Source organism: Prionailurus viverrinus, chromosome C1, assembly GCF_022837055.1.
Source record: "Prionailurus viverrinus isolate Anna chromosome C1, UM_Priviv_1.0, whole genome shotgun sequence".
Lineage (NCBI taxonomy): Eukaryota > Metazoa > Chordata > Mammalia > Carnivora > Felidae > Prionailurus > Prionailurus viverrinus.
Genome location: NC_062568.1, coordinates 12,999,153 through 13,126,120, shown reverse-complemented (window position 1 = coordinate 13,126,120; position 126,968 = coordinate 12,999,153). Strand labels below are relative to the sequence as shown.

The window sequence follows — 126,968 nt, the reverse complement described above, 5'->3', positions numbered from 1 at the left end:
CCTCCTAGGCCCAGTGGGGGTGGGGAGAGGCACTGGAAGGGGAAAGGGTCAGTGTTTGAAGCGGGGGGTGGCCAGTGTAGCGGAGATCCTTGTAACATGCCCCCTCCCACCAGGCTGCCCTAGTCACTGCTGCGTGTGTGCTCAGGCAGAGGTGGGGGTCTAGGAAGGAGCTGTGATGCCCTCCACTCCCCTCCAGCCCTTGTCCGCCCCAGGAGGGACTCAGCACCCAGTCTGCCTCTGAGGGCACAGCTCAGGGCCCAGGATGTGGGAGCCCCCTTCTCCACCACCTCTAGGTCTTCGTTGGCCCTGTAGGAGTAGGAGGGTGCTGGCCCCCAAAGGGTTTGAGAAGGGAGAAGGGAGGGAGCTGGGGTGGGAAGTGGGGGTGAGCGGGGGAAGGGATGCGGGGGAGGGGTGCGCTCCTGCCATTAGTGCTTTTTTAGGTTTCCATAAAAAGATGATTCTGTAAAATCCACGAGGGGGAGCAAGCTGGGGGCTGGGGAGGGGGGCAGGTCCCTGGCACCGAGCTGGATGGGGCGATGGGAGGAGAGCTGGGGCCCGACCGGGACCGAGCTTGGACGGAAATTTGGATGGGCTTCAGGAGCCAGCGAGGGGGAGAGGCCGAGCCAAGAACACAGACTGGGGGGAGGTTGGCCGGGGTGGGGTGGGGGCAGGGCCCTCATCTCCCTCCTGTCCCTTTGGCGGGGCTGACCGGGGCCCCAGTCCCACCCCCATCTCCATCCCCTCCCCCTGGCGCTGAGCAGCCATTATCGGGGGAGCAGATTGCAGCCCCCTCCCCCTCTCCGGGAAGCAGGCACAGCTGGGGCCCCGCCACATCTGCCGCATCAGCACGGAGCACAGCTGGGTGTGCCCAGAGCTGCGCTCCCCAAAACACAAAGGGGAGGGCGGGGGCCAAGGAGAGCCCAGACCCCTGAGACAGACACACTGACACTTCTGCCAACAGACACACACTCCTCGAGGCGAAGCTACACCCACCACCACACACGCTCCCTCCTGTGCAGACAGGAGAACTGACAAACACGCAATTACTCTGCCCCGCCTGCCACCCCCGCTCCCCTCCCCCCGCCCCTTCTTCCTCCTCCCCTTCCTTCCCTCCAGGCTCCCCCTTCCGCCGCCTCGGCCACCTCGGCTCCTCTGGAGGGAGCAGGGGCCTCACCCTGCCTGAGCACACCTTTCTGGGAGGCGCGGAGAACCGGAGGGCAGGAGGTGGTAAGGGGCCGCCCGGTCTGAGCAGGAGCCTGGGCAAGCCACGGCCCACCCTCCGGGCCCATACTCCTCCCTACAAAGAAGTGCCCCTTGAGACATTAGTTCTTGCCACCCTGGGCGTGATGGGGCTGGCGCTCCATCCCGGGGCGGGTGGGCTGAGCACCCTTGACTGTTGCTCCCCGTGCAGAGTTCCATTGGTCACCTCAAGGAGGCGCTGCGTTGCCCTGGGTTCTCCAGCCAGGAGCTCAGAGGCTCCCAGGGCCGGCACCTGCCATTCCCACCCAATCTACCCTGCTCACCCCTGCTTAGCTCTGCCACCCTTGGTACTCTCGGGCTATGGGGCCTCGCCAATAGTGGCAGAGTCCCCATGCCCAGAAGAGATGATCAGGAACTCCTTCTTTCCTCTCTGCCAGGCAGTAGTCATCTCCCGGCCCCTGATTTAATCTTGCCCCCTTCACAGCCCTTGTTTCTCCTGCTCATCTCCTTGGCCCTGATGTCCTGCCCTCAGCCCTTTCCTTCGTACCCCTCACCCCACGCCCCCCCTCACCCCCCGTCCTGCGTCGCGCCCCCGCCCCTGCCCCTCAGAGCTTTAATCCCTCCTGCTGCTGTGCCGCCTTATCTGCTCCCAGCAGCTTTCGCTGCTGCAAAGCCCTCTCCCCCTCCTTCTCTGGATCTTCTCCCCCTCCTTCCCTGGCTCCCTCTTCTCTCTGACCAGCACCCCCACTCCCAGCCGGTCTGTCTCTCGGGCCTCCATGACGGCTCCTGGCTGACCCCAAATTTGCCCTCCAGTGCCCCTTGCCCTCTCTCCAGCCTCAGTTCAGAGGTTGCCTGATGCCCACCCACTCCCACACTGGTCTCTTCCTACCCCGCCCCGCCCCCTCAGGCCCAGCAGACTTGGTCAGTTTCTGACTAGCCAAGATTTTTCATCTTTCTTCTTCCCTACTCTCCCTTTCCTGGTCCTCTCTTCAGTTCCTCCGGTTGCCTGCCCCTCGATCTTGGACCTGGTGTCCTTCGGCCCCGGTGATCCATTGCCTTGGCTTGGCCATCCTCAAAAGGGGATGGGGGGGAGTGTTGGTGTGAGCCACAGGAGAGGGATCAGGCTGGGTTGGCCCTAGGACAGGGAAGGGGGTGCAGAATGCTGGCGGGCAGTGGGGGCAGGGCCTGGCGGTGGGACGCTAACCCTCTTCAGTCGCCTCAGATCACGTCCGGGCCTCCCCACCCCCCTTCACTGGAACTCTCATTAACCGCTTCTCCTGCCTCGTCCGCGGCATAAATAACCCAGATAAATCAGCCGCCGTCCGCCCCCCGCCCCTCGGCCCCCGCACAGCCCGTTTGTCACCGCTGCTCGCTCACCAGCCAGGCCTGGCCCAGTCCCGGCCTCCACCCCCCCATCCTTGTCCCTTCCCGCCCACGTCTGTCCCACACTAGCTCATCCCTTGGTCCGCACCAGAGCCAGGCCTGGGACAGGTGTCTGGGCTCGGAAGGATGGCAAGGCGTCCACTGGGAGGAGGGGGAGGCTGGGGACTCTCTCTAGGAGAGAGTTTGGGGGTCATGTCATTTATGTGTGGGCCACCCAGGAAGGGAGTCTGAGGCTGACACAAAGGTGAGAAGGGACAGATGCAACTCAACATGGGGGGGGGGGGCATCCCTCTACTGGGAAAAGAGGTGAAGCCCCAAAAGCCTGGGTATAGGAAGGACCTTGGAGGATCCCTTAGGAGCCCCCAAGCTGGATCATGAGAGGTGTCTGGATCTGCCTTTGAGGCATTTTGCCGAAATAAAACCTGCACCTTCTCAGGTGCTCTGTAAGAACCCTCTGCCCTCCCTGTCATCTCCCTCACCCTCTGTCCCCCATTCCCATGCCCTGCCTTATCTGGCTGTACAGATGCCACTCTAATCTCTGCCTCTCAGTCTACACACTGCCATCAGGAAACCTAGTTCACCCTCTGGGGGATGGAGATGGGTGGAGATTGGACTAGGAACAAATCTGGGAAATGGGGACAACTGGAGAGCAGAGGAAATCTGGCTCTGAAGCCCCCTTACCCCTGTGCCCCACACCTACTCGGGAACCAGGTCCTGGACAGACCCTCTCCCTCTGCTCACACCCAGCTCAGGTCCTGGCCAACCACACTTTGGCCCTGATGCTCACTGCAGGGGGCAGGTGGTCCCTGGGGAGTGGGTGGGGGAAGTCAGGAGGGGATGGGGGAGCTTGGGCGCAGGGCTGGGGGTGGGGGTGGGGAAGAAGCTGGGCCAGGCCCCAGGGACCAGCTGGGCAATGAGCCGGGGAAGCAGCCGGGAGGCTAAATGAGGGAGATTATCACCCAACTGCAGCCGGGCAGAGAGGGAGGCAAGCAGGGAAGCGGGGAGAGGGAAGTGGCGGGGGGGGGGGGGGGGGGGGGGGAGGACGGGGGCCAGAGGGGAAGGGGGTGTAGGGGGGCAGGAGAGACGGAAGAGACTGGAGGGGAGGCACAGGATGGGCTGCAGGGATGTGGAAGGGGGACTCTCGCCAAGTGTAACCAGATTCCTAGGGGTCTGGGAGACGGGGTGATGGGGACCTGGGGACAATTGGAGACAGCTGGCTGTGGGGCACTGGCGGGGAGTGAATGCAGTTCTACTTCCCCGTGGCCTGAACTCTCCTCTCCACCCACCCCCCAACTTTGTGCCCTCCAGAGGAGTGTGATTTGGGCTGATGATGACGGAGGCCAGTATGTTAAAAGAGTATGACCCCATGATCTCAGTGGATGGCAGGGCAATTTAGGCATTGAGTACAGGGTAGCAACGAGTGCTGGGGAGAGCTTGGGGAGTAGCTCCCTGATTTCTTGGCAGAGCCCCAGACTGAAGTAACCTTAAAAAAGCAATTAAATCACCTTAAAAAAAAAAAACCAGTAAAGAAAAATCAATACTAGGAGAAAGGGGAAGAGAGGCTGGGGGAGGAGGAGGTGGGGTAGAAGCACTAGAAGTGTCTAGGAGTCTAGCCGGGAGGGCAGAGCACGGCAGGGGGCCGCCTGGGTAGGGGGTAGAGAAAGGGGGATTGTCTGTGGTCACTTGGAGACTCGGAGTGCTAACTCGGCAGCTGCTTCCAGTGCCATCCCCACTTTCCCCTCTGGGAGGCCGCCAGACGCAGCCCTGACCCCAGGGGTCTCATCTTCCCAGCTTGGGGGAGCTGGCTTTTGGGGAAGCCCAGCCGCAGTCCCCCACCCCGCCCCCAGGAAGCTACTTTGATGAGAGGCCGGGGACAACACCGCAGGGTGCCAAGCGGGGCCAGGGCAGGGGGCTGGTGGGCTCTGTGCTGGGGCGACGGCGACTGATGGGGCCTGATATGGTCTCACAGCCAGGGTGGCCCCGGTGGTTCCCTACCCCCACCCCCGGGGTAGCCGCCCGTGGGCCCCTCCTCCGGGCCCAGGCGGGGGCTGCGACTGGCAGGGCAGGCCTGACGCAGGGGAGGGGTGGCCTCTGGGCAGCGGGTGGACCTCGGGCTCTAATCCCCAGCAGCTGCCGTTTCCCTCAGATCGATTCCCTTCTCACTTTTTTTTCAGCTGCTGGTTCCGCGGCTCGGATCGATGGAGCCGCCTCCCCCGCCCCTCTGAGCTTCCTCTCCCTGCTGCTCATTAGTGCCCCGATTAATCAGCCCCCCCTTTCCTCTGGGGGACAAGTGCTTCCTCCCCCATGAGGGCTCACGTTCTCACGCGGGCCCCCCAGAACACAAGCTGCTCCCTGTGACCACCCCAGCCTGGGAGCACCAAGGCATTTCCTCCTGGGCTGCCCACTGGGGCCCCACCCCTGCCTGCCATACCAACCCACATGCCTGTTCCCCTCGGCAAGACAGCAGCCTCACCAGGGCGCCCCTGCCCTATTCTGCCGGCCACCCCCTGCTTCCGCTTCTGAGATAGTACTCCCCATCCAAGCCCGCACATTTCTCCTCCCTCCCAAATCCCCATTTGGGCTCTTCCTCTCCCTCCATTCCATACCCTCTCCCCCACCCATCACACCTCCTCCCTGCTCCTTGGCCCGTTCACCCAACACCCTCCCCCACCCACCAGACAGGTGTGGCAAGGGATTTGGGAAGCGTTTGGGGAAGAAAAATGTGGCCACAGATGTTCAAGTCAGCCAGGGTGCCCTCTGTCCCAGACACAGGAATGACTGAGTTTGGGGGCGGGGGAGGGGGCGGCCAGCATCCCAGGAGGGGGTGGGGGGGAAGGGGCGGGGAAGGTGGATGTTGAGCTCAGGAGCAAAGGTCCAGGCCAGTCACGAATCTTGGTGGAGTCACCTTTGTCCCCTTGTCTGCCTTGCCTGCCCTCCTCTGCCCTCCCCTACCTCATTCAAACAAGTGGCTCTCCCAAGGAGTTTCTGGAAGCCGCTGTGACTGGGGTAGTTGGGGGCAGGTGGTGGCCAGGTGCTGGGGTCAGGAGTCACGAGTCAAGAGTCAGGGAGGTGGGGGGGCGGGTGGTGAAGTCGGCTGAGCCTGGGTGTGGTCCCCCAAAAGTGGCAGAATGAGCTGAGGACTCTGGGTGCAGATCTCTTCCCTGGGTGGCCTGGGAGTGGGGCCATCTGGGGACCCCGTGAGTGCCTAGGGTGTGACAAGAGTTTGGGGGGGCAGCCCGACGAGGTTGTTGAAGGCGGGGGCCGGGGATCCCAGTCCTGGGCTGGGGGCTGCCCCCGCCCCTGGTCTGGCTCCTGCCGCCAGTGCCGCCGGTGAAGCGCTGTTGACATGTCCTGAATTATTAAGCACGGGGTGGGCTCCGGAGCACATGCTGAGCGGAGCGGCTGGGGCTGCGCGGCGTGGCGGAGCAGCGCTCACTCCCTCGCTCGCTCGCTCGCAGGGACACACGCAGGGGCTGACAGCTGTGCTGGTGCTGATAAGGGAAGCCACAAGGAGACGATCGAGGAGAGAGACAAGCAGCAGCAGAGGCAGCAGCAGCAGAGGCAGCACGAGGGCTGCGGAGCTGCTGGGAGTGGGAGTGACTCCCCCACCTCGGGCCCCCACCCTGTCCCTGTCCTCCTCCCGCTTGCCCTGAGTTGAGGAGAGCGGCCGCTGCCACCACCGCCACTCCGGAGGGCACCGGGGGGCTGCCGGCCAGGGAGGGACAGGGTCAGGGAGGCTCTGGCCAGTCCCAGCAGCCGGGGACAGATGCCGATCGAGATTGTGTGCAAAATCAAATTTGCAGAGGAGGATGCGAAACCCAAGGAGAAGGAGGCAGGGGATGAGCAAAGCCTCCTGGGGGCTGCACGGGGGGCAGCAGCCCCCCGGGACCTGGCCACCTTTGCGAGCACCAGCACTCTGCACGGGCTGGGCCGGGCCTGTGGCCCAGGCCCCCATGGACTGCGCAGAACCCTGTGGGCACTGGCCCTACTCACCTCGCTGGCTGCCTTCCTGTACCAGGCGGCTGGCCTGGCCCGGGGCTACCTGACCCGGCCTCACCTGGTGGCAATGGACCCTGCTGCCCCAGCCCCGGTGGCTGGCTTCCCGGCCGTCACCCTCTGCAACATCAACCGTTTCCGGCACTCGGCGCTCAGCGACGCCGACATCTTCCACCTGGCCAATCTGACAGGGCTGCCCCCCAAAGACCGGGACGGGCACCGAGCCGCCGGCCTGCGCTACCCGGAGCCCGACATGGTAGACATCCTCAACCGCACTGGCCACCAGCTTGCCGACATGCTCAAGAGCTGCAACTTCAGTGGGCACCACTGTTCCGCCAGCAACTTCTCTGTGGTGAGTCCTGCCAGCTGGCCCGCCGGGCCTGGGGTGGCCGGAGGCCGGTGGGGGGGTGGGGGGGGGGGAGGTGGCGCGCAGGGGCATCCTCAACAGGGCTCTACAGGGCTTCCCTTCCTTCCGCCACCAGAGGCTGGCCTCGTGTCTCCCCCAAGCCCGGTGTTTCCCTGTCGCTCCCCAGCCGCGGAGCAGGGGACGCTCCTAGGGGCTCACCCTGGCGCTGCTGCGGCCGCTCCTCTTCTCGGCTCTGCTGCTGCTGCAGGGCCCAGGTCTGGGCCCGGGGGGCCCGGAGTGGGCCCCGGGTCCCCGAAGCCGGGCAGCTTGCAGGGAAGGAAGGGATGCACCGTGCCAAGGCCGGGCCGACTGACCCCCACTCATCTCTTGTTCCCTTTTTCCTCTGGATTCTTCTCCCCACTGAATGAGGGTGTTGGGGACGGGTGTCTGGGGGGCTCCAGCAAGAGAGGGACTCAGGGCTGCCTCCTGGGGAGCTGGCCCGACCGGCAGGCTGGATAGAGACGATCTTGATCTTCGTGTACACTGGGTGCCAGTGTCTCTTCTCTGTCTCTGTGTCTCTCATACACACCCCCTTTCACAGACTCCCTCACACATCCCTCTTTCATGCTGCCCCTCCAGCCTCTCTCCCTTTCCCTCCCTCCGTTTCCTGGTTCTTGCTGTTTCCTTGCCCGGCTCTGGCTCTTACACTGAGAATCACTCATTCACTCTTATGTGCATGGCTCACCCTCACTGCAACCCAGCAACACACACACACACACACACACACACACACACACACACACCCCTACCGCTCAGGGACAGTTTTCTGTGCTCCCTCTCTCATACTCAGTGTCCCTGTCACCACACTCACATGCACACCTGCACACCCACACACCGAGAGCTACCCATCTCTATGCCCAGATCCCAGCTCTTACTTAGCTGCTGAGGACGAGGACAGGGTCACACTGTGGATGCCATCCCCTTTGTGATGCCCCCCGCCCATCTATCTTGATCCCTGCGCCCCATGCGGGGACTGCTGGTGCCATCTCTCACATGTGTGTGGACACAGACACACACACACACACACACACACTCTCTCATTGAGATCTGGAGTGTCGGCTTGGGCTGCCCTCCCATGCACACCTCCCACAGTCAGGTGTGAGCTCAGGGGGCGTGTCTTGCGTGCTGTCTGTCTGTCTGTCAGTCAGTGCTCCATTCACCCACACTCACAGGGTATCTATTATCCCTGGTGCTAGAGATCCCCGGTGCACGGTTGACTCCCAGCATTGTGTACATGTGTGTTTGCACCCTTGTTACCACTGCCCAGTGCATATGCAAATACGTGGCGTCAACATGGTGCCCACTCCAGCCAGCCTCCAGTGGCCTGCCCCAGGGATGGGGAGGGCGCTTTCCTTCCTCCGGCCCAGGTTCCCATTCGCTCACTCACTGCCTCAGTACAGCAGGAAACGTGCCCCTAGTAGGCTTCTCTCACGGCTACCCATGCCTGCAGCCTCTGGGTCCTCCTGCCACTGGGTGTGGGGGCAGTTGTGTAGCAATGGAGGAAGGGGCAGGAAGGAGGGGTCGTCCTGGGTGGGGGGCACTGGGCTTTTGTGTGGCCACACACCCCTCTTCTAGGAAAAATCACTGCTCCCAAATCCGGGACTGCCAGAGTCCTCAAGAAGGAGGTGAGGTGTAGAGAGTGTGCATGTGGACTTTTGGGTCCATGGAGCCCCTCTGTCTGACATCCTCACCCCTCAGAGTTGGGGGGAGGGAGACACAGCCCAGTCCCAGCATGTGTTGTTGGGGCAGAAATCAATGGGAGCTTTGTGTCCCTGCGCAGGGATGGGGGGGGGGGGGTGGGTAGGAAGGAAAGGGGAAGTGTGTTGAAACCTCAGTGGGAAGGAGGGTGGCGGGGAGGGAGAGATGGGGAAAGGGGGAGTAAGGTGAGGGAAGCAGGGTTTCCTGCCTCGCTCTAGGAAAAGGAGGTGCCCGGAGGATCTGGGAACAGGGAGTCTCTGGGAATCCTGAGGATGGCTAAAGGGGAGGATGGGTGTCCAGCGGGCCCTTTCATACCCTGGGGCTGCAGACAAGAGGGCGACAGAAGTTTGTGGGTCTCAGCTTTGGGGCTGCGGCAGGCCCAAGAAGGGCAGAAGGGCAAAGCAAGCACTGGGGGACAGGAATTCCCCTTTAGAGCCTGCGTTCCCTGTCTCCCACCCAGTCCAGACCCCATATCCCTCTGCCCATCCCCCGTCTGCTGGGCGTAACTCTCCCTTGGACCTGGCCTTCAAGGGCTGAGTCTGCTGCAGATTCACCAGGGTCTGGGAGTGTGGGCTGGGATGGCGGTTCATGCCGCACGGCCGTGGGGAAGATGAGGGTGTACCGCAGGGTGAGATCAGAGAAGGGGCAGGAGATGAACACAAGGGGGTCTTTCAGGAGGACACGAGGTCCACAACAGACCCTGCGGTAAGAACACGGAGCTCCTGGTGGGATCGATGGTGGGGAGACGGGTACAGGGATCCGCTGGCAGGGGACCTGCCAGGGTGTGAGTGGTGAGATGGTCAGTGACAAAGACAGGCTTTGGGGAAGGGGCTGGGACGTGTGTTCTGTGGCTTTCCCTGTTTCCTCCTTCCCACTCCCCACTCTGCTGTGACCTTTCCTCCAGAATCCAAGTTAATAAATGTCACATTTTCCAGCCTATTTTTACTCTGGGTAATGTGCCCTCCCCCAGTCCCCTAAGCTGCTGCTTTTGCTTCTGTTACCACTGCAGTCGCTTTCACCCCCACGCTCCCTAATACCCCCTCACCGACTCCCAGTCACTCGCCCAATCAACAGGAGCTCTGAGTGCCTACTGTGTACCTGCTCGGTGGTGCGGGGGGGGGGGGGGGGGGGGAGAACAAAGAAGGGAAGCCCCAGTCCCCGGTCCCTGTCCTCAGGCAGCCTACACTCTCCTGGTGGAGCAGAGACAGGGACACTCAGAAGCTTAACCAACCATGCAAGAGTTAACCAGCCATGCAGGGTTGATCCTGAGCTGCCAGGATCAATTGCCAAAAGAGGTCCATGGGTAGTAAGAGCCCAGACAGAGAGGCCGCTCTGGGCGGAAGAAGGCTGGGAAGGTTCAAGGGGTGAGGCAGGCCTGGGAGGTTTGGAGAGGAGGGGAGAGAGAGGAGAGAGGAAAGAGCTCCTGGGCGGTGGGGCACACTCACCGCTCCACCCATTCTTCCTTCCACCTAGCTTCCCCCGTCCCTTCTCCTCTTCCGTTCCCCCTCCTTACTCAGTCTCGTACCCACCCACCCACTCCCACCTCGCCTCCTGCTCTCACCACCTATATGTTCGCTCCCTTCCTCCGATTCCCACCACCATCTGCTCCCCCCACCCTGGTGCTCCGAGCCCCATCCATACTTTCCCCATTGCGGCTTGCTCTCAGCCTGCCCACTTACTCGAAGGCAGAAATCACTCTCTCTCCCTGGGCTTCATCTCTTTAGCTGTAAAATGCAAGGGTGGCTCTAAAATTCAGCTTCTCCTCTCAGCTGGGGAGTGTATGGCGGAGCAGTCAAGTGTCTGGTTTCTGGAGCCGGACCGTCTGGATCTGAACCTCGGCTCTCCCCTCTAAGCTGCGTGGCCTTGGAGAAGTCAAAAAGCTTCCGTGAGCTTTCGTTTCTACATCCAGTAAACGCAATATTAGAACCTAAACCAGGCGGGCAGTTGAGAGGATTAAAAAGATGGCCGAGAAGAACTCAGCACACTGCCTGGCGTGCACATAGTGTGTCCTCTGGAAGAGTCCACAATTGCAAGTGCCACTGCCCCAACTTCCTGCTCTCTTACCTGTCAATTCCCAGCACCACCCGCGGTTGCCGACCCACATGCAGGCATCTTTGCTATTTGCCGTCTCCTGTCTTTCCCCCCCAGGCTTGATCCTCAGGCCCAGCCCCTCCCCTCCCCTGTTACAGCATTCCCGTGTTACCCACCCCTTCCAAATATTCACGCGTGCGTGCGTGCGTGCGTGCGTGTGCACAGACTCTCTCCAGATCCGTGCTCTCCCACAGAACATCTCTGGGATGATAGAAATGCATCCGTGCTGTCCAACATGGGAGTCACCAGCCACACTGGGCATTGAGCATCTAACATGTGATTCGCGTGACAGAGAAAATGAATTGTTCAATTCAGATAGCTGCACGCGGGTAGTGGCAACCGTAGTGGACAGCACAGTTCTCAGTGGACCCAGGAACTAGGTTCAGACTACAGGACTGGGCAGGGCTAGGAATTCCAGGCGGGGCCAGAGGATATGGGTGGTAGGTGTCAGCTCTGGTTGGAAGCTCTGGCGTCCATGATCTGGGCTGAGGTCCCAGGTTGAGCTGAGGATAGGGCCTGGGTCTGGAGACACTGAGGTGTCTGTTGATACCACATGAGCCAATGCACCTTTCTTCCCAGGTGCAGGACATGACCTCGGTCTTTTCTCTTCCATTCTATTGTCTGGCAAATCGAGGCGTGGGGGAGGTGGAAAATCCTGGAGGAGGCAGGGGTAGGATGCAGCCCCTCTCTGTGGGTCGTCAGGGGTCCAGCCACTCCCTGGAGGGGCAGGTGACCAGGGACGTGTGGGCACTTCACTGTCCCCATTCCCTCTTGGCTCTCAGACTTCCCTCCCCCTCCCAACCCTCCTTCCCCACTCGCTGGTGACTGCCGTGACTATTAATCACTCGCCCTGTTCTCTTCCTCTCTACTAATCAGGCACAATTAGACAAGGCCTCTTCCAGCTGGGCAGTCCCCCTCCCTGCCCTCCTCCCTCCTCTCCCAGCCCCACCCCGGCTGCCAGCCAGGACAGCTCAGAGGCAGGGGGGCAGCATGCATGCGGCCCTCTGGCCCTCTAGCCCTCCCTGGCTCCCCCATGCCAGATCCTGGCAATCCCCTGCCTTCGATCCCAGCTTCCTCCGAAGCTCACGGCTTCCTCCTAAGCCCGTTGCCTTCCCTGGTGTGGTCAGGGCGGTGCTGATCAGCTCTGCCCTGCCTCCTCGGTTGTGGGAAGGCTACCCCATGAGCGTGACAACTCCATACCTTGGCTACTGGCTCCTGAGGGCCTGAGGGTTGCCCCCTGCCCCCTCGACTCAGGAACGGACAGGCTTCCCTCTGAGGTTGGCGCAGGCCTCTTACCTACCAGACAAGCTTACCTCTTACCCTCGCCCTCTGTCCAGCCCCTCTGCCCTGTCCTCTCTTAAGGCATGAATCTTGAGAGCATTTAGTTCAACATCTAGTTCAGGGTTGTCCTGCCTTCAGGAGCCAGGCAGGTCAGGTAGGGGAGGGCACACCTTAGGGAAGGGTGGGGTCTGAGCAGAAGGGAAGATCACTTATGCCCGAGGGAAGCCGCTGTCCCTCAGCCCCAGCTAACTCATGACCGACCGGGTCGGGGATGTCCAGTGTTTGGGGGTGGGGGCAGGGTCTTCCAATCTGTCCAGGGAAGCCCAAGTCTTGATGATTTGAATAAAAATTTTCCTGACTTTAAGAAATATTTTGAGGGCTACCTACAAGTCACAGCTTGCAGAACCCAGTGTTTGCTCTCCCCACCGCCTGCCCCAGAGCTGGCTGCTGTCCCTCGGGCCCTCCTGGTGGCGGTGCCCTCAGTCTGGCTGCTTCCCATTGGCCAGCAAGTGGAGTTGGTGGTGGGGGATTCAAGTGGTGTGGCCAAACAGCCAAGGGCGGGGGCTGTTATTGTTGCAGAGGACTGGTCTTCCAGGGCAGCGGGGAGGGCCAGGAGGGACCTGCCCCACCCAGCCCCACTCAGCAACCCTGTGGCCTCTTCATTAATCAGGAATCAGCCCCGAGCTGGGCTCATTATCAGCTCAGCTTCTTGTGGCACTGCCGGAAGATGCTGATTAGCATTTGAAGAAATGGCCCCAGTATCCCCCTCCTGTCCTCCCTCTGTCTCCCCTACCCATGCTCCTTGCAGGATTCCCACCCTTGCCCTTTGGATTCCAGGGAGGAACCTTCTCCCTCTTGTGGCTGGCGGCAGGGCTGCCCCTGCCAGTCCCAGGCTGGGGGGCAGAAAGGAACAGGAATGGGTGGCAGGGAGGCAGGGGCATCCCAGGGAGCACTAGGAGGGCTGAGTTTCAGCGCTGCTCAGGTTGAGGCCCCTGAGTCCGTGGGTTCCACTGGGCGGGAGTGAGTGCAGTGTGGAGACAGGGTGGTCAAGGAGAGATGGACAGTCACCCTGGAGAGGGGAGGAGGGCAGCCTCAGGCTGGTGGGTTATCAGCGTTGCCCTGTCCTTCCATGCTCTCTCGGCAATGCCACCTCTGTCTCGTGGCGGGAGGGGGGCGGGGTGGACAGCCAGAACCATGGTCAGGAGACCTGAGGGTTAGGGTCTTGGAGCCATCCAGATGAATCCAGATGAATGGGGGTGGGAAGGCAGGAGGAGGACAGAGACAACGAGGGTGGAGAGGAGAAGGTTCAGAGTGCTGTGTGTTTCCAGAAAGGGGTTGGTGGGGGGAGTGTTTGCACTTCTTCCCCTGGCTCCCAAGCTGGGGACCCGCAGCGTTGGAAATCCAACCCCGGGCCCCCTCTAACGTTCACCATGCCCTTGGGACACCCGTTTGGGGTTGGAGGGGGAGCAGTTCCAGAGAGACAGGCATGGGCTGCAGCAGCCGAGGCGGCAGCGAGAGAGTTCAGAGAGGAGCCACGGGATGATTAAGGGGAAATGGAGGACTGATTTAGGAGGAAAGATTAAAGGAGCTAAATCCGTGGCGCTTGGCTCAGCGGTGACTAAGCGTGGACAGGATAATAGCTTACAAATGTGTGAAAGGTGTAAATACCAAATGGGGGGAGGGGAGGCGGCTCGGCAGGCCAGGGGAGCGGGGACAGGGACTGGTCAGGCCCCACGGGGGGGAACTGGGGACTCCTGGGAGACTGCCCGGTAGGGCTGGCTCCTCTCCAGTGGGGGTGCAGGGGAGGGAAACGGGGTTGGGGCTCCCCAGGTTCCAAGCGGGTTGTCGGGGCGCAGCTTCGCGGTCCCGGTGCTGACCTCCACGTGCCACTCCCTCAACAGAGGACCTGAGGTTCAAATCCCATCGGAGTCCGTCTGCGGCCCTCGGCCCCAGGCCTTTCCCGCCGCTCCCGGGCCCTCCAGCTGCCCCCAGAGAACTGTTCCCCCGGGCCCCCGCCCTGCCGTCCGGGCTTGCGCCCCCTCGGCCCTCCCCGGCCGCGGCGGGCGGCGGGCGGCGGGCGGCGGGCGGCGGGAGGCGGTGTCTCCCTCCGCGGTGGAAGCCTCTGGCTTCTGCTGTGTGCGGAGGTCACTTTGCCGAGGAGCCGGGAGCCGGGGGAATGCAAATGAGGCAAACCCAGGGAGGAGAGCCGAGGCGCCCGGAGGAGACGGGAGGGAGGGCGCTCGGGCGCGGTGATGGATGCTTGCCCCGCGGGAGGGAGGAGGGGGCGGCGGGGAGCGCGCGGCGGTGGGTGCGGCCCTCGGGGTGCGGGTGGGCCCGGCCCGGATGCCCGGGTGCGTGTGCTGGGGTGGGGGGCGCACACCCACACGCCCACCGCCACCTGCTCAGTCTTGGCCCGGGAACTCCCGCCCGGCCGTGGGTGTGTGCCGCACTGTGTCAACAAAACTCTCTAACGAATAACTTTGCATCCAGGGGCGGCAATGTCAGGCAAGGGCTTCGTTACAAATTAAAAATATTCTCGCCTGGAAAACTGCCTTTCCAGGGTTTAAGGCCTAAGTGGTAGCTACCTGGGAGCAGGTTTACGGGTTTACCTGCGTGCTGGACACTCTGCGCGCTCCTCTCCCGTGGAAACGCGGCGCACTCCTGGAGTCACCAAATTCTTCTACGGCCCCAAGCTCTCCTGGCTCCCAGAGCGACCTCGGCCTGGAGTCACGCGGCCTTGACCGGCCCCTACGTCTCTTCCACCGCAGCTCACACATTTACATTTGAACAAACACTGCTCCCATTTCCTCCCGGACCTGGGAGCAGGAGCGCTTCGACCTTGGGGAGGAAGTTGCTCTGAAAAGCACCTGGCTGGCTGTGGGGGTGTGGTAGGGGAGGAGGCCAGGCCTGCTTGGGGGGGGGGGGGGGGCATTCTCTTCGGTCTGGACCGTGTGGCGGGAACCCAAGCCCTTCCGGTGCGGGTGAGTGAGCTTGCTCCGGGAAGCTCTACCCTCCAACCCCAATCCCCCTGCCGGAGGACTTGTGGGATTCCCATCACAGCAATAGTCCCAGGCAGTAATGATCTGCCTATACCTGTGATTGTTCTATTTTGTTCCCGGCTGCTGTGCACCTGCCTCATAGTGTAGGTGGCTCGATAAACACGTTTTGAATGAATGAATCCCTTTGCAGCCAGACAGCAAACGCCTTCAGGGCAGAGACTGTCTGTTTTGTTCTCTGAACCATCCCCAGCACCAAGCACAGTGCCTGACACGGTGCACAGCCTCAAAGAATAGTGACGGGCACATAAATGCTGTTTTAACACCTGTCATTTCTTGAGCACCTACTATTTGCCAGTGCTGTGACAGGTGTGTATCATCACACAGTGGATATGAGCACAGGCTTGGGCATCGGACTGCCTGGTACCCTGCTGTGCCATGATATGCGACCCTGGCAGGTTCCCTACCCTCTTTGGGCTTCTAGTATTGTGTCTCTACAATGGGGATAAGAGACCTCTAGTGCAGGGTTTTTGTGGGAATTAAGGAGTGAATTTATATAAAGTGCCCAGGGCCATGCCTGACACAGAGTAAGCACTAAATACATGTTAGATGTTGCTATGATTTATGTATATCATCTCTTACCTCATAACACAGATCCGAGAGGTTCAATGACTGAATCCGAATCCCACAGACAATATAGGCAAGCCTCAGATGTGAGCCAGGCTGGGCTGCAGGCCTGTTCATTCGGTGCTGCTTCTCATCCGGTAGGAGAGCCGTATCCCTGTGCCGGGGTGGGTGGTTCACTGTGACAGAGCCCCATCCCCTAAGAAACACAGTCTCTCCCAAATTGCTGGGAGAGCCTTTACCAAGGTGCATGGTGCCCTGAGAATGGGACCAGTGGGAATCTAAGATCAAAATGCTACACCAATGTCAAGTATACTTCAATGAGGAAGAAAGAAAGAAAGAGAAAGAAAGAAAGAGAAAAAGAAACAGCTGCACCATTTGGCAAGAAGTCCCATTCACAAATCTATACCCCATACCATACCCCTTCCCTTATCTTTCTTGAACACCCTACCACACCCCACTCTGAATTTATCTCTAATCCTCATAACTAACTTTAGGAGAAGTTACCACTTCCCTTTCACAGATGCGCAATCCTAGGCTCAGAGAGATTAAATCATGCATCCGTACCCAAGGTTACTTGTCAACGGTTGGTGGCATAGCCAGGATTTGAACCCTGTTCTGTAGGATTCCAAAACACGTGCCCCTTTCCCCATATTATGAAGCTATGATATGTGTATCCATTTCCAGCACCCCCTCCAGGGGTCGATCTCTGCCCCAGGTTTTATTGGTCTCTATGACACTCTTGTTACTAATATTGAGGACTCACGTACATTATTTCACTCTGCAGATGCCTCTTTCATACACTTACAACCGCCCTATGAAATAAGTCAGGCAAGAATTTCGATTTCCACTTGACCGATGAGGAAACTGAGGTCCAGAGAAGTCAATAAATCACTTTACTAGCCAAGGTTACACAAGGCTGTCAGTGGTAGAGCTGAAGCTGACACCAGGGTCTGCTGACTCCTCGGGGTGGGGGGGGGGGTTAGAGGAGAGTGTTGGGGCCAGTGGAGGAGAGGGACTAGACTCTGAATTTGCCCCGTCTTCCTATGTGCCCTTGGATATGTACCTTGCCACCCCTCTGTTGTGGCCTTTGCACGATGATGCCCTCTTCCTTCCCCATCGAGGAGGCTAGAGAGGCAGGAGCCTTTGAGCTTGGACACTTGGGCCACCCCTGAGTGTTGTTTCAAGAGCTGTTCAGCCTGGGGTGTTACTCACAGTCCAGAATGGATGAAGATGCACCCCCTTCCACTGGCCACCCCCCGTGGACTCCAGGGCACCACAGGGTTAAAGGGAATTCATTCCAGAGGCCTGAGTGAGAGGCCCAGGCCTGGACCACATCAGGGGAGGGCTGACAGAATGTGGGGCAGGAGGAAGCTCTTATGGAAAAGTTGGGGGGTGGGGGAGGCGCCAGGGCCTTAGCAGAGGCAGGGTGCCCAGAAGGCAGTGGAGATAAAAGCCTAGGCTGCAGATTAGCTCTGGGATTAGCCCAGCCTTGGCTGCTTGGCTTCTTATCTCCTGGAGGCCCCTGGCCCTCTCCCCCACAGCTCTGAGCCCTGGCCCCGCTAATTGCCTGTTAACCCCGTGGGCTCCGTGACTGCAGGGAGGATGAGGGGTGGGGAGGGCTGGGGGTGCATGCAAGCCAGCCAAGGAGGGCTTTCCTGGGGGAAACGGCAGCTGTGGGTACCTGTGGGTACCTGGAACCCAAGAGGCTGTGAGGAGCCACTGCTCAGAGTAGGGAGCTCAGAGAGGACAGATCCCTCCCAACCTCTGATGTTGTCCGGGGCAGACCTGGAGGAGGGGGCAGGGAGAAGGAGAGGGGGGCGTGCCCGGGGAAGGGTTCCTGGCTTGGCAGCAGCAGTCTCAGGCCCAGGGGAGAGTCTAGTAGGAAGATAAGAGATGGGGACTGGACACCTCGGCTAGGATAAACAGGCTGCAGATGCAGAGGGCAAAGGAAAGGAAAGGACAGGGCGCAGCCAGGCCAATGGGAGAGGAAGACAGAGGCCAGGGGGATGGGCTGGCTGACAGAGGGCAAGGGACCGAGAAACAGAGGCCAGATGGATAATTTATCAGATGCTGAGGACAGGCAGGCCAGGAGAATAGCGAAGGGCCGTGAGACACAGAGATCAGAGGGACAGAGACCAGGGAGTCAGACTCGGGCCAGGGTCCAGGCCAAGAAAGGGTGGGCTGGTCTGAGAGGGACAGGCAGAGGGCTGGCCAAAAGGAAAAGAAAGGTAATGGAAGGGTCCAAGGGTCCACACGCAGCACAGACGGATTCCCGTCTAGAAGCTTATTCAGCACGGGGCCAGAGGGATTCTGGGAGGCCATGTGCTCAGCCTAGGGTCAGGAGGGCGGACCCAGGAGCTAAGGCAGAAAGCGAGGCGGGCTGGGGGGGCGGGTAGGGGGGGTGGGGGTGGGGTGCAGACCAAAGGCAGAGGTAGGGGTCTGAGATGGGAGGGGTCTGAGATGGGAGATACAGAGGTAGGGGTCTGAGCCTCTAAGGCTGAGGGCTGGTAGTGGGTCATTTGGAGACAGACCCTCGGCCCACTCCGGCACATCCTAGCCTAGCACCTGCCCCTTTCCGCTGCGGGGCCCTGGACTCTCCTGTATGCATTCCCTCCTTCTGGGCCAGTCCATGGGGAAGAAAGCAGTGACCAACTTGGGGGACCTTGAGGCAGAGCGGCCGTGCCGTCTCCATGGAAGAGGCTGTGGGCTGTGCCGCCACCAGGGTTCTGCCACTTAGGAGCTGGCAGTTCCACCCGCCGCTGCCTGCCTGGCCCGGGGACCGTCTCCGGGGCAACGCTCTGCTCTGCCCAGCGGTCGGGCCTGACCTGGGCTGTGCAAGTGGCCCGGCCCTGCCAGTCTGGCCTGTCCCTTCCCTGCAGAGTATATCCATCAGACCCGGAGCACGTCCACCCACCGCCACCCCCACTCTGCACAACCCCCTCGAGGGCAGGGGTGCCAGGTAACCACCCCCCGCCAAAGCCATTGTAGTCAACATCTTCCTGGTTACCCTGCCCCGCACGGGGCCGGGCTCAGTGTCATGCAGAATGGTCTGTGTGTACTTACTGGAGGTATTGAAAGGGAGGCTGCCCAAGACCCACCCAGGGTCAGGAGCCTACCAGAGTCATTTAGTCACCGGATACGCACCCGCCAGGTGTTTTATAAGGGCTAATTCTGCTTTGGCACTGGGCTCAGTTCCGTTTGGATCTCTTGTCGTTTACTGGCTGTGTGCCTTTAGTCAACTCACTTTCCCTCCCTGGGCTTCCTCACCATTAAATGGGGGCAACGATACTCTCCTCGTGTGGTTTTCCGGAAGGCAAAGGAGAGCCCTTCTCAAAGGAGAAAATAAATCAAAAGCACCATAGTGCAAGACCTTTGGTAGGGTTCACCTGGCACTCCTTCCCTCCACCTCACACCTTCTACGAGTTGTACTGGGGTCTACGCATGCCGAAATGGGCTCTGAGCCTCTCAGCTGCGGGGAGTCCACAGTCCTTCGGGTTGGGTCAGGCTGAGCTGTGGAGAGGCCATGACGGTTCCTGGTGATCAGGGGGAGCCACTGGGGCGGTGCTGCACAACGGGGGTGGGGGGTAGCTCACGAAACCTAAACGGGTCCCCCATACAGTCCACGCCTTGTTTAGCCTCTCAGCTGGAGCATACACTCAAACCAGCTGCATCAGCAAGAGCTGATTCCAGCATCTTCTTGGCCCGAAGTAGGAAGAGGGTGGCTGCCTTGAGATTTGAGTCAAATACTTATGTATTCTCCCCATCTACCCTTCCCACACCCCTGGGGACCCAGGAATCTTGCACCAAGCCCCTCTCTGGGTTCCCCTCCTTCCAGTAACACGTTGTCAGAGCAGAGCACAGACCTAAAGTGGAGCTGTCCTACGGGACTCTCACCCGTTCATTTTGGGCCTTTCTACTTGAGGTACGGTCCACATGCCAGCGGTTGTTAGAAATGCAGAATCTCCGTCTTGTCCCCCTCCCCTTGCCAACACACACGACTGAACCAGAAACTGCATTTTAACAAGGTCCCCAGGTGCTTTGTGTACAATACAGTTTGAGAAGCACTGATCTTGGAGACCTTCGTAAATCAACCCATCTCTCTGAGCCTCAACTTCCCCATCTGATAGAGGGGGGATGTGAGGATTCCATTGGAAAGAGCACATTAAGCATTTAGTCAGTGCCTGGGCACAGCGAATGCTTTGGGACTGTCAGCCATGCCTACTCTTGCCCCACAGATAGACGTGCAGCATGGAGTGGGCAGGGCTGATACAGACAGGGTCAAGGACTGGAACCCAGAAATTGGTCAGGGGGAGAAGCAGGAGGGACAACAATGAACTGAGGGGCAGCAGATCTGGAGAACAAAGAATGAGGAAGGTGTGGGGCGCCTGGGTGGCTCAGCCTCTTGATTTCAGCTCAGGTCATGATTTCATGGTTCGTGAGTTCAAGCCCCACGTTGGGCTCTGCACTTACAGTGCAGAGATTGCTTGGGATTCTCTGTCTCCCTCTGTCTCTGCCCCTGCTCATGCCCCACCCTTCACTCACTCAAAATAAATAAACGTTAAAAAAATGAAAGGCTTAGAAACAGGTAATCCCTGACCCCTTACCCCAAAAGAGAGGGTTAGCTTTCCAAAAAAAAAAAAAAAGCGAGGAAGATGTGCGGAAGTGGAATGGAAGGGAAGGAGGAAGTGGTGGGGGAGGGGACAGACGGGTGTTAAATCACTCACCTCTCTCATTTCTCACCCGTCTCATTTCAGCTGGTGGGACTGAGAGGGAGCTGGGGCTTGGGTTGGCAGGTGGCAGCTGTGGGTTGTGGGAACAGCTCAAGTCTTGCATCCAGGTGAATTCCGCCTCTCCTACCGACTAGTTGACTGGTTGTGTGGCCTTGAGCAAGTCACATCACCTCTCTGAGCTGCAGTTTCCTGGCCTATAAAAGCCAAGTAAATCTATCCATATCAGAGTTGCTGAGTGCATGAAATGGGGGTGGGGGGTGGGGGTGGATGTAGCCATGATTTGTAAATTGCAAGGTGCTTGTTAGACACGTGTTTGTTTGAGGATCCGCAGGCAGGATATTTGGGTGACAGAAGACTTAACCCTGCTCCCCAGACGACGGTGCCCCAGGCCCCCAGTTCTTAGAAATCGTCCTTCCTGCTGCCCACAACCCAGCCCCTCTCCCTTCTACACCCTTTCTCTGAAGCTAGGCATTTAGGATATCTTTTCCCCAACACCGCCCAAGCCTTTTCTCCCAGCTTTTACCAGCTGGAAACGTTTCCAAGGAGAGGGGAGAGGGAGCACGAGAGTGATTGAGGGCACTGACCCCTTGCCCCCAGGGAAGGTGCTGCCTGTGATGGGTTTGACCCGGGGGCTCGTCTCTGTGGGGTGAGCCTGGCAGCCGGGCACCTGCCTCCGCCTCCCTCTTGACCCCCGCTCCCCAGCTGCTGCGCAAAGACCCCATCGCAGCTCCTGGCCGGCGGGGCTTCGGCATCCATCTCCGGGACGCCAGCGCCATCTGGTGTCCATTCTGGGGAACCCTCCGTAGTGGAAAAGAGCTTCGTTCGGTGCGGCAGTAACTGCTTATAAGCTTTCCTCCTGCCGGCCGCTGGGCCAGTGCTGGGGACATCAAACCCACTGCTCCTGTGCAGCATAAACCTCAGTGGGGGAGATGTTGACACTGAACAAGGAGACAACCAGATAAACAAGATAATCTCAGGTCTTGGTATACACTGAGCAAACCGATGAACACCTGCGGAGGATCACCCTAAGTGTGTGTGTGGTATATGTGCGTGTGTCTGAAGAGGAGACACTTGGGGCGCCTGGGTGGCTCAGTCTGTTAAGCGTCCGACCTGGGCTCAGGTCATGCTCTCACAGTTCGTGGGTTCGAGCCCTGCGTCCGGCTCCGTGCTGAAAGCTCAGAGCCTGGAGCCTGTTTCAGATTCTATGTCTCCCTCTCTCTCCCTGCCCCTCCCCTGTTCACGCTCTGTCTCTGTCTCAAAAGTAAATAAACATTTAAAAAAATGAAGAGGGGGGCACTTAAGCTGAGACTTAAAGACAGCTAACCATGCCAAAGGTGGGGGGAGGCGGCATTCCAGGAGGGAGAAATAAATGAACAAAGACCAGAGGAAGGAAAGGTGCTCCATAGGTTTGAATTTGTCACTGAGATCTGGGGGTAGAGTGGCAGGAGAGGTCATGACACATGGTGATTTTTCAGGCTAGGGAAGGAGTTTGGCTTTATCCTCTGGGAAACGTTGGGCTCCAAGCCAGCAAGGAGCTCAATTGGATCCCTGTACTTTACAATGGGCACTCTGGCTGCTGTGTTGGGGGGGGGGGGTGCCAGGAGCGAGAGGCAAGGATGGCTGAAGGCAGACCAGTTAGGAGCCCGGAGCGAGGTGGGAGATGCTGGTGAAAGAGGGGACACAAGATGGAATGAAAGTGTTTGCATTCCAAATAGATTTCAGGAGTAGAGTTGCCCAGCTCAGATTCTGGATTGAATGTAGGAGTGAAGGAGAGGGAAAAAGTCAGAGATTCTGACTTGAGAAATGGGGTAGATAATGGGGTCTTTAAATCAGAGGGACAGAGGGGCGCCTGGGTGGCGCAGTCGATTAGGCGTCCGACTTCAGCCAGGTCACGATCTCGCGGTCCCGGAGTTCGGGCCCCGCGTCAGGCTCTGGGCTGATGGCTCAGGGCCTGGAGCCTGTTTCCGATTCTGTGTCTCCCTCTCTCTCTGCCCCTCCCCCGTTCATGCTCTGTCTCTCTCTGTCCCAAAAATAAATAAACGTTGAAAAAAAATTTTTTTTTTAAAATCAGAGGGACAGAGCACAGAAGATCGCAAGAGTTCTGCTATTGATACGCTAAGCTGGAGATGTCTTTTAATCAGCTAAGAGAGGATGTCAGTGGAAAATATAGAGCCTAGGGAAGAGGCTGGGCTGTAGAGTGGTTGCTGTTGGACAGCGATGTCCAGGCAGGTGGGCACTCTCACAGGACAGGGAGCCTTGAGCGGCAGGAATTGTCTTAGCTTCACCTCCTCTCTTCCTCTCTCTCACCCCCCTGCCCCAGGTGTATACTCGCTATGGGAAGTGTTATACCTTTAACGCGGATCCACAGAGTTCACTGCCCAGTCGGGCTGGGGGCATGGGCAGTGGCCTGGAGATCATGTTGGACATCCAGCAGGAGGAATACCTGCCCATCTGGAGAGAGACAAGTATGCAGGGAAAGGGACAGGGACCGATTTGGGGGCTCCAGCCTGGGCTCTCTGCCTGGGAGGGGTTTCCAAAGGTCCGCATCTCCACTGTGCAGATGAGACATCGTTTGAGGCCGGCATCCGAGTGCAGATCCATAGCCAAGAGGAGCCACCCTACATCCACCAGTTGGGCTTTGGTGTGTCCCCAGGCTTCCAAACCTTCGTGTCCTGCCAGGAACAGCGGGTGAGCACCTCCAGCTGGGCCCTGGATTGGACACTGGGCAGGGTCTTTGGGCCCAGAGGGGATGCTGACCAGATCTACCCTCCAGAAGCTCACAGGCCACCAGGCCACCCACGGACTTTGCTGAGGTTGTGGGCAATGGAGGGCCAGGTGGGCCTTTTGGGCATGACCCCATTATGCACCCCCTCTGCAGCTGACCTATCTGCCCCAGCCCTGGGGCAACTGCCGGGCAGAGAGCGGGCTCAGGGAGCCTGAGCTTCAGGGCTACTCAGCCTACAGCGTGTCTGCCTGCCGGCTGCGCTGTGAAAAGGAGGCCGTGCTTCAGCGCTGCCACTGCCGGATGGTGCACATGCCAGGTGGGCACCCTCCCCTCCCGTGCCACCCTCCGTGCCACCCTGCCAGGCTCCAGAACCTCCAGGGGCAGAACACTGCTCATGTGCACGAGCAAGTGCATGTGTACGACAACCTGTGTGCGTGTCTACACTCACGTGAGTGTATGCGTATGTGTTTGGGACTTTATAAATGTTTTCACGTATGCATATGGCAATGCACGCATGCATGTTTGTGGGCCTGTTGATGCGCACTTCTGCATACGTGGGCTTACGTACATTTGGGCTTGTGTATTTGAGGCGGTTGTGTGCATGTGCTGGTACACACGCGTACAGATGTGTGTGCATGTGTGCATGCAGGCAATGTGCATTCGTTTGATGCACATATGCATGTGTACATTTTCAGGCGTACATGCACGAGCATGTATACGCTCATGCATGTACAGGGATGTGCAAACATGTACGTCTGTGCGCGTGCATGTGTGTGCCTGCATTTGGGAGCGTGGTGGGGGAGAGGGGGTGGAACCACAGACTCCAGGAATAATCTTCTCTCCTTTCAGGCAATGAGACCATCTGCCCGCCAAATATCTACATCGAATGTGCCGACCACACACTGGGTCCGTGCTGCCTTCTCCCCTGCCCTGCCTCTCTATTGCCTCCCTCTTCACCCCCCCTGTCTGCTGTTCTCCTCATTGCCTTGGCCCCCTTCCTCCTATTCTCTCCCTGGACACTCCCTCCAGGGTTGAGCCTTATCCCATACCTCCAGGGGGTCTGAGGACTTTGCAGGTGTGGACACTTGGGTAAGTGGAGGTAGCAGGGTAGGGGTTGCAGAAAAACCAGGACTGGGAGTGAAGGGTTGGGCTTCTGTTGTGGCTCCACCAACGAGCTCACCCTCTCTGGGGAAGCGAAATGACTTCTCTCTTGGTCTGAGGAAAGATGTGCTGCTATCAGTGTGGGTAAGGCAAACCCCATCTGGCCATAGGTCTCACTTGGGCTGCGATTCGCTCATTCTTTCATCCATCCATCCATCCATTCATTCCTCTGCAGATGGTGGCAGCCTGGGCTGGTGCTGGAGGTGAGAGTGGGAACGAGAGGCCGCCCTCATGGAGCAGGACTGTGGGCAGGCACCGTGCTGGCACAGGCACAGCCTTGGTCCTTGGATAGGGGAAACACAGGGGTGCTACAAGGCCCCAGGGATGGGCGTGCAGCTCCACCTGGGAAGGCAGAACGATCCTTGGAGGAGGTGATAGATTGATTAGCTGAGATTTGAAGGGTGTGGAAGAGTCAGCCTGGTGAAAAGGGGGGACATGTTCTACGCAGTGGGAACAGTTCAGTGCTAAACATCTGTAGCCGGAAAGAGAGTTGGGAGGGGAATCACGGAAAGGTCAGTGTGCCCCGAGGGCAGAGAACACAGGAGGTGGCGGGGAGGCAAGACTGGAAAAGGCTCTGGGAAGCCAATAATGGCTTAAGGCAAGGCAAGAATGCCATCTGATATTATCAAGGTGACTCTGATTAGCTGTGGAGAAGGGATGGTGGAAGTTAAGACCAGAAGCAGAGCAACCAGTCAGGTGAACACTGCAGTAATCCAGATGATGGGGCCCCCAGGGAGGGAGAGACATGACAGGAAGTGGAACTGAGACCTTCTCTGTCCCGCATCCCAACTGCGTCGGCCAAAGGGGCAGTGGGAGAGTGTTTAATGAAGGGGCAGATGTGTGAGCAGGGACTTTAGTTGTCCAGAATTTGGGGGTGTACTGTTAGGCAATGGGGAGCCACTGAAAGATCTAGAGAGGTATTGGGATGATAAGGAGTGAATGCCATTTGCTGCTTTACAGGGTAAAGGAAGGGAGCGCCTCTGGGGCCCAGGCAGAGATGTGTGGCTGTCCCAGAGGACGGGAACTCTGGCCACAAGAGGGGGAAGCAGTCTCAGCCAACCAATGGCCTGGTGGTGAGGAAGCTGGGGAAAGAAATATCCTGGCATCTCTCCCCTCCTTGCTCTCTGACCCTGCTGGGGTCTCCCACTGGCTAAACCCAACCCAAAGCCAGAAGACAAGGGAGTCTAGGTAATGCATTTGGCAGAGAGACCTGCCTCCTGGACACAGAAAAGTGGAGGAGAGTGGAGAGTGGATCTGAAGGGGGGAACAAAGAAAATCCAGCATATGAAACATAGCATCTGTCCTTCTGCCCATCTGTCCACCCATCCACCCACTCATCCATCTGCATATGTGAAAACATGCATATAATCCCATTCATCCGGCATCCTCTCCAAGCCCTGTGTGTGTCTGAGATCTCGTGTGAATGGCTCTGACGGATGGGCTGTGTCCTCCGTCTGCACCATGAGGACTACTCAGCCCCAAAGGGCTAGGACACAGAAAGATAAGCCTGTAGGAGGGTGCTGGGGGGTTCTGCCCTCACCCACTTTCTTAGGTGGTCTGAAGCTGGTCCAGGAAGGAACCCCCAGCCAGTCCCCCTTAGGCAGTGCCAGGGTGGCCAGTAGAGGCCCTCAGTGAGGACCTGCCTGCCTCAGGACAGCCCCTATGCCTTCTCCCTGCAGCCAGTGGGCCCTCTGGGCCACCTGCCCCCCCCCCCCCCCCCCCGCCACTGCAGTTGGTACCTCTGTGTTGCAGACTCCTTGGGTGGGGGCACCGAGGGCCCGTGTTTCTGCCCTACTCCCTGCAACCTGACCCGCTACGGGAAAGAAATCTCCATGGTCAGGATCCCCAACAGGGGCTCAGCCCGGTACCTGGCAAGGAAGTACAACCGCAACGAAACCTACATACGGTATGTGTGTGTGTGCGCGCGTGTGCGCGCGCGTGCGTGTGTGTGTGTGTGTGTGTCTTTAGTAGAGGCCACCTGCAACAGGCGTGGTCCATGATGGAGACTGGGAGTGGGTGGTATCTTTCTTACTAATGATTCTTCTGCCAGGAATGCCTTTCACGATCCCTTTCTTCTAATTAATCCCTACCCATCCCCCAAGTCACATCCTGTGTCCCCACCTCCATGGATGCCCTTCTTGATCCAAACGCCTTTCTTCTGAGCCCCTACAGCACTCTGTACCTCTCTCGGTCATTGCACTTAATGGTTGTTTTACAGCCCTCTGCTTGTGTCTCCCCAACCCCTGCCCCCCGCCCCTCCCCCCCCCAGCAACCTGGGAGCCATTAAATGCACATGGAGAGAATGCTGTGCCAAGGGAGAGGGACAAGGTGGCCTTCAGGAGAGGCCTCATTGAGTCTTGGGTCTGGTCCCCTGCAGTCAATCTACACAGGCTGAACATCCTGTGGGTGCCAGGGTACCAGGGTGTGGGTCCTGCGGGGACAGAGGTGATTACACCACAAAGCTCCTGCCACAATTTGTGGGTGAGGCCACGTTTGATAGTGAGGTGCTGATCGTCAGGCCTCCGCTGAGATTAATGGGCAGGGCAGGTGAAGCAGGGAAGGCATGTGTGGGGCCTCTGAGGACCCTGGGTGTGTGACAGGAGGAGACAGGGTGGGGGAGAGGCATCCCAACTAGAGAACTGTGGGATCACATACAGACCAGCCTGAGCAGTGGGGAGGCTGTGTGGAGAGAAGCAGATAAGAAAGAAGTCTGGATAAGAAGGTGCAGATCACAGGCAGTCTTGGAAGTCTGGAAAAAGAATTTTGGGGTGTACTGTTAGGCAAATGGGAGCCACTGAAAGTTCTAGAGAGGTATTGGGATGATACAGAGTGAATGCCATTTGCTGCCTTACAGAAGGCAGGAGGGGCTCCTTCAGGCCCAGGAGGTTTCTGTTTGTTTGTTTTTATTTTTGTTTTCCTTGTTTTAATGTTTAGTTTTGAGAGAGAGTGCACGAGAGGGGGAGGTGCAGAGAGGGGGTGGGGTCGGCAGATCCAAAGCGGGCTCCACACTGATAGCAGACAGCCCGATGTGGGACTCAAACTCATGAACTGTGAGATCATGACCTGAGCTAAAGCCAGACACTCGACCGACTGAGCCACCCAAGTGCCCCCAGGCCCAGGAGTTTCATTTTGCTCTCCCAGGCCCTTGGCTAACCCTCAAAATATGAAGCAAACATGCATCTGGGACTGTCTTCCCTCACAGCCTTTGGGAGTCTGAGGGTGGTCACCAGCTTCTTGGTGCAGGGGACTCAGATCAGGATGGCCCCACAGGGACACCCTGCTTCCTGTCTCCACAGGGAGAACTTCTTGGTCCTTGATGTCTTTTTTGAAGCCCTGACCTCCGAGGCCATGGAGCAGCGAGCGGCCTACGGCCTGTCAGCCCTACTGGGTGAGACGAGGCCCTGACCCAGATTCCATGGGGGCGGATGAGCCCAGCCTGTGCCTCTGACCCTGCTCTTGTGCGCCCCAGGAGACCTCGGGGGACAGATGGGCCTATTCATCGGGGCCAGCATCCTCACCCTGCTGGAGATCCTGGACTACATCTATGAGGCAAGGGATGGGGGCCTGGTGGGGGCCACCCAGAGGGGGCGTGGAGGGTGGGAGGAGGGGCTGTGGGAAAAGCAGGGGGCAGTACAGTCTTCCTGGTGCAGCTGGCTTGGCTGCAAAGCCAGAGTTCTTGGCCAGGGTCTCCTGACTGGCTGGAAGGCTGGGGGGTGCTGAGGAGTCAGGAGAAGGGGATGGGTGGGGAGGATTGGGGAGTCCTAATGGGGGTTTGCTGGGGCAGTAAGTCCTACAAGGTGGGCCTGGTGAGGCCTGCCCTTCTCCTCTACCAAGTTTCCTGAGCCCGCTGCTGTCCCCTCACTCTGAACCCCAAGGTGTCCTGGGACCGACTGAAGCGGGTGTGGCGTCGTCCCAAGACCCCCCTGCGGACCTCCACTGGGGGCATCTCCACCCTGGGGCTGCAGGAGCTGAAGGAGCAGGTGAGGGCGAGCTCTGCGGAGTGCAGCCGGTGCCCTCTTCTGGGACTGAAGGCCTCGGCAACTTCTGAACTAGCCTGCCCAAGCTCTTCCTGGGTTCCCTGGAAGCCCCTACCCTAGGGGGCGAGGAAAGGCTGGCTGCTGCGGGGTGGGGGTGGGGGGGGCGGCGGGGCATGGGGGCAGGGCTTGATTTCTCCACGTCCCGCTCCCTCTTTACCTTGCAGAGTCCATGTCCAAGCCGGGGCTGTGCTGAGGGTGGGGGAGCCAGCGGCCTGCTCCCCAACCACCACCACCCTCCTGGTCCCCGAGGAGGCCTCTTTGAAGACTTTGCTTGCTAGGATGGTGCTGTGTCTAAAAAGACCCAGGAGTCTGGGACCCCTCCCAGGATCCCCAACAGTCTCCTCCTGATCCTGGGACACAAGGCCAGGGGGTGACCCAAGGGGAGGGGGGGAAGGCGGTGCTCACTGGGAGGGTGGGGACTCAGTTCACGAGCTCTGGTGCCAGCTGCTTTGCACAAGGGTCCTTCTTGTCCACACCTCCCACCCCCAGGCTGGTGCCCAGGGAGGGCTGGAGGGGAGGGAAGGAAAGGAGAGAGGGAGATGGAAGAAGGGGCCCACCCAGCAGGGGTGGAACCCCCTGTACATTTGTATATATTTAGGGAGGACAGGGTGGGGGTGGGGATACAGAAGTAGAAGCAGGGTGGGGCTATGGGGGTGGGTGATTCAGGGACAGCCAGGGTCCCAGCCCTAGAATGTCAGCAGGAGAGGGAGAACCCCCAGGACTCAGGAGGGCTGGGCTGGTCCTACTTCCTGTCCCTCTCCAGGCCCAGCTCCCCGTTTTGCAGGGGGACTGGGTGGCCCAGCAGGCCTGGCCTAGCTCCCAATTTCCCCTGCCCCCACCCCACCTTCAGCGTCCCCTCCACAGGGAGCAGGCCGACCCATCAGACCTTGGCTGAGTTTGGGGTGGAGAAGGGAGCCTTCCTGAATGGCCTCTCTGCCTCCAGTCTGGTTTTATAAGTGCTGACGAAACTGAGAATAAAGAGGCCTAAAGAACTTTCCGTGTGCACATATGACCAAGCTGTGAGCTGGGGCAGGGCGGGGCATCTCATGGCTTAGTCCCTGGGAAAGGAGACCGGGGCCATCCTTACCACCAGCCCTCCCAGTCCCTGTGCCACCTTGTGAAAACTCAGAATCACTAGTCCACACTCAGCCAGTTTATTAAAGGCAGGGAGCTTCATCCAGGTCCAGAAGGGAGAAGCCGGGGGACACCCCCCCTTCTTCTCTCAGCTCCCCGCTTCCCCAACCACTCATCTACAGCCCAGCCCCCAGGAGGGAGATGGGGCTGGCGTCAGGCAGACTGCACTGCATAAATACTCAGAGGCCACAGCCTGAATCAGCAGCGTCAAGGGCGGCAGTGGGGGGGGGGGGGGGGGGGAGGCAGGGAGACCAGGTTTGGGGCAAGAAGGGGTGGCTCCAAAGGCACCTCCCAGGGCTTGTCCTGAGCCCAAGGACCCACAAAGCTAGAGAGAGGGGGCCAGCGGGCTCTGCCCTGGGGTCTGAGACCACGGCCGGCCCTGTCCGGCGAGGCTGGCAGGTGACTCTGGGTTGTTGGGGAGGAGAGGGGTGCTGCCGTGCCAGGGTGCTGGGGCGCAGGGCGGGCTCAGGTGCTGTTGCCCTGCTCCTGCTCGAAGAGCAGCATGGCTAGCTGGGTGCGGGAGCCCAGGCCCTCCAGCTCGCCCTGGCGGCAGCGGTGGTACAGGTCCTCGCTGAGCCGGGCACTGCACGTCTGGGCCCGGTAGCGCTGCAGCAGCGCCGGCTCCACGGCCCGCAGAACGTGGAGGCCAGAGAAGCGCAGGAACAGCTCGTACACGTCCATGCTCTCCAGCAGCTCCTCCTCCTGCTCTGAGGCCGCCGCCAGCCGCCCTCGGGCCGCCACGTAGTCGGAGTTGTAGAAGCAGGCCTCGCTGGCTGCCTGGCGATCGAAGCGGCCCGTGTCTCGGCCCAGCTCCGGGGGCCCAGGGCCCTGGGGCGGGGCCACGGCGGGGTGGAAGGCCTGGAAGTGCATGGGAAAGAAGGCCTGCCAGCCAGAGATGGCGTGCATGCGGCAGCGGTTCAGGAAGTCAGGCGTGAGCACCGTGTCTGGCCCGGCCAGCAGGAACAGTGTGTCCAGCGGGTGCTTCTTGGAGAGCAGATCCATGAGGCGCAGAGGGGAGGGTGCGGCCGTCTGCACGCTGAGCCAGGGCACCCGGGCCCCGGGGAAACGCCGCTCCAGTTCCGCCACGTGGGCCTTGACGGGCGCAAAGACATCTGCGTGGGCCGCCCGTTGGGCCTGTCGTGGCTCGTACAGGAGCAGCAGGGTCAAGGCTGCCGCGGCATCGCCAGGTTCCAGCGCCGCAGTGGCAAAGGCTTCCAGGAAGCCAGGGGCCAGGTCCCGCTCGGCCGCAGCCAGAGGCAGTAACACGGTGAGACGCGAGGCTTCGGTGACGTAGGGCACAGGCAAGATCTCCACACGGCTCAGTGGCCGCAGCAGCTGCACCCGGCGGGTGAGGGGCCGGCGGCCACCCTGGGGGGTGAGCGCCTCCAGCTGCAAGTCCAGTGTGTACTCCATACCCCGGGCAGGATCAAAGCGTCGGTAGCCATTAACTAGCTGCTGCTTCTGGAGCCGCAGGGCTGGATGATAGCGACGGTTGAGCTCTTCCAGGGCCGCCCCCAGAACGTCAGCCACATCGGCCCGGTCAGCCCCTCGCAGCGGGCAGCGGGGCGAACCATCAGCGCAGGAGAAAGCATGCTGCTCCGTGAAATAGTCCCAGCGTAACACCTCAAAACGGGAGGCCGGGCGGGATGGTGCCGGAATGCCCACAGGCCAGGCGGCTGCGCGCTCCCCATCGGCTGCCAGATGGCTGGTGTTCTGGATCTCCCACTAGATCGGAAAAATAGACCAGGAGCAAGGTAGAGACTGTGGGGGCCAGCGCAGAGCTGGAGGACTAAGCAGACAGCAGGTGCTACTTGGGATGGGTCCCTAGTCCCCAATTTCTACTATCCCAGGGCCTCCACCTATCCTTTCCCCAGATTGAGGCAGCCTAAGAATTAAAAGGGAGGCTTCTGGAAGAGCTTCTCAGAAAAGGCAGGAACAAAGAGGGACTGGGAAGCCAGTTTGTTCTGATTCTAGTTTTGACTTCCCTGGGATCTCAGATGTCTTAGGACCTGTCCCCTCTGTCCCCCAGGGCCCCGACCATACCTGCAACTCCTGGATCTCCTGGTATGTTCGTTCCAGCTCAGCTCGGGCAAAAGCTTTGTGCAGCTGGTACATGTGTACGGGGTCATGCACAGGGTGGGCTGTCAGGGCACTGCGGAAACGGGGGTCTCCTTCCTGCACATGCTCCCCAGGGCTCAGCTCCAGGTAGCTATAGTGTACCCCCTGGGGAGAGGAAGGGAAGGGGTCTATGATGGGAAGAGATGGGACAGCTCCCCATTCACCTCCCAGTGTGGATTTCATCTTCCCGTCCCATGACCTATGTGGACCTGGAGTCGGAATTACTGGGTTTAAGTACACCTTGACCAGTTGTTAGCTTGTGTGACTTTGGGCGAGCCTCTGCTAGCTCATGTGTGGAAATGGGCATATGGATCCTATCTCAGAGCTGTCCAGGGGCTCAAATAAAAATCATAGTAGCCAACACTGAACGCCTGCTATGTGCAAGGTTCCCTTATTTTTTCTAATCCTTAGAACACACCTGAACCATAGTTATTTTCATTGGTATGGATGAGGATACCAAAGTTCAGGAGATGCAGTCATTCACCCAAGGTTACAGGGATAGAAAGTGACAGAACTGGCATGGAAACCCAGGCCTATTATTTCCAACTACCCCTTTGCCTCCGAGGGGGAAGGGCACAAGCTCAGGCAGGAGGTGCCAACGGGGCGGCTTATCTTCCCACCTCGTGGTCGCCAGTGCAGCCCACCCCTGTGGCATCGAGGATGCAGCGTCCCAGCCACTCATCTGGTCGCGCACTGACGATGTCGTTGCGGCAGCCTTCCAGGTGGGGGCGCAGCTGCTGCAGCAGTGTGCGGGACAGCAGCACCCCAAAGCCGCCATGGCAGTAGCGGCCTGGGGCGGGCTCTCCACCGATGAAGTCCTGTGGCCGGCCCAGGTACAGGTGGGCAGCGGCCGCCAGGCTCAGACGGCCGGCTAGGCGAGCCAGTCCATGTGCCTCGGTGTAGGTGGCATCGGGCACTATGAAGAACCAGTCAAAGTCGTCACCGTGTTGCTCCAGTAGGTGGCGCAGTGCCAGGTGCAGGTGCCCTATGGGCCGCTCCTCACCCAGTGTCACCACTGCCATGCCTGGTGGTGCCCTGCGGCCGCGAGAGCCCGTCAGGAACACCACACGCTCTAGCCGGTGCCCCAGCGTGCGGTTCACGGCCACACCCAGTGTGGGCAACGTGGCTTGTGAGGTCAGCACCGCCACAAGCAGCCTCTGCCTGATGCCCAGCTCCGTGCTGATGTATCGGGTTCTGGGGGAGAAGAGGGCACAAGGTTATCAGAAGACAACATAGACTCTGGCAGGTCACATCCTCTCTGGGCCTGTTTCTTCACCTACGAATAGGATAAGAATAACCAACTCCCGGGGGGTCATGGGGATTTACATGAAATATTTGCCTTACCTATATAGTGCCTTGAGGAGGGGGGGATGGAGATGTGTGTGGAGATATGAGAGGTACATTGTAGATTTGATTCTCTGTTTCACGACTTAGTAGTTGTGTCCTTGAGCAAGTTATTTAACCTACCTGAGCCTCATTCAGTAGTCTGCTCTGCATAAAGGAGCTGATAGTATCTATTCAAAGCACTTAGGCAACTGCTCAGCACATAGATACTCCACACACCATGTATATACTTATTTCTATATAAATATGCCATCATAGCACAAATACATCACATAAATGATGTAAAGGAATATAGGGCAGAGGGATGTACTGAGTGTGTTTGGGACAAGGGAAAACCGGGGCTCAGCAGTTCCGGTAACTTAGCTTCCATAATGCAGAAGGTAAGTCGCAAAGCTGAAATTTGAACTCAGTGTTGCTTAGAAGAAAAGTATTTCAACTCATGCGCAAAGGCATTAATGGGATGGGTACCTCACCCCTCCCCCACAAACCTCATCCCGAGGTGCCCCACCCAGGAACAAGAGATACAGGTAAAATCTGGTTTCTCTTTTTTCTTTCCCTCTCTCTATGCACCCACTCCAAGTACCAGTCATTTCTCGAAACCCAACAGCCCAATCAGGGAGCTAATAGGATCTATGAGGGACCATGGGGTCGAGCCAGTTTAGGACAGAGGAGGGCAAGTTCCGCCCAGGCCTGGACGGGGCCCAGAAAGGGCCTCAGATGGGTTCCACAGCTCCCGGGGAAGCAGGGCAATCGGAAGTTATTGGGGCCAAAGACTTCCTGGCTGGCCAGCCCCTTCCTTCCGGAGCCTAACCCAGCCTCCGGCGGCCTCCCCGGCGCGCCCGACCCGACCGGTGCCCAGGGGGTGGGGCTGGCGGGGCTGATCCCTACCTGACGGCCTTTTTGGCGGCCTGGCCAGGCTGTGCAGGGTGGTAGGGCAAGACACGCGGCTCCCAATTCTCCCCGGCGCCTGCGCCGACCCCAGGCCTCTCGCGCTCCGCTCCCGGCTGCACCGAGTTGGGCCGGCGCGCCGCGTTCGTGTTGCCGCGCGGCGGCAGCTCAGACTCTCCTGGTTGGGGCGGCCCTGGGCCACACGGTTCCTCCACCCAGGTGACGCTGAGCAAGCTCAGAGTGAAGCCCAGGGAGATGCCCACGGCCACAGGCCCTGCGGGCCGCAGCACCGACAGCAGCAGCGATGCCCGCATGGCGCCGGGACCACGGGCCCCGGGGCCCGGAGCAGCCCCACAGCAGCCAGAAGAGGCTCCGAGGGGGCGGGACCGGGGAGGGGGCGGATCCGAAGGGCCCGGGCCAAGCGGGCGGGCCCGCTCCCTCCCCGCCGACGCGGTCCTAGTCGAATCCCCTGCGCGGCGCTCCGATCCTCCTCCGTCCGGCGCAGGGTCCCAGCGCTCCGCGCAGGAGCCTCGACCACGGCCGCCGCTGTCCGACGTGTCACTGCGAGGTCCCCGCCCCCGGGGTGGGGTCTCGGGCTCCAGCTACCGGAGACGGAGGAGAAGGGGGAGGTTAAAGGGGAAGGACCCCCGGAAGTGCCCCCTCCTCAGTGCCGGTGAGGGAAACGCCGGAGGCGGAGTCCCCTGCCTCCCCCGGCGTGGTTGGTGCGTCCCTGGTGACGTCAGAAGCAGCCCGCCCCTGCCTGGATGGTGCGCCCTGAGTGACGTCAGGAGCAGAGGCCGGAGCTGTCCATCAGCACCAAAGGCCGCGGGCGGGCTCAGGGCATGGGGCCGCGGCTCTGGGGCAGCCCCAGCCCCTGCTCCCGCTCCTTTCCCTTCCCCAGACCCAGCCTGAGTCCCCAGACTCCGCGGCACTGGAGTGCCAGCCGGTGTTGGAGGCGGAGCAGCGACGCCGCCGCACAGAGAACGGTCCCTCCGGCCCAGCAGCCCCCTTCCCGGCTCGGCGGACTTTTCCCGGACCCCAGTCAGCTGGGGCCTCTGGCGCTCTGCAACCCCGGACCCTCCGGCCCCTGCACAGCCTCTTTCGCTCAGAAGCTCAGGTCGCCTCCTGCCCAGGTAGATCTTGGACAATCCCAGATTTGGCCGCCCACAGAGGAGTCTCCTGGCTGCCTCTTTCTTATGGGCAGCACACTGTCCTCCTCTTCCCCCAACCAGGGTCCCTTTTAACTTCTACATCTCAGCCTCCTTTAGCCAGGCACTTTTGTTTCCCTTTGTCTTTTGCTCCACTTCAGAGATGCTTCCAGAGCTGGGCATCACTCCTTTGTCCACTGGTGTCCTTGCCTAGTTCTCCCATTCCCATTCTTGCCCCCATCCTGGTGGAGACCCAGCACTCCTCCTTGACCCCAACTTACTCTTTGTCAGGCTGACCTGGGAGGTTGACTCCCTTCCATTCCCAGCACTATGCCAGGCACTGTGGCGACACTGCGGTTCCAGCTGCTGCCCCCCGAGCCAGATGATGCCTTCTGGGGTGCACCCTGTGAGCAGCCCCTGGAGCGCAGGTACCAGGCACTGCCGGCCCTCGTCTGCATCATGTGCTGTCTGTTCGGAGTCGTCTACTGCTTCTTCGGTGAGACCCCTACCTCATCCTTCACCTGGGCTCCCCACTGTTTCCCAAATTATTTTTTAGGCGCCTCAAATCTTCTCTAGAACATCATCACCACTACCACCATCACCACCACCACCATGAATAACTGTCTTTCTTTTCTCTTTCTTTCATCCCACACATGTTCATGGATCATCTAGACTCTAGGTCCTAAAAAACACAGGCTTTTAAATTCAGCATGCTTGAATTTGAAACTGGCTCTGCACATTACTAATTGTGATACCTCGGCGCATTAACCTGTCTGAGCCTCAGTTTTCCCATCTAAACTGTGCGAACGATGATAATTGTCTCATAGAGGGTTGTTGGGAAAATAGTAGATGCTCAATAAATAATAGCTATTATGGCGAAGATGGGTTTGGGTCACTGTGCTAGGTAGGCACAGAAAAGCATTTAGCAGGGTGGTTGAACATGGTCCCTTACCACATGGCATATCGTCTGATAGGGGAGAGACTTCTGGAACATTCACACCTGTAATACATGTTAGAGTGGGCTAGATGGTAGTCACATACATGGAGATAGCTATAGTAACCAGGCCTGCTATAAACAGTTGTTTAGGATGGGTACTGCACAAGGGAGTTCAATTGAATAGGCAACCGGGAGCTGAAATCCAGCCCATGGTCCATTTGCCAAACTCTAGGCCTTGGCACAAGGCTGCTTTACCTAGAGGAAGACATGACTTTTTCTAATTTGCACAAAGGTACCAGATGGGCTAGTGGAATAAGTGCCTGGTGACTACTGCAAGAGTTACAGAATTTCAGAGAGGGGCGTGAGCTCCATGGGCTGGGGGCCCAAGGGAAGCCTCTAGGAGGATCATTATAGGCAATTGGAAGAAGTACAAAGAAAGCATGGAGATCTGGGTTCCAGGCTGGGCAGAGGTGCCATGAGACTAGTGTTCTGCAGCATTTATACCTCCCCCTAGAATGGCTGTGTAGTAGGTAAGGATGGGAGCCAGATGGTCCCTCCTCTTCCACCCCCAAACTCTAAGCTGAACAACTGCAGAATGAGCAAGAGGAAGTGCCCTTCTAAGGGTTTAGGACACATTCTGGGTCTCTAAGGAGTCTGTCACCTCATGCTCTCCACTACCCATACCCACTCTCTCTGCAGTTGCTCAAGCAGCCTGACATTCTCTCCCCTGGGCTTCTCTGCCACTTTACCCACCTTGGATGCCCTCATTCCCAGGCTCTTGGACTCTGAGCCCTTGTGTATGACCTACTCCTCTATCTGACCCCAGAACCTCTTGGATTCTGATGCTTCCCTCATTCCTAAAACTGAATCTCCTCTTTTTTAAATTTATTTTTGAGAGAGAGAGAGACAGAGACAGAGACAGAGAGAGAGAGAAAATATGCACAAGAGCAGGGAAGAGGTGCAGAGGGAGAGAGAGGATCCCACGCAGGCTCCATGCTCAGCACAGAGCCCAACATGGGGCTCAATTTCACGATCTCGAGATCACAGCCTGAGCCAAAATCAAGAGTCGGATGCTTAACTGACTGAGCCACCCAGGCACCTCCTGAATCTCTTTATGAACTTTCTCTTTGGCGTACCCTGAACCCTTGACCTCCATCTCTGACTTCCATCTTCCCAACTGTTCAGTATCTACAGGTCCCTCACTCTTCCAGTTACCCTTAATGGGTATAACTTCCATTTTTCTGAAACCCCATGACCACCGGTTCCCCTTATAATCCTCTTGAACACTCTATGACCCTAGTGACCCCCAGCTGCCTCCAGTTATCTCATTACCTTCCATCCCTCTGTCTCCCTCTGTTACTCCTGACACTTTGGTCCCTATGATGCCATTGTCTGCCTACCCTCATGATCTCCCATTTCTCTGGCTTCAATATTACCCTCTCTCAGAAACCCTTTAACACTCTCAACGATTCCATGTCTGTTAATTCCCCTGCTTGCAATGACCTCATCTTCTGGAACCCCTCCCCAATAACCCTGCTTTTCCATTCTCTTTGTAATTTTCTACTAATGTTGTATCTCTGAAGCCCTGTTACCCCTTAAAGACATTATCTTTCTGAACCTGTGTGACCGTCATCTCTCAAGTTCTTTCTGACTTCTAAATACCTCGTATCTCTGAACAATCCCTCCTAAGGCCCCAGTGATTCTATTGCTGATCGCCTGTGACCCCAAATGACCTCTCTCTCTCCCCCCTATGATTCCAAAGACCCTAATGACCCTATCACTGATTCACTCTTGACTCCAATGGTTTATCTGACCCTCAAAGACCCAACACTCATCTCAGTAACTCTTATCTCTCTGCTTTCCCAGTGAGTCCCAATGACCTATCTCTCTGACCTCCTTGGACCCCAATGGTCCCATCACTGATGCCCTCAGAACTCCAGTGGCCCCCAAGATTCTGAACTTAGTGACCTGCTCCTGGTTCCTCTGTGATTCTCATGTCCATAACCCCTCTGATCCCCTTTCTGGAGCCTGGTGACCTCATTTTGGCCCCTCACTAGCCCTTGTTCCCCTCCAGGTTACCGCTGCTTCAAGGCAGTACTCTTCCTCACTGGGTTGCTGTTTGGCTCGGTGGTCATCTTCCTGCTGTGCTACCGAGAGCGGGTGCTGGAGACACAGCTGAGTGCCGGGGCAAGTGCGGGCATCGCACTGGGCATCGGGCTGCTCTGCGGGCTGGTGGCCATGCTGGTGCGCAGTGTGGGCCTCTTCCTGGTGGGGCTGCTGTTGGGTCTGCTGCTCGCTGCTGCCGCCCTGCTGGGCTCCGCTCCCTACTACCAGCCAGGCTCTGTGTGGGGCCCACTGGGGCTGCTGCTGGGGGGCGGCCTACTCTGCGCCCTGCTCACACTGCGTTGGCCGCGACCACTCACCACCCTGGCCACCGCCGTGACAGGTGCTGCGCTCATCGCCACTGCCGCTGACTACTTTGCTGAGCTGCTGCTGCTGGGGCGCTACGCGGTGGAGCGACTGCGTGCCGCCCCAGTACCCCCCCTCTGCTGGCGGAGCTGGGCCCTGCTGGCACTTTGGCCCCTGCTCAGCCTGATGGGCGTTCTGGTGCAGTGGCGGGTGACGGCCGAGGGGGACTCCCACACGGAAGGTGAGAGGGTCCAGGCCAGGGTGGGTGAGAGAGAAATGAGTGGCCAAGGACGGGTGGGAGGACTGAGCAAATGGGGCACGGGAGAAGGAGCAGTACACGCTAGTAGCCAAAGGCCTCAATAGGGTTAGAGAGCTGACTGGCTCAGGGTCTGGGAAGACAGGACCTCAGCCCCACTATTCATTCTGCAACAAGGTATGGGGCAGTGGCTCTGTGGCAAGCCCGTTTCAGGCACAGGGGATCCAACAGAAAAGGACCCTGCGCTCATGGGGTTGCATTCAGGTGGAGGCAGACAGACAACAGGATGCATACAAACTAGATAATTCCAGCTCCGGAGTGATACGAAAGAAATATGCAGGGCAATGTAAACAAGTGACCTACAGAGGCTGTTACGGATACAGGGGTCAAGGAAGGCCGCTAGGAAGAGGTGACATTTGAGTAGAGTGCTCAAGGATAAGAGGCCACGTGCAAAGAGCTAGAAAAAGAGGGAACAGCAAGGGCAGATCCCCAGAAAGAAAGATCTTGGCTTGTTGAGGAAGTGGGCTGTAGTGTGGTGGGTGAGGCATACCGACTGTGCGGGCCCTGTGGGCCGTGGTTAGGACTCTGGATTTTACCAGGAGGGCAATGTGATTCTATTGCAGGTTTAAAGCAGGGGGTGGATAGAATCTCATTTAGCGTTTGGGATGCTCATTCTGATTGCTGAGTGTAAGAAACATTGTGGAAGGGGGGGGGGGGGCAAGCATGGAAGGCCCAACCAGTGAGAAGGAGGCTGTAGTTGTCCAATTGAGAGATGATGACGGCTGGTCTAGGTGAGTCACCTGGGGCTCAGGATTGGGAAAGGGATAATAGCTGGAGAGGGAGTACTTAGAAGTCTAGGAATCTTCCATATGCCCTTTGGAAGAAAAGAACAACTGCAGGAAGTCCCATTTGGGGCGTGGGAGATGGGGAAAGGAAGGGGGAGCAGGAGGTTATGGACAAAGGGAATCTGGACGCCTGGAGCCCTGAGGTAGGAAGGATCAGGGAGGCTTGGAGGACACGAGGCGTGTGAGCCTGTGAGACCCTTCTCTGCCCACCCCTGCACAGTGGTCATCAGCCGGCAGCGACGACGCGTGCAGCTGATGCGGATTCGGCAGCAGGAAGAGCGCAAGGAGAAGCGGAGGAAGAAGAGACCCCCTCGAGCGCCCCCCAGAGGCCCCCGGGCTCCTCCAAGACCCGGGCCTCCTGACCCCGCCTATCGGCGCAGGCCCGTGCCCATCAAACGCTTCAATGGAGATGTCCTCTCCCCGGTGAGCAACCTGGGCCCCTCCAGCCTGAATGGGGGGAGAAGGGAGTACTGTAGACTCTGTCCAACGGAACTTGGCCTTCCCCAGAGGCCGATCTCGATCTAGAAGGGCTAGCATTTGTCTGACTCTTGTAACCCCTGCACAAGGAGACTGACGGGTCCAGCTCTAGGACTGGGGGAAAGGTGTCCTGAGTAGGAATTTTAATGAGGTATATTATGGGTAGGGTCTCAGGCTATGGACTATGGGTGTGGTGAGGCCCTGGGCCTGTGGCACTCTGGGGTGAGTCTGAGGCTGTGGCGTGCAAGGAGAGGATGTCCCTGGAGGTGGCTTCCGGGGCAGGATTTCCACGCTTACACCCGTGTTTACTTTCCCACAGAGCTACATCCAGAGCTTCCGGGACCGGCAGACGGGGAGCTCGCTGAGCTCCTTCATGGCCTCGCCCACAGACGCGGACTATGAGTATGGGTCTCGGGGGCCACTGACGGCCTGCTCAGGGCCCCCCGTGCGGGTATAGCAGTACTGCTGCTCCTGCCCACCTAGACTCTGCGGTCACCAGCTCTGCCAGCTTGGGGAGGTCTGCTGGGCCGCTACCCAGCCTGCCTGGCCCTGTGGCCTCTGGCTGTCGCTCTCCCCACCCTGAAGAGGGCTGGCCCGGCTACTGGAAGAGAGAACCTGTCTCAGGCTGGGCCTGGCCTAAGGGGAAAGCCTCCTCCCGAGCTCCAGAGGGGCTCTTGAGGGATGCGGGGTGTGAGCCCCATTGGGGTGTGCTCAGGGTTGTGAGTGTGCCGCCTGTGTGTGTGTGTGTATATGTGTGTATGGAGGCGTGGGCTTGAGGGGACACTGGGACCCTTGCCTTAGATTTCTGATTGGTGGGGCTTCTCCAAGGTTGGCCCTGCCTCCACCCCCACTGCTGGGGTCCCACAGGCCACTCTCCTGCATGTCTAAGTGGAGGATGTCTGCCTTCCTCCCCCACTGCTCCACCTCCCAACCAGACTCATCTAAGGCTTCTTGTCCTTGTCCCTGGGGCAAATGGCAGCACCCCTAGCCCTGGTCCCCTGTCTTCTACAAAGCCACCAGCCTGAGGGCAGTGGCAGGGGAGGGGGGTGGGGGGTGCTGCTCTGGGCTGGGTTAGGGAAAGGGGCTGGGGGAGGGGGCTTAAATGCACGGTGCATGTCTGGTGTCTGTCATGCCACCCTGGACACCTCATGCTTCTGTCTCCCCTCACCCCACCCTGTTTTACATATTTTATAAATGTGCCAAACTGTGTGGCTTCTGCCAGGAGTGGTGGTGGTCTTCAGTGGCTGGCACTTTCACGGGCCAAATGGGAAGCCCCGCAGCCCTTGGTGTCCTGTGTCACTTACTACACAGAGGCTCCAGGCAAGTTCTGCCCTCCTACATCACACAGAGAGCCAGGGAAAAGGACTGTACCACTTTATTGTCCCCAACACCTGTGGTTCCCTTGCCTCCCCACCCCTGCCCAGGGTACGGGCACACGCCTTCCAAGCTGTCCGAGGGCACCTGCCTGGCCTGGTTCGGTCCTCCTAGCTACCTGCAGAGGAATGACTCGGCGTGGGGCTGGGGAGAGAGTGGGTACCACCGTCCTCTCCCCTGGCAGAGCCTGGGCACCCGCACAGGAAGAGCTGGCTCCTCACCCTCTGCCCCACCCTTTCTGGACCTCTGTCAGGGATGTCTATGAGGGCAGGAAAATGGGAGTCAGCCCCCAGTTAGGGGTAGGAAATGCGGGAATTCAGGTGGAGGGGGCATCTCTGTGGAAGAGGAAGGAAATGGGACCAGAGGAGCCCTCCTCTCAGCCCGATGTGGAGCTGGCTGAGATGGGCAGGAGCCAGCTGGGCAGAGAGCAGGAGGGGGATGAGGGACAGGTAGGCACAGATCAGGGGCTAGTAGGTAGGAAGGAGAGGAATTAGGGTCCAAATGGGGCATTCAAGAGAGACAGACACAGTCCAGAGGCAGGAGAGAGTGAGAAGCCTGGACAGGAAAGGGCATAGAAAGGTGGAAACGGCTGACCTGAACCAGACGGTTCCAGTAGAGAACACAGGGCTCCCTCCTCTGCTCAGCCCTCAGCCCCTCCCCCACTCCCCACCTCCACACACCCCAGAACCAGTTGGCCATCCCAAGTCCTGGAAAACCTCTGGTAGGCGTGTCTCAGCCCACCAGCTCCCAGGCGACCCCTCCTGTCTGGCCAGCCAGCCTGCCCCTCTGACCTCTGCCCAGTCAGCTCCACTCACCCTCTACCAGCAACCGTGTGTGGGCGCTGTCCTGGCCGGCCTGGCAGCAGTAGGTGCCCTGGTCCTCAGGTCTCACGTCATGGATGACCAGGCTGTGGGTGGGGCCGTGGCTGCGCAGCTCATACTTGTCTCCCGGGCACAGCTCGACCCCCTCCCGCAACCAGCACACGTGGCCCCCCGAGCGGGACACAGTCACCTCCAGCACCGCCCTGCGGCCGACCAGAACCGTCTTCTCTCGAGGGGGGCGGCGGCACATCTGGAGAGGCAGTGCTGGGGGTGAGGACGAGGGCTTAAGTTAATAGGGACACGCAGGGCCCCCAGGAGGAGAGACGCATCTTCCCCCTCCCTGCAGCCTCCACTTCTCTTAGATATCTAAGGCACCAGCCCGATCCTCTGTACCCTTAACCCAAAGTCTCCTCCTCCCCAGGAAACGCACTGCCCTCTGTGACCCGCCCCAGAAGAGTCCCTCGAGGAAGGGAGGTGGGAAGGCAGTGTTCCCAGGACCAGCCGCCAGCCTGCCAGTCCCGAGGGGAGATGATGCCCTCTCCCAACCGTCCCTCCCCAGTTGCTTACCCTCCACCTCCAGCTGAGCCACGGACTGGGCGGGTCCCGCCTGGAAGCGGACCTCACCGGCGTCCTCCGGGCGCAGCTCGCTCAGCACCAGAACATGTTTCCTCCCTGGGGGTGAGAGAGGCGCTAGCGAGACCGGAGCAGCCAAGGGGAGGGTTCGGGGATGAAGGTGGGCCGGAGTAGGTCCCCGGGTCGGTTTGGACGCGGCCAATGTGCGCTGGGGGCGGGACTGAGGGGAAAGAGGAGTGGTCCAGGACCGGTGGCTCAGAGCTGGGGACCGGGGAAATACCGGGAGAAGGTTCCTTGGGCTGTGGGGCGGGGCTCACTCGAGCCAGAGGCGGGGCTTATCCTAGTAGGGCGGGGTTTGCCTGAGCCGGGGGCGGGGCAGCAGGGGGCCAGAATAGGAAAAAAGTCCGCCAGACCTTCCTGTCGGATGCGGACGCGGCCTCCGGGTCTCAGCGGCCGGCCTCCGAGCTCCCAGCTCCCGGTGGTCTCCACCTCCGACACGGTGCACTCGAACGTGGCGCCGTCGCCTTCGCGGGCGCGCACCGCCCGGAGCTCGGAGAGCATTGACACCTTGCGCTCTGGGGCGGAGCCGGGGGCGTGAGGCGGGGGCGGGGCTGAGGGGGCGGTGCCCGCTCACGCCCACACTCCGCCCTACTCCCGGGAGGCACCGGAGTCTGTCCGGGGCTAGTCGGGTCCGCAGTCCCCGCGCCCGCAGCATTGCCCAGTCCGGGCAGCGCCCGGTACCCACCGCGCACTGCCAGGCGGACGGGCCCAGCGCGAGCCGTCCCCACTGCACAGCTGTAGGTCCCGGCGTCCAAGGGGCCGCAGCGCCGCAGCTGGAGAAGGCGTCGCGTGCCGAGGGCCTGGAGCCTGAGCCGAGGGCTGGGGGTGAGCGGGCGCCCGTCCTAGGGGCGAGATTTGCAGAGGGTCGGGGAGAATTCGGTTGGACACAGGCAGCCTCGGCCTTGGGAGAGGGCGGCGCCGTCTGTTGAAGTCCAGAGGTTTCGAGGAGCATTTATGCCTCTCTGTCCCCCCAGGCTGGGATCTGGCTGTCCTGAGCCTTTGGGGCCTCCCAGGAGCCTCACTGGGAAGGTGTCATCCTTGGGGATGTTAGGACTGAAAAGGGGCGCCGTGGGCACTGAAAGCCAAAAGTCGTGTACCCATCACTCTGGACGTGAGCGTGGATTCTAGAATAAGGCAAATCTGGATTCAAATATGGCTCTACCCCTTTTGTCTGCCGCTGGGCGATATCACCTCACTGAGCTTCAGGCTCCTTAGGGATAACACGGAGATAGCAAAACCTACTCTATAGGGCTGTTGTAAGGATTAGAGGGTTTAATGTAAAGTAAATCTGAGCACAGTGCCAGACACATCTGTTCAGGGAGTATTAGTTGTTTCCATTTGGGCCATTATCATTAAGTCTTTATGACGTCAAGGTGGGATGGGTTCTGACCTTCTCCCAGGTGACATCAGCCAAGGCCTGGGAAAGCTCGCACTCCAATGTAGCTGTGTCTCCCTCGGTCACCTCTAGGTCCTGCGGCCCCCTCACAATGGTCACTGGGGCCTCTGGGAGGGGGAGAAGGAAGACACACTTGGGCACAGGGGTCAGTGGTGGACACATTTGGGGAAGGTGGTGGGTGGAGGCCATTCGTCAGAGGGGGATGTGCCAGGACACAAGTGGTCCAAGTGGGATGCTAGTCAGTGGAGGACACAACAGGGCCACAGGGGTCAATGGGACAGGAGTGGCCAGCTGGGGGTATCACACTTTAAGTTGGCCAGTGGGGGACATGCTGGAATTAGAGGGGCATGGGGGCGGGAACCAAAGCAGGAACGCCAGTGGAGTCACCTATAGGCAGGCATGGTCAGTGGGGACCACACTTTACTGGAATGGACAGGTGATACTGGCCAGTGGGAGACATGATGTGTTCAGAGGAGCAATGGGGGGAACTCCAGAGCACATGTTGTCAGTGGGGAATATGGGGCGTAGAAAAAATGGGCATCCCTGAACCAGAGTTGCTAGTAGAGTCATCCTTAGGCAGTTAGTGGATCACTGGGACTTGAGTGGTCAGAAGGGCACACGCAGGCAGGCAGCAGGGGCCATGGCAGGCAGGTGTGGTCAGTGGGGCCACACTCAGAGTGGTCAGTGGGGCCCTGGTCAGGCAGCAGACAAGAGGGACCACACCGGCACAGGCACACTCACAGTGGCATGGTCAGTGGTTCACAGGGACCAGAAGGTCAGTGGAGTCACGCTGGATCAGATCGGTCAGAGGAGCCACACTCAAGCAGGGCAGTCTCGGGGGCCACCCAAGGCCAAAGAGTCAGGGGAGGCACACTCCGACAGGCAGGGTCAGTGCAGGGGGCCACACAGGGAGGGGGATCGGTGGAATCACACTCAGGGCAGTCAGCAGGCAAGCAGCGGGCCCAGAATCCACACCTCTCACAGTGAGTCTGGCTGCGCAGCGCAGGGAATCCGCTGTGAAGGTGATGCAGCCCGAGTCAGCCAGGCCCAGGCCGCTGAGTACCAGACGGTGACTGTGGCTCTCTGCATGCATGTGGCACTTGGGCCCCGGCTGCAGCCGGACTCCACCTCGGGCCCACTCCCCGGTCACACCCTCCTGGGACAGCTCCAGCTGGAAGGTGGCACTGCCCCCCTCAGTGACGGTCACATCCTCCAGAGGCCGCAGCACCCTTAGCTGCCTTGCTGGTGGGGGCAGATGGGGAGAGAGGGAGGATGAGGGCTCCAGCTCTGGGCAGGGGTTTTGAGGGTTCACACAGCTCTTGGCCCCACCTGTACCACCCCTAACACCCAATCTGAGCCCCTGTGGAAGGAAGCCCAGAACCAGGGTCAGGGAGAAAGGAGCACAGAAGGCCAACTGGGTGGGGTGGGGAGGGGCTTAGGAGAGGGCACACGTGAAGGAGATGAGTTGTGGCTAGAGGGTCGAGGAGTCTGGGTGAGGGGTGCTGTGACACTGGGAGGAGCACAGGAATCGGAGTCAGACAAGCTGGGATTAGGCCCTAGCTCTGCCACATGGTTTGTGTGCTGTGTGACTTTTGGCAAACTGCTCGACCTCTCTGGGCTTTAGTTTCTCCAACCGTACAAGGTGAACAGCATTGAGACATGGGTTTATTGCGATTAAATGAATGAAATAAATTAGAAGAGACTACATATCAGCAACAGCAACCGTTTACCAAGCTCTGTGTGGGCATTTTTCATGTCATCTCAGCTATTGTTCCTGAAGACCCTTGAAGTACGGATCAGCCCCATTCTTGAGAAAACTTGGCTCAGAGAGAGTAAGTAACTTGCATGAGGTCTCGCAGTTAATAGAAAGCTCTGGCTTGGGGCAGATGGGGGAGTTGCTATTTGCCAAATGGGCCCGTGGACCCTGGGGCAGGTGACTGAGGGATAAACACAGTACGTGTTTCTGGAGTATAATATTTACGTTTACAGCAAAGCCAACTGGGACACGTGAAATGGAATGCAAAATCCACACGGACTTCTAGGGTAAATAGAAAACACTAGAAAATGAAAAGTTTTGCTTTGGGCAGGCTGCTTCAGGTCACACTTCTGGAGGCCAGCCAGGGCTGACTTGCCTCAGTGGCGAGGGGCACTTTGGTGGGGGGTCTGAGGGGCCCTGGGGCAGCCAGGAAAGGCTGCGCCACGGGGCAGTGTGATGGGTTAGGAGAAGACAGGGCACTCACGCCTCACGCTGAGCCTGGCCAGGGTGCGATCGTGGTGGCTCTCACAGCCGTAGGTGCCCTGGTCAGCCAGGACGACACCGTGGATGAAAAGGCGGTAGACGTGGCCGTCCTGGGCCATGGATACGCGCGAGTCATGGGGCAAGGGCTCCCCACCTCGCACCCAGCGCACGGCACCTGCTGCGCCCACTCGACCTGTCTCTACTTCGAGGCACACGTCCTGGCCTTCCTCTGCCCGCACATCCTGCAGCCGCCGCAGGAACAGCAGCTCCGTTTCTGGGGAGGAAGGGGGAGGGGGTCATGGAGCCTGGTGGGGCCTGGAGGCTGATGACCCCCTGCTCACCGGCCGGTCCCTGGGCAGAGACGCAAGGCTGCCAGGGCCAGGGCTGAGAGAACAGGCACAGGAGACAAAACCACTGCATCCCCATCAGGACCAAACCTCGAACGTGGAGCCGGGCACTTGTGGCTGTGCCCCCTGCTCGGGCAGTCACGGTCCCCGCATCCTCCAGCTGACAGCGTCGCACTGTCAGCGTGCGGCTGGAACCATTCTGGGCCATCTCTAACTGGGGCCCCGGAGTGACAACGGCCCCGTTGCGGAGCCAGGTGACTTCGGCATCTGGCGGCGAGACTTCACACCGGAATGTGGCATCGTCACCCTCATGGACGGTGAGTGGCGTCAGCTCTGAGACCAGCTTTGCCAGTGGTGGTTCTGGGGGGGATGGGGTCAGGCAGTGAGGTGGGCTGTGTCTTTCCCTCTCCCTCCTTTCCATCCTCTCCTGGGTGCAGGTCCTCGTCTCTCAGTTATCTGAAAGATCGTTGCTGAGGACCACGGGGGGTATCTCAGAGGACAAGATGCCAGCTCCCTGCCGCTCCTAGCTACCTCCTTTCAATCCCAGCCTGGCTCCCTACTTCTCTGACTCCCTATTAGGTAATTTACCACGGACCCTGTTTATCTCATTTAACGGTCACAACAGCCTTACAAGACAAGCACCACCCCCTGCCCCGCCCTTCAGAGCCGGGGCCCAGAGAGGTGGAGCCACTTGCCAGAGTCTCGCACTACTGACAAGTGGAACCCAGATTGGAACCCGGGTGGGTTGACCCCAAAGCCCCTGCTTTTAACCACTGGGTTATGGCTCCTCCTATACAGAGGGTTCCTGAAGCCTCATCCAAGTACTAGTTGTGCATGCACTGGTTAGAGCCCGAGGCAGCAAGGAGGGGGGCGGGGGATGAAGGAGTCCCAGAAGGGTGCAGGGGTGTGGTCTTTGGGGTGACAGGGACCACAGGGAGTGAGGGGTGCACTGTTACCTTCCACGCGGACGAGGAAGATGCGGCTGTCCTGGGGCGTGTCGCACAGGTACTCCCCAGCGTCCCAGCTCCGTGCCCCCCGCACCCGCAGCACCTGCCTTGCCCCGGCCTGCTCCAGCTGCACCCGCCCCTGGCTCGACAGTCGCTCCCCGTCCTTGTACCAGCGCACAGGGCCCCCGGGCCCGGAGAGGCGCACCACCAGCTCTAGGTCCCCGCCTGGGGTGCTGCGAACCCTTGTCTGGGCTGCCTCGGGGGCCACCACCCGCACGGGGGGCTCTGTGGGGTCAGAGCTGGGGGTCACTGGATGGGGAGAGGCCCGAGGGCTGTGGGGAGGGCAAGATACTGAGAGAGGTGAGTGAGGGATGGACAAGGCATGCTAGAGAGGCGGGGAAACTCATACGGGCTTGGGGCTGCAACGCTCTCAGGCTTTCTGCCCAGGCCGTACTCACCAGCCACTTGGACGGTGAAGCTGAGGCTGGGGGCCCCCGGGGCTGTCCCGGACTGGCAGGTGTAGAGGCCTGCGTGGGCCAGGTCTGCGGCCCGGATACAGAGGATGCGGCGGGGGCCCTCAGCATGGAGCTCCAGGCCCTCGCCCTCCTGCACCGGCTTCCCATCGTGAGTCCAGAAGACCAGGGCACTAGCCCGGGACAGTTCGCAGCTCAGCATCACCGGCTCCCCAGGGGCCACACAGAGTGGGGCAGGGGCTGCCTCTGGAGCAAGGAACTGGACTGGGGGCTCTGGACAGAGAGAGGAACATGTCAGCTCCGGCTGACTGCCCCCTCCCGCACCCGGGCTGGCAGGAAGCACCCACCGGCCAGGCTGACATTGAAGGTGACAGCTTCATCACGAGTCTCGCACACATACTCCCCGGCGTCCTCGGGCTGGGCGTGGGGCAGGGTCAGGGTGCGAGCGGGCCCCTCGGCTCCCAGCTGCAGTGTGTCCGATGCTTCCACCTCCAGCCCATCTTTGTACCAGCGCACCTGGGACCCGGCAGGGGCCACCTCGCAGCGCAGCTCCACGCGCCCTGGAGCCCTGAACTGCAGGTCCAGGGAGCGAGCTGCCGGGTGCACAATCCTCTCTGGTGGGGCTGGTGGACAGACAGAGGGAAAGGTGCTCAGGCTCAGCCAGCAGGCTCCCACCCACTCACACTGGCTTCTCAGCACTCTCTCTTTCCAGAGCAGTTCTTGGGACTTGTGTGGCTACCGTCTGGGGGCACCCACTGTGTGCCCGGTGCTGTGCTAAGCACACGGCAGCTCTTTTCACAGCTACTCCTGACACTCCCGAGGACGGCACCGATGTTGGTTTCACTTTACAGATGAGGACTCGAAGCCTCTTTAGAGGAAAGTGATTTGTCTGAGGGCCCATGAATAGACAGAGGTAGACACAGACCGATGTGACCCCAATGCACGCCCCACCCTACCTCGCCCCCACTCCATATCCCCTTTCCCCACTTTGCTTCTGATGTACTTATCATCGCCTACTGATTGTCTGTGTATCCTCACTAGAACTCGAGCTCCACAAAGACTGGAGGTGTTCTCTTATTGGCTTGCTACTCTATCCCTCAGCATCCAGAACAGTGCCGAGCACATAGTAGTTGCTCAATAAATATTTGATGAATGAATGAATGCTCCTAACTGCTGGGCTCTCTCTAGTCACTGTCATGGCCTGATCTGGGCAAGCCAGGGCTCTCTGATGGCTGAGAATGAGGAGTCTGGGGGAGGGGCAGGCTGTGTGGGGCAGGTGGGGGGCCCCTAAGAAGCAGGAAGTGAGAAGGTTGGGTGTCTGTCCCTCGGCCTCCTGCCTCTCTAGCTCCCCACGGTGCCCAGAGACTGCCCACCTGTGATGGTGACAGTGAAGAAGGCTGAGTCATCTCCGGCGTCACACACGAACTCGCCCCCCTGCTCGGGCTGGGCCGCAGGCAGAACCAGGCGGCGGTGTGGCCCGTCGCTCTCCAGCACCAGGGCCTCGCTCTCCTCCACCTCCAGCCCATCCTTGTACCAGCGCACAGGGGCGTCCTCCCGAGACAGCTCACACATCAGCACCACACACTCCAAGCTCACGGCGATCAAGGTCACCTCATCTCGGGGGTATATGATGCGCACTGGGGGCTCTGCAGAGTGGGGCAATCACAGGCTGTCACAAACTCAATCGCCAGCCGCCCTGGCAACACGGAGTTCCTGTCACTTGCAACAACAAGAGTGATAAGGATAATAATAACAAGGAATAACAGGTCCACGATCTACCCTCCGAAAACCCTGGGGCCAGAGATGTGAATCCAGAATGCTTCAGATACCCGGAAAAAAAGGTGCATTTATTATATATCACATACCTGCCTCTCTTAGCCCCCACTGGAGCACCGCCCCCCCCCCCCCCCCCCGTGCCCCATCCCCTGCCGCAACCAACCACACTAACATTTCGGCAGTGTGACATATACATATACTCACTCTAAACAAGATACTTAAAGAGCAGAAATAGTTTCACAGGTTTTACTGAAATGGCTCTGAAGACCAAACTTAGAAAAAAGACTTTTGGTTTGGAGAGGTTTTTTTGGATTTCAGAATTGTGAACAAGAGATCGTAGATCCAAAACAGCGAATACTTCTGTATGATTTCCTAAGGTTCCAGGAACAGTCCTAAGCACTTTACACATTGAACTCTCACAGCAATCCTAAGAGGTAGGTATCATTTTATCCCTGTTTTCCAGATGAAGAAATCGAGGCAAAGAGTGATTTAACCAATCTCTTTAAGGTCACAGCTGGGTCCACGTACTCGAGGGCTGGAGGAAGAGCCACCATCTGTTAAAGGGAGGCTCAGACTCTGTGAGCAGTGCTGGGATCGAAAGCCAAAGCTTGCTGAACTCAGTAATGATTTTTGCATCTGTGTCTAAGAGTTGCCAGCACCTGAGTTCCCCAGGGATGCTAAACGCTGATTTTGGGAGTTCATCTCCAACTGCTCCAAAGGGGTCATTCCTCCACAGGAAAGGACCTCCTATGTCAACACTGGAGGTGACTGGTGCACTGAGTCCGAGCCTGCCCATGCTCCCATGTGCCCTGAACATCTCCCAGAATCTTCTAGCTTCCAAGACATTTTAGAGCCCCTTTACCATGCGGCCCCCTTGTGGCTAAGCTCAGGAACTGCTCGCTTCCCGGAAACACTTTTTTGCAGAGGTGCGCATGGGCAGACGTGCTCACCAGCACACAAGTCCTCTGCCTCCACAACCCACCTCGCTAACAGGGCTTGTTCTAAGAGTCCAAGGGACGCAGGCTGGTTCTCAGGGGTCCAGCAAGGCTGGTAGATTGCAAGGTGCGGCTGCCTGGGGAGCCAAGGAGGTGAAGGGAGCAGTGGGGTGAGGACAAGGTGCCATGACAGGATTGGGGTGTCCGCACAGCTGTGGGACCTCAGCTTGGCATCAGCCTTGTTTATCCCTGGCCCAAAGCCGGGCTGGCTCTGTGTGAACTTCCGGGCCGCTTGTGTGAACTTCCCAGTGAGCAATCTGGTGTTTTGTGGGGAGGCCAGGTGTGAGCTGAAATGTGTGTCTGCCATTGTGTTTGGCCAGGGCGTGGGGCTGAAGAGCTTGAAGGGGTCACTACAGGACAAAACATGCACAGAGAGGCCTCTTTGGCTTTGTGGCTTGGGTGTTCCAGGCTGCACTCTCGCCGGTTGGGGGTGGGGGCACCCAGGCAGCTCAGCCTGGATCGAGGCATCACTGCTGGGGCAGAGCGGAGGACAGGGCGACAAGACAGTGCCAGTGCAGCCAGCGCGGTTCTTCTGTGCCACCGAGCTGTCAGGCCCTGCGAGCGCCACCCCCCCCCCCACCCGAGCTGCACATCCACACCAGGTCTGGCGCTGAGGCCTGCGGCCCCACGCTTTCCAGCACCGAACCACCGTGACTTTCACAGTCGTCTTGTGCTTTTCCAGCTTTGAACATTCTCCCATCTACCTTCGGCCCAAACCTGACCCCACTCAGCTACCTTGGCCCCTGCCCCCAAGTATCTGCCTTGAAGGCACTCCCTGCCTGCCGACAAGGTTAGCAGCCCCCCAGCCTTGAGCTCCCTCTGTACCCCTGTCACAACACTGGACAGTCCACCTTCTGAGACCGTCTAAAGTGTCTGCCTTTCTTCCCAGGCTGCGTGCTCCTGGAGGGAAGTGAGCGTGTCTGTCTGCTTGCCACCGGGTGTCCAGAGTCCAGCCCAGGGGCGTGGCGGCTTTCTCCGCAGCCCTCTCTGACTCTCCTGTTCTCTCTCCAGCCCTCTGCTCCTTCACATCACTTGTCACGACGTGTCAACTGTGCATTTATTTGTGCATTTATTGGTTTAACACAGGGGTCGCAAACTCAAATGCCCACAGGGGCCAGGTAGGTGGTCAGGTGAGTGGCGGAAGAGGTCTGGGGAGAGGCAAAGAGGAATGGCAGAGGGGGAAGGGCAGAGGAATGTGGGCCCCATATTATGGGGGCAGCTGCTACTCAGCACCAGCTGTTCGTCGCCATGGGGGGAATCGGGACCAGAGCCGCCGGGTCTTCGGCTTTTTCAAGAGGACGCATAACTCCGGATTGTTATTTGAACTGTCCTGACTTTGGTAAGACTCTGCAGGCCAAACAAAACACATCTGTGGGCTGCATGGGGCCCTACGGACTGCCCGTTTGCGACCCCTGGTTAACAGCTGCCTCCCCAGCTAGACTGCAGCTCTGAGAGCAGAGATGGTGCATGTCTCACACACCAGTTACCTGCAGCACCCGGCCCGGGGTCTGGTGGCACGTGGGAGGCACCCAGTAAATGAGCCAGGGGAGCACAGCTCTTCCTGGCCCTGGTGCTGGGGAGGAGCCTGCTTCCTTGAATAGGGGCCCTGGGGTCTTCCAGGCAGGGAGCCTCAGTACATGCACCCGCAGCCCCACCTCCCTCCTCCCCAGTGTGCCGACTAGGGGGTAGGTGGCCAGCTCCCCCGAGGGCTCAGGACTGTCCTCTGGTGACCCCGGGCAGCTGGGGTGAACCCACACCTGTGACAGTGACGGTGAAGGAGGCCGACTCGTCATCGATTTCACACAAGTACTCGCCGGAGTCCTCCAGCTGGACGGCAGGCAACACGAGGCGGCGGACGGTGTCCTCCTTCTGCAAGAGCAATGCGGGGCTCTCCACCACCTCTTCACCGTCCTTGGTCCAGCGCACCTCGGCCCACGGCCGGCACAGCTCACAGGTCAGCACCACACGCTCCAAGCGCACGGCCGCCACATACACCTTGCCACTGGGGTACACGATCCACGAGGAGACATCTGCGGGACAGGGACAGTCATAGCTGGGACCGAGGCGCCCGTCTGCCCTCCCTGAGCCATGCCTGTTCCCTCCTCCTGCAAGTGGGCCACGTGTTGACAAAGAGAGCCTTCCCACCTTCCCACTTACATAGAACGCCCAGTGCCCATCACAACAAAAAAAAAAAAGAAAAAGAAAAAAAAGAAGAGAATCTGCCTTTGGACTAGGTCTCCTAGCTGCTGGGACAGCCACCCCCATCTGGAGACACAACCACAGTCACCAAAGCACGTCACAGGCACGGTGGCCCCATCGGGACCACGGTGTCAGCCTTGGCTGTAGAAATGGTCTACGCTCTCTGGGTTGGGGCAGGGACCGTATGTAAGATGGGGCTGGGGAGAGGTGGGTTAGGTGCCCAGATGGAGCCAGGGTCTCCCATAGACTTTTGAGGTCTTCTGACCCCTCTAGGGTGGGGGCTTACCTGCCCTACACCCTGCCCCACAGGAAAGCTCTGCCATTCCTAGAGGTTCTCCTTTGCCAGAGAACGGAAAGGGGCAGAGGCGCCCTGTGACTCGTGGAGCCCTGGCCAGAGTTTAGGACAATGTAGTTTTGGTGGGTGACCGAATCGTAGGATGCAGACCGAGGAGGGGCACGCAATCAGCTTGCGGGGAGGGAAGAGGGCCTGGGGAAGAGTGGCCCGGAGGGGATCGTGTGACAGCTGCTAGACGGTGCCACACGGACCTGCCTGTCCCCCCACCTGTGATGGTGACGGTGAAGTAGGCACGCTCATCTCCAGCGACGCACTGAAACTCGCCCCCGTCGGGGGGCTGGGCGGCAGGCAGCACGAGCCGGTGGTGGGGCCCCTCCTTCTCCAGCACCACAAAGTCACTCTCCTCCACCTCCTGCCCATCCTTGTACCAGCGCACGGGTGCATCCTCTCGGTCCACCTCACAGGCCAGCATGACACACTCAGAGGTTATGGCATGCACAAACACGTGCTCCTGGGGGTCCAGGATATGCACCGGGGGGTCTGGTGGGAAGCAGACAAAACAAGGTCACGCAGGCAGACTCACAGGAGACAGTTTCCTCCCCAGGGGACACTAGGAGGGTTAAGGCCGTGCTGTGCAGGGTGGTCTGGAGCAATGACGTGGGGTACTGAGGGCATGGCAGGTGAGGCAACGCAAACCATGTGGCACCTTTGTGTTCTGGGCATCCCCACGGGACGTGGGGGTGGCTGGGCGGGGACATGGGGGAGGGGGAGGCACAGATGACAGCCTTTGCCTAGGCTGAGAGGAGGTCATTATCATGGGCCACGCTTGCTGCTGTTTTTACAAGGGATCCCCTGGAGCACCGGCCCTAGGATGGGCAGGAAGGGGGAATGACTTAGGTGCCACAGTGAGACAGCTGCTCGCTACAGGTAGTGAGTTCCCTGTCACTGGGTGCGTGTACAGCAGTTAGAGGGCCTCCTTGCAGTGGGGTTGAGACAGGATGTCCACTCGAAGCGAGAAGATGAGGTGAATCAGTGGTTCCCAAGCTGCCTTCCCGGAGTGATCCCCAGGCTCTACCCTGGATAGTCTGGAGCTGGAGAGCTGGGGGGGGCCTGGGCGTATGCATTTATAACAAGCTTCCCAGGTGGTTCTGAAGCAGCCAGAACATGGCCTGAGAACCACTGGACCCCTGCACTTAAAGCTTCCCTTTGACCGTGGCTACCTGAGATAGCAGGATAAGCACAGACCTGGGTGTGAACCCAGCTATGGTGTTTGCTGGCTGTGTGATAATGGGCAAATCACATAACCTCTCTGAGCCTGTTTCTTCATCTGTGTTGTAGAGATCTACTGCTTCTCATCCAGATGTGAAGATTACGTGAAACCCTATGTATTTGAAACATCTGGTATTATGTTGGGTTCACGGCAGGGACCCAGTAAATGTTAGCACGTGCCTCTCCTTCCCTTAATTGAATTTCGTTTCCCCACCCTCATTACCTAGCCAGGGGTATGTGGAGGGCAAGTATGCTGGAGGGTGTTGGTGCACGGGAGGATTAGGAAGCAAGTACAGAGTAATTTGAAAACGTGTCCGCTGGCCCCCTTGGCTCTCCCTGGAAGGGACCCCCAAGCAGGCAGACCAGGGGGCAGGGCCTGCATGGCCCCTGGGAATCAGCCTCAGCTGCAGGAGCCCAGACCACCATAGCTGCTGACCTCGGACGGTGACACTGAAGAAGGCTGAGACGCCTTCTGTTCTGCACTCAAACTCGCCGCTGTCTCGGACTTCGGCGGCAGGCAGGATCAGGCGGTGTTTGCGCCCATCTATCTTCACCACCAGCGACTCGCCCTCCTCTACCTCCTGCCCGTCCTTGTACCAGCGCGCTGGGAAGTCCACCCGGGAGAGCTCACAGGTCAGCACCACCCGCTCCGAGGTCGTGAAGGTCAATGACTCCTTGTCCTGGGGGCTCAGGATGTGCACCGGGCTCTCTGTGTGGGGAGAAGCGTGAGCACAGGCAGCACCCTTGTCATGCTCCACCTGGGATCAACACCCCTCGCTGGTGCAGGCCGGAGTACATCAGGCCAGACAACCGCTGGCTCAACGCGTTTGTTGGAATTAAAAAGAAAATCGCTGGGCTCACACGCCAATTCTCAAGGGCAATGTTTGAGCGTACAGAATTCCTAGGGAGTCTACTGAAAATGCAACTTCTTAGGCCCCACACAGGCATGCAAGGGCCAGGGGATCTGCATTATCAACCAGCCCTCCAGGCATTTCTGATGTCAGGGGTCCCAGGCTGCATTTTGAAAATGCCACTCTAGTTATTGGTTCTTACTCTGCCCTCCTCCTAGGATGCCAGCAGCTGACCACCTGCCTGGCCCTGTGCTCGGTCACCGAGGAATTCCTTGATTGGCCGGACAAACTCCAGCAATGGTGAGATGGCAAATGCCACGTGTCCCCTGCACTTTCAGATGTCCACCAAGAACCGTCCTCCTCAGGGACCCCTCATCCCCTTCCTTCCTGGTTTCCACAGGTGGCACAGTGTGATTCTGGCACCAGACTGCCTGGCTTCATAACCCAGCACTACCACTCATTAGCTCGGTGACTCTAGGCAAATCACTTAACCCCTCTGTGACTCAGTGCCTCCATGTGTAAAATGGACTCACCAAAGAATCTATCTTGTAGAGAACCGTGTTAATTAACGCACGTAAAATGATTAGGATTGTGCCTAACACCACAAGAAGTTGCTCTGATAATGTTATCGGTTACATGATAAGGCAGGAAGCAGTCAGGGACTAGGGCCCAGGGGCCATGCCTCTAAGATAGCAGATGTGATGGAATTCTATAAGCCACAAAGAGAATTTGGCTACGATGCTGAAGATAACGTACGTTGTACATAGGTGGAAATTGGCCTTCTGGACCGCTGAGCCCTCCGTCTGAACCCACCAAGGACTTCTGTGTCCACCCAGGTCCCCACCAGCACCAACCTTGGATGGTGAGGGCGGCCGAGTCCTGCACACCGGGGCAGCTGAAGCCAACGAGTGCCCCGCTGTGCTGGTGCCTGACAGCCTGCAGGAGGAGTCTGTGCTGTGGGCCTTTCTGCTCTATCCGGTATCGCAAGGCCCCAGGCTCCACCTGGCCCTCTGGCTCATTACTCTCGAGCTCTTCCCCGTTAAGGAACCAGGTGCCCTGGATGATGGTGGAAAGATCCAGGGAGAAGACCGCATCTTCCCCGTCGTATACCTGTACGTCCTCCAGACCTGCCACCAGGCGGGCTGTGGGCACTGAGATGGGGACAGAGTGCCGCCATCAGAACCAGAAGGCTGGCAGAGGACAAGAGTTGGCAGGCAGAAGGCATATAACATGACGGGGACCGAAGGCTGGGGAAGGGAGGAGAGAGGATGGGGAGGTGTGACTGGGGTACGGCCGCGGACAGGCTGGGTCCGGAAGGACTGACTCACCGAGGTGAGCAGACCCATGGAACACAACGTGGGGACTGCGGCCGTGCTCGCTGACTGTGCAGACGCGGAAGCGGTAGTCGCCCTCGGAGGGCACGCAGTCCCCTGGGACCTCCACGGCTCCGGCTTTCTCGATGCTGAAGCACTGGATCCAGTCTTCCGAGCCCACCTCCTGCCGCTCCAGCCGGTAGATGAAGGGGGTCTCAGGAGCCGGCTCGGGGGGCTTCCAGGTCAGCAGGACTGTGTTCTTATGGCCCTTGAACATCTCTGCCAATACCGGGGGTCCCGGGGGGCTGTGCTTGACGCCTGAGACAGAGGCAGGGTTTGCATTCCAGCCCTGCTCCAGCCTCCCACAGCCCTCCCAACTTGAGTCCGCTTTGCCAACCCAGGCTCTGGCATCTGGTCACCCTCCTGCCCTGGCCCTCCTGTCCGGCCCTCGAAGAGTCAGTCTGCCCACGGGCTTTCCTGCCCTCACATTTGACTCTGAGCAGAGTGGTGGTACGGGAGTTGCCCAGGCTAAAGGTGACCTCGCCAGCATCTTCTCGGGTGACCCCTGGAAGGACCAGGGCATGCATGTGGCCGGAGCTGCTCTGGCAGATGGTCGGCAGGTCCTCCCCATCGCGGCTCCAGCGCCCCTGGACCCCAGCTTCCTGTGTCTCCACCAGCAGCACCGCATTCTCTCCCTCCAGGACGTCGAGCTTCCGGGGCAGCCGCTTCAGGATGGGCCCTGAGAAAAGGACGGGAATCCCCCAGCCTGGGGCCTGGGCATCCGCCTGCCTCAGCCTCGGCCTCCTCCCACTGGCCAGCCCACCTTTGACCGTCACATTGGCCACCGTGCGCACCCGGCCCCGCATCTCGCACAGGTAGACACCGTCGTCGTCTGCCTTCAGCCTGTGGATGATGAGGCGCCGGACAGCGCCCTCCTCGATCTGCTCGTACTTGCGGCAGGGCAGCAGCCGCTGGTCCTCACGGAACCAGGCCGTGGGAATGCGGGAGTTGGGCACTTTACACTCCAGCACGGCAATGCCATGCTCCCGGCCCTCCACATCCTGCAGGGGCCTGGTGAAGCGCAGACGGGGCTCTGTGGGGAGGGGAGAGATAGAAGGCTCTGGAGAGGGCCAGACCAGGGGAAGGGCTCCGTGCATTACCAACTGCCTATACCCGCGTCAGCTCCTGCCATCTTCCTCCCAGGCCAGCAGGTATTCCAGGATCACAGAAAACCCAACAGGAGAGACGTCAGGTGGCCTGGATTCTCATCTGACCCTGATGCTCCGGCCACATCACCCTGAGCAAGGCCATTTCAGTGATCCTGGGCCTCAGTTTTCTGACTGTCAAGTGGGGAAAGGGATGGAAGGGTTCGGACCACAACGGTGATTTTCCAGCTGTTCCCTGGGGTCCCTCAGAGGCACTACACAAATTCTGCAAGGGGCTGAGCTGAATTTCATTTTTAAAGAACTTTAGTCGTTTTCACCTGGCTAGAGCTAGAGCATATAATGCTGAGTGAAATAAGTCAGTCAAAGAAAAACAAATACTATATGACCTCACTCATATGTGAAATTTAAGAGACAAAGCAAATGCGTGAAAGAAAAAATAAAAAAAGAGGGAGACAAATCAAGAAACAGACTCTTAACTATAGGGAACAAACTGATGGTTAGCAGAGGGGAGGTGGGGGGGGAATAGGGGATGGGGATTAAGGGGCACAATAATCATGATGAAAAAAATAAAATGATTTTTAAAAAGTGCAATTAAAATTTAAAGAAACAGGGGCGGCTGGGTGGCTCGGTAGGTTGAGTGTCTGACTCTTGAATTTGGCTCGGGTCATGGTCTCACGGTTCGTGAGTTTGAGCCCCGGGTCAGGCTCTGTGCTGACAGTGTGGAGCCTGCTTGGGATTGTCTCTCTTCCTCCTCCCCTCCTGGCACATGAGAGCATGCGCTCTCTCTCAAAATAAAGAAATAAATAAAACTTAAAAAAAATTTTTTGAAGTAGTCATTTTCAGGGGGGGCAGGTGGCTCAGTGTGTTAAGCATCCAACTTCGGCTCAGGTCATGACCTCGCGGTTCTTGAGTTCAAGGTCCTCATCGGGCTCTGTGCTGACAGCTCAGAGCCCGGAGCCTGCTTCAGATTGTGTCTCCCTCCTCTCTGCCCCTGCCCACTCGTACTCTGTCTGTCTGTCTGTCTCAAAAATAAACACTAATAAAATAAAATAAAATAAATTGTCGTTGTCAAAACTGCATTTTACAAAAAGAAAGCACGATGATGGAAATGGCCAGCGGGTTATCAGGCCGCTGGAGAAGCGTGTATGTCCTGTGCCTCTGGGAAGCTCTGCCTTCCCACTGGGCTTTTCTTTCCTGATGGTGTCAGTGCAGTTTTGCGAGTTTGTGCACATCAGACCTCACCACAGAAGCACAGGTGCCACATGCTGCCCTCGCGCCAGGCAGGGCTCAGGAAATGTGCCCACTTTTCTTCCTCTGAGGGGACAAGTTGAGGAATAGCTAGTGAAGGTATAACCCCTGGAGTTGCAGGGAACTCCTATTCTGGAGAGCTTCACCTTCCAGTGGGAGTTTGGGATGTTTTTTTCCTCTGAGTTTTCTGTTTATGAGCAATGTATCTAATGTTATTAGATATTGCTGGTGACTCAACTTTGAAATGGAAATCTCTTCTCCTTCACCTTTTTCTTCTTTCAAACCTGGAGAGCAGTTTCATAAAAGTGCATTTTTTTTCCTCCCTCAAGTCTACCTTTGGTGTGAATCAGGAGTTTCTCAATGTGTCGCTTGCAGCCAGACTTTCCCCCCAGGACTCACAGACTAGACCCAGTTGTGAATGCAGCCTCCTCTTACCCTTGTTCTCATGGATAGTTATGAATCTGGACCCGGAAATGTACACCCATAAAATGTTCCTTGTATCAGTCTCCACAGGGATTTCCATTGAGGGAAGGGGAGTGAAACAAAGAGGCTGAAATCCCCTGGACTAGAAGTGCTCCCTCTTGGTTCGTACATCAATCACTCCTTAAAGCGGTTTATCAAAGGCTGGTTTTCCACCCTCTGCCTCAGAATCACTTACGAAATTTGCTAAGAAGTTCCTGGGTACCCTGGAGACCTACTAAATACGAATCCCTGGGGGGTGGGAGGCGGGCAGGAAACGGTATGCTATTATGCCGTCTCCCCTCCCCCTACCGGCTCCCGGGCAGCGCTGGAGGCCCCTCCCCAGGGCCCGGGCGGCCCCAGGGGTGCCGCAGTACCTTTGACATGCAGCTGCACCGCGCTGAGAGTCTGGCCCGCCGAGTTGCGCGCTGCGCACACGTAGAGCCCGCGGTCCTTGGCCTGGCAGTAGAGCACCTTGAGCACGAAGCCGCCGTCGCGGTCGCGGTACATGAGGCGGCGGCGGTCGGAGAGCAGCGGACGGCCCTCCCAGTGCCATTCGATCTCGGGCTCGGGCTTGCCCATCACGTAGCAGCGGAACTTGGCGTGCTTGCCTTCGTTCACCCAGAAGGTCTTGGGCGCGCACTTGAGCGGCTCCACCACGGGCTTGGGAGCCTCATCGGGGTCCTCGGGCGGGCTCTCGGGGGGCTGATGCACCTGCAGCAGCGCGCCGGCCTGCGCGTGGCCGTGCGCGTTGCGGGCGTGGCACACGTAGACGCCCGAGTCCGGCAGCCGCGCCGCCAGGATGCGCAGCGCTAGGCTCACGCCGGGGCCGCCCTCGGCACGGCCGGGCTCGAGCACGAAGTGGCCGCTGTCCCACACTTCGTCCAGGGCCATCCCGTCCTTCTCCCAGTAGAGCGCGGGCGCGGGGAGGCCCCCCACCTGGCACGTCAGCACCACCTGCTCCCCCCGCAGCACCCACTGGGACCGGGGCCCCGCCAGGAACACCGGGGCGCCCTCCCCCGCCCCGGGAGGAGGCAGCGGGCGCTCGGCGGGCTGGGGCTCGGGCTCAGGGGCCAGCGGCTCCAGCACGGTGACGGCGGCCGCCGCGTAGGCCTCTCCGGCCGCGTTGCGGGCGCGGCACACGTAGACCCCCGCGTCGGTGGGCAGCGCGCCGCTCAGCAGCAGGCCGTGCTCGGCGCCGTCCACCGGGAAGCTGAGGCGCTCGGAGGCCGCCAGCTGCTGGCCGCCCTTCTCCCACACGACAATGGGCGGCGGCTCCCCCAGGACCACGCACTTGAGCTCGGCCTCGGCGCCACTTACCACCCGCACGGGCCGCGGGAAGCGCAGGAAGCACGGGGGGCTCCCCTGATCCCCCGAGCCCGCCTTCATGGTGGCGGCCGGCCCGCAGCGGCGCGGGGGGGAAGGGCGGGCGGCGGGCGCGCGGAGGCCGGGGGCGGCGGCGGGAGCCCGCGAGGCGAGGCGCGGCGCGTCTGGGGCCGGGGGCGGCGGGGACCCGCGGGGCTCTCCCCCGGCCGCCCGCTCCCGGCTCGCCTCCTTACCCTCGGCCCGGAGCTGCGGCTCTGCGGCGGCGGAGATTCCCGGGCCCCGAGTCGAGAGCTCGAAGGGCAGTCCTTCCTGTTTGCCTTTGCAGCGAGGGGCCCCGCAGCCTCCCCTGCCCGCGGCCTGGCTTCCTGCTCCGGAGAGCCTCTCTTCCCAGCCCCCTCCCACAGCCTGGGCCTCTTTCCCCTCCTCCCTCCCACCTCCAGCCGCCAGGTCCCCAACCGCCCGCCAGGCTTGGGCCTGAGTGGCAGAGGCGCCTGCAGCTGCCAATCCCAAAAATATTCTCTGATGACACAGCTGGAGGACAAGAGCCCAGACTGGCTCCTCCAGGCTAAGTTTAGAGCAGGCGGGACCACCTGCCCCCGGCCCTAGCCCCAGTTCTAGCCCCGACCTCAGCCCTTCCCCCCCATGACCCGCCCAGCAGCTGCTTGGTTGAAAGCCACCGCCCCCCCTCGCCCAAGATCTGAGGGGCTGGCGCATTCTGTCTCCCCGACGACGAGTAACACTGTTAGGAGCTGGCTGACCCCAGCTCCCAGGCTCCTGTTGTACCTGATGTCACCTCTGTGCTGGGTGCTGGGATGTGGCTGTGTGTGTGTGTGTGTGTGTGTGTGTGTGTGTGTGTGTGTGTGTTTGAGAGAGAGAATAGGGGGAAAGGGTTGTAGGTTGTATGTGTAGGTCAGGTCACTCCGGGTGAGAACTCTCACCCGCCCCCTCCCCCACATGCCTGGCAGGAGTGGGAGATAAGGCTCAGGGCCACAGACATCTGCGTCAGAGATAGGAGGTCTCAATGCCATGGGCAGGGGCAACTTGGACTGCAGGGCGTGGGAAGGACTGGGGAGACTGGGATGAGAGGGGTAGAAGAGGGCCGGTACTGAGATGGGAGGGTAGAGTGGGGAGGCGGGGGGGTGGGGGGCAGACCCTGACAGAAAGGGCACCGGACACCGCTGGCCCTCCGCTGGGTGAGCCATGTTGCCCCAGCCCCCACTCCTGCTCCTCTTACTGCTGTCTCTGAAGAGTGGGCATGGCTGCCCCGGGCCAGAGCTGGACCGGGAACTTGTCCTGGCCAAGGTGAGGGCCCTGTTCTTGGATGCTTTGGGGCCTCCGGCAGTGACCGAGGAAAGTGGGGATCCTGGAGTCAGGCGTCTGCCTCGAAGACATGCCCAGGGGGGCTTCGTGCACAGGGGCTCTCAGCCCAGGGAGGAGGAGGATGTCTCCCAGGCCATCCTTTTCCCAACTACAGGTAATGAGGGCAGGGAACTGGCAGGGTGACTTTGACTTTGAGAAGCAGTGTGATACATACGGCGTGGGCTTGGGAGCCAGACAGGTCTGGGTTTGAGTCCCATACACGCCGCTCAACTGGCTTTGCAACAGGGGACCAGTTACTAAACCTTCCTGAGCTTCCGTTTCCTCACCTTAAAACGGGCAGTAATGCCTACCTCTGAGGATTAAGTGAAATGATGTAAGGCTGAGAGGAGGCATTTGGGAGATACTCACTGGGGAGACCTAGAGTCTCTAGCGACAGAGGTAGTTGGGTATCGGCCCCTTCCTTCCACCTTTCCTTCTTTCTCTGCCTCCACTCCCTGCTCGGAATCTTGTTTCTTTAGCCCCAATTAGCTGAGGCTTGAGAAGGTATCAGAGGTGCAGGAGTGAGATTAGTTGAGACACTTTTCCAGAAAATTAGTCTACTTTCTCTTGACTCCTCATCTCCTTATGCACGTTCCCATGTTCCACTGACTGAACCAATAAAGTCCTCTTCCGGGTGGACTTTCTTGTAATCTGGCCCATCTTTCCCTCAGAGGGGACCCCCTGCCTCCCCGTGCTTTAGTCCTCGTGCAGCACTGTGAGTTGGTGTGGCTCTGGGATGGGGCAGAATCCCAGCCTGGCCACTTAGTAGTTCATTTTTGTAACCCTTTCTCCTTATCTGCAAAATAGATCACTTGTGAGATTTATAACAGAATCTGTGTCACACTATAGTCCTAACCCCAGTCTGTCAACTAGTCCGTGATTGTTTAGTATAGCCTGCATACCTGTTGGGGAAGGATGCCAACCACCTTCCTTCTCTCTCTCTCTTTTTTTTTTAACTTTAATTTTATTTTTTGAATTTACATCCAAATTAGTTAGCATGTAGTGCAACAATGATTTCAGGAGTAGATTCCTTAATGCCCCTTACCCATTTAGCCCATGCCCCCTCCCACAACCCCTCCAGTAACCCTCTGGCCAATCACCTTTCTTAGAAAGCCCTGCCCTCTATCCTAGGCTATTTACCTTCCCCTCCTGTCCCTCCTTTTTCTTTCTGGTATTAACCTTTTTTTTTTTTTTTTTAAGTGGAATTGTGTGTGTGTGTGTTTTAAACGTTTATTTATATATTTTGAGAGAGAGAGAGAGAGAGAGAGAGAAAGAGCACGTGCATGAGTGGGGAGGGGCAGAGAGAGAGGGGGAGAGAGAATCCCAAGCAGACTTCTTGCTGTCAGCACTGACCCCGACACGGGGTCCAATCCCACGAACCTCAAGATCATGACCAAGAGTGGGAAGTTCAAATGACTGAGCCGTCCTGGCGCCCCTTAAGTGGAATTTTTTTTTTTTAATGTTTATTTATTTTTGAGACAGAGACAGAGCATGAACGGGGGAGGGTCAGAGAGAGAGGAAGACACAGAATCCAAAGCAGGCTCCAGGCTCTGAGCACAGGCTCTGAGCCTCAGCACAGAGCCTGACGCGGGGCTTGAACTCACAGACCGTGAGATCATGACCTGAGCTGAAGTCGGACGCTTAACCCACTGAGCCACCCAGGTGCCCCAAGCGGAATTTTATTTTTTTCAATTTTTTTTAACGTTTTTTTTTTTTTTTTTTTGAGACAGAGAGTGACAGAGCATGAACAGGGGAGGGGCAGAGAGAGAGGGAGACACAGAATCCGAAACCGGCTCCAGGCTCTGAGCTGTCAGCACAGAGCCCAACGCGGGGCTCGAACTCACAGACAGTGAGATCATGACCTAAGCTGAAGTCAGACGCCCAACTGACCAAGCCACCCAGGCTCCCCAGCAAGCGGAATTGTTTTAAAGAGTTTATCGTGCAACATTTCTGACTTGTAAAAAGATATATGAGGTACTAAACAATTGCCTGTGTATCTAAAGTACTATCATCCATTTCACACTATCAGTGAGCAGAGATTCAGGCCTAACAGCTCCAAGTGAAAGTAGGGGGTGGGCAGGGCCTTGTATATATGTTGCTGATAGGAATGTTAATAGGTAAAACCACTTCAGAGGGAAGTTGGCAACGTCTTGTATTTTCTGCATCCTATAGAGATGAAAAAACAAATGGAGAGCCTCTGTCGGTTCTCTCAAGACTGGAGAGGGGCCCCAAGTCTGACAGAGCACTCAGGAGAGTGGCTGAGGAGGAGGGGTCCCAGGCTCCGCCAGTCTGGGCTGCCCTCTCCCTTCCCGCTATCTCCTGCAGGTGCCAGCTGTGGGGATGAGCCGGCTGCCAGAGAGCTGACCCAGGAGGCCGAGGAGAGCCTCTTCACGTATGTGTTCCAGCCGTCCAAGCACACACGCAGCCGCCAGGTGACATCAGCCCACCTGTGGTTCCACACAGGACTGGACAGGCAGGGCAGAGCAGCCTCCAACAGCTCTGGACCCCTGCTGAGCCTGCTGGCGCTGTCATCAGGAGTCCCCATGGCTGTGCCCATGTCGTTGGGCCAGGCCCCCTCTCGCTGGGCCGTGCTGCACCTGGCCACCTCTGCCCTCCCTCTGCTGACCCACCCCGTCCTGGTGCTACAGCTGCGTTGCCCTCTCTGCTCCTGCTCGGCCCGGCCTGAGGCCACACCCTTCCTGGTGGCCCACACTCGGGCCAGGCCGCCCGGCGGAGGGGAGAGAGCCCGCCGCTCCACTCCCCCGCTGCCCTGGCCCTGGTCTCCCGCCGCGCTGCGCCTGCTCCAGAGGTCTCCAGAGGAACCTGCTGCCCAAGCGGACTGTCACCGAGCGGCCCTCAATATCTCCTTCCAGGAGCTGGGCTGGGACCGGTGGATCGTGCACCCTCCCAGCTTCATCTTCCACTATTGTCACGGTGGCTGTGGGCTGACTGCCCCACCAGACCTGCCCCTGCTGGTCCCTGGGGCTCCTCCGACCCCTGCCCAGCCCCTTTCTTTAGTGCCAGGGGCCCGGCCCTGCTGTGCTGCCCTCCCTGGGACCATGAGGCCCCTACGTGTCCGCACCACCTCAGATGGTGGTTACTCTTTTAAGTATGAGACCGTGCCCAACCTTCTCACGCAACACTGTGCTTGCATCTGAGGGAGTCCCACTGGTGGCCAAGCCCCCACCATCAACAGCTGGAAGGAAGAGCCGAGTTCAGAAAGTAGATGGTTCTTACTTCCGCCTCCTTCCATCTCTCTCTGCCTGAGGGCCCCCCTCCCCCATATGACCCTGTCCCATGGGCAACATGTGACAATAAACAACATAGTGCATATAACTCGTCATGCATTCTCTGGCTTCTCTGATATGGTGGGGAGCAGGTCTGGGCCCCAGGAGCATAGGATTGTAGGCTCTCAGGTCACACAGCCTCACTTGACCTAAAGATCTGGAGTTCAAGAGCTGTAATTGGACATGCATCTGGTGGGGAGCTGGTGTGGAGAAGACATAAAAGTGTTCTGAGCTCTCGACAGCTGCTCTGGAGGCAGCTGACCCTCATGCCTCTCCCTTGCTGTTCTCTACCTTAGCTGATGGACCCCTAGTTCAAGATCAGCTGATTTGCAGACTGGCCAGAGATCATGGCTTTCAGGGCCCCACTGAGATAGATGTTCAGAGCAGCTCAGATCTTGGGTTCCTCAGGAACTTGGGTGGGAAAGTCAGGGAAAGATGGATGAATTGGCAGAGTCTGAAAGTGGACAGGGGCAGAGACGTGGAAGAACGAAGACCCAAGAATTTCAATTTGCTGAGGGTCCCAGGACTCCTTTGAATCTGTCACTGGCTCTTGATGTAGACTCCATGAGGCCTGGCCTCATGGGATTCAGGTTCTAGAAACCTTTGCTTCCCTTAATGTGCCCGGTATATCTTTACATAAACCCCTAACTCAGTCCTTAACGTCGGAGGCGTGGAAAGGCAGAGCCCACCGTCAGAGAAATGCGCTCTTGTGTGCCTCCGTGTGCACCCTTCGTGTATGTGATCAGAGCCCAGAGCAGGATGCAAAAAGTCCTTTTCTCTTCCCGTTGTGTCTCCTGTCAGTCCATTCCTGCCTGCCTTGATGGGCCCTGCTTCCCTGGCCTTCCTTCCTGCTTTGTCCACTCTCCCCTTTCTCCCTCTGTCTTGTTATCCTCCTGCCCTGCCCCGGGGTCCTGGCTCGAAGCCAGTAGCTTCTGTCCAGTCTCCCTTTAAGGGGGATGTTCAGGCCCCTTAGACTGAAAGTTGGAGCACTTTCTGATATTGACCGCACAACCACAGCTTGGATTGTGACTCATCAAAGACTTGTTCCTGCGAACCCAGCTCCACAGGGTGGGTGACTGCTTGCTCTAGGAAGGGAGTGTGGAGGGGCGGGACTCCCATCCCTTCACCCGTGGGCTAACACCTTCCCCCACTCTGAGCTCAGCTGAATGAGCTGCTGTTCCTCATGACACAAGGGAATAGCCCGCATCCACACTCCTGAGCTAACCTGTCTCTGTTGATGCTGAATCCCCAGCTGGTTTCCTCCTGCTCCCAAGCAGGGGGACCTGCCTGTTCAGTCTCCTGTCTCTCCCAGCACCTTCATCTAGACCCAGCATTGCAACTAGTCTGTGCTCAGGGCTCCTGGGGGTCCCTACTCAGGCGGTGGACTTGGGGAGAGGGCTGGTTGGGCTAGGTCAATGCTGGGAATGGGAGATGTTCCTCAAGTCTCTCTGAGCTCCATGGTCTTGCTGTCTGGCTTTCCTTGCCAGATCCTCCCTGCTTTGAGTGAGGCCTTCCCTGGGATCTGCAATCCTCCTATAGGCCTGGGACCCTGTGTTGTTCAGACTTTCCCTGTCCCAGGGATGTGGATGACATCTGACGGGTGGAAACTCTACTGAAGGGCACGGGTTCTCTACTAGGCCAGTTAGCAGGTTGCTGGTAAAAGGTTTTCACATACCTGAGACAGTGAGAAAAGTGAGTACAGTGTAGTGTCTTTCACAAAGCCAAAGATATTCATTTCACATTTTTTTTTGAGAGAGAGAGCGAGAGAGGGAGAGAGAGAGAGACAGCATGAGCCGGGGAGAGGGGCAGAGGGAGAGAGAGAATCCCAAGCAGGCTCCGTGCTCAGCATGGAGCCCAGTGTGGGCTTGATCCCAGGACCCTGGGATCGTTACCTGAGTCGAAATCAAGAGTCGGATGCTCAACGGATTGAGCCAGTCAGGTGCCCCCCAAGGTATTTGTTTTAAAGAGATATCCTTTGGGGAGCCTGGGTGGCTCAGTCGGTTAAGTGGCCAACTTCGGCTCAGGTCACGATCTCGCGGCCCGCGAGTTCGAGCCTCGCGTCGGGCTCTGTGCTGACAGCTCAGAGCCTGGAGCCTGTTTCAGATTCTGTGTCTCCCTCTCTCTGACCCTCCCCCGTTCATGCTCTGTCTCTCTCTGTCTCAAAAATAAATAAACGTTAAAAAAATTAAAAAAAAATTAAGAGATATCCTTGGCTTGACAGTTACTCTCTCTCTCTCTCTCTCTCTCTCTCTCTCTCTCTGTGTGTGTGTGTGAAGAGAGACAGAGAGTGTGTAAAAGTATTATTTTTTTCTTATATAATATTCTTTTATGGTTACTTAACAAATTAAAACTTAGCAATTCTAATTTGGACCCTAAGATTTGTCGTTATAATTTTGCTAGCTGAGATCTGCAAAATCCCAAAGTCAGGGAGTCACACATTGGTCTGGGCCACCCCTTCCAGAATCTTAGTCTAAAGCCTTAGATTCTTCTAACTTAGCAAATTGAAATGACACATCTATCCTCCCTAAGAGGGGCTGACAGTAGCTAAGGACATCTTTTTGTCCTCACTTCTTGCAAGAGACTAAGAGACTAGATTTCAGAGATGCTCCTCCTTCCAGTGCTAATCATTAGAAACACTCTGAAGACTTTTAATTCAGAGTTAGTGGAACAGAAAACACAACTGAAACTGACTTAAACCAAGCTAAATTTAGTTTAATTTAATTTAAAAGCCACTGGCTCATGGGGTGCCTGGGTGGCTCAGTTGTTTAAGTGCCTGACTTCGGCTCAGATCACGATCTCACGGTTCATGGGTTCGAGCCCCATGTCAGACTCTGTGTTGACAGCTCAGAACCTGGAGCCTGCTTGGGATTCTGTGCCCTGCTCTTTCTCTGTCCCTCCCCTGCTCACGCTCTGTCTGTCTGCCTCTCTATCTGTCCTTCTCCCTCTCTCTCAAAAATGAATAAGCATTAAAAAAATTACTGGCTTGTAAGACTTTTGTGACTACGTCTGGCTAAGGTTTGGCTTGTTTTGGGGCTCCAAAGATGCCTCCAGGATCCAGCTCTAGGCTCGACTTCCCTTGGGCCGACTTCATCCCAGGCACACGGCAGCCTGAGCAGTTCCAGGTTCTTGTCATCTCACACCTGGTGTCACGAGGGAGTCTGCTTCCAGACATCTCAGAACGTGTCTCGGTGGCCTGACTGTCCTGATTGGGGTCATGGGCTCCTCCGGGAAAGGTGGCCAAGGGAACAGAATGAGTTAATGACTTATATATCCTGTGTCCTATCCCCAGAGCCCCAAGCCTAAAGCACAAGGGCTAAAAGTGAAAAAAGGTGATTCCCCAAAGCGGGATACAGTTAATACAAAAAATGTGGACTCGATGCCTAGAGGCAGGTACTGTTGCTGCCTCCTCCTAACTATCTCTAAAATCAAGCCCCTTTTCTCTCCCTGCATAGACGCTATTCTGTCACTTCCGGGAGAATTCTCGAAGGGCAGTGCAACAGCCTCCTGAACCAGTTCCTAAGCAATCATCCCCACCTCCCCAGCTACTTTCCACCTGGATGCCGAAGGATACATCTTTTGTGATCATGTCCCTTGGGTGGCTTAAAAAGTTGTGTCCACAAAGTTCAACCTCCTCAGTGTGTACAGCAGGCCTTTATAACCCGTCCACACAGCCTGATCTCAGACCCGTCCCTCCCTTCCTCTCCCCACCCAACCACACACGCCAGAAATATAAATTCCCATCTTCCTCAATCCATCATTTCATTCTCAAGCAGCCCTGTCTTCAGCCAATCTCTTTTCCTCAGGCAACGCTTCCTTGAAGATCCAATTCCCATGTCATCTCTTCTGTGACTTCCCTTGACTCCCAGATGGCAGAGCCACCACTCTTCCTTGCTGTTTCCTGGGCACTTCGTTCTTTCACGTTGATTTTCAGTAAAAGTTGCTGGCTTGTTATTTCACAAAGAACACGCAGATATGTTCTCTCGGTCAGGTCGCAAATATGGAAAATAATGCTGAGGTTCTCCTTGGTCGTCCCCTCCATAGAAGTAAGTATCCTGCCAGACACATTTCTATGAATTTACATATAGACATACACCTTGTAGAAATAGCTTTTTCCTCCACAAATGATATCATGCCTTATGTTGAAACTTTACATTCTGAAACGTTATATTCTGAGGACTTTCATTGACTTTATTTCCAGTCCTGCCATTACCTTTTTTGTCTTAGAAATCACACTCCCTCCACCAAATAATCTTGTTTTATTAATTTTACTATTTATACAACAAAGGGCTATATAGAGCTGACTATGTGCCAGGCATGTTACAAGTAAGAGCTCATCCAATCCTCATAACCATCCTATGAGGTGCGCACTGATATCACACCCATTGCACAGATGAGAAAATGGAGGTATGAGAGATTAATTAATTTATCCAGAGTCACATGTCTAAGTGGTGGAGCCAGGATTTGGACTCCAGAAGTCTGGTTCCAGAATCTGTGCACCCACCACTATGCTGCATTACCACATGGCCTCTCCTCTCCACTGTTCTCCAAATGTGCCTGCTGAGGATATGAAACTGTGCTCATTGGTAAGGAAGATATCCTAGTGCCAGGACACTTGTGGAGATGGCAATTTCTTTCTTCCTCCCTTCCTTCCTTTCTTTCTTCCTCTCTTCCTTCCTTCCTACTTTTCTTCCTTTCTTCCTCTCTCCTTTCCTTTCCTTTCCTTTCCTTTCCTTTCCTTTCCTTTCCTTTCCTTTCCCTTCTTCCTCTTCTCCTTCTTCCTCCTCCTCCTCCTCCACAATCACTTTTGATCTCACAAATGTCTTGTCCTTTTTTTCTCTTTTCCACTGAAAACATTCTTCATTTTCGTTACCTATATCCTGCAAAACAACTGACCTCACACAGGGCTGTCTAACTGCTCACTGTGACACCATCTCTCTTGAGACCATTATACATTTTTAAAAGCTACAACGATTTGGGGCACCTGGGTGGCTCAGTCAATCAGGCATCCCCCTTCGGCTCAGGTCATGATCTCGCGGTGTGTGGGTTCGAGCCCCGCGTTGGGCTCTGTGCTGACAGCTCAGAGCCTGGGGCCTGTTTCAGATTCTGTGTCTCGTTTCTCTTTGCCCCTCTCTGTTTGCACTCGTATTGCTTTCTCTCAAAAATAAACACTAAAGAAATTAAAAAGCAAATAAGTAAAAGCTGCCATGACTGCAGGGATTCAGTAAAAGGAATTCAGGAAAATGACTCAATGAAGCAGCATGCTGTGCACTTTCACAATGTGAAAGTATTGTTTGTCTACAGGCAGGAAACAAGCTGATGAAACTCCTCAGCTAGAAACACGTGCCACCTCTCATGAAATAGCGATGATTCTGATAAGGAGTCACAGGCTCAAAGGGTGGAGCCGGAAGCCACAGATTATTCCCAGGCCTTCAAACCTAATGAATGCAGTCTTCCTGGCTGGATTGCTACATTGCTTGGGACTGGTGGCTCCTTCGTTCATTCCATTTTCTGTTTTATGAATGGGAACATCTGTTACTATTACTCTATGACTGTCTTACCATTATATTTGGGAGCAAAGAACTGTTTTTGTTGGTTCACAGGTGCACAGATGGAGAGCAATTATGCCCCAGGAATCATACCCACATCCTCACCCATACTTTTAGATAATTTAAATAATGAGATTTGGGACTTTCAAGTTGGTGAGATTCAGATAACATTTTGGGCTTTGAGTCGATGCTGTAATGGGTTGACACTTTTGAGCACCTTTGGATGGGGTGATTTTACTTGGGATGGATGTGAATCTGGGGGGCAAAGGTAGACTGTGGCAGGCAGAATAGTGGCCCTCCAAAAATGTTCACGTCCTAACCCCCAAATCTGTGAATAGGTTACCGTGTATGATAAAAGGGATTTACCAATGTGATTAAGTGAAGAGTTTTGAGATGGGGAGATTATTCTGGGTCATCTAGGTAGACTAAATGTAATCACAAGGATCTGTGTAAGGGGGAGGCAGGAGAATCAAAATTGTAAGGCCAGAAACAGAGATTGCAGTGATATGGCCATGATCCAAGGATCCCAGCAGCTTCTATAAATTGGAAAAGGCAAAGGACAGGTTTTCCCCTGGAGAGAAACTTTCCTTCCTACCGGAAGGAAACTGTAAAGGGTTAATTAACATGGCAAAGGCCACTTTGCAGGTGTGATTGAGGTTCCTACAGACTTTAAGATGGGGGGATAATCCTGGATTATCCAGTGGGCCAATCTAATCACAGGAGTCCATAAACACAGGGAAACTCCCTGGCTGTTGCAGAGAGATGGGATAGTGGAAGAAGGGTCAGAAAGGTACAAAAAGGGGGCTACAATCTAAGAGATGCAGGAAGGCTCTAGAAGGTGGAAGAGTAAGGAGATGATCTTCCTCTAGAGCCTCCTGAAAAAAAATGCAGCCCGGCTCTCACCTGGATTTTAGCCCAGCGAGACCCATGGTGGACTTCTAACCTATGGAATTGTAAGATGGAAAGTCTGTGTTATTTTAAGCCACTAAATTCGTAGAAATCTGTTGTGGCAGTAATAGGAAACGAATCAGGAGTAGTGACCAAAGATGACATGGTATCTGGGAAGAAGAGAAAGCTTTTCTATCATTCCTGATGTGGCCCACCTCATTCAGGAAATGCTTGGGTTCAGCAGAAATGCAAACACTTACGGAGGTCATTCCTTAGATCCAGTGTGTCTGACAAGATACATTCCTGAGTCTCTAGACTGGTTTTGTCCTGGAGTAGAATATATTTTGAGTTCAGCAGTTCAAACAGTTTTCAGGATATACAGTGGGTCTCCTAGAAGACTATGTTGAATGAATGTGATCAGGACAGTCTCTGGGAGGGACTGTAATGACTCCATTTTAAAGTGCTCTTGGGGCTCCTGGCTGAGTCAGTCAGTGGAGCATGTGACACTTGATCTCAGGGTTGTGAGTTCAAGCCCCGTGTTGGGTGTAGAGATTACTTAAAAATAAAACCTTGGGGCGCTTGGGTGGCTCAGTCAGTTAAGCATCTGACTCTTGATTTCGGCTCAGGTCATTTTATTGATGTTCTTGAGATGGAGCCCCATGTTGGGCTCTGCGCTGATGGCACGGAGCTTGCTTGGGATTCTCTCTCTCTCTCTCTCTCTCTCTGCCCCTTCCCTGCTTGTGCTTTCTCTGTCTCTCTCTCAAAAATAAACATTAAAAATTATTAATAAAATTATTAACATTAAATTATCAAATTAAAATTAAATTATTAAAATTAAAATTATTTTGGATGTTTATTTATTTTTGAGAGAGAGACAGAGCACGAGCAGAGGGAGGGGCAGAGAGAGAGAGGGAGACACAGAGCTATCAGCACAGAGCCCAAGGCAGGGCTCCAACTCACGAATCATGAGATCACGACCTGAGCCCAAGTCAGATACTTAACCGACTGAGCCAGCCAGTGCCCTAAAAAAATATTAAAAAATAAATAAATAAAAAATAAAAACTTAAAAAAATAATAAAAATGTATCACATCTTTTCAAGGACTGTTGACCTTTATATCCTTTTATTTCTGGTTTATGATGGTCACAGCTCTACAAAAAAGAACCAAACTGTATTTTTTGATACTATTAATGTAGTTAAATCAATAAGTAAAAAGGAAGCATAAAATCTGGGGACACCTGGGTGGCTCAGTCACTTAAGCATCCAACTTCAGCTCAGGTCATGATCTCACAGTTTTGAGTTCCAGCCCCGCATCAAGCTCTGTGTTAACAGCTTGGAGCCTGGAGCCTGCTTCAGATTCCGTGTCTCCCTCTGTCTCTCTGCCCCTCCCCAGCTTGCTCTCCGTCTCTCAACAAAATAAATAAAAAAACAATAAAAAAGTTTTGAAAAAAGGAGGCATAAAATCTAAACAGGAGAAATAATTATTATCTGATCAAACTATTTCAAAATAAGAATACAGATACTTTTTGGTATATATCACAGAAAAACTTTCAACTTAATTTCCTAAAAAAATTTCTTAATGGCTGTTGGTCAATGCAGCATTAAGAAACTGTAGTGCAGGGGCGCCTGGGTGGCGCAGTCGGTTGGGCGTTCGACTTCAGCCAGGTCATGATCTCGCGGTCCGTGAGTTCGAGCCCCGCGTCGGGCTCTGGGCTGATGGCTCAGAGCCTGGAGCCTGTTTCCGATTCTGTGTCTCCCTCTCTCTCTGCCCCTCCCCCGTTCATGCTCTGTCTCTCTCTGTCCCAAAAATAAATAAACGTTGAAAAAAAAAAACCAGTGACAATTAAAAAAAGAAACAAACTGTAGTGCAAATTCTACCAAATACATTTATCGCAAAGGGGGTTTGTTCATTTTTCTGCAAATAAATGTTGTTACATTAACAGTGAACATGTAACAAATTGGGTTGCCTGGATGTTTAAAAGCTATCACCATGGGGTGTGTGGCTGGCTCAAGAGTAGAACATGCAACTTGATCTGGGGGGGAGGGGGTCCTGAGTTTGAGCCTCTGCTAGGTGTAGAGTTTACTTAAAAAACAAAAAAGCTATCCCCATAAGCCAGCCCTGCAACTAAAAACTCAAAGATATTAATTTCAAGATTCATCCTTAGTCCAATATTATCTATACCAAGGCTGGAAGACCTTAATAATAAGAATAAAACCAAAATGTATTTATAAAAGCACTAAAGAGGCATCTGGGTGGTTCAGTCGGTGAAGCATCCAACTCTTGATTTCGGTTCGGGTCATGATCTCATGATTTGTGAGTTCGAGCCCTGTGTCCAGCTCTGTGCAGACAGTGAGGAGCCTGCCTGGGATTCTCTCTCTCTCTCTCTCTCTCTCTCTCTGTCCCATCCCACTCATGCTCTCTCTCTCTCTGAAAATAAACTTAAAAATAAATAAATAAAAGTAATAAAAATCATTTGTTTTAATGTTGAAAGTATTTTCCTTACTAATATGGCACATACTCTTTCCTAGCCTTTAATCAGCTATTTGGAAATGAAGTCACAAGAATAAAGTGAAGACTTGGAAATTCAGGATGAGACTGTGCAATAAAGTCCCCAACATCCAGTAAACTGTCTGGTGCACTATTGCATCTTCATATCAAATGACTGTCATCTGCTAACCCAGATTGAATTCTTTTTCTTTTAATGCTTATTATTGAGAGACAGAGAGACACAGAGTGTGAGCAAGGGAGGGGTAGAGAGAGGGGGAGACATAGAATCTGAAGCAGGCTCCAGACTCTGAGCTGTCAGCACAGAGCCTGATGTGGGGCTCGAACTCACAAACCGTGAGATCATGACCTGAGCCGGAGCCGGTCGCTTAACCAACTGAGCCACCCAGGCGCCCCTGAATTTTTTTTTTTAAGTAATCTCTAGGGGTGCCTGGGTGGCTAGTGGGTTAAGCGTCCAACTCTTGATCTTGGCTCAGGTCATGATCTCATGGCTTGTGAGATGGAGCCCCGAGTGGTGCTGGCAGCTTGGAGTCTGCTTGGGATTCTCTGTCTCTCTCTGTCTCTCTGTCTCCCTGCCCTTCCCCCACTCTCTCTCCCTGTCTCTCTCAAAATAAATAGATAAAGTTTAAAAAATAATTCATAAAAAAATAAAAATAATCTGTATGCTCAATGTGGGTCTCAAACTCACGATCCTGAGATCAAGAGTCACATTGTCTAGTGACGGAGCCAGCATGGCGCCCCTGGATTTGAATTGGGTTTTGTTGGCCCTGAATCATCAATAAGAACAACTGCATTAAGTATTGACTTCTCCTCTTCTGGGGAAGAAGGTGTACTGACTATTTCAGGTGTAAGGCTTCCAAAGGTTTGCCTTTCTCCACGGAAAGCCTTGAACCTTATTCTAGGCTTTAGGTATTCTTGATCTTGACCATTCTCCATATCCAAATTCACTTGGTCACCATGAACCAGTCACTGAAGTTCCAGGGGAGTCTCTTTTGAAACCTTCTGCCAACAGTAATGTCACTTTAAAGGATTTCTAGTATAAGTTGCTGAATTTCAAGCATACACGCAGAGTCACCCTTAACAGATTCCAGAAATTGAACATTTGTTGGATCATTGTATGGTTTCAACTCACCATCATCTAAACTGAAACTGTTATTGAAACTGTTTTAAGCAAAATCTGAACATCTTGTGGCTGGTTTGGTCTATAGATGTATTCATTCCTTATAAAAGGAATGCCCCAACCTGTACCTTCTACATGCAAATGACTTTTGTTTGTCATCACTCAAGGCTCACGTGGCTTCTTTCAGAGGGACATCCAATGTTCCCTTGCCTCTTTGAAAAGTTCATTCACAACTTTTCCAGTTGAAAGTTGAATTACATGTGATCTTCTGTACTCATGTTCATTTGCACAGCACCTTACAGAGAAGTGATGTGGTCAGCACCTTAACCAAGGGAACATATCTTCAATAGCAGGAAAACCTTGGATGTAGTCTTCATGGTCTTTTAAAGACTGTAGTAACTTTAGGCCTATCAAATTTGGAAGATTTGCATTTCTGCCCAGGCCAATTTCTTCCTTCCTTCCTTCCTTCCTTCCTTCCTTCCTTCCTTCCTTCCTCCTTCCCTCTCTCTCTCTTTTTCTTTCTTTCCTTTTCTTTCTTTCTTTCTTTCTTTCTTTCTTTCTTTCTTAAATGTTTATTTATTTATTTTGAGAAAGAGAGAGTACAAGCAGGAGAGGGGCAGAGAAAGATTGGGAGACACAGAATCAGAAGCTGACTCCAGACTCCGAGGTGTCAGCACAGCCATGCAATCACAAAGCCATGAGATCATGACCTGAGCTGATGGTTGCTTAACCGACTGAGCCACCCAGGGGGTCCTGAGTCTCATTTATATCTTGATACATCATCACTTAGTTTGTTTTCAGGTTTCTTTATTTTATTTTAAAAATATTTATTTATTTATTTTTATTTTAGAGAAAGAAAGCATGAGTGGGGGGAGAGGGGCAGAGGGAGAGAGAATCTCACACAGGCTCCACGCCTGGCACAAAACGTGACACGGGGCTCAATCTCATGACCCTGGAATAATGAATGACCTGAGCCGAAGTCAAGGGTTGAACACCCAACTGACTGAGCCAGCCAGGCACCCCTGTTTTCAGGTTTCTTTGTAAGGTCTTCACATTCTTATTAAATTCTGCAAATCCTGGGGTGCTTGGCTGGCTCCATCAGTAGAGCATATGACTCTTGATCTCAAGGTTGTGAGTTCAAGCCCTACATTGGATATGGAGCCTACTTAAAAAAAAAAAAAAATTGCAAATCCTGTGTGCTTGGGGGCCTTGGCCCTGTGACCTCCTCTCTTATCTACCCTGTAGGCTAGGCACTGCCCTTGCCCTCTCCAGCCAGCACCCCCCCCCCCCCCCCCCGCTCTTATCCTTTATTGTTTTTTCTTCCTCCCTCCCTACTTTGTATGTGTGGGCCTATTTTGTCCTACATTTTAGTTTGAATGAATTTACTAAAGTCTTTGCTTACCATTGCTGTTTGCTCCCTCACTTCTTCCTCTTGAATTCATTTTTTTCTTAGTGCTGATCTATCCTCTTTTTGTTTTAAAGTTAATTTATTTATTTTGAGAGAGACAGAGACAGTGCGAGGGGGAAAGGAGCAGAGAGGGAGAGAGAGAATCCCAAGCAGGCTTTGTGCCGTGAGCATGGAGCCTGACATGGGGATCAAACTCACGAACCCTGAGATTATAACCTGAACCGAAACCAAGAGTCAGACGCTTAACTGACCGAGCCACCAGGCACCCCACTTTTTTTTTTTAATTTTTTTTTAACATTTATTTATTTATTTATCTTTTTTTAATCATTATTTTTTTTCAATGTTTATTTATTTTTGGGACAGAGAGAGACAGAGCATGAACAGGGGAGGGGCAGAGAGAGAGGGAGACACAGAATCGGAAATAGGCTCCAGGCTCTGAGCCATCAGCCCAGAGCCCGACGCGGGGCTCGAACTCACGGACCGCGAGATCGTGACCTGGCTGAAGTCGGACGCTTAACCCACTGCGCCACCCAGGCACCCCGGCATTTATTTATTTTTGAGACAGAGAGAGACAGAGCTTGAACAGGGGAGGGCAGAGAGAGAGGGAGACACAGAATCCGAAACAGGCTCCAGGCTCTGAGCTGTCAGCACAGAGCCCGACGCGGGGCTCGAACTCACGGACTGTGAGATCATGACCTGAGCCGAAGTCGGCCGCTTAACCGACTGAGCCACCCAGGCGCCCCTCCACTTTTTTTTTTTTAATATTTTATTTTTAACTAATCTCTACACCCAATGTGAAGCTTGAACTCACACCCTGAGATCAAGAGTGGTATACTCTACTGACTGGGCTAGCCAGGCGCTCCTACATTCATTTTCATATCCTTTGTATATTTTTATTTTTAACCATTAGGGATGAGAGCAAGAGGCTGCAGCCTGTATTCAGCTTGCAGTCTGGGACTGGAACTATCTCTACCATAACACGCATCATGAGTATGGTAGGCAAAATAATGGCCTCCTCCCTTCCCTCAAGATGTCTGTGTCTTTTTTTATTTTTTTTATTTTTTTCAACGTTTATTTACTTTTTTGGGGACAGAGAGAGACAGAGCATGAATGGGGGAGGGGCAGAGAGAGAGGGAGACACAGAATCGGAAACAGGCTCCGAGCCATCAGCCCAGAGCCTGACGCGGGGCTCGAACTCACGGACCGCGAGATCGTGACCTGGCTGAAGTCGGACGCTTAACCGACTGCGCCACCCAGGTGCCCCAAGATGTCTGTGTCTTAATCCCTGGAACCTGTGCAAATATCACGCTAGATAACAGGAGGAGAATTAAGATTTCAGATGGAATTAAGGTTGCCAATTAGCTGGCTTTACAATATGGACACTATCCTGGGTTACCTGGGTGGGCTCAATGTAATCACCAGGGTCCTAAAATGTGGAAGAGGGAGCCAGAAGAGTTAACACCAGAAGGATGAATGTGAGAAAAGCCCAATTAGCCACTGCTGGCTGTGAAGACAGAAGGGGAACAGGGAAGTGGGCAGCCTCTGTAAACTGGAAAAGACAAGAACGCATATTCGCCCCTGGAGGCTCCAGAAAAAAACGCAGCCCCACTGCCACCTTTATTTTAGCCCAGTGAAATACATTTTGGACTTCTGACCTTCAGAACAGTAAGGTAACAAACGGGTGCTGTTTGAAGCAACTAAGTTCGGTGTAATTTGTTACAGCAATAGGAAGTGAACACAATGTTGAAATGTGATTGTTGGTGTCTGTCCTTCCACCTCACTGCCAGCTTCTTTTTAAAAAAAAAATTTTTTTTTATGTTTTTATTTTATTTTTGAGAGAGAGACACACACACAGTGAGAGCCGGGGAGGGGGCAGAGAGAGATGGAGACAGAATCTGAAGCAGGCTCCAGGCTCTGAGACGTCAGCACAGAGCTCGACGTGGGGCTTGAACTCACAGACTGAAAGATCATAACCTGAGCTGAAGTTGGACGCCCAACTGGCTGAGCCACCCCCGCGCCCCTCACTGCCAGCTTCTTGAGGACAAGAGCCATACTGTTGTCTCCTTTATTTACACGGAAGCCAGCACAGGATCTGGCATATAGTCAGGGCTCAGTAAATATTTGTGGAACCAGTGAAAGAATGAAGACCTGCTTTAACTTTTTGAGGTTCTACTCGGGCTCTGAGATTCCAAAGCGGCCACTGCCTTTCCCTTTCCCCAGGCCCTTGGAGACCCTAAGCCCTTTGATCTCACTTTTCTCTAGTTTCCTTGCCCCATTGATCCGAGTTTCCCGTTGCACTATTCCACTTCCAGATTCCTCCCTTGTTGTGGACTCTTCTCTCCAGCTTTGTGTGCAGGAAGAATTGAGATGGAAGGCACGTGTCACATACGCACCTGACTCTGCTTATGCCTGAAACCGACGTTTTCTTCTTTTCCAAGATTCTGCTTGCTTTCCTGTCTTCTCCGTAGCTGCCTTCAATCCGGTTTCCTATCCAGCTTCTGATGAGGAATAGAGCTTTCATTTCATCTCTTCCTTTCTGTTTTCTGGATTAACCTCAAGGTTCCCATCTTTCTTTCAGCGCTTCTTAACCCCTCCCCATATGATTCTAGGGGTTTCCAGCAGAGACAATGTAAAGAATTAAGGCACTCTCAAGGACCTCAGGTTTATAAAGCCACTCAGGGACTCCCTCAGTTTATTTTATGCAGCACTGCAAAATCTGCTCAGGCTGGGCTGTCCCAGCTGCTGTTGGGTCACTGCGATATTGTTATTTTGTTACTTCCTTTTCAGTCAGCCATTCTCAGGCCCTGGCTTCTCTAATCTCACGCTGAGCTTGGCTTCTGCTTCTCTGGCTTTCCCTTCATGAGCCTTGTGTTCAGTCTCTCCTGGAACCAGGCTCTGATGGGCTCGCTTGGTCACGGTCTAAAGCAGTGTTCTCATGCCAGACCTCCTGTAATGCTGCTGATTTGTCCCATATGTCTGATTCTGGCAACCGGGCCAATTCCTGGGCAGTCTTTTGTGGCTAGGTCTGATATCAGAGCCAAGAGAAACAATGTGTGGTAACTTATGTAGAAAGAGCTGCCTCTGACCACTCAATCCTGGGGCCACCGGTGCCAGGCACAGGGCCTCTCCAGCACAAACTCCTTTACCACAGCTCTCTTTTTTTGCAGGTGATATTCACACCTCTTCATTCTCTTCCATTTGCCCCCCTTTCCCACTCCATGAAGAGGTTGGTGAAAGAAACAGATCATCCAATTTCACTCTCCCTACCCACAACCCAGTTTCAGGTGTGAAATTTTCATTTTGGAGGAAACCTTAGGTCTCAATCATCTCATCTGCTGTGGGAGGTTGTAGCACTACAGCAGTGAGGTCTGTATCTAGGACAGTGGTTCATGTCCTAACCAGGAATCATTACTCTGTTGCCTTGTGGGCTATAGTCTAGGGGCCTGCATGCTCCAAGGTACTAGAAACAATCAGGCTTTGGACTAGGACTCTGAGGTCTGTATTCTCTGGTAACTAACTTTGTCATCATTTTTTCTTCTTTTCTTAAAAAAAAATATTTTTAATGTATATTTGAGAGACAGAGACAGAGGGTGAGCAAGGGAAGGGCAGAGAGGGAGACACAGAATCTGAAGCGGGCTCCAGGGTCTGAGCTGTCAGCACAGAGCCCAACACGAGGCTCAAACCCACGAACTGTGAGACCGTGACCTGAGCCGAAGTCGGATGCTTAATCGACTGAGCCACCCAGACTTCAGTTTTTTAAAAAAGGTTTTGCCTTGGGGCATCTAGGTGGCTTAGTCAGTTAAAGCATCTGAATCTTGATTTCGGTTCAGGTCATGATCTCACAGTTGTGGAGTTCAAGCCCGCCTGGGGCTCTGCACTGAATGCAGAGCCTGCTTGGGATTCTTTCTCTCTCCGCCCCTCCCCCACTCGTGCTGTCTATCTCTTAAATAAACTTGAATAAAATAAAAAAGCTTTTGTCTTCCTCAAGGTTCTTAATGGTAGCAATTTACAGAGACACACTCAAACTAATTTAGGCAAAAAAAAAAAAAAAAAAAAAAAATTGGGTAGGAATTCTTTGGAAGGTGGCCAAGGCCTCTCCCGCAGCCTGAGGGCAGAAAGGGGAGTGGGCCTCACGCGGGGCCTGGAAGCAAGAACTTAGTCTTCCCTTGTTGCTTCTCTCAGGGGATGTTTTCCTCTCCCTCCATAGTTCAGTTTTCTTTGCTGCTCTCTGTTCCACTTTCACATTTCTGGGGGGCCAAGGGATCGAGAGCAAATCTGGCTACAGGGGTCTCTCCATATTAATAGAGCAATTCTCAGAATCTGTGGGCTGGCAAGACACTCCTGAAAGATTTCAAAGCACTGTCAAGTCAGTAATTTCAAAACAATCTCTTTTTAAAAAAAATTTTTTTTAACGTTTTATTTATTTTTGAGACAGGGAGAGACAGAGCATGAACAGGGGAGGGTCAGAGAGAGGGAGACACAGAATCTGAAACAGGCTCCAGGCTCTGAGCTGTCAGCACAGAGCCGGACGCGGGGCTCGAACTCTTGGACCGAGAGATCATGACCTGAGCTGAAGTTGGCCGCTTAACCGACTGAGCCACCCAGGCGCCCCAAAACAATCTCTCTTCTTGCCTAAGAGGGTTACCGTTGGCAGTGACAGCTATGGGAGAACGCTCCCTTCCTAGTTCCAGGTGACGGATGAACAGAGACTGACAACCATCATGGCTCTGGGATTACTAATTCGACAAAAATATATTGAGACTCTACTCTTCCTTTGTATACTGCTCTACCGTTCACTACGTGCTTCCACTTACTTCATTTGACAGCCTTTTAGGCTTTTGGCTCATCACACAGTATGTGATAAACGCTAAATTGTCTGGTTTAGAGGCATAAATTGCCATTTCAAATATTATGTCTTTAGAAAAATAGATCCTTCAAATTTTGCAACTTGAGATAAAGGTAACTATAGTCTCACCCTCAAGTGGTAAAGGATTCATTTGATTTTCCTCTGTAGAAAAGGCACTTAATAAGAAAGGCACAACTCTCCCTGAAAAACAAATCGTTACATTTTTCTTTAATCTAGCTCAGTAGTTGATGTCTTTTTTTTTTTTTTTAATGTTTATTTTGAGAAAGAGAGAGAGAAAACACAAGCGGGAGAGGGGCCAGAGAGAGGGAGAAAATCCCAAGCAGGCTCCTCGGTGGCGTCAGCGCAGAGCCCCACGCAGGGCTCCATCTCGCGAACCTTGAGATCATGACTTGAGCAGACGTCGAGCCCCAGGCTTAACCAACTGAGACGCCCAGGCGCCGGGAGGTCCTCTTTTGACCGGGAGCAAGGTGAAAGCTCTAATGGGAACTTGGAACCAGGAAAATTTGGCAGTCTTGACAAAATTGGTTACTAATTGAAAGACCTTTGCAGGTAACGTAGCCTCTGTGAACCTGTTTTTTTTTTTTTTTCCAAAGCTGGTCTAACAATTTTTATTCACGTGTTAGGAGACGGAACGCGGTAAAAACAAGAGACCTGATACACGTGGAGCATTACCAATCTCAGTATGAGAGTCTGACATTGCTGAAGGAAAAAAGGACAGAGTTTGGAGGGACGTTAAGGAAAAACCGTCAAGGGGCACTGCAGAAGTGGCAAATTTGCCAGCTCCCGCTTTCGGCAGATACCAAAAAAACTCCTATGGCGGACTCGCTCTCCTTTAATTGGAAAACAAGTGCTCGCTTTGGCCGAGTCCTTTCCTCACTAAGAGAAAATTCCGTTTCCCAAAACTTTGCTTCCCCGCCCAGTCTGCAAACAACCAGTCACATTTGTTTTCCTCACAGGGGCCGCGGCAAGCCGAGTGGAAGTCCCTTGCCGAGCGGAGCCCACGAGTGGGGCGGGGGTGGCGGTGGCGGCTCCCCTTCGGGCGGGGGGGGGGAGCGCCGAGGGACCGCCCCGTCCGCACCCAGACCCCACCGCCTCCAGCCGACACGTCTGCACGACTTAGGGCGTGGTTTCCGGCAGCGCAGGCAAGCTTTCCGGTTGTCCCGCTTCCCCGCCTTCCTTCCGGGGCGGGACTTCCCGTCCATTATTGATAGGCGCCGGGCTGCAGAGTTGGTGGAAGGAGCACACAGGAGGTCAGTTTGGGTGGCTAGGTCTTATGCCCCTCGAAAGGGTACCCGACAGGATGCTCTTCCTCGCTCTCTCTCTTACTTTTTTTCTCTGCGAGGTTCGGCTTGCTCGGACGTCCTAGGCTTTTTGTACTACCACCCACCTGAGGCTCTTCCGCTTCCTCTTTCTCAGGCTCCGCCCCCAGCGTCCCGTGGCCATGACGACCGCCCAGCGGGACGCCCTGGTGTGGAAGCTCGCCGGGCTGCTGCGGGAGTCTGGTGAGTGGGTACCTGGTTGATCTGGGGGCTGGGGCAGGGTGGGGATGCACCCTGCCTTACAGAGACACTCCCCCTAGGAGTCATAGAATTACAGCTGTTTAAGGTCACGAGGGTTCGAGCGTCAGTTCATTTTTTTTACTTCTCTGGGGTTTTTTCTCTGGTGCCATTGCTTACAGTGTCCTTTGTCTTTGACAGTTCAAACCTTAGCCATCCTTCGAGGTCCAACTCCAGTACCACTTCCTCCATGCGTTCTCTGATACTCTCAGAGGAAGGTGATCATTACTTGGCTGTAAGTCTCTGGAGACCAGGGACTAGTATAATCGTTGCTGTGTGGCAAGATCCTTAGTATAGTTAAAAGCACGAGGTTTGTTGGAGTCAGATTCACTTGGGTTGGAATCCCAACCTTCTTTCAAACGTGGCGAAGTTAAGTTTTCAGAGCTTCAGTTTTCCCCAGCAAAATGGCATAATGATTGTACTTGACTCAAAAAGTTGTCGAGGGGATTAATTTTAATTCACGTAAAGCACTTAGGACAGTGTTTGCATAATATGTAAGGGCTCAAAACTGGTAGCTGTTTTTACTAGAGTTTCTTCTTTCAGGACTTGGGCATGGTGGAGCCACACTGGTTGTTCAGTATGTGGTTGACATTAGTTGTGGTACAACAAGCCTTGGCTTTGAGATCACACAGAAGTACCAACTTCCTACCACCTATATAATCTCGGTTGATATTCTTTTCTAAGCTCTCATTTTCATATCTGAAAGAGGTGGTCAGTAGTGCTTCTCTTTAGGAGATTTTAAAGAAGTTTAAATGAGGTAACAAAGTTGTCTGTCACATACTACCCAATTCATGTTAGCTGCCTTCTAGCACTCTGTACTCCCATTGATGGTATCTGTGGAATCTCTGTTTATAGCAGTTTCAGTTTCTGGCTTGTTTTATTAACTGTGTATGTTATTTTATCTCTTGTAGACTGGGGGGCTCTTTGAGGGTGGGAAGAATCTTTGAACCCTGTCTGCATCTATCCTTTGTGTCAAGTACATAGACCATCTTTCAAGTAAGGTTACAGGATTTATTGGTTTGTTCAGACAAATCTGACCTGGTGCTCTAGGGGTTAGGCATGATGGTGTGTGTGTGTGTGTGTGTGTGTGTGTGTGTGTGTGTGTGTATGTGTATATGTGTATGTATGTATGTATTGCTATAAAGAGGAAGCTAGAGAGAGATATTTATGGTGATGGAATAGTTTTGTATTTTCATGGTGATGTTGGTTATAGGAATCCACACCAATGACAGTGGCATAGAACTATAGGGATGTACGTATATACATCGTCAGTTTCCTGCCTTTGATCTCTTACCACATTTACATAAAATGTACCCATTGGTGGAAACTGGGTGAAGGGTATAGAATACCTGTCTGTAACATTTTTGCAACATCCTTTGACTCTATCCTTGTTTTTATTTAAAACGTTTGTTTATTTTTGAGAGAGAAAGAGGGAGAGCATTTGTGTGCAAATAGGGGAGGAACAGAGAGAGAGAGAGACAGAATCCCAAGCAGGCTTCACGCTGCCAGGGCAGAGCCTGACCCAGGGCTTGAACTCACGAACCGTGAGATCAGGACCTGAGGCGAAATTAAGAGTTGGACACTTAGCCGACTGAGCCACCTAGCACCCCTATATCTTGGTTTAAAAAAAAAAAAGTAAAAAAAAATATTTCTCTGTGCCTACCTCATAGCTATACTTTTTTAGGTGCAGTGACGGGTACCAAGGTGATCAAAAGATGCCCTCAAGGATGACAGTCTCGTTAGAGCAGTTTTAGCATAGAGATCAAGAATAGTACCAATGCTATAACGAGCGGTTATTCTTTTTATGACGTGCATTTTAGGATTGTTTGAAAGTTTCTGCAAGTGTGCCTATCTTTCAATCAGAAAAAGAAGTAAAGATGAAACCAACACGTGGGGCACCTGGCTGGTTGAGCGGTGGAGCATGTGACTCTTGATCTTGGGGTCATGGGCTTGAGCCCCATGTTGAATGTAGAGTTTACTTAAAAAAAAAAAAAGATGAGACACATTACCAGCTTTTATGTAAAATGAATGATTATGGTCTAAAAGTACAGCAGTGTGACACAGTGAGAAGCCTGCCTGGAGGAGGTAGGTCTCAAGCTGAGCAGAGTGGAAGGGAATATCAGAAAACGAGGAAGCTGTGAACCACGCTGACTGTATTCCCAGCATCGTGAGTAGGCCAGACTCTCTTGAGCAGATGGTGAAAGAAAATTTGGAAAAGTCGGTTGGATGTAGTGACACGATTTCATATTTCAGGCTGAAGAGTTAGGACTTTTTGGGAAGATAGAGGGGAGCCATTGAAGACTTTTGGGCGGGGGAGGAGATAGTATGATCCTGGCAGTGGAAGATTACAGTGTGGATTGGACTGGGTGTGTCCTGGGGTCGCAGAGTCTTAGGATAAAGGGAAAGACCCTTTTGTTATGCTCTCCTTCCTGTCCACCCCTTTCCCTGCAGGTGATGTGGTCCTGTCTGGCCGTAGCACTCTGAGCCTGTTGACTGGCACCCTGCAGCAGCTGAGCCACGTATTTGAGCTGCACCTGGGACCATGGGGCCCTGGCCAGACAGGCTTTGTGGCTCTGCCCTCTCATCCCGCCGACTCCCCTGTCATCCTCCAGCTTCAGTTCCTCTTCGATGTGCTGCAGAAAACTCTTTCACTCAAGGTCCTGGGGTGGGAATTGGGTAGGATGTACACAGGGCCCAAGAGCTGGGGGTGGGTACATGGGTGCAAGAAGTCTGCAGGGCCCAGATCGAGGAGATGTGAGAGCTGTGGGTGGCTGTGCCGAGGAGGAAAGGTTAAGGAAAGGGAGATGTGCTGGCCTCAGTGACATGAGTGGTTTTTTTGTTTTGTTTTGTTTTAGCTGGTACATGTCCCTGGTTCTGGCCTCCCAGGGCCCATCAAGATTTTTCCCTTCAAGTCCCTTCGGCATCTGGAGGTATGGAGTGTTGGATGCTGGCACACAAAACCCAGCTTGGGACAACCTTTTGGGAATGGAGAAAGAGAGATGGTCTCTTTTGCCGGGGGTGGGGGGCAGGGGGGCAGGCCTGAGTGTGCCCATTGCTCTGTGGCAGTGTGACATCTGTCTCGTGTAACGGTTCCCTGAATCATAGTTGGCCTTGTCGACCTTTCCCTCCCTGTAAAAGGAGGGAAAGTGAAGCGAAGCGTCTGCCTTTTGTGAAGTTTTGTCTCCCTCCTTCCCTCCCTCCTTTTCTCCACCGCAGCTCCGAGGTGTCCCCATCCATTGCCTTTGTGGCCTCTGTGGCATCTACTCCCAGCTAGAGACCCTGATTTGCAGCAGGAGCATCCAGGCATTAGAGGTAAGGAGAATGAAGGCTGGGCCCGGATGCCCTGTTCTGAGGGACATAGAGGACCAAGCTCTGACATTCCCTCTTTTTTGCAGCCTTCCCTGCCTCCTGCTTCCCTCTGGACAGTGTCCTTGCCCCCTTTGCTCTGCTCCCAGAGCACTATGTATCTGTTTATATGTTTATGGCCACACCTACCCTCTTGTATTCAATATTCCCATGTTTGTCTCCCCATTCTCCCCACAACGAACTCCTGGGGGCAGGGCCCTGGGCTTTCTTTCAGTCTGCCTCTGCAGACCGACTTTAGTATATAAAGAACGAATGAATGGCTGGGAGACAGCGTGGCCTTGCATTGGGGAGGAGGGGACAGTGGCAGTAATGGAGCACCCTGTCTCAGGAGCTCCTCTCAGCCTGCGGTGGTGACCTCTGCTCTGCCCTGCCTTGGCTGGCTCTACTCTCTGCCAACTTCAGCTACAACGCACTGACTTCTTTAGACAGCTCCCTGGTGAGTGCCTGAGAGGGAAGGGAATTTGGGGAAGGACACGGACAGGCCCTTAGGGAGGAGGGCCAGCTGGTTGCACGGAGGTGTCTGATTCTCTGCTGCTTTTCCCATGCCCCCCAGCGTCTCTTGTCAGCTCTGCGCTTCCTGAATCTGAGCCACAATCAAGTGCAGGACTGTGAGGGCTTCCTGATGGTGAGTATGGGCAGGCTGGTTGGGGCTGGTACCACATGGGTCTCTGATTCTGCTCTGATCCTCTCTCCTGGACCTGGTTTTGCTCCCACCTTCGTCTTGTCCCCCGCCTTCCCCCAGGTGGGGCTGCATCCTGGAGGCAGTACTGTTTGAGAACTCAGGCTCTAGCATAAGACAGGCCAGCATTCAAATCTCAGCTCCTAATCCTTGTGTGATTTGGGACAAACTAACCTCTGAGTTTCTTCACCCATCAAGCAGAAGTAATAGGAGTACCTGCTTGTGTAGTATTACCGTGGGTGCGAAGGTTGTGGGATGTTGCTCAGCCTATGCCTAGCTCAGAAAAGATGGCTTCGGGAAGATGGTGAAGAGCCTTCTCCCACATCTCATAGTCAGGGGTGGCCAAAGTCAGACACTAGTTAGTGTGGTGAGAACAGACTTTAATCCGTAACGCACCATTGGAGTAGTAATAAGCTAGCGTGGAATGTAATCAGCAGTAAAACTATTTTAATTGGTAGTAAACTTCAGCGTGAACTGAATTCCAATTCAGTTTGTGCAGAGATTACTGGGACCTTTAAAGGGAGAGTGAGGGAATGGGGCCGGGGAAGACAGGGGCTTGAGCAGCTTCTCTCCAGTTAGTTTCCTCAGGTCAAGAAGGTAGAAATGTACAGAAAGCGGGAAGGGGGCACTGGTCCATATGAAACCCATCTGGGTCTGGGTTTGCTATCCGGCGCTTGCCAGAGTTAGCTTCCTACCTTCCCACAGAGGCTGGGACACAGGGGCTGTATCTTCAGGCATTGGCTGCAACAAACTAAATTCTCCTGGCAGCCTGGAGTTTCTCTAGGACGGAACGGAAGGGGGTTGGAGTTGTCTTCCCAATGATGTGACCTTGAGCTATTAGGAACTATGCCAGTATTTGTTCAAGTCTGTTAACATGGTGCGGGGAGGGGGGTGTGGAGGACTGGATGAATCATTTGTGCTGAGAGTACGCAGTCTTTATAGGCCAAGGTTGAGGCCTGCTTGAAGGCTCAGAGGAGCCCGGCTAGAGTCTGGTCAAGGAGAGAATCTTTGTCACCAACCCCTCTCAGGACTTGTCTGAGCTCTGCCATCTGGACATCTCCTATAACCACCTGCATATGGTGCCAAGAATAGGACCCTCAGGGGCCGCTCTGGGGACCCTGATACTGCGAGGCAATGAGCTCCGGAGCCTGCAGGGTGAGTGGGAGTTTGGGGAGGGAAGTGGGGGGCCAGAGAGTAGGCGGGGGCACACAGGGTTTTAGGGGCAATGTGAGACTGAGAGTGGTCCGGGAACCGCATGCCTCCAGGGCCTCTTGTGGGTCTACGGGTAGGTCTGAGATGCCCAGGCTGGTCTTTCCGCTGCATGTCCCCCAGCACCCTGCCCCCTGAACTCACCCACCTGTCCTTCCTCCCTTCTCATCTGCACCCAGGCCTGGAGCGGCTGAGGAACCTGCGGCACCTGGATGTGGCGTACAACCTGCTAGAAGGACACAGGGAGCTGTCCCCGTTGTGGCTACTGGCTGAGCTCCGCAAGGTGAGTCTTGAGTGCTTCCGGGACTTGGGAGCCAGCTGTGCGCCTCTCCCTCCCTCCTGGACTGATTTGGTGAGTGCCCTTCCTCACTCAGGGAGGCCTGAGGCCCATCTCAGTCTCCCCTTCCTGCTCTTCAGCTCTACCTGGAGGGGAACCCTTTGTGGTTCCACCCTGCGCATCGGGCGGTCACTGCCCAGTACTTGTCACCCCGTGTCAGGGATGCTGCAGCAGGCGTGAGTAATCTTCTCACATCCGCTCTGCTGTCCCTTTCTTGCCTGGTCCTGCCCTCGCCCCCTCGTGCCTCTTTCCACCTCATCCTTGGGTGAGGGGCCATAGCCCCAGACTCCCTGCTTGTTACGCTGTTGCCCCTCGCTGAGCCTAGTGGTCCCTGGGCTGAAGGGTTTCCCTGCGTGGGCAGGCAGGAACTCTACCACCAACACGACCCCTCCTCTTTTGTCTTTGCTCAGTTCCTTCTCGACGGGAAAGTCTTGTCACTGACTGACTTTCAGGTTAGTATGCTGGGAGCTCTGGGAATAGGATTGGTTTGGGAGGACATGAAAGGGGTCCCAGGGTAGGGGTCTTTCTGGGAAGCTGCAAAGTAGGGCCTGTCCTCTGGCTAGCCTGGCAGGGCAGAGGTGTACCTCTGGCTCCAACCTTTCTGTCCTTCCTGTTGTCACACCCCAGCTCTCCACATCCTCCAGCTCCATGGCTCCACCTGTGCTCTGGCCAGCAGGGAGTACTGTTGAAACCTCAGGTGGCCCTGACTTGAGCGACAGCATCTCCTCTGGGGGCGTTGTGGCCCAGCCCCCACATCGTAAGGTTAAGGTAGACGGTGTCCTAGGCTGCCTTGTGCTGGGGTTGAGTCCCTTTAATGGGTGCTCTGGTTTATCGATGGGCTGAAAATAGTAAGGCCTCGTGAGTGGGGCTTTCTGGGTAGGTTGGGTGGGGCTTTCTGGGTAGGTTGGGTGGGTGGCCATGGATGGCAGGGTGGGAGGCCCTGGCTTTCATAGAGCATGGGCCCTCTGTCCACCTTCAGAGCCGAGTCCGTGTGAGGCGAGCAAGTATCTCGGAACCCAGTGATACAGACCCAGAGCCCCGTACTCTGGACCCCTCCCCGGCTGGTAAGTCCGCCATGCTCCCAGCTGCCCTTGCCCAGTCCTGTCTTCAGTGTCCTGTCCTAGTCTTCTCAGTAGAAGGATTCTGTCTGTGGTGGAGCACAGCATTATAGAGGGCCTTGTAGGCTTTCCTCTTTCTTTCTAATTTAGGGAAAGGAGAAGAGACCACTCCTGGGCAGCATTTTCCAAAGTGTTTTTCAAGGAACGTGAATTTTGTAGGCTGTCGAAAGGTCACTTCATGACTAGATTCCGTGGGAACTTCTGGGCTAACCAAAGTCAAATAGACGTCCTCCTTCTAGGACGTCTCAGGACCTCCAGGGTGCCCCCTTGTATCTCGAATCTCCCAAGGAGTGGATGTTGTGTGGTTCCGAATTGCACATGACCACAGGTGTTCTACAGAACACGCTTCAGGACACGCTGCTGAGGGGAAGCCTTTAGTTTCCCCCTGATGCCCAGCCCCTATTAACATTACACACCCGTTTACTTCACTGTGAGGGAGAGTTGCAGAAGAGGTCGGGCTCAGCGGGGGTTGTGGTGGGGGCGTGGGCTTGCTCAGTGGTGCTCTCCCCACCGGCCCAGGGCAGTTTGTGCAGCAGCATCGGGAACTTGAACTCATGAACAGCTTCCGGGAACGGTTTGGCTGTGACTGGCTACAGTATAGGAATCACCTGGAGACCTCTGGGACCCCGGTTCTGGCTGCCTCCCAGACCCCTGCCCTCAGCACTCTGTGCCCAGACACCCTGAGCCCAGGGTCTGTGCCTGGGCCTCCCTGCCCAGAGAAGGAGTCACCGCAGGAAATGGCAGAGGAGGTCAGGCTACGGCCGGAGCCCCGGGAAGAAGAGGTGGTGGAGGAGCTGGTGAAGGAGGAAGAAGGAAAGGAGGAAGAAGAGGAGGAGGAGCAGGAGCGGAATGAAGTGGAGGGTGAGTTGTGAGCGCTCAGTGCCCGTCAGGGAGACGGGGCCCGGTGCTGGTGGCGTATCTGGGAGAGTTAGGAAAACCCAGACTGGGGATAGCTCACCCCTGCAGTCTTTCTTAATGTTTATTTTTGAGAGAGAAACAGAGGGCGAATGGGAGTAGGGCAGAGAGAGAGGGAGACACAGAATCGGAAGCAGGCTCCAGGCTCCGAGCTGTCAGCACAGAGCCCAACACGGGGCTCGAACCCACGGACTGTGAGACCATGACCTGAGCCGAAGTCAGACGCTCAACCGACTGAGCCATCCAGGCGCCCCTGGCTTACCCCTCTTGGATGGAAGGCCACCCCTTGGGAGGGCAGAGTCAGGGATACCTCTCTCTTCTTATGGGGCTGCTCCCCTGATCTCTCCTCAGCGGAACTGTGTCGCCCCATGTTGGTGTGTCCCCTGGAGGGGCCTGAGGGCGTGCGGGGCAGGGAATGCTTTCTCCGGGTCACTTCTGGCCACCTGTTTGAGGTGGAACTCCAAGCGGCCCGGACCCTGGCACGGCTGGAGCTCCAGAGTCTAGAGGCGGCTGAGGTGGAGCCCGAGCCTCGGACCGGCAGAGAAGCGGTGCTCGAGGTGAGCGGTGGTGTTAGGGGTCCTGGAAGAGGGGCTGGGCTTTTTGCAGGAGCCGACTCGGACAGCATGGTTGTTGGGTGCAAAGCACTGGACTGCGAGTTTCCCACAGTCTCTCGTTGGCTCTTGGAGCAGAAGAGGGAAGCTGCGGGGGCAAAGGCATGGCCCCAGGCAGCCTGGGAGGCTGGGCTGCTGAGCTGGAGCGTGGATGGCAGCAGGAGCATTTTCATGACATCCAGAGCTACTGTTGTCTGCCATGCTGTCAGTATAACCGGAATCCCTCTGGTCCACTCTCTACTCTCTCCCCCTCCCCTCCCCTCCCCTCCCCTCCCCTCCCCTCCCCTCCCCTCCCCTCCCCTCCCCTTTTTGCCTTTTGCCTTTTGCCTTTTGCCTTTTCTTCTTTCTTTCTTTTTTAACGTTTTTATTATTTGTTTTTGAAAGAGACAGAGACAGAGTGTGACTGGGGGAGGGGCAGAGAGAGGGAGACATGGAACCTGAAGCAGGCTCCAGGCTCTGAGCTGTCAGCACAGAACCTGCTGTAGGGCTCGAACCCACGAACCATGAAATCATGACCTAAGCCAAAGTTGGACGCTTAACCGACTGAGCCACCCAGGCGCCCCTTCTCTACTCTTTTCTACCCAGTCCCCCTCTTTGTGTGCAGGGCTCAGATCCGCTCCCCAGGGCCCCTGTCCTTGTTCTGCGTTTCTCCTATATTTGCCCTGACCGGCAGCTGCGTCGATATGTGGTGCTGGAGCCCGATGCCCATGCAGCTATCCAGGTAATGGGGCCCGGAGCGAGGCCCAGGAGGCTGGGGAAGGATTGGGGGGTCAAGGGCCAGGGTCCATTGCTCACAGCTGCTTCTGGCCAACCCTGTATCAGGAGCTGCTTGCCGTGTTGACCCAAGCAGCCACCACGGCTCAGTGTCAGCTTGGGGAAGCAAGAGACCCGCTGAGGGGCAGACTCCAGTGTCTACGTTGTGGCCATGAGTTCAAGCCAGAGGAGCCCAGGTTGGGATTAGACAGTGAGGAAGGCTGGAGGCCTCTGTTCCAAGAGACAGGTACGGGCCCTGCCCTTGGCCTTCCTGCCCACACCTCTCCCACCATTTCAGAGACAGTGGCTTTGAGGGAGGGAGTGTGGAGGGGGAACCCCAGGGAAGGGAAGGAATTGGGACCAGCTTTTCTGCCTGGAGGAAAATAGACTCATCTGTCTGATACATTTATCAAAAAAAAAAAAAAAAAAAAAAAAAGAAAAGGAGCAAAAAGAGAATTATATTCTTTCTTTTTGAAAGTCAGGAAATACAATCTCTGAAACTATTTAAACGTACTCATTATTTTTTCATAACTTGAAGGCTCTTTCCACTTTTTCTGGCTAATATTTAGAAACTGCATAAAAGCTCCTGAGCTCTCACTGCAGTATTGGGTGTAGTGCTGTCCTCTGAGTGTGTTTGGCTGTTGAGTAAGATGCTGTGGGAGTTGGCTGAGATTGTCCTTCCTTGACTGACCTTGGAAGCTACTTCATATCGAGCAGTGCCTCATGGCATCTTTTCACACTGTGTTCTTTAAAGGGAGAGATTTTTTTCACTATAGATCAGTTAAAAAGCTATGTCTTTGAAGACATTAAAGAAGAAAGAAATATTCTTGATAACGTCTGTGTTGAAACGTATGACTTTTAGTAGCCACTTTTTTCTTCTTGGCAGCGGCTAGAGCAGAGGTTTAAAGTTTATTGAGAAAATAGACCCCTTTCCACCCCCCTCTCTAAACCTCCCTCCCCAGAGGCCCAGAAGTACAATGTATACAGTGGAAAGAGCCCCATCCCCTCTAAGACCTTTCTGTGCTCCACAGGGTCACGTGGCCCCTGGGGTCCCTTCAGTGGGTCATTATTATAATTGAACGTTCCTGTGTGTTACGTCCTCTTTTTATTTGAGCCTTGGTTACCTCATCTGAACAAAGAAGGGAGTGAACTTGTCCTCTGTACTGTTAGGAGATTTAAATGTGACAAAGACGCCAGGCACAGTGTCTGGCACAAAGCACAGGTCCTCCGTAAATGGTAGCTACCACCGCTAGCCTCAGCTCCACGGTCTCAGTCCAGGTACGTTCAGTTATTAGATCGTTGCTTTCCTCATTTGCAAAATGGGGTCGGGAGAGTTTTGATTCTGTTGTCAGAGGTTCTAGCGTATGCCCAGCACGCTATAGCTGCTCAAGGAATGTTTTTTCTCTTGCTGCCGATCCCTGACCTGGGTTCTTTACCTGGTCCGTTCACCCATCCTGACAACTCTGTGAGATAGGCACTGTCATCACCCTCTGTTACCGAAGAGGAACCAGGCTCAGGGAGCTTAGGTGACTTGTCATAATTGCCTAGATGACAGCTGTTAAGTGACAGAGTCTGGAATTGGACCCATACCTGGCACCCTGCCTTCCTGATCTGTTGATTTGGAGCTTTCAGACGTGGCTGGTGGAGCATCAGAGCACGTGACCAGCCTGAGGCTGTGGGAGGGGACCAGAGCAGGGCCTGGCTGAGCTTGGTCCTCTCTGAGAAGGCCTCAAATCAGAAGGTGGGGTCCATTTTGAGGAGGTTGCAGGCCATGGGTCTGGGTTTGCTGCTCCCTCACCGGGATGGAGGGTGGTTAACAGGCCTGCAGAGGGAGTGGGGAGAGGGGCGTTGGGAATGGTAGGAGTGTATGGAGCTGGAGATGTCGGTCAGGGGGAGTCCAAGAGGGGGTGGGGAACATTATGAGCGTGGTAGGGGATTGTGACCACTGTGGGAGGGGTGGTTCACAGGGACTGTGCCCATCCTTCCTTCCAGAATCTCCTGCTGTATGTCCAAACTGTGGTAGCGATCATGTGGTTCTCCTGGCTCTGTCCCTGGGAACCACCAACAGGGAGCATAGGGAGGGAGAGCAATCGCCAGCTCCCTTGCAGTCCACCAGCACTGTCTGTGACCCTTCTGACCACAGTGACCACCGCGACAGGGCCGACCCGGCCCCATCTCAGGCACCAGGCTCCCTAGATCACCACAGTTGGAGCCTCAGTCCCCGTGAGTAGAGGTGAAACGAGACAGGGGTGGTGTTTGCGGGAGGGAGGAGGTCCTGCCGGGGAGGCGGGACGGCGCTGTGGCAGCCAAGGCTGACGGCCCACTGCTGCCCCCAGCCCCTGAGCGCCACGGCCTCCGCTCCGTGGACCACCGACTCCGGCTCTTCCTGGATGTTGAGGTGTTCACCGATGCCCAGGAGGAGTTCCAGTGCTGCACCAAGGTCTGCGCCAGCCCAACACTGCCCCGCACCTCTCACTGACCAGAGTGCCTACCCGCTGCCAGCGCAGCAGATCGTGTCAGGGCAGTGGTTCTGGAAGCAGCGGGTCCGGTTCCCGGTTTCAACTCCAGCGGTCACGTGCAGCGTGGCTGTGATATCGGAGTCTCAGTTGTCACCGCTCTGCAACGGGGGTAGCAGGGCCTGCCTTACAGAGCTTGGTGGCGTCAGTGAGGCCCACGTCACAGCTGCCTAGCACAGCACCTGGCGCTCGAGGGGGACCTCCCGTTGCTGTTGTAGATCTGTGATGTCACTGGTTCCTCTTTGAGCATCTAGCATGTGCAGGACACTAAGGGTCTAGGGTAAATTGGTGTCGCCAGCCGTCTTACGTTGTGGTGTGAGAAACCCGACGGTCTGGGAAGGGCTGGGATCGGGCTGAGTGAGGGAGCCTCTCTTTGGGGAGCCGATCTAAGGTGTAATTCGGGTCTTGAAAAAGGAGTTACAGAGTAGGAGGTGAGGATCTGGGGGGAGGAAATAGCACGTAGGTGGGGGCCTGAGAGAGGAGCTAGCGCGTGGGGAAGACTGCTGTCGGGGCAGCAGGAGGAGGGGGCGGGAGGGGGCAGGTGTCCTGAGAGGAGTCTGAAGAGGGAGGCAGGGGTCAGTTGAGGGGCAGCCTCAAGTGCCCGCCAAGGGGATTGGACCCGATCCCAAGGGCCGCAGGAGCCCTGAGGCAGGGGAGTGGCAGTCTAGTTTGCTTTAGGATGGTCCGGCAGAGTGTGGAGGGTGGGCCAGAGGGGGCATGGTGCCAGGCAGGGAAACCCGCTGAGCCCAGCTGAGGGTCAGGGTGCAGGGGGGTGGGGCCGGGGTGCGTGAGCACCGGGGGGAGGGTTGAGCACAGCGAACCTGTTCTCAGCCTGGCAGCCTCCTCTCTGGTCCTCCTTTGTTTCTCATTAATTTTCCCTGCTCCTCAGGTGCCCGTCGTGTTGGCAGGCCACCCTGGGGAGTTTGTGTGTCTTGTGGTGGTGTCTGACCACAGGCTTTACATGTTAAAAGTGACAGGGGAGATAAGGTGAGCAAGCGGGCCGCCAGGGTCAGGGCGGGGCCCCCTTGGGTCTTACACCACTCACTGTTCGCCACCGCTTTGGCCCTGCCTCTCCTCAGCGGGCCTCCGGCTAGCTGGCTACAGCCAACCCTGGCCGTCCCCCTGCACGACCTGAGTGGCCTCGAACTGGGGCTGGCAGGACAGAGTCTGCGGCTGGAGTGGGCTGCCGGGACAGGCAGCTGTGTCCTGCTGCCCCGAGATGCCAGACATTGCCGGGCTTTCCTAGACGAGCTCACCGGTGAGAGGGGGGAGAGGGGGAAGGGAGGTGCAGGGAGGGCGGGTGGGGGCTGCCCGTGTCTGGCAGCTGCAGCGGAGACAGACGGGTACTGGGACTCGTCCATTGTAGAGGTTTCTGAAATCTAGAGATCGTGAGAACGGAAGGTGTTGAGAGGCGGAGAGGGTGGGGTGGAAGAGGTGGGGTCGCTGAGGTTCCCTGTCCCTGGCCGGCTCGGTCCAGATGTCTTGCAGGCTCTGCCTCCTGCCTGGAGGAGCAGTGTCAGTGCCACAGAGGAGGAGGTAACCCCGGAGCACCGCCTCTGGTGAGTGGATAGCAGGCCGAGGCCGGGCTCGGTGGCCCATGCGGCCGCTCTTGGTGCACAGGCCCTCGCCACCAGCTCCGGCCACGGTTAGGCCCTGAGCACCTGGGCCTGCCACCTGCCCTCACGCCTGCACCCCCCTGACCCAGCTCTGGTCCCTCCTCCCTGCCCCTCTCAGTATTTTCTGCCCCCCTCGCTGACCACACCTTCTCCCCAGGCCTTTGCTGGAGAGGGGCTCTTCCTCGGAGCCTCCCCTGTTCTTCTACCTTCGGGTGTTCCTGGTCGAAGGTAAGGCTTCGGTACCTCTTCTTGTCCAGGCCGCTGGCTGCGCCTCCCCCCCCACCCCACCCCCGTGCCTCTCATGCCGTGGTAGCAATTTTCAGCTCCTGGAATCCGGACTTCCTCTCACTCACAGGCACACCCAAATGACAGCCTCAGTCTTCCCGGCCTCTCTGAGGGGGGCCAGGAGGTTTCCTGGGTCCTCAGTTGCTCAGAGACCTTTGCTTCCGGGTATGGGCTTTCTATGAAGTGGAGCCGATTGGCTGGGTCTGCTCCACCTCATCCTGTCAGAGGAGGCGAGTGGATCTTTCTTTCTGAGTGGGGTGGGTGGTGGGGCAGGTTCCCTTTGTCTTGGGCCTCAGGTTTTGGAAGCAAGAGATGCCTGGAGTTTGGAGAAGGGAGGGCCCTGGCCTCCAGGGGCACAGGCTGCTCTCTGACCACCTCAGCAGGGTGTGGTTCACTCCTCTCAAGTGCACTGGGATGCTGCCCCGGGGATCTGGGCTCCTCTGCGGCTTTCCACCCTGGGCCTCGCCCTGTCTCTTTCCCTCTAGGTCCTGCAACCTGCCCTGTGTCCCTGTTGATGACTCTGTCCACCCTGTACCTGTTAGAGGAGGACGTGGCAGGGTCCCAGGCAGAGCCTCCTCTTCCAGCACCATCTGGTGAAGCTTCTGAGAAGTCCCTGCCCTTGGGGCTGGGCCCTTCTGTGCATGTCAGGGAGCAGTGGCCACTCAGCAGCCTGAGCTCGGTGCTGCTGTATCGCACGGCCCCGGGGGACCTGCGACTGGTCTTCTATGACGAGGTGTGTGTGTGTGTGAGAGAGAGAGAGAGAAAGAGAGAGAGAGAGAGAGATGAGGACAAGGGTGGTGGGCAGTGTGGGAAATGAGTCTAGGAGGGCTGGGCATTGGGGGCAGTGTGGATGTGATGGGCAGTCATGCTGGAGGGAGCATGGAGAAGTGGGGTGCAGGGAACTGGGGGGCTCGCTGGGTGTCTGGATCAGCAGCAGGTAGAGGCGGGGGAGACAGCCATGGGAACCCCATGGACCTGGAGCCTGGCTTTGTGTTGCCTGGGAAGCCTTTCATGACGCACCGGCTGCCGCTTGGAGTTCGTGTTCGATTGGGCCCCAGTGCCAGCCATCTGGTTTTCACAGCCTCAGTGGGAGGAGTACTCTCATTAGGCCTATTACAGATGGAGAAACTGAGGCTTGGGGACATTAACTTACTTGCCTGGGTCACAAGTGGTAGATGCAGAAATTGAACTCCAGCCAATTCCTTGGAACTGACTCCAGAACTTATATTCTGAAAAATGCTGGATTAAAAGAACAAGATAGTAAATGTGAAAGCCTTCTGGGGGGCCTCCAGTAAGTGTTGATTGCGTTCTGTTTAAAAAGCTCAAAGTCAGGGTCTCCTACAGGGAGTGACACAGGCTTGGGGAAGGAAAGACGCCTTTGAGTCGAGGGGCGGTGGGTCCTCTGTGAGCCTCACCTCACCGCCACTTTGTCTGCCAGGTGTCCCGGCTGGAGAGTTTTTGGGCACTTCGGGTTGTGTGTCCTGAGCAGCTGACGGCCCTGTTGGCCTGGATCCGGGAGCCCTGGGAGGAGTTGTTTTCCATCGGACTCCGGACTGTGACCCAGGAGGCTCTAGATCTTGACCGGTGAGGCTTCCTTGCCGACCCCGCTTTGGCCTTAGGAGCCACGGCTGCAGACTGTCTCTCCAGACTCTGGCTGTGGACTTCTCCAGCCTTTGGACGCTCAGTGAGGCCCCAGAATGACCCAGGAAAGGGTCATCTCACCCAAGGGAAGGGTGAGAGAAGTTGCCTGGCCTGGTCTGGCCCAAGGGGTCAAGCTAAGTGGTCAGTAGGAACGTGTCTCCTGCACAGTGTCTCAGGTATCAATAAATTGTTTCCATTCCAGAGGCCATGGAGGTATTGACATGTGTCATTCATGCAGCCTGCCGCTCCTTTCTCTCTTCCAACAGAAACTACCCCACCCATAGCTCTCCCTCAGTGGACAGCGCAAGCAGCCTTGCTTTTTCTGTGAGACCCCATCTCCAACCCCACTCTGCCCTGGCTGATGGGAGCAAGTAGCACCCCTGACTCGTGGGCCCCAGTCCTCAGCCAGCAGTGCCTGTTACAGGGCCTGATGTGGAAATCACTGCCTAACGAACAGTCGGGCCAGTTCGATTCTCACTGTCTCGGATTACCGTTGGAAACTAATGAAGCTCTCGGGTCATTGGCAGGAGGTGCCCGATATGAGACGGTGTCTGGGGAGAGGGTGTGTGGAGTTGGGCTGCGGAGGGAGTGGTTGGCATTCTGTGGGTTGCCGCTCCTACCTCTTCTCTGAGCACTTCCTCGCTCAGCCTGGTGGCCTGGCTGGGTTGACCCTGCTCCTTCACCTCTGTCTCTGTAGCCGCAGCAATCAGTTCAGGGATGCTCATGTGACTTGGTCTGGTTGCCGGAACACCCAGGAAAGAGGTACGTTTCCCCCGTGAGGGGTGCTGAGAGGAAGCCTGGAGCTGCTGGCTGTGAGGGGAGAGCTTTCCTGAGAGTGGAACTGCGCAGAGACAGGACAGGGCCGAGAGACGGGGCGGGCAGGACCAAGTCCTGGTGGTGTCTTTGGAGTTCCCGGGTCCAGTCATGCCTGGAAGCAGGTGCCCCTGGAACTTTGGGTTATGTGAACTAAAGGAAACCCCCTCCTTTTTTCTTCCCTTTGTCTCTCTTTTGGTTTAAGCTAATTTGAAGCAAGTAACAAGCCATAGAAAGGGTCTTAATTGTGTAAATCCGCACCCTGACTTGAGCCAGCCTGACTTGGGACCTGACTTTTGCACCCAGGAATGCGCGCAGCGGGAGGAGTGGCACCCACATGTTTGTGCACAGAGGCCCTGGGAGGAGAGCTTGGGGAAGGAGTGTTGAGGGCTTAAGTCAAGCTTCCCTTCAACCCAGAAGCTGGGCTCTGGCTGAGTCTGTTGTGTGGTTTTGGGGTGGCTCTCATCTATGGAGCATTTATATGCCAGGCCCTGAGCCAAGTGCTTAGGGATGGTAGCTCCTCACAGGAGTCCTGAAGTGGGTGGCGTCTTGTTGAAGGAAATAGGCTTACAGGAGCTAAATGACTTCTTCAACGTCCTATCAGTAAAGGGCGGAGACCCGATGAGTCCAGACTCGTAGGACTTCAAAGCCTGGGCAGTCAGCAAACCACAGAGCCTCACTGCCTCCCATTCCCTGCCATGGGTGGGCCTCTGTGCCCGGCCCCACTCACAGTTCACAGAGAGGGACCACTGCCCACCCTGCCCTGCGTAATCCTAGATTCGTGCAGGACAGGTGAGCCAGATGGAGTGTATCTGAAGTTTCTCTTTCCTCCAGGGTGTAGCGAGATGTTAGGTGAAGTATTAATTCATGGGTGATTTTCACCCCTTCCAGCAGAACTGTAGAGAACAGAGATGACGATCCTTAGGTTTTAAGTCAAAGGGCTAAACAGTAAGAAGAGACTTGAGAGGGACCATAAAGAGACTAAGAGCTCTGCAGGGGAGAGAGGGGAGAGTGTTTACAGAAGGGCATTAGGAGCAGTGAAGGAACGATCCCCCGGGCTGCTGGGGGCTCTCAGGGTGGAGGGGCCCTGTGCCTAGCTCCGTGTTTGGAACTAGGGAAGACAGTGACCAGTCAGATGTTCCCTGTGCCACGAGAACACACAGAGCCGGCCTTTTGGAAGGACGTGGCAAGATAGGGCTGGAGACAGTTGCCCAGATTTCTCTCGAATGGAAAGGGGAGGGGGCCCAGAGGATCCTGTGGGTTCCCGGAAGTGCGGGGAAGTGCACGGAAAGCGTGCTAGAGAGCTTGGCCGGGTCCTTGCAGCAGCACAGCCGGAGGGTGGTGTAGGTCCAGCCCCCAGATGGGGATATGACCAAGTTAAATTTGGGTTGCTTGAATTGAAATCACTGATGAGGCTGACTTGACTTGAATGTTAACAGATTAACTTCTCCGTTGGTTGGAAATGGGGGCTCATTACAAGGATAGGGTTGAGTTGTCAAGAAAACCACATTTTTGCATACCTGAATTTGGAAGACTGCCATGTTTTCTGGAATTTTCATCTGTTACAATTGGAAAAGTCCACATAGAAGGGTGTGGAAGGTGTGGACCTAGAGAGCAGGGGCGTATGGTTTCTTTGTTAGTGGTCTGGGGGTTACTCCTCTCCACTAGAAGGCCTTCGATTTAGGGTTCATGGGGGAGGGACGTGCTCTGGAAACTGGGTCAGGCATCACTGGAAAGCTGCTTTGGGGGAGTCCAAGGTGGGGCCTGGGGTTGGGGTGTGCTGTAGGCTAGAGAAGACTGTGCCCCAGTTCTACCCTTGACCCAGCCAGCCTCTGCAAACCCTGGGGCTCCAGAGGGTGGAGTCGTATGGGAAATAATCAATGCCACTGGAGGCCTGTCACTCAGCCTCAAACCCTGCTCACGAGACAGCAAAAGTACAAGAGAGAAGCCCCTAGATTCTTTTTTTTTTTTAATTTTTTTTCCGTCTAATTTATTTTAAAGACAGCAAGAGCATGAGTGGGGGGGAAGGGCACAGGGAGAGAAAGAGAGAGATTGAGGGCGAGAATCTCAAGCAGGCTCCGTGCTCAGCCCTGGAGTCTGACGCAGGGCTCTATCCTGTGACCCTGGGACCATGACCTGAGCTCAAATCAAGAGTTGGACGCTAAACCGAGCCACCCAGGCACCCCGAGAAGCCCCTGAGTTCTGAGGAGGTGAAGGAACTGTGGGGCCCTGGGAGGGAGAAGCCTTTGATCCTGGTTAAGACCCCCTCCTTAATTCTGCCTTTTCTGACCCTCATGTGGGTCAGCATTGTTCCTGTCCTGAAGCATATTTATTCCTAAGTACACTGAAAGGATGAGTTTATTTATTCCTTCACTTGATTGGTTAATAGGACACAGGTCCTACCGCAGAGCCCATTAGAGCACACGTCAGGGCAGGAGGGCTTCTCCAGCAGCCCATAAACTACCTCCAGGAAATCACCTACCTTCTCTGGGTCAGGACTGCTGAGAGGGGCTGGTGGTGCCAATATGTAAAGCTCCCTTGAGGATTTATAGAGGCACACCTCAAAATAATGAGGGAGGTAATAACCTAACAGCTATGGCTTAGTGAGCCCTTACTATGGTCCGTACGTCGTTTAAAGCAGCTCATTTTCCCAGGTGTTTCCTACACCCTTTGATCATGAGATGTAGAGCCAATTCGCCTAAGAAAAGAGCCATCAGTATAATAGAAATGACCCAGACCTGGCAGACCTGAGCCGAGGCCCCAGAGAGGGGGTTTCTTCTGCACCTCAGAGCCAGATGGCTTCTGTCTCCTGCTTCCCCAGCCGGATCCTGGTCTGGTCTAGCTGGAGAGTGGAGAGGAAGCGGTGTGAATCTTGGAACTGACCAGTCGGGAAATGCTGGCTAGGGTGGAGGTCCCTCGGTGACAGGCCTGCAAAAGGACTGTGCAGAGGTTCATAAAATAAGTTCACCTACTTCTGTTGGCTCAGAGCTGGCCTGAATTTTTAATTGAAGCAAATTAAAACTTCCCAAAAAGATTAGTCCACTTTCTTGGTGGTGTGCACACCCCCTTCCCCATCAGCACTTTTGCACCATCTGCGAACAAGCCGGTATTGGCCCCAAGAGAGACCTTCTCCAGCCGCTGGCCCAGAGCTACGGTTCAGAAAGGTCGGGCCCATTTATAAGGACTTCTCCAGAAGTCCCGTCAGACGGTCCCTATGGGGCAGACTAATGTTTAGTCATCGTAGCGTGATTTGCAAAGCGGTGTGAGGCTGGTGCAGTTCACGAGGAACTTCTTCCATTTCTTTGTGCCTAAAATCTCTACGGGCTTCTTTGTCTTCTTTAACAAGTCAGTGGAGTCCTCTGCACCCTTTGTCCTGTGGTTGCTCTTTCTTTGGTGACCCAGAAGACAGGTGCTGGTATGAGCCACCAAAGAAGTGGACGATGGTGAGGCCATTACCATTACCACTCTCGGAAGCATCTGGCCTTTAGCGCCACGCCTCACCAGGTGCCAGGATGCACCCGCTTCTGACACTCTGCTGCCCTCTGAGCGGATAGGACCTGCTTTGCTACTGATGCTTGTGCACAGATGGCCGTCAGCAAGCACTGGCCTCTCACGCCCTGGACTGGCCCCAGGCATCGACCTGTCCATCCAGTCTGGCCTTTCCCCTCTAACAAGTGCTCATTGATCATCTGTCTGGCCTTGGGCTTGCTGGCAGTGCAGGCCTGAAGCAGTGGAGAGAAAGGAGTCACTCCCTAAAAACGTCACTAACAGCACTATGCCACATTTTCTGTAGAAATAAGGTAGGAAGAGATGAAATGTATATATTCATATTTATTTCTGTTTGTGTAAGTGAATTCCAGAGGGACAAGTTGTGATGGGGATGAAGATGAGAACAAGGCAGAGGGGGTCAGGGATGGTATTGAGGCTCTTTTTATTTTAAAAATATTTTTAACCCCCCTAAAGGTATGATTCAAAAGTAATATTTATTTTATTTATTGATTTTTTAAAAATGTTTATTTTTTAGAGAGAAAGAGAGAGACAGAGCATGAGCAGGGAAGGGGCAGAGAGAGAGAGAGACACAGAGTCTGAAGCAGACTTTAGGCTCTGAGCTGTCAGCACAGAGCCCGACATGGGGCTCGAACCCACAAACTGCGAGATCATGACTTGAGCCAAAATTGGATGCTCAACCCACTGAGCCACCCAAGCGCCCGCAAAAGTAATATTTAAAAACTTAGATGAGGCCCTACGCGGTCAGTGGCCAAAACTTAAAAGTTTTCATTTATTTTTATTTTTTTATTTTTAAAATTTTATTTTATTTACTTTTTGAGTAAACTCCATTCCCAACATGGGGCTTGAACTCACGACCCTGAGATCAAGAGTCTCACGTTCCACTGACTGAGCCAGCCAGGTGCCCCCTAAACTGAGTGGTATAGACGACTCCTGAGACTTTGGAAGGTGGGGAGTAGGTCACCTCGAAGACTCTTTCTTTCTCTCTCAATGAGACAGGGTCCACCCTTGCTGATGGGTCACTTCACGTGGAATGAAGAGTCATATCCCTCCCCCTTTGCCAGGATGCCGCGGTGGCTTCTGAGAAGACCCTCCCCGGATCGCTTAGGTGTGGTTGGAAGTTCAGCCACAGTGCTGGGCTGCGCGTTGCCTGTCTGCAGGTGCGTGCGGTATTTTGCATCGGTGTGCTCACGAGTGCGCGTGGGGTGATGGTCATCCAGGGAAAGGCACGGTGGATTCGATCCAGAAGGTCCAGGCTTATGCCTTAGTTTTGTGGCTGACTATTCCACCCCGGGCAGGTCACTTGTCCTTACCGATCCGTGGCACCTCGATCTACAGCGAGGATGAGACTCATCCATAACTTGCCAGTTCACCAAATTGTGGAGTGCAGTAATGCACGTGGAAGTGCTGTGTGAGCCAGAAAGCAGTAAATAAATGCTGGTTTCAACAAACTGCCTGCGAGTTATCACAGCCCGCTTTGTTGCCTAGAAATGCCCTTTGTAATCAGAAGAAACCTACATCTTGACCACCCGCTTGTTCACGAGTGGCTGTTTGCCCAGGGTGCTTCGGAGGGGAGCTCGGACACTGCTGGGGATGCAAGCAGGCCATGGCATGTTTTTTTCTTGGCCCGTCCTCTGTCATTTGATCATCTTGGACGCGGGGACTTCTCTGTCCTCCGCAAAAACATTCCTCAGTTTATTAGTTACTATAATTACTCGCGCACTTGTCTTCAATTCCACGACATTTATTGAGCTCTTAAAATGAGCCAGGCTCTCTGGAGAGAAGATGGGAGGGTGGAGAATAAAGACGAATCAGACGTGCTCCTGCTCTCAAGGAGCTTCCAGTCTGGCAAGCGAGTGGGACACGGCGCCTCGGAGCCGGCGCACGAAGGGTGGGTAAGACTACAGCGGGGAAGTATAACCTCCATTTTGGAGCACCTGCTTTGTGCTGGTCTTTGCACTGATCATCTCAGTGACGCCGTTGCCCTCAGTACAGCCCTGAGGGAGAAGCATGATCTCTGTTTTACAGGTGAGGAAACAAGAGGCTCAGGGCAAGGAAGGTTAAGATTCTCACCAAGGGGATGCCAGATCCCAGTCAGGACCCCTCTTTTTCCTAAATGGTATTTCTTGCCTCTTCGACCTTCTAGACTTCTAGACTCGACTGTCTTCTAGACTTCTAGACTGTCCACCCTGGCTCACCCTCAGTCACTGTATTATTATTTTTGAAAAAGATCTTATTTTTTTAAAGTAATCTCTGCACCCAACGTGAGGCTCGAACCCACAACCCTGAGATCGAGAATTGTATGCTTTACCGACTCAGCCAGCCAGGTGCCCCCACCCTCAGTCCTTTTAAATCCGTCTCCTGGTGGCTCCAGGCTCCAGGGGTACCACGTCCTGCCAGAAGGACACCATCCAGACCCTCCACACCCAAATATCCATGCCTTTTCTTTCCTGCCACCCGGCCTTCCCCAAGCTCTTCCTTTTGCGTGGAATGCTCTCGTTTGCCCTGCTTCCCCCCCATACCCTTCATGGCCTTTGCTCAATCGTCCCCTCTCTCCAGAGCGTATCCTTAGCTGTGCCACCTCAGTGGTCTCTGTAACGGGCACTTGCCATGTTTTGTAATACACTTATGTGTTGCTTGTCTGTTGACTATAAACAGCCCAAAGGCAGGGAGCATGGCTGATTTTTTTCACAGAGGTACATCCAACACCTGATGTATAGAGTGAGTGTGTGGGTTTTGGTTTACACACTTGGGTATGCCTGAAACCCTGCTTTACAAAAACATTTTCTTCTTTTTTTTTTTTTTTCAATTAAAAAATTGTAAATGTTTATTTTTGAGAGAGAGAGAGAGAGACGGAGCATGAGCATGAGCAGGGGAGGAGCAGAGAGAGAGAGGGAGAGATAGAATCTGAAGCAGGCTCCAGGCTCTGAGCTGTCAGCACAGAGCCTGACTCAGGGCTCGAACTCAAGAACTGTGAGATCATGACCTGAGCCGACGTCAGATGCTTAACCGACTGAGCCACCAAGAAGATGTCCCCACCAAAACATTTTCAAACTTTTATTTCAAGCCCCCATCCCATGAGGTTGGCGGGGCTCACTGACCTCACCCTCCCCATTCCCCACATCTTGGGAGAACCTCCTCCTGCTTTGCTGACCGGGGGAGGCGAAGGGTCTGTGACAACCTCTGGACCCTCCACCCCTTTCTGGCCAAGACACCGCATGTCTCGCTAACCCCTTCTTTTTCCCCCTCTGCAAACCTCCCTCGGTTTCCTGAGACTTCGACTCTGAGTGCAGAAGACGGAAAGGCTTGCAGGCTTCTGTCGTACCCATTCTCAAAAACCAAAATTCAAAGCAAGCTGTCTGCTCAGGCGGGTTGGGGGAGGAGAGCAAAAGGACCTAAGCTTCTGTGTCAAAATGTCAGTCTAGCCACAAAGAATCCGTATATCCAAAGCTGAAACGTGGGCTCTGCAGGGGTGGAAAAACCTTCCGGGAGAGGCAGTGCCCTCCTGAGATTGGATTTGTTTCAGATCTGAGTCCAGGTTTGCTGAGGGACACGGGTTATGGCAGAACCACTGCAAATAACAATAGTAAATAAGAATGACATTTGTCGAGCACCTGTTCTGTGCCAAGCATTGAACTGATATTTTGTTTTATTTTTGTTTTAGCCCAACTCCAGAGTTGGGGCTCTTTCTCGAGCCATGGTATCTCTCTTGTAAAAATAAGGTCTTACTCATCACGAGGCTGGCCAGTCAACCACAAATGGCACTGGGTGTTCAGCTCTGGGGAACAGGGGTGAGGGACTCTTGCTTGGCCAGAGGGAATTCTAGGCCAGTTGAAACGGCAACTGGCTCCGTCGGTAGCACATATGAACCCACACCCTCCCATCTTCTAGAAGCTCTCCAGTCTGCTGAGGGACGATTACCAGAGCAAAGTTTGGTCCACTGGCCAAGGAGTGTCAGAATCTATCCTGGTGGGGATAAAAGCTGTTCTGGAGCTCTCTGTCTTTGAATTCGCATGACTAGTACCCAGTTTGGCTGGAAGACTGACTTACGGTCCTTTTAAGTGTAAGACCATTCCCACTTACTTCGTGTGTGTACATTTCGTCACTTTTCGTAGTTTAAGTTACCCGAGGTCTTTTCCATACCGTGTCTCTTAGATTTGTAATGGGATTGAAGCTAGCTAACATTTACTGAGCATTTACTATGTGCCTGGCACTGTTGTAAGTGCTTTACATGGATGAACTCATTTCATTCTTTCAACAACCCCATTATTATTGTCATTTTACAGATGGGGAATCTGAGGTCCGGTGAGGGTAAATAACCTGCTCAAGGTCATGTGATTGTCAGGTGGCAGAGCTGGGCTGTGAACTCAGGCTGCTTGGCTCTAGCCATCTCATGCTTAACCACTCCCCTCTGCAGCCTCTGGTAGCAAAGGTGCAATCTCCTTAAAAAATTCATCTGGAATTTCTGTTCTCATGGATGGCACAGTTTGTGCTCGTGACGCGGAAAGTTCAACAGTTGCAGGAGGACGTCAGGACATGGGGGTGGGGCTGGGGCCACTGTAATGTATGGGGATGAATATTGCACATGAAACCAGAAGCCCTTGGGTTGAATTTTTTTTTTTTTAAAGATTTTTTAAAAAGTAATTTCTACACCCAACATGGGGCTCAAACAACCCCAAGATTAAGAGTCGTATGCACTAACGACTGAACCAGCCAGGCTCCCCACCCCTGGGTTCAATTCTTGGCCATGCTGTCTCCAGAGCCCTGGACCATGGGCAAATCACTTCAACTTTCTGAGCCCTTTCTCTCTCTCTCATGTCAAATGGGATTAAGACACTCTACCTCAGAAGGTTGTTGTGGACTAATGAGATTATGAATATTAAAGTGGTTTATAACCAGGATAGCACAACCAACATTTAAGGTAATGAAGTCATTATTGTGTATCGTGAAGGTTAGGGAATGGAGGGCCGCCTGGCTGACTCAGTCAGAAGAGCGTGTGGCTCTTGATTTGGGGCGTCATGAGTTTGAACCTCACGTTGGGTGTAGAGATTACTAAAGAAAAATCAACTTTATTTTATTTTAACTTTATTATTTATTTTTTAAAACTCATTTTATTATTGATTTATTTATTAATATAATTGTCAAATCGGCTAACATACAGTGTATAAAGTGTGCCCTTGGTTTTGGGGGTAGATTCCCATGGTTCATCGTTTCCATACAACACCCAGTGCTCATCCCAACAGGTGCCCTCCTCAGTGCCCATCACCCATTTCCCCCTGTCCCCCATCCCCCATCAACCCTCAGTTTGTTCTTTGTTCTAAGAGTCTCTTATGGTTTGCCTCCCTTCCTTTCTGTTTGTAACTATTTTTTTTCCCCTTCCCTTCCCTCATGGTCTTCTGTTAAGTTTCTCAAGATCCACATATGAGTGAAAACATATGATATCTGTCTTTCTCTGACTGATTTCACTCAGCATGATACCTTCCAGTTCCATCCACGTTGCTGCAAATGGCATGATTTCATTCTGTCTCATTGCCAAGTAGTATTGCATTGTGTATATAAACCACAATTTCTGTATCCATTCATCAGTTGATGGACATTTAGGCTCTTTCCATAATTTGGCTATTGTTGAGAGTGCTGCTATAAACATTGGGGTACAAGTGCCCCTATGCATCAGCACTCCTGTATCCCTCGGGTAGATTCCTAGCAGTGCTATTGCTGGGTTATAGGGGAGAACTATTTTTAATTTTTTGAGGAACCTCCACACTTTTCCAGAGCAGCTGCACCAGTTTTTATTTTTTATTTTTAAAAAGTTTATTTAAGTAATCCTCTAGAGGTTATTTAATCCTCTAATGTGGGGCTCAAACTCATCATCCCCCAAATCAAGAATTTCATGTTTTTCCAACTGAGCCAGCCAGGCACCCCAAATGAATAAACTTAAAGAAAAACACAACAGATTAAGGAATAGAGTTGGTGAGGAGTGACATAGTAATAAGAGGACAGAGACTGCCCAGGTCTGCTAATAAGATGGTCATCTTGGGGCACTTGGGTGGCTCAGTCAGTTGAATGTCTGGCTCTTGATTTCTGCTCAGGTCACAATCTCACAGTCATGAGACTGAACCCCATGTTGACCTCTGCGCTAGGCATGGAGCCTGCTTAAGATTCTCTCTCTCGGGGCGCCTGGGTGGCTCAGCTGGTTAAATGTCCAACTCTTGATTTCGGTTCATGGTTCATGAATTCAAGCCCCGCGTTGGGTCTGTGCTGACAGTGTGGAGCGTGCTTGGGATTCTCTCTCTCCTTCTCTGCCCATCCCCCACCTCAAACAAACTTAAAAAAAAAGACACTCTCCCTCTCTCAAAAAAGAAAAAAAAAAAAGATTGTCATTCTCTCATGGGCCTGCCCCCAGCTCCCTGGTATTGGTACTGTTAATGCCTGGTGCCTGCTTAGCCCGTGCCCTGGACTCAGACCCATTTCCCCGATTCTATCAGTCAGAATGCTGAGCTACTTCAAGCTGGAATTTGTTAAAGGAAATAACGAACGTTAGGTGGTATTTGGGGGAGGAATAGAGAGGAATAACGACCGGCCCCATCAGTACAGCTTCTCCAGCAAAAGCAGCACTGCTGCTCTCAGAGGACCCACCCGCCTCCACTCCTGTGCTCACTTCTGATTTCAGGTCTCGCACAGGCAAGTCTGCTTGGTGGAACCCAGGTTGTGTCTGTACCCTAGCTGCAAGGGAGTCCGGCAAGGGGCACTCGGCTTTGACCTTGGAGGGACAGTACTCATGGGCAACGACCAAAAATGTAGAGGGTCTGCCAAGGTTTGGGTGGCTGCAGAGGACAAATATCCACTATGTCAGGCTGGTTCCCAACGTGCTTGGTCACAAGACTGTGATTGCAGGGAACGGCTAGGGGAGGACCCACCCCGAGGGCTCCTGGTCCATTTGTGAGGAACCCTAGAGGACGATGTGCTCGTGTGTCTGCATCCGGGTGGTGTGGTGGCGTGGCTTCTGAGCTCTTGGACATACGGGACCGGCCTTGGTGGTGGTACATGTGTCAGACAAGTGTTCTGGGCCTCAACATGGAGGGTGCGGGCATTCAAGTCAGTCTGGGCTGAGGAGAAGGGTGCCAGTGGGGTACTCTGAGTTTCTGCGTTGGTCACCTTTCCTGTTTCCTTTGTCTCGCACACACAGTGGCCATTCTTTGAGTATGCAAGAAGCACGCTTGTCGCAGGATTAAAGACTCCACTGGGAACGTTGTGTTGGGGATTGACAATTACAGGTGCGGGAGAACACAACTGGGAAAGCCTCCAGGAGGCCAGGACATCTGAAGTGGGAGAAATGGAGCATTCCCTGATGTCTAATGGGGTGAGTTGGCATGAAACAGCCAATGGCCATCAGCATTTCCCCCAAACTTGGATACCAAGTTTGCAGCCTAGAAGCCAGGGACGGGGCCATGAGGACGACCAAGGGGTCAGAGGTAGACTGAACAGAGCCCTTTGCAATGTTCCCCACTGGAAAAGGCACCAAGGCTCTTGAGTATCTCTAAGAAGGTGAGGGCCCTGTGCAAACATCCCTCCAGATAGAGTCTTGGGACCGAGTCACCTGGCTCCGAGTATAAAGGTTTGGGATGGCATATCAGCGTGTTAGGGCTGCCGTAAGAAAGCACCGTAGACTGAGAGGCTTAAACAACAGAGATTTAGCTCAGAGTTCTGGTGACTGGAAGCTTGAGATCAAGATGTCAGCACAGCTATGTTCCCTCTTGAAAATGTTAGAGAAGGATCTGTTCCAGGCCTCTCTCCCAGCTTCTAGTAGCTCCTCGGCTTGTGGCATCCAACTCTGTCTTCACATGGTGTCCTCCCTGAGTGTGCGTCTGTGTCCAAATCTCCCCCTTTTATGACAACACCAGTCCTTTTGGAAAAGGAGCCCACCCTACCCCAGTCTGACTAGGCTGTTTCCATATAAGGCCACCTTCAGAGGTGCCCAGGGTTAGAACTTTGACATTAAATTTGGTGGGGACACAATTCAATCCATAACAGATGGGTGTCACTCCCGGAGTTCTGGGGCACAGTTCCACATGCTCCATTGGCACACAGCTGACTCACACTGGCGTCTTGTTTCATCCTCTCAATGACCGCCCGCCCTGCAAGATGGGGAGGCCGAGCACATTTCTTTCGATGTAAGAGGCTGGGGGCAGTTAAATGGCTGTGGTTCGGACAGTCACCCTGTACACACCCCCCGAGACCTGCTCGGCAGCCTGCTTCCCAGCTGTGACCATGGCAGGGTAATCAGCCTCCCTGCATCTCTGTTGTGGGAAGGCTGAAACGAGTTTGCAGAGGGTCTGGTGCAGTGCAAAGCCAAGTGGGTGTTCACAGGCCCTCACTGCCCTCCCCTCTCCCCTTGTGTGGCTCTCGGTGTCGAAAATCTCTTGAATTGAGCTGAGAGCCAGATGAGGGCAGGGGTAGGAGAGCGTATATAACATGCCCAAGGTCACAAGGTTAAACCTCTTTCCCACGCAGAGCACCATCCTGTCCAGCACCCTGTCCCCCATACCCCTTCTCTGCAGGCGTTTATTCCCCTCTCCTGGGCTGGCTCACCTTCCCCTGCCCTTTAGCTCCCTCCCGGTTCTGCCCCCACATCGTCTTCTGTCTTCCCAAAGATTGGGGAGGTGGCTGCACTATATCTTCAACACATTTTATTGAGGGGCTGTTATGGATGTAGCCTGGGGCTGGGTGCCCAATTTCAGCCAGACACCGGAGGATCAAATTGGGATCCGGCAGTTCCTTCCACAGACCTTTGACCTTGGAAAAGGAGATATGACCTTGGAAAAGGAGAAGTGACCTCAGGGAGTGTAGGTGGGGAGGGGGGCTGTGGCAACTGGGCTACAGAATCTTAGAGCTGGATGGAACCCTGGAACACTCCTACTCCAGGCCACAGAGGGGCAAACCCGGGAGGGGAGGTGATGTGTCAAGGTCAAATGTTGGGTGGTGCCCGGTGGCAGAAGCCAGGCATCTGAGGCTATATTGGGACCAAAGGGGGACGTGGGGGCTGCCTTCCGGTGTCTGTGAGCCCAGTTCCCAAGGTTGGAGGGGCTTGTGTCGGTCGCCTCCAGGGCTCCTGAGGGGAGGGAGGGGAGGCTAAAAGCAAAGTGGGGGAGCGATCTGGGGATTGTGGGAATGTAGGGCCGTGCACCCGCCCCCGGCCATGCGTGGGGCGCCGGGAGAAGGGGCTGGCGGGCAGGGTGGGTCCTGCGGGGGCTCGCGCGTGGGGGCCGGGCCGGCCGGGGCGGAGTGAGTCACGGCCCGCCCGCTCCCATTGTGCGGCCCGGCGGCGGCGGCGGTGGTGGCGGCGGAGCTGCGGAGCCGAGCGCGAGGAGGTGGAGCCCCGGGCTGCGGGCTCCGGCGCCTGCGTCCGCCCGGCCGGCCCGGCTTGCCGCCGCCGCGGGCGCCCCCCGGCCGTCCGGCCCTGCGCGGCGCCAGGCCCCGGAGCGCGCGCGGGAGATGGGGCGCGGCGGCCGGCGTTGGCCCCGCACGCTCCGGAGCCCCGAGGTACCGCAGGGCGGGGCGCGGCGGGCCAGGACCAGGGCCGGGGCCCCGGAGTGTCCCGGGCGTGGCGGGGCCTCGGATGGGCGCGCGGGCGGGCGGGGGGATCGGGCTCGGCGAGGGGGAGAGGGCGGCCGCGCGAGGCTCCTGACCCCGCCCTCCTCCCCCAGGGCTCCTCACTAGGCCCCTGCAGCGCCCCCTTCTTCTCAACCGGGTCACGGGTCCCTCAGTGAGCAAGGCTCCCAAGTCGCCTCCCCGGCCATGGCCAACGGAGTGATCCCGCCGCCCGGGGGCGCCTCCCCCCTACCCCAGGTGACTGACGCGCGCGGGGGTGGAAGAAGACGGGAGGGACCCCCAAAGAGGAGAGGGGAGTCCTCTGGCCGACCTTGGGACCCCCAGATCCAGGGATGGAGCTGGGTTGGAGGGTATGGGGTGGGGGGGGGGGCGCTTTGGTATTTTTCAGTTCTGTTGCCCCCTCCCCTCCCAAGCCCGGGGAGCCTGGGATGCTGACCCAAGCCTGGGGCTCAGGGAGAGGGGGTTGTTGAAGGTGGAGCCCGCTGGTCTCCCCCGCCCACAGCCAGGGCTGGGAGTTGGGTGGGGGGGGGAGATGTGGGGCATTCTTGGGTCAAGGGTCCTTAGGAGAGGCTGTCTGAGCCTGCAGGTCCGGGTGCCCTTGGAGGAGCCCCCTCTGAGTCCAGACCTGGAGGAGGAGGACGATGACTTGGGCAAGACCTTGGCTGTGAGCAGGTTTGGGGACCTCATCAGCAAGCCCCCGGCCTGGGACCCTGAGAAGCCCAGCCGCAGCTACAGCGAGCGGGACTTTGAGTGTGGGTAGCCTGGGGACCCCTAGTGTGGCCGCCCTCACCACCATCACCTTCATTGCCACCATCACCGTGCTCACCACTGGCTTGGTCACCCAGTGCCATCTTGTGCTGGACGCTGTGCTGGACGCTGTGCTGGGCCACCATGCCATGTTAAGTCATCCTGCCTCACTCACCCATCGCCTGTCCACCTTCCAGGGGACCGGGCCCCAGACGCAGGGGAGACACAGGGAGATGGGCCTGAGGCTTCCCTCCGTGACCTTCGTCTTCCCCAAGTCTCTGCCATACCTCTGGCCCTGCTCTCTTCTCTCTGCCTCCTCCCTCAGCTCTGACTCTGCCTTCCCCCCTTGCTGTATCGTGTCCTATTTCCCCGAGACCCCCTTTCACGACCTTCTCCCTTAGGCCCATTCCCCTGCTCTGCCAGGCCTTACCAATGGCAGGACGTGGATACAGGTGTCGGGGGGAGCCTGGCTCTCGAGGAGGGACTAGGGTGCCCTTGTTTGAGGCCCTGAGCTAGAATAAGGTGTGTGCCCCTAGGGTGGTGAGGGGCCCCCTTCTGCTGTGGGGACCCCAACCAGCTCTCCTGCACCCCCAGTTCACCGGCACACATCCCACCACACCCACCACCCGCTCTCGGCGCGCCTGCCTCCACCCCACAAGCTGCGGCGACTGCCCCCCACCTCTGCCCGGCAGACCAGGAGGAAGAGGAAGAAGGAGAAGACCTCTGCTCCCCCCTCTGAGGGGACCCCTCCCATCCAGGAGGAGGGGGCAGCCGGAGTGGAGGAAGAGGAGGAGGAGGAGGAGGAGGAAGAGGAAGGGGAATCTGAGGCAGAACCTGTGGAGCCCCCGCCCTCAGGGTCCCCACAGAAAGCAAAGGTATGGGTCTGCCCCCGAAGGAGCACTGACTCCTCAGGGAGGGGTGCAGAGAGGAGAGGAAGGAAGACGAAGCAGAGGGGGCTGGGGCTGCCTGGGGGAAGCAGAGTCGGGGGTTGGGGGCTGAGTCTGGGCAGGGACCCAGGCACTCTGCTTTGTCCACAGTTCTCCATTGGAAGTGACGAGGATGACAGTCCTGGCCTCTCCGGGAAGGCTGCCTTCACCAAGCCCCTGCCCTCGGTGGGCCCTTGCTCTGACAAGAGCCCCCAGCAGTCAGTCAGGTACTGGCATCCAGCCCAGAGCAGGTCCCAGGCTTCTTCCTGACCCTGGGGATTGTCCCCAGCTCTGACCCCGGGGAAGAGGGGAGGAGAGGAGAGGGGGCGGAGGAAGCGGGGAGGGCCACGCCTCCCTCTCTATCCACATGACTGACAAAGAGGAGAGAGAAGGTGTCACTAGAGAGGACAGGGCTAGAGGGGGAAGGACAGAGAGGAAGGGGGGGACTGGTGTGGTGGGGGCAGGGAGCTGGACGTTAGCTTCCTTCTCTGCCCAGAAGGAGTCTGTGTCTAGTGCCCAGGGGGCTATTCCAGGCCCCACCCCAAACTGGAGGAGGGCAAAGGAACCCCCTAACCTGGCCCATCTCCACCATGGTTCCCTGTCAAGTCCAAGGCTGCCATGGTGCCTCCTCAGCTCCCCGAGCCCCCGGGCCCGGGCCTCCCGAGTCGCTGGGGAGAAGAGCCGGCCCTGGAGCCCGTCGGCCAGCTATGACCTTCGGGAACGGCTGTGCCCAGGCAGTGCCCTGGGTAGCCCAGGTGGCCCGGAGCAGCAGGTGCCCACTGACGAGGCGGAGGCCCAGATGCTGGGCTCCGCGGACCTGGACGACATGAAGAGTGAGTGACACCCTGTGGCAGCCCCCGTGGCCCACCCCCATGGGCGCCCCGCCTGTGAGGAACCTTGGGGAAGCTCTGTGTTCTCCCCAGACTAGCGCTGGGTCCCCTCTGCAGTATCCCTGTCTGCTGGAATGTGGCCAGGGGCGGGGAGCTCACTACCTCACCAGGCCACTTCTCTGGTTGCCAGAGCTGAGATTTCCCTTCATGACACCTCTGTCCTTCTGTCCTGATTCTGTCCTCTGAGTCACCCCCTGAATAAGGCAACCTCTCTTCCCCATGGCATTTGGAGATTTTATATCTCCTCTTCCCCTAAGGCTCATCTTCTCATCTTCTTTTTGGCCCCTTCACACTGGCCCCCTGAGCGTGGGCCACTCTTCTGGGTCCTGCTTCTCCCTACATCAGGGGCTCCATACTTGTCACACCACCGTTGGCAGGGCCTGGCCGTGATCTCGGCACATTCCTTCCGTCTTATCAGTGCCCTGGTTTCTGTGCCACCTGTCATCACCCACGGGGCTCTGTGCCCGGGCCAGGGGCATCACTGACCCCACCTCCCTCCCCCTTGGAACCACAGTGTGTGGGCGCGGGTGGGAGGGAGGGCTTTGAGCTCAGTACGTCATGGAAAGTTGCCAGGGCCTGAGGACAGGGACAGGAACAATCCGATGGCAGCAGTGGTGTGGGGGTGGGGGTCAGGGGGAGGGCGTGTTTACAGACTCAGGGAGGGGGCTGGAAGCAGCAGGGAGCAGGCCCAGGGCTGCCAGGAGTCAGGAGGCTCTGGTTGGGTGAAGACCACTGGCCCAGGCTCCCACCTTTTAGGAAAGCCAGGGCTCTGGGAGGGAGCAGGGGCCGAGGGCTCGGCCCCCGGGGGAATGATGAGCCTGCTGGAGGAGGTCACAGAGCCCATCGGGGCACCAAGCCCTAGGCCTGAGGACGCTGAGAGCCGGGGCCCTGGAATGGCCCCAGCCCCCAGCACTCGAGACTCGCTGACCTCAGAGGACTTAGAGATGTTGGTGCTGGACCTTGATGACTGTGACCCATGGGAACCCACCCAGGGCCAGCTGAGCCCCATGGCAGGGGGACCAGCTTGTGAGTAACTGGGCAGCTGGCCTTTCCGCAGCTGCTGGCCTGGAAGGGGCAGGCGGGGAGGAAGGGACAGAGCTCTCCTTGAGTCTGCCAGATGTGTGTATCAATGGGGGAGACCTGGGTGCTGAGAGAGGGCACAGGGAAAGTGTTGGGGGCCTGGTGAATTGATACAGGTCATAGAGCTCCAGCACGAGAGGCAGCGGCCATGGGCGAGGGAAGGGAGCTGGGGCCGTGGACTGAGCTGGGGTCTGCCTTTTTACTGTGCTTTGGCCGGTGGTCCCCTGTGTTACTTTGGGCTAGTCCATCTCCCTGTCCGGGCTTCACTGTCCTTGTCTGTGGTGTGGAGGTGTGGACATGGCCCCTGGGCGACCGTGGCACCCGCCAGGTAGACTGGCTGGGCAGAGCAGGGGGCCGGAGGGGTTAACTGTGGCCGTGAGGCCCTGAGCTGGACCCCTGGGACCACGAAGCCTGCCTCGTCTGCAGGTCACCGGCTGGAGGACAACCCTGGCATGCGGCGTCACCTAGTGAAGAAGCCGTCGCGCACGCAGGGTGGGAGGGGCAGCCCCGGTGGCTTGGCCCCCATCCTGCGCAGGAAGAAGAAGAAGAAGACGTTGGATCGGAGGCCTCATGAGGTACCGGGCCTGCGGCTTCCTCTCCCCTCCTCTCCCCAGAGCCTTCTCTTCCCTCCTCCCTGCCTCGCCTGGGCACCGTGTCTCTGAGACTGCCGGTCCCACCTGGCGGCCCCCAGACCCTCACCTTGGCGTCTGCCTCAGGTGTTTGTGGAGCTCAATGAGCTGACGCTGGACCGCAGCCAGGAGCCCCACTGGCGGGAGACGGCGCGCTGGATCAAGTTTGAGGAGGATGTGGAGGAAGAGACAGAGCGCTGGGGCAAGCCCCACGTGGCCTCGCTCTCCTTCCGCAGCCTTCTGGAGCTCCGGAGGACCATCGCCCACGGTAGGCGCCCCGCGGGCCTGGCCCTGGGGTGCAGTGCCCTCTTCAGAGACCCCGGAGGTTGGCCCGCAGCAGGCCGTCCAGCTCTTGGGGACTGCTCCCTGGAGTCCTGGGCCCAGGCGAGGTCCGGCTGCCACTCTGGAGACGTGGGGTCTGACTGCTTGCGTAGCCGTAAGCTCTGAGGGGCCTGGACTGTGCCTCTGGTGCCCGGCGCAGGACCTGGGCCGTAGTAGGCCGCAGTCCACGTGCGGGAAGCTCGCCTGTGGCTCCCCTTCCCGGGTTTGGAGGGGCCGTCCCTTGCTCTTGCGTTCCCTTTGCACACCCCCCTCTCTGGCTCGGCGAGGCCACGTGGAACGGTGTGGAACGGTGAGCCCCGGGCGCTTGGCTCGCGCCGCGTGTCTGCCTGCCCCAGGGAAGTGAGGCGGCCGGGGTGGTTGTTCCTATCTGATGGGGCCCTGCCCCCTTCCTCGACTGTGCCCCCAGGAGCTGCCCTCCTGGACCTGGAGCAGACCACTCTGCCGGGTATCGCACATCTCGTGGTGGAGACCATGATCGTGTCTGACCAGATCCGTCCGGAGGACAGGGCCAGTGTCCTGCGCACCCTCCTGCTGAAACACAGGTGCCAGGGTGGGGCGCCTGGGACGGGGCCTTTAGGTCAGCTGCTCTTCCAGGAGCACAGACTCACCTGTGTGGCTTTCTAGCCTCTGCTTGCATAACCCAGGCGACAGGGAGTTTATTCCTCGTTCATCTTTGGACAGCACCAGCCGTTAGAAGGTTCTTTCTTACACTGAGGTACAAGGGATGCAGACCCTTTTCTTTTTTCTCTTCTCTCCTCTTCTCTTCTCTTCTCTTCTCTTCTCTTCTCTTCTCTTCTTCCCTTTTCTCTTTTTTTCTTTCCTTTTCTTTTTTTTCTTTTCTTTTTTCTTTTCTCTTTTCTTTTTTCTTTCTTTTCTTTTCTCTTTTTTTTTTCTTTCCTTTTCTCTTTTTTCTTTTCTTTTCTTTTCTCTTCTCTTCTCTTTTTTCTTTTCTTTTCTCTTTTCTTTCCTTTTCTCTTTTTTTTTCTTTTTTTCTTTTTCCTTTCCTGTTTTCTTTTTTCTTTTTTTTCCTTTGTTTTGCTTTTTTCTTTCATGTTTTTTAAATGTTTTTATTTATTTTTGAGAGAGAAAGTGAGAGAAAGACAGAGGATGAGCAGGGGAGGGGCAGAGAGGGACACACAGAATCCGAATCAGGCTCTGAACTGTCAGCACAGAGCCCAACGCAGGGCTCAAACTCACGAACTGTGAGATCATGACCTGAGCCAAAGTCGGATGCTCAACCGACTGAGCCACCCAGGCGCCCCCCCCCCCCGCCCCGACCCTTTATTTCTCATTTCTTCATGACCTCAGTCCACTAAGAGCATCTCCTCTTAACCTGCCTTGCTCCCTCTGCCCTCTTCACAGCCATCCCAATGATGACAAGGACACTGGCTTCTTTCCCCGAAACCCGTCCAGCTCCAGCGTGAACTCGGTCATGGGGAATCATCACCCAACCCCCAGCCATGGCCCTGACGGTGCAGTGCCTACCATGGCCGAGGACGTGGGGGAACCAGCCCCTCTCTGGCCTCATGACCCAGATGCCAAGGAGGTCAGTCGCCTTGCTCTGACCTGGGCTGGGGGACTGAGAGGGCTTCTGATTTCACACTGGAGGCCACTGATGGCTTCGTTGAGTGGGTCAGGAAGGTTGGATGCCTGGTACCACACAAGGCATGTGGGGGATCCAGATACGCATGAGGGCCTCTGCCCTACAGAAATAGGAGGTTTAGATGGGATGATGTGGCAGACCCATGGGAGCCGTTTAAACGAGATAAGGCTGAGGTGGTCGTGAGCTGCTGGGAGGAGGGGTCCACAGCCCGAGTGGTCTGCTCCCAATGTGGGGCGCCTCACCCCGGGGAGGGACAAAACAGGGCCCAGGTCCAGGGGTTGGAGGGCAGAGTCCAGGGGGGCTGAAGCAAGGGAGGGGATGGCCTGCCACGGCCTCCGGTCAGGGTCCCAGCCCTATTCCAGTTCTGCGTCCTTAGAAGCCCCTCCACATGCCTGGGGGAGACAGTCACCGGGGAAAAAGCCTGAAGCTACTGGAGAAGATCCCTGAAGATGCCGAGGCTACTGTTGTGCTCGTGGGTAAGGAGGGTGGGGGGCTGGGGTTACTGGGTGTGTGGGTTTCCTTCCACTGTGGTCTGCTGGTCTTATGCTCTGGCCTGCAGGCCACCTCTTCCATCCCTGGCCAGCCCCCCAACTTGTACCTGCTTTTCCTGACAGCCTGTGTTGCCCCCAGCTCTTTCTTTCTCAGTCCTCTGCCTGCCTCCCGTCCAGTTTTCTGCCGTTTGGGACTGCTGCTAGTCTGTACAGCACTTTTGGGGGAGTTAAAGAGAAGCACTCTTTCTTGAAGACTGTGAACATTTCATCTACTGATGAATCATAATAAATATGTAAACGTATGAATGAATAGGGTGTCTTTAGATTGGGGTTTCTTCGTGCAGCAGGCAACCTGCTCAACTGTACATGACAGCCCCAGACGTTTTCTTTAGGGCCAGCCTGGACTGATCCTCTTTATCCAGTGCCTGGTGCCTTACTCTCCCCCACAGGCTGTGTGCCTTTCTTGGAGCAGCCGGCGGCAGCTTTTGTGCGACTGAATGAGGCTGTGCTCTTGGAGTCTGTGCTCGAGGTCCCGGTGCCGGTTCGCTTTCTCTTTGTGATGCTGGGTCCCAGCCACACCAGCACTGACTACCATGAGCTTGGGCGCTCCATTGCCACCCTCATGTCTGACAAGGTGGGTCCTGCAGGCCCCGGGCTGGGTGCTCTAGGCCTGTTCCCCTGAGCCCTACTTTTCCCCAGTCTCTCCCTGCCTACCTTGGTGCCTGTGGATGCAGGGGTGCTGGGGGCCCTTCTGGGTGGAGGCAGTGCTCTGGAATGGTTGTGAAGGAGCTGTTGGCCAAGGGGAGAAGAGGGAGCCCTAGGCTGGGGCCGTTGGAAGGCGAGGTGGTTGAAGAGGGAGAAAGAGTTCTGGATGAGTCATGAGACTTGAAGGGGAGGGCTGGGTATGTCGGTCTTTGCTGTGGCTTCTCCTTGGCTTGGATAGGAAGGTCCTCTAGCCAGGGGTGATGTTGGAAATCCGTACTGACCAACCTGTAGGGTGTGGGTACTCTAGTCAGAATGGTTTCGGGGGCCCCTGCTATGCCAAGCGTTGCCCCTTTAGTTGTGGCGTTGTGGAAAAATCTCGAAGCTCCTAGGGGAACAGAAAGCATTTGGAGGTTCAGGGTTGTAGCCGGCCGATTGCTGGCCTGCAGGGACATGACTCCGTATTTTGACAATCGGACTGGATGTGTATACGTGGCCAGACCTCCACCCTGCCTCTGGCTCTGTGAGGGCCCAACGCCTCCTCTCCGAAGCCCTCCCAGGGGCGCTACTGGGAGGCTCAGCCCTTGCCTCTCCTGCCCCCAGCTGTTTCATGAGGCTGCCTACCAGGCAGATGACCGGCAGGACCTCCTGAGTGCCATCAGCGAGTTCCTGGATGGCAGCATCGTGATCCCCCCATCGGAGGTAGAGGGCCGTGATCTGCTGCGCTCCGTGGCCGCCTTCCAGCGCGAGCTGCTGAGGAAACGGAGGGAGCGTGAACAGACCAAAGTGGAGATGACTACCCAGGGAAGCTATGTGGCCCCTGGGAAAGGTCAGCCCCTTTGGGGCCCATCCCCTACCCGCCCTGGAGCTCCTAAGGTCGTGACCCAGCCTGTCCTGACTCCCTAGCTCCTGCATGCCCACTCCCAGCCCCTGTCGGGGAGGACTGAGCCCAGGGCCCTGCTGCAGGAGGGGTGGTCTGTGCTCCAACAGCCCCTTGTTCCCCCAGAGCTGGCTGTGGAGTTGGGGGGCTCTGAGGCGACCCCCGAAGATGACCCCCTGCTGCGGACTGGCTCAGTGTTTGGGGGGCTCGTGCGGGATGTGAAGCGTCGGTACCCGCACTACCCCAGTGACCTGCGAGACGCCTTGCACTCCCAGTGCGTGGCAGCCGTGCTGTTCATCTACTTCGCTGCCCTCAGCCCCGCCATCACCTTCGGGGGCCTGCTAGGTGAGAAGGAGGGGAGGCAGGGCGAGGCGCCCAGCGTCACCCTCAAGGTCTGTGGTCGGAGGACCCCAGGGATCACTCTTGCAGGGGGTGGGAGGGGTGCAAGGGGCGAGGGAGTCTGTGGCCGCCCCAGGGGTGCTGGTGGTGAGGGGCCTGGGAGGGATGGGCTGGGCTCTGGGGGGCTGCTCTGTACTAGTTGGGTCCCCAGGTCACGGTAAGCTAGATGAAGAGGAGGGCCCGGGTCCAAGGAGCCAGGCCAGGGCCCTCCCACTGACCCTAGCCCTCGCCAGGGGAGAAGACGGAGGGCCTGATGGGCGTGTCTGAGCTGATTGTGTCCACCGCCGTGCTTGGCGTCCTCTTCTCCCTGCTGGGGGCCCAGCCGCTTCTTGTGGTCGGCTTCTCCGGGCCATTGCTGGTGTTCGAAGAAGCCTTCTTCAAGGTGACGGCGCTACCCTGCCCCTCCCCAGGGATCAGCTTCTCACGCCCTGTCCCCTGGCCCAGGCCATGGGTCCCTGCAGTGTCTCCCCTCCTCCCCCTTTGGATCCCATGACCTCCACCCCCCCCCAACCCCCCCGCCCAGGGTCTCTGACCTCTGTGGGTAACCACACCTCCCTCCTGTCCTCCAGTTCTGCCGAGCCCAGGACCTGGAGTACCTCACCGGCCGGGTGTGGGTTGGCCTCTGGCTGGTGGTTTTTGTCCTTGCCCTGGTGGCCGCCGAAGGCAGCTTCCTGGTCCGCTATATCTCACCTTTCACCCAGGAGATCTTCGCCTTTCTCATCTCGCTTATTTTCATCTATGAGACCTTCCACAAGCTGTACAAGGTGGAGGTCCAGAGAGGTCTTGGGGGGTGGGCGTAGGTGGGGGCTGGGAAGCACCCTGGGGAGGAGAGCATGGGGGTGGCGCATGGAGCCCTGGGAGCAGAGGGGGCAGGGAGGAGGTCTCCGTTGGGTGTGGGCTTGGGGGGTTGGGACACCCTGGGCTAGGTCAGCACTGAAGGGCAGGGAGCCACAGCCAGAGGGTACAGGTTGGAACTCCAGTGGGGTCCAACCAGTATGTGATGGAGTGGGGTGCTGTCGGTGCTATGGGGCTTCTTTTGTAGAGGACTGTGTGTGTGTGTGTGTGTGTGTGTGTGTGCGCGCACGCGCGTGTGCGCGTGCATGGTGTAGCTGGGTGTCCTGTGACGCTGTTGCCTGGTCAGGTATGTGAGGACCCAGGCTTCGCCCTCACAGCTGTATGAAATCAGGGTGATGAAATTAGGGTCACCTGCCCAGGTTCAGTGTCACAACCTTGTAACCCACACAGGTATTCACGGAGCACCCGCTGCTGCCATTCTACCCTCCCGAGGGGGCATTGGAGGCTGGGCTAGACCTGAATGGGAGCGCCCTGCCCCCCACTGAGGGGCCGCCGGGCCCGAGGAACCAGCCCAACACGGCTCTGCTGTCCCTCATTCTCATGCTTGGGACCTTCCTCATTGCCTTCTTCCTACGAAAGTTCAGGAACAGCCGCTTCTTGGGTGGCAAGGTGCGTGGCTGGGGAGTGGGGAGCCCCCATGGGTCCCCCCCACCCCCAGTTCCTGCCATCACTGCCAGTCTCCGCTCCAGAGAGGGGCTTCCCCCTTGTCCCGGTCAACCCATGGACCTAAACCAAATCTGTGCAGTCCCTTCCCCACCGGAAGTGTCAGAGAAATTGAATCAGGGGAGGAATGTCCTCTTGAGCTGCGCAGCACCCGTGGGACTTAGAGGGACGGGTCAGGGGATTTCTGGCTCCAGCTCAGACCCAAGGGAATCGGGAGTAATGAGCCCTCATGTCAGTGCCCCTGACCCTCACGTTCACCTTCTGCTCCTTTACCCCATTGGCTCCTCTCTCCAGGCTCGCCGCATCATTGGGGATTTTGGCATCCCCATTTCCATTCTGGTGATGGTCCTAGTGGATTACTCTATTACAGACACCTACACGCAGGTGAGCGAGCCCCCCCGCCCCCCAGCCCCGGCAGGGGATTCTCACCCCAGAGTCTTGAGAGGGAGGCCACGACTCGTTCCCATTGCTGCAGTGGCCACGATCAAGGGTGGGCCTCAGCTTTCCTAGTGACATGGTGACCTGCTGGGGCCGCGCTGGGGTGGGTGGGTGGGCTGGGGGCCGCTGAGGAGGCCAGCCGGGGGGGGGGGTGAGGCTGCGTGACCCTGTGCCTAAACTCCTGGAGCAAGTAATGGGCTGGGGGCCAAATGACAGGTGTCCCTGGGCCTCAGGGAGAAAAGATGTCATTCTCTTTTACCAGACCCTTGCAGGGACAGTGACTTTGGAAGATGGAAAACTAATTTCCCCAAAACCTGTTCACATCTAGGTTTCCTGGAGTCCTGGGACAGGGAACACAGAACTTGGTGGTGGGAGCAGTGCCACCCTGTGGGGTTCTTAGCATGGGGAGGCCGTGTGCCTGAACCCTGTCTTCCTTCCTGCCATGCAGAAGCTGACGGTGCCCACAGGGCTCTCAGTGACATCCCCCCATAAGCGCACGTGGTTCATCCCACCCCTGGGCAGTGCCCGTCCCTTCCCGCCCTGGATGATGGTGGCGGCGGCTGTCCCTGCCCTCCTGGTCCTCATCTTGATCTTCATGGAGACACAGATCACTGCGTGAGGGGGCTGGAGGACCCTGGGTGGAGGAGGTTGGGGAAGAGCGGGAAGCGGTGGGAGTGGTGGCAAGGCGGGGGCACGTGGGCCCGGGCACAGTTTCCCTGCGGTGCTGTGACACGATACCCATCTGTCTGCATCACCATTTGCGAGCTGGCACTTGGCAGTCCTCACCACACTCTGGCAGTACGTTCTCTCGCCCAGTGATGCTCGCATGTGTCTCATTTTGGTTTTAAACCACAACGTGGTGAGATCTGGCATCTGGCTTTTGTGGTGCTTTAAATACCCACAGTATGAGATTTTAGCTCTGATTTGCTTAGCCGTGAGAACATCACTTTGGGAACTTGAAAGAGGAAACTGGCAGGCCCTGGGGAGAGCTCTTCCCTGCATGTCGTTCCCCCACGATGACGCTGTCCCTGCTGCGTGTGCCCGGCCTCGTGGCTGGCCTGCCCTCCTAGCCCCTCAGCCCTCGCTTCCCGTCCCGTCCCTGCAGGCTCATCGTCAGCCAGAAGGCACGGAGGCTGCTCAAGGGCTCTGGCTTCCACCTGGACCTGCTCCTGATCGGCTCGCTGGGGGGGCTCTGTGGGCTGTTTGGGTTGCCCTGGCTCACGGCTGCCACCGTCCGCTCAGTCACTCATGTGAATGCACTGACTGTTATGCGCACTGCCATCGCTCCTGGCGACAAGCCCCAGATCCAGGAGGTGCGGGAGCAGCGGGTCACTGGAGTGCTCATCGCCAGCCTCGTGGGTGAGAGCACCCACCTTGCAAGGCCCCCTGCCCCCACCCCACAGACTTGCCTTCTCGGACCCTGTGGCCTTAAATCCACTGTCTATCCCGGACTTGACCCAGGTGACTCCTGAGTCTCCGAAGGCATCACGTCTAGCACCCGCTGTGACCCCAACCTGCCTCTTAACACTCTGTGAACCTTTTTACCGCGAGCCTTTTCCTGGTTCTCTGTCCTGCTCCATCTTCTCTTGTTTGTAGCGACGAGGCCCAGATCCCCTCTCCACGGGGCCCGTCCATCTTCATGGGGGCCGTCCGAGGGGTCAGGTAGGTCTGTGTCACCTCCTCCAGGCCTGTCTATCGTCATGGGGGCTGTGCTGCGCCGGATCCCGTTGGCTGTGCTCTTTGGGATTTTCCTGTACATGGGGGTCACGTCACTGTCCGGCATCCAGCTGTCCCAGCGTCTGTTGCTTATCCTCATGCCGGCGAAACACCATCCTGAGCAACCCTATGTGACCAAGGTAGGGCCAGGAAGCATGGAGGTGGGGAGGAGGGGTGATGGGGAGGGGCCGCGAGGGATTCCCGGGCTGGAGATGGACAGGATGACGGTGGAGGGTAAGTTGGGGCCTGGGGAGCTGAGTCCCCAGAGACTCGGGGGTGGGGGGGGAGCAGGCCGAGGGCTGCGCCACCGTGAGACTCGAGGCCGGTTCCCCAGGTGAAGACGTGGCGGATGCACCTGTTCACCTGCATCCAGCTGGGCTGCATCGCGCTGCTCTGGGTCGTCAAGTCCACAGCGGCCTCACTCGCCTTTCCCTTCCTGCTGCTGCTCACGGTGCCTCTGAGGCGTTGCCTTCTGCCCCGGCTCTTCCAGGAAAGGGAGCTGCAGGCGGTAAGGGATGCCGCGCGGGGCGGTGTGAGGGCAGATGGGCCCTGGAATCGGGGGCTCCTGGGTCGCAGCCTCTGCTGTGCCACCTGCTAGTTGTGTGACCAGAGGCAAGTTACCTAACCTCCTGGAATCTTACCTCCAGCTGTAGGAAAGGGCTGATAATGGAGTCTTCCTTATAGGAGTGTCGTGAGGGTTAAGCGCTAATCCAGGTAAAGCACCAAGTATGACGGTTTGGTGTGAAATCCGCACAGGACTACTGCAGATAGCTGTGCAGGTCGTGTCCTGCACAAAAGCACACAGCTCAGGGACAAGCGGGGGTGGCGTGGCACCAAAACCCACCCCGAGCTCTGTTTTGGTCAGCTGGAGGAAGGGACATGGTTTTGAAGTCACCCACCCGAACGCGGTGTACAGGGTAACACAGGACCGAGGATTGGCCCCTTGGAAGTACTTGAGTGGCGGTAGCGGCTGTCACCGTTACTGTTATCGGGAGGTGTCACTGGGCCGGCGACCTGAGGGTTTTGGCCAGAGGGAAGTGTTTCAGGCTGGGGTCATGGTCCCCGCAGTCAGCGAGGCCCAGGAAGGTGTGGGCTGCTGGCCGGAGGCGTTGCCGGGGACTGGGAGGGCGGGAGCCGCCTCCCTGCCTCTCCCAACCCTCTCCCTTCTGCAGCTGGACTCTGAAGACGCTGAACCAAACTTTGACGAGGACGGCCAGGATGAATACAACGAGCTGCACATGCCCGTGTGATCCTCCAACGTGGTGCCCCTCAGAGACCCCGATACCTTAGTGATCGACACCTGGGCCCCAGTCGGAGCCCAGCCCCAGGGCCAGCGGGTTCCTCACAACCCAGAGACGTGCCTGGAACCACCACCGCCACGGCCAGAGCAGCTCGATGACTCTGCCCAGGGCACTGACCTTGGCTCACCCAGGCCCTTTCACAGACCAGACCGGCACAGGCTTTGAGCTCATTATAACCACACTCCTTGTCTTGTGTCTGCCTCACTTTCTTGGTTCCATCTCTGGTCTCTCAGGTCATACTTATCCAACTGGAATTGGAAGAATTCTATTTTCAGGGTCATCAAAGCCAGGGAGAGTTTGGAGGCAAGGACAGAATTCTTGGGGGAACGGGAGAGAATCAAGGCCACAGAAGGTCAGAGCTGGACCTTATCGTCACCCCCTTGGGCCCTCTCGAGTACAGCTGAGGAGGGAGCAGGAGGCTCAAGGTCTGGCTCAAGGTCACATACTGCTAATCTGGCCCCTACTTAGAAGGGGGAGGGTGGGAAAGGGGAAGGGGAGGAGGTTGCTCCGCTTTAGCCACTAGAGAAATCAGAGTGTCCCCAGTGGCTTTGGGACTGTAGAGGGAAATGGAAAATGTTTATCTTCTTTTCCTGATCCCTGGCATTCCGAGGAGCAGGGACAGTAGCCCAATCCCCTAGACGCCAGGGTGGTGCTGGATTTGGGTCCCTGGACCATTTTAGATTCTCACGGCTTAAAAGAGTGGCAGTTGGGGATTCCTGAGGCCACTCCTTGTGCAACAGTCTGTTATGCCAGAAATAACCTGTGAGGCCTTGAAGAGGGT

General features: G+C 56.1%; 7 protein-coding genes, 1 long non-coding RNA gene and 1 pseudogene across 17 annotated transcripts; 6 read left to right on the top strand and 3 right to left on the bottom strand.

Annotated features, from left to right (window-relative positions):
* The first annotated feature begins 5,986 nt into the window (after window positions 1-5,986).
* Window positions 5,987-28,679, top strand: ASIC4 (acid sensing ion channel subunit family member 4). The gene is made up of 10 exons (XM_047871273.1): window positions 5,987-6,931; window positions 22,729-22,873; window positions 22,969-23,096; window positions 23,287-23,449; window positions 23,983-24,039; window positions 26,047-26,200; window positions 27,591-27,682; window positions 27,764-27,843; window positions 28,170-28,274; window positions 28,496-28,679. The coding sequence occupies exons 1-10, from the start codon at window positions 6,350-6,352 to the stop codon at window positions 28,607-28,609; spliced, it is 1,620 nt and encodes a 539-aa protein (XP_047727229.1). The 5' UTR covers window positions 5,987-6,349; the 3' UTR covers window positions 28,610-28,679.
* Window positions 28,680-29,469: 790 nt separating this feature from the next.
* On the bottom strand, window positions 29,470-34,374 carry CHPF (chondroitin polymerizing factor). Its single transcript, XM_047873197.1, has 4 exons — window positions 33,816-34,374; window positions 32,204-32,777; window positions 31,509-31,688; window positions 29,470-31,190 (listed from the first exon to the last, which is right to left on the bottom strand). The coding sequence occupies exons 1-4, from the start codon at window positions 34,127-34,129 to the stop codon at window positions 29,931-29,933; spliced, it is 2,328 nt and encodes a 775-aa protein (XP_047729153.1). The 5' UTR covers window positions 34,130-34,374; the 3' UTR covers window positions 29,470-29,930.
* A 142-nt stretch (window positions 34,375-34,516) lies between these two features.
* On the top strand, window positions 34,517-40,898 carry TMEM198 (transmembrane protein 198). Its single transcript, XM_047873198.1, has 5 exons — window positions 34,517-34,948; window positions 35,255-35,459; window positions 37,975-38,550; window positions 39,631-39,833; window positions 40,207-40,898. Exons 2-5 carry the CDS (start codon window positions 35,294-35,296, stop codon window positions 40,342-40,344), a joined length of 1,083 nt encoding a protein of 360 aa, XP_047729154.1. The 5' UTR covers window positions 34,517-34,948; window positions 35,255-35,293; the 3' UTR covers window positions 40,345-40,898.
* Window positions 40,899-41,262: 364 nt separating this feature from the next.
* On the bottom strand, window positions 41,263-61,407 carry OBSL1 (obscurin like cytoskeletal adaptor 1). Of its 2 annotated transcripts, XM_047871440.1 has the most exons (21): window positions 60,066-61,407; window positions 57,639-57,908; window positions 57,303-57,554; window positions 56,831-57,133; window positions 56,357-56,653; window positions 55,088-55,360; window positions 53,650-53,922; window positions 52,646-52,918; window positions 49,491-49,763; window positions 48,465-48,740; window positions 48,103-48,390; window positions 47,654-47,929; window positions 46,788-47,057; window positions 46,352-46,624; window positions 45,087-45,353; window positions 44,106-44,218; window positions 43,401-43,557; window positions 43,069-43,230; window positions 42,650-42,754; window positions 42,077-42,346; window positions 41,263-41,375 (listed from the first exon to the last, which is right to left on the bottom strand). In XM_047871440.1, the coding sequence occupies exons 1-21, from the start codon at window positions 61,075-61,077 to the stop codon at window positions 41,263-41,265; spliced, it is 5,796 nt and encodes a 1,931-aa protein (XP_047727396.1). In that variant the 5' UTR covers window positions 61,078-61,407. The 2 variants fall into 2 exon arrangements, with proteins under 2 accessions (XP_047727396.1, XP_047727395.1); XM_047871439.1 differs by lacking the exons at window positions 41,263-41,375; window positions 42,077-42,346; window positions 42,650-42,754; ... (8 more) ...; window positions 48,465-48,740; window positions 49,491-49,763 and adding an exon at window positions 51,941-52,235.
* Window positions 44,131-46,857, top strand: LOC125172850 (uncharacterized). Its single transcript, XR_007154855.1, has 4 exons — window positions 44,131-44,256; window positions 45,877-45,943; window positions 46,101-46,154; window positions 46,780-46,857. It is a non-coding gene; the product is annotated as an uncharacterized LOC125172850 (long non-coding RNA).
* Window positions 61,408-62,114: 707 nt separating the features above from the next.
* On the top strand, window positions 62,115-65,835 carry INHA (inhibin subunit alpha). Its single transcript, XM_047871441.1, has 2 exons — window positions 62,115-62,488; window positions 64,699-65,835. Exons 1-2 carry the CDS (start codon window positions 62,215-62,217, stop codon window positions 65,529-65,531), a joined length of 1,107 nt encoding a protein of 368 aa, XP_047727397.1. The 5' UTR covers window positions 62,115-62,214; the 3' UTR covers window positions 65,532-65,835.
* An 8,794-nt stretch (window positions 65,836-74,629) lies between these two features.
* Window positions 74,630-83,437, bottom strand: LOC125173769 (UBX domain-containing protein 2B-like; annotated as a pseudogene).
* On the top strand, window positions 82,354-98,802 carry STK11IP (serine/threonine kinase 11 interacting protein). Of its 4 annotated transcripts, none has more exons than XM_047872787.1 (25): window positions 82,354-82,543; window positions 83,411-83,496; window positions 86,002-86,207; window positions 86,406-86,480; window positions 86,767-86,862; window positions 87,245-87,352; window positions 87,470-87,541; window positions 88,624-88,750; window positions 88,984-89,087; window positions 89,222-89,317; window positions 89,552-89,593; window positions 89,769-89,909; window positions 90,121-90,205; window positions 90,779-91,120; window positions 91,526-91,731; window positions 92,390-92,506; window positions 92,608-92,785; window positions 94,531-94,761; window positions 94,875-94,978; window positions 95,944-96,041; window positions 96,134-96,312; window positions 96,532-96,613; window positions 96,828-96,898; window positions 97,441-97,688; window positions 98,394-98,802. In XM_047872787.1, the coding sequence occupies exons 2-25, from the start codon at window positions 83,436-83,438 to the stop codon at window positions 98,541-98,543; spliced, it is 3,219 nt and encodes a 1,072-aa protein (XP_047728743.1). In that variant the 5' UTR covers window positions 82,354-82,543; window positions 83,411-83,435; the 3' UTR covers window positions 98,544-98,802. The 4 variants fall into 4 exon arrangements, with proteins under 4 accessions (XP_047728743.1, XP_047728742.1, XP_047728740.1 ...); XM_047872784.1 differs by lacking the exon at window positions 82,354-82,543 and adding an exon at window positions 83,056-83,244; XM_047872786.1 differs by lacking the exons at window positions 82,354-82,543; window positions 98,394-98,802 and adding an exon at window positions 83,051-83,244 and having other exon boundaries at window positions 97,026-97,573.
* A 460-nt stretch (window positions 98,803-99,262) lies between these two features.
* SLC4A3 (solute carrier family 4 member 3) lies at window positions 99,263-126,391 on the top strand. 6 transcript variants are annotated; one of them, XM_047872846.1, is made up of 24 exons: window positions 99,263-99,358; window positions 110,103-110,276; window positions 112,621-112,762; window positions 113,112-113,277; window positions 113,867-114,147; window positions 114,310-114,425; window positions 114,805-115,031; window positions 116,595-116,743; window positions 116,885-117,065; window positions 117,546-117,681; window positions 118,502-118,685; window positions 119,119-119,218; window positions 119,683-119,867; window positions 120,539-120,764; window positions 120,942-121,160; window positions 121,448-121,596; window positions 121,784-121,978; window positions 122,460-122,678; window positions 123,027-123,116; window positions 123,619-123,785; window positions 124,276-124,529; window positions 124,857-125,026; window positions 125,221-125,394; window positions 126,059-126,391. In XM_047872846.1, the coding sequence occupies exons 3-24, from the start codon at window positions 112,712-112,714 to the stop codon at window positions 126,134-126,136; spliced, it is 3,717 nt and encodes a 1,238-aa protein (XP_047728802.1). In that variant the 5' UTR covers window positions 99,263-99,358; window positions 110,103-110,276; window positions 112,621-112,711; the 3' UTR covers window positions 126,137-126,391. The 6 variants fall into 6 exon arrangements, with proteins under 6 accessions (XP_047728802.1, XP_047728806.1, XP_047728805.1 ...); XM_047872850.1 differs by lacking the exons at window positions 99,263-99,358; window positions 124,276-124,529 and adding an exon at window positions 103,713-104,076 and having other exon boundaries at window positions 125,377-125,394; XM_047872848.1 differs by lacking the exon at window positions 99,263-99,358 and having other exon boundaries at window positions 110,107-110,276; window positions 125,377-125,394.
* Window positions 126,392-126,968: the final 577 nt, after the last annotated feature.

Bases quoted from the DNA above. Each gene is read 5' to 3' on its own strand.
- ASIC4 (XM_047871273.1), top strand. From the start codon at position 6,350: ATGCCGATCGAGATTGTGTGCAAAATCAAATTTGCAGAGGAGGATGCG. The intron at 22,874-22,968 runs GTATGCAGGGAA...TCCACTGTGCAG, and splicing joins GCCCATCTGGAGAGAGACAA to ATGAGACATCGTTTGAGGCC. The intron at 24,040-26,046 runs GTCCGTGCTGCC...TCTGTGTTGCAG, and splicing joins ATGTGCCGACCACACACTGG to ACTCCTTGGGTGGGGGCACC.
- CHPF (XM_047873197.1), bottom strand. From the start codon at position 34,129: ATGCGGGCATCGCTGCTGCTGTCGGTGCTGCGGCCCGCAGGGCCTGTG. The intron at 31,689-32,203 runs GTGGGAAGATAA...TCCTCTCCCCAG, and splicing joins GCTGCACTGGCGACCACGAG to GGGGTACACTATAGCTACCT. The intron at 31,191-31,508 runs GTATGGTCGGGG...TTTCCGATCTAG, and splicing joins AGGAGATCCAGGAGTTGCAG to TGGGAGATCCAGAACACCAG.
- TMEM198 (XM_047873198.1), top strand. From the start codon at position 35,294: ATGCCAGGCACTGTGGCGACACTGCGGTTCCAGCTGCTGCCCCCCGAG. The intron at 35,460-37,974 runs GTGAGACCCCTA...GTTCCCCTCCAG, and splicing joins AGTCGTCTACTGCTTCTTCG to GTTACCGCTGCTTCAAGGCA. The intron at 39,834-40,206 runs GTGAGCAACCTG...ACTTTCCCACAG, and splicing joins ATGGAGATGTCCTCTCCCCG to AGCTACATCCAGAGCTTCCG.
- OBSL1 (XM_047871440.1), bottom strand. From the start codon at position 61,077: ATGAAGGCGGGCTCGGGGGATCAGGGGAGCCCCCCGTGCTTCCTGCGC. The intron at 48,391-48,464 runs GTGGGTGCTTCC...CTCTCTGTCCAG, and splicing joins CTTCAATGTCAGCCTGGCCG to AGCCCCCAGTCCAGTTCCTT. The intron at 42,347-42,649 runs GTAAGCAACTGG...CCTCACCCCCAG, and splicing joins GGCTCAGCTGGAGGTGGAGG to CACTGCCTCTCCAGATGTGC.
- INHA (XM_047871441.1), top strand. From the start codon at position 62,215: ATGTTGCCCCAGCCCCCACTCCTGCTCCTCTTACTGCTGTCTCTGAAG. The intron at 62,489-64,698 runs GTAATGAGGGCA...TATCTCCTGCAG, and splicing joins CATCCTTTTCCCAACTACAG to GTGCCAGCTGTGGGGATGAG.
- STK11IP (XM_047872787.1), top strand. From the start codon at position 83,436: ATGACGACCGCCCAGCGGGACGCCCTGGTGTGGAAGCTCGCCGGGCTG. The intron at 90,206-90,778 runs GTAAGTCCGCCA...CCACCGGCCCAG, and splicing joins TCTGGACCCCTCCCCGGCTG to GGCAGTTTGTGCAGCAGCAT. The intron at 96,313-96,531 runs GTGAGAGGGGGG...GGCTCGGTCCAG, and splicing joins TTTCCTAGACGAGCTCACCG to ATGTCTTGCAGGCTCTGCCT.
- SLC4A3 (XM_047872846.1), top strand. From the start codon at position 112,712: ATGGCCAACGGAGTGATCCCGCCGCCCGGGGGCGCCTCCCCCCTACCC. The intron at 113,278-113,866 runs GTGGGTAGCCTG...CTGCACCCCCAG, and splicing joins CAGCGAGCGGGACTTTGAGT to TTCACCGGCACACATCCCAC. The intron at 114,426-114,804 runs GTACTGGCATCC...TTCCCTGTCAAG, and splicing joins AGCCCCCAGCAGTCAGTCAG to TCCAAGGCTGCCATGGTGCC.